Genomic DNA, 144,179 nt, shown 5'->3' on the forward strand with positions numbered 1-144,179 from the left:
GATCAGTTATGATGTATTATGTTTGTGTTAATGGTTCCTAACTTAAATACTGGCAAAAAAGGCCATAGAAGTCCCACTTAAGTATCTCAGTAGGTGCTTCTTAGAGAAAAAATCCGTTCAAGAAACAATAGACGCTACTAGAGTTATTCATGCTTGAAAAATATTGCAGCCTGATTGTTAGAAAGCAGGGTAAAGGGTAAATCTAAGGGTAAAAATGGTGACTTCATCCTAGCATCTCCGGAGAGGGAATACAGGACGTTTTTTGTTGTCTCCTCATTGGAAGGTAAGTTGTGCAGGGTTCAAAACCCTCTGGTTAGTGGGGAAGTCAATGAGAACCTCACCAGTTTCTGCTAAGTGCTCTCTGCTTGTCTTGCACAGGGTGGGTGGTTAGACAATACCTGACTGTCTGACAGTAGCAGATGTGATGCAAGCTTCACTGTGCAAGGAAGCAGAGTTCAAATTCCTTTTGTGTCTATAACTACAGAGTTTCTGGGAAAGTTGTTGTGAATAGAACTTGGGCCTCATGCATGAGGACCCTTGAGGCAAAAGATGTGGTAGAAAAGGGGAGGCATATAAAATACACACCTGGGAACAATTGTTTTCACTCATCCATTCTAAGAATGGTTTCAAGTCTTTAGTAAATGTAATCTATCAGCAAAAGCCCCACTGTTTGGAACAAACAGGTGAGACCTGTAGCTGTCAGTACCCTAACACTGCTCTGCTAATGACAAGTTCTACCTGGCTGCGGTTACTTAACTACTTTACAAAACTTTTCAACTTACTCAACATACCTGTCATAGCTCACCCAGCTATGCAGGATTTGTCACAAACTTTCAAGCTCTATTCAAAGTCCCTCAGTGCTTTAGAGGATTGCCCTTCTAAGGTAAAGAATCTCTACAAAAGTTATTGTTCTGACCAAAGGGGCTTACAGACAGTTAGATACTACCTACACTGTATCTTTCCTTTTTGCTTTGAATATCTTGGACAGAAAATGTAAAATGAAATTAATGCAGTAAGGACTTCTCAAGTGAAACCAGGTGCAGAATCAGGGATTGATGCTCAGCCTAAACTGGATTCACCTGAATCTCTTTTCTCATCTGCTTTACATCCCATCCCACCACCCATTTTTCTCTCTTACCCTCCATGCAGTCAGTATATTACTAAACTCTTTAGTGTTTTCTTGCCAGCTCTAAGAGCTGATTGTGGCAGGTACGTGCTAATGTCTTTGTAAAAAGTTTTTCAATATTTGATGTATGCTTTGATCAGAGAACTATAACACTTCAAGAAACTGTGGTAAGTCTTTATTTCTGCTTTCTGTTGATCCACCTGTAACTGTCTTGCATGTGTTCTGTGGATGTCTCTACCAAAGTAAAAAAATTCTGGCTGGATTCTCTTTCTGGTTTTTGTATTTTATGTCATATAGCCAAGTTAAATACTTATTAACAGCATCCTACAACAAGAAAAATTTTAAACACATGGTAGATTTTTGGTACTACTCTGTGCTAGGCAGAAAAGCTGTATTTGAAATTGTGCATCTGCATCTCTTCTGAAAGATCCTTCTGGTCATTTTGGATAGTGAGCTATCTACACACGTGGGCAAGTTCTATTTCTTAGTGTGGAATCTATAAGATGACTAAATGTCAGCTATTTTCCATGGGGATCATGAACAAATAACAGTTTAGTTCTCTGGGGCATAAGTTTTGGTCATTAGCCTCGTTGCAACAAATTCCCTGATTCCTAATTCAATGTTACCTGTTGTGCTATTAAAATAAAATCCCCTTAATATTCTTCTTTTCTGTATTTCTTATCTAGAGAGGAGCATAATTTTTAATGTGGATGCCCCAAATGACTTTGTTCATGTGTATGAATAAAGCAGAAATTTTCAATTCCAATAGATGAATATATGTTATGGAGGTAGAATTTAATATTTAGGAAGATTTGAACTTTTGATTTTTTAAATTCAAAGACATAATGGTTATCGAGGAGATGCCTTTTGTGGGGAAAAAAATTATATAGATATATAAAATACACATCCACATCTACTAGTACTGGGTCAAAGAAAGAATTTATGGAAAGGCCTTGGTAACTAATGTTTCTCTAATGACAAGTTACCCGTGCTTTTGCTGGAAGATACTGGAAGGGAAAAACATCAAGATTTTGAACTACAGAAATAGCCATGCATGTAGGTGTACCATTATCTGAGAAAGAGAAAATGTAATTTTAGCATTATAACAACTTTTTCTGTATACTTTTTGAACTCCTAAATTGGGCTGGCCTATAGTCAGTACTCAAAATTTGAGACCCTTGAAGCATGGGCAATGTCTTACATTTGATTGCTTGATCTTTGTGTGTAGTGACTGGATTTTACTTTATTTGGGGTAGTTCCAGACCTTAAATTAAAAGCTACTAAATTAGTAATTCTGGATATTGTTGTCACACATATTTGACTTAAAAGGCTTCTTTTATTTTAGAGTGGGACTATCACAGAACCAGAATTTGGAATATTGATTCTTTAGCTACCTCTGTAACTTACCTGATTTCTCTGCCATTTTCAAATTGTTGTGATGGGGGGATTGTTCACGGTTAAATTATAAAAAAATCCCCAAACCTGTAATCACTGTCACTTTCTAAAAGAACAAGATTATTTACTTTCCATTTACTTGCCTTCATTTTGTGAGACTCTATTCTGCACAGATGAATCCCATTTTGAGAACAGTGATCTTCCTGCAAGAAAATCTAATACAAGAGAGCAACATCAAACTGACAGGAAGATTGAATGGGTAATATATGTCCTTTTCTTTTTAATGTGGGATATCTTTATGATACTGTGGCCTGTGGTCTACAACTTTGACCCACATCTTTCTTTTTAGTTAACCTCCATCAACTATTTAATATAGCTTCACATGTTTGTCATATGAATCTGTAATTAATGTCATTCTAGTCCCCATGTTAATATGTTCACTGAAAATGATATGGAAGGAAGGGCACTTAGATCTACAGAGAATTAATTAGCATGTAATTTTCAGCATATCATCTAGTGTTAATTAGCAGTTAAACCATCTTCTAGTGCATGACCTGCTGATTTAAATACAGCATTCTGTTACAGTGGCCCTGGGGGATAATGTCTTGAAAGAGTATTCTCTTGAAAATGGAACTCCTTGTTTGTCTCTCTATTTCTTTGTGCCTTAACATCAGATCTTTGTCAGCCCTTTCTGCCACACAAAAGCCCCTTTACTTAAGTGATCGACAAGCAGCAATTTTGATATTAATCAGAAAAGATAATGATAGATTTAAGCATGCCAAATGGATGTGGTGCCTGATGGAGGTGTGATAACTCCTTTGTTAAAGGAGGCTCACATCCTCCCTGAAGGATCTCTAACTGCAGTAACTTCAGCTTTGCTATCTTTTCTTTACACACATAAAATTCTACTATGAGGAACTGTAATACTGGCTAGCTGAGCCATTCAGGAAATATCTGAAGTCTCTCTTTAGATAGTTGTAGTGTATAAGTTTATATTCCTTGTGAAAAAAACAAGTGCTATATTATATTTTAACTACCTTGCGTAATCTGCTTATGTTTTGCTATTCCTCTTTTCTTAAGTTTTGAGTGATTCTTTAAATTTTTTATTTATCAGTGTAAAAATATCTAAAGCTCCATTTTATTGAGCACTTCCATCACCTTGAATACCTCTATTATACTGCTTTTGAGGTCTTATTTTTCTATGCAATCCAATTCCCTTGACCTCAGAAGAGTATTTATTCCTGGTATCCAAGCTTTATATTATAAAGGCTTTACCCTGGTGTGTCATCAAAGCTGTTGCTGTGAAGTGGTGAGTTTTAGTACTATGAAATTGAACTCTTTCAATGGTGATAGAGAACAACTGACCCTAGTTCTTCAACTAGTTGATGATGGATTAGGAGACAAAACTAAGTGAGGAGTTTCTTGTGCTCATTCTTGTGCTGCTGGTGGTTTTTTTGGGGTGTGTGTGTGTGTGTTTGGTTTTGTGGGTTTTTTTGTTTGTTTTTGTTTTTGTTTTTGTTTTTTTTTTTTTTTTTGCCTGTTAGGTTGGGGCTTTTTTGATTCTTTTTTCTTAATATTTCCAAGGTCAGGTGTTGCAATCCAGGATGCTATTATCCTGAAAAGAAAATAGTCTCTTGAACAGAAGAGATGACTTATCCAGAAAATGTCCAACTTTTGGGTTTCTGAAATAAAAATCTCTTAATGAAGAAAAAAGCAATCCCCTCAGTTGTCACCAGATTCTCTTGATAGAAGTTATCAGGTGTGCAATACATGACAGACACCCAGGATATGTTTTAAGAGACAGATGTCCCAGATGGTTGTAATGAAATTTTTGCCTAAATCGAAGATGGATTGTAAATCTGTTCATTGCCATTTTGAAGTGCTTTTGAGGGCCAGTTGGAAAAGACTAGTTTTTGATTAAATTGGTAAATAACTTAGTGAACTCTTTAGATCAAAAACTTCTTCCTCTTTGCAAATTATTGCATTGTCCAAGTGTTGATCTCAATTTCTTCAATGTATTCATTATTCAGTTCTCCTAAAAGACTCTGTCACTACGGTTTGATCAAGAATTTAGTGCTGATAGCTAAACATTGCTTTTATTTGCTCTCCATGGGAAGGATTGAAGCTGCATTTGATAGAATTAATTTCTGAAAAAAGATATATCCCACCTGTACACCTATTCAAACAGACCAGTCTAAGCTATCAGTGGTAAGTTTAAGTACTGATATTTCCTGGAACTGTGACATGTTCAAGCACTTTTCCCTCCAGCCATCCTCAAGCAGCACTGGCTGATGCTAGTATTCCACTGACTCCTGGAACTAAGCTCAGAGTACGGAACCCATTTCCGAAGCACTCTGTGGCTTGGTCCTTAAACTGTTCCATGTGGTGTGTTTCTGGCATGGCTGCTGGACTCCCTTTAGCTGATATTGGTTGGGCCAGGAGGAGGCATTAAAAGGGGATTATCCCTGCTGTACTTTACTGTGGGGCTGGGGGAGCTGTTTAAGGTCAATTGGTGGGAGAGTAGTGTTGTGGTACTTTGGTAATTTATTTTTCCTCTGGCAGAATTCGGGATATCACTGTGTTCAAGCATGGCAAAGGAACTGAATTGTTTGCTATTCACTGTGATTATTAAACTTATCAAAGTTTGACCATTTCAGATTCTGCATTCCTAATTTTTTTTTTAGGATCACGTGAAAAGAAAGTCTTGGTCCTACCAATTAAAAAAAATTAAATATACAACCTTTAAAATAATTTTGTGTGTATTTAAAATACTTTTAAATTTTTGCTTGTTCAAGTGGGGGGCAATGTCTGAGACTGAGAGACACCATTCTTACTCTGGTAAGTCTCTTTTAAAAAAACAAAAGTAGGGAGTACCTATTTGAATATCAGTATATGAAAATATTAGATGATCAAGCCCAGATATATTTTATATACAGTGAAGTAACACCAGTGTTAGAAATGTTCAGGTGTGTTCAAATAACCTGTGCTACTTCTTCCTCAGCACAGAATTAGCTCTCATTGCTAGACCCTAATGGATTTGTTGAAATCTTTTCTGATTATCACATCCCTCTAAAAAAGTTGGGCCAAAGCTTACTGAAATTGTTCCTTCATTGTGGTTCACACTTTTTTCCTCTGCAAAAATTTCTCGTAACTACTTCTCTCCTACAAAATAGCCAGTCACTCTTTCCCTGGTATTCAGAGCCCATTACAAACCCTCTGATTGCAAAATCTTGAGTTCCCACTGTCACCACTTTTTCAATTCCCAGTTTCTAGGTCACATTAAAATACTATGGTAGTAGCTTTTATTCATCTTTCCCTGTTTAAATGTCTCATTTTATGGGCTCCTGGCACAGTATTCACACTGAAAAGTGTTGCTGCTTGTATGAGTAAGTGGCACAAACAGACTTTGCAGAAGCCTGTAAGCCATAATTTGCTGAATGATGAAAAGGGAACATAGGGTAAAGTTGGTCCAATATGCTCTGTTTCTCACCAAAGGCTGAAGTGTTGAGAGCAAGAAGAGAATGTTGCAAAGAAATCTTCTTTGTTGACTGCCTAATGATCCATAAATGTTTTGTTTGCTAAAATTGAAGATTGTGGTTTTTAACACTTTGGCGTTCATTGTGTCAGCAGGGGCCGTGATGAATCCTCTCAGCCTAAATAGGAATGAATTAAGTTATTTGAATAGACTGCTGTCATAATTCTACTTCTTGTGCAATGTTTCTGATTAGTTCCTAACTAGATGCCTATAATCAAACTAGAGCTTTTAGAAAGAATTGGAATTTGAGCATTGCATGCAGGTGTACCAAGAATCAAAAATTTGCAGCAAATTGTCACTTAACAGTCCTGTGAAGATGCAGCTCAGAAACTTGGACCATCTTCTAGTCTAATAAAAATACCAATATAAAATTAATTACTTATTAGACATTATTGCTATATTTATGGTACTATAAAAGTAATTTATGATACTATACAAAGATGAGGCAAATTCTAGAGAATATATGAAAATTAAAAGTACTTTTTAATTGTTGTGTAATAGAACCTATAATTATTTGCCTAAGTGGACAATAAAATCCAATCTTTTAAAGAGCATGTTTATATTTTTTTTTTTCTCCAGTAGGAAAAAAACACTCCCTGTGTCAGAAGGGGCTGTTTCAAATGTTTAGGTAGTGTGGAAGGGTGCAAGAATGGAGCCGTGTTTCTTGAAACTCACTTGAAGAGCAAACAACGGTAGCAGGACAAGCTGTACCCAAGAGGTTGCAGGGTAGGAGTGTGGGACAAGCCCTTCCAGGGACTTGTGATTGGGGTGGTCTTTGAGTCAAACACAGCTGTTGAAACCCAGGCAAGTCCTGCCATAACGAGCTTGCTTACAAAGCCAGGGCTGGTACTGTTGTTCTGGAGTGCATGTTTGAACCTGGCTTCCCAAAATGGTTGATGTGTTCCCACTCTCTTCCGTAGCAGAGAACATTATCTCAGCAGCTGATTGACAAATGTAAAACTCCTAATCTTGATTTGAAGTCTGCACCTTTTAGATTTGTTTGTGATATTTCTGGTTTAAATTGGGATTGGTGTGAGAAGCTGCATCTACAATGAAGAACACACTTCTATTTCTGGTCTGTTTCACACAGACAGCCTGAAAGGCTTCCGCTCGGATGGAAACAGGTCACATTTCATCCCAAAGCAGTTGAAATGACAGCTACAAACTCTGTAAAAAGTTTATAACAAGTCTGCTGACAGATACTCAAGTAAGGAATACTGGAGGCCAGCAGTAAAATGTTCATAATAGCCCTCATTTTACAACTCTCAATCAGGTACAGATTCTACCAGGCTTCCTTACTGGTGCTAGGAAACCCTTGAATTAATAAGTAGTCCAAGTGCAATTCAAAGCAAGATATCAAATTAAGGGAGGAGGGACAGCAATGTCTTTCTTGGCCTGTCATAAAATTCTCCCCTCTTCCTATGTCATTAATATATTCCAGGAATGGCATATATTCCACTATATGACACAGTCCTGTTTTTTGCTTAACTGCTATTAATACCTGCAGATTATTCTTTGAATCTCAATTTACTGTGAGCAGATTTTGGATGTCCAGTGTCTGGGGCTGGTAGTGGACCCAAAAATAGAAGTTAGGTTGGAGCAAGTAAGATGATTGCCCACACTGCAGGTAATGTCAGTATTAAGGAACCAGTGAAAAAGTGACGTCTTTTGCTTTCTGGAAAATCCCTGACTGGGAACAGAAACTGCCAACATTCTTATGATGCCCTCCAAAAACCAAAACACCAGCCTAAAAGTGTTTGAACTGATCTCCACATAGTTAAGAAAACTTCTGAATTCAAAGCCTTTAAAGAGGAGTGATGTATTCAGCTGTTTTAGTGGGAACAGATGCATTAGTTGCAATTTAGGTTCTGAGGAAGAAAATTATCTACTTTCTGTTCTCTCTTAAGGTGCCTTGGATTCTTAATCACTTGATGTTGGGACCAGTGCAGTGTTCAATTAGTGCATTCAGTGCCTGTTATTAATCTGTTTTTCTCAGAATAGTAACACTATCACTCCACTTTGGTACATGTGTGCTTGGAGTTAATGCACACTGAAGGCAATCAAAACTATGTGTAAGTTTGTAGGGGCAAAATTCGGCATTCACAGTTTAAATGGTGACACGACAATGACCGAAGGTAGTAAAGTGAGAAAAGTTTTTTCCAGAAAACCTTAGATCAGGTTAGTGGCACTTAAATAATACCATGAAGAATTTCTTCTTTTTAGCTAGTCCCAGTCTGTCAGGAGGCTGAAAATCTGATAGGTTTAATCCTTGATGGTCTAAAATGAGATGGGCCAGCTGTGGTTCATGGATCACCAACAATCCCTGGTGGTTCATCTGTTAAAAAGGCATTAGGGAAGAATCCATTAATCTTCAGGTAACTATGCTTTCCTAGTTGTTTTAAGGTCTTACAGAACCTTCAGAAATCATTCTTTTTCCTCTTGCCAATGGAAATAAAGATAGCAAGCACTTGCCTGTCCTGTGCTGCAATGTCTTTCTTTTCTGCTACCTTTTTGCAGGAAATTTGACATTTTACTCTTCTGAAATGGAAAGAAGGGAAGTGAGGCTGCAAAGGCCAACCTTGAATCTCAAAATGACCAGGGAATTTTGAAGTTGCTTCTAAGAGACAGGAAGATATGGGACTAGCAAGCCTCAGTAGTCAGGAAAAAGTAAATATTACAATTTCATAGACATAACCAAGCACAGTAGAATTTATTGTCTCTTTTCTCCTTAGAACTCTCCTACTTCGATGCTGCAGTAGGATGGTCACAGGAGGGAACACGCTGGCTTGTGGATGAGAGTTTGAGAGCACTGCTGGCCAGGAAAGGAGATCTGCTCTAAGAAGTGGCCTGAATATGAAGTAGTCCAAGATCTTCTTTTAAATACCATAATCTCCCCAGGGCATCAATGTTGAATAGCAAAGAGGTCACTAAGTTATTATAGTCTCCAGTTGTGTTGTTCAAGCATATAACTTGATTCTCCTTACTCAACATTGAAATTCAAGTCCAGAACTTTGGTATTAACTTTGCTGATTGGGACTCAGATATTTCTCCCATGACTTCTAATACTTTTTTCTTTAGTCTTGAAGGGTCTTAAATAAAAGAATGGTTAATTTCATACAGATATTTTTCTAAGCTCTTGCAGTTCTAATAAATGGGTATTGCAAACCCTCTACGTTAAAATTTAGATAATAGGAAAGAAAAAGGCAGGCAGGAGGCAGTAAGAAAAAAAACACAACAGAGGATAACAAAAAAGGACATAATGGTCTATAAGCTCTTTGTGGCAAGAAAGGATTCCTTGTGCAGAACAGCACACCAGTGGGCCTAATTAATGCCTGTTACTTACCACTTAAGGCTTGTACTGAAACTGCTGGTAAGAAGCAAAGAGAAAATAAGAGGAAGAAAGAAATTCTGGAAGGGAAATGCAGAAAACACAGCACAAATACCTCCCTTGAAATTCCTGCTTTAGACTTCAGGAGCTTCTGGGGAGTAGGGACTCCTGCAGCTGCATGATGACAGTGACTGTAATTTGGGGGTACAACAATGTTGGCATGGGGAAGGGCAGAATATCTTTACCTTTTCTTGTGAGATTTGTCCTATGGTGGTCTCATCATGGATTTATTATAAGGTGATTTAAGCTGTGGGAGCTGGTAACAGGCTTCAAGAGGACATGCCAGTGTCTGAGTGTTGCTGAGGCCAAGAAGGAAAATAGAATCAAACCTGTTTCTCTGGCTTGTGAAAGTCCCGAATCAAAATAGAATAGAAAGTACCTGAAATAGAGCAGCTGTTCACTGTTCAGCTAAGCATGGTTTTAATTCAAAACTATCCCATTTTTTGGGGAAATTTTTTTCTAAATGTGTTCTAAATGATTATTCAGATCTTAGCAATATTCATAATAACACAAATAACTTTTCTAGGCATTTTTTATAGACATTTATTTTTACATGGTTGTTTATATGCCATCTGAATTGTTGCTTTGATGCTATCTAGTATCACATTATCAAGTGTGAGAGAATAGTCTGATCTGTCTGAAAAATAGTGGAGTTGATGTGGAAACTGTCTACATCAAGGGCATTTATCTACTGAGTGTCATGTCATATACACACAGGGAGGGGAGAACAAAATTCAGAAATGAATTCTTGAAATAATATCTAAACTCATCTTTTAAAATGATGAGTGATCACTGTTCAAACTTCCAGCTTTGTGCTGGTGGAGGTATCCACTAGTGGCATCCAGAGTGAATTCTGATGCTTCAGTGCTTGCACATCTCTGCAGTTCCTCTGCACAGACACTTTGGAGAAGGAGCTGCTGCTCTGGGAACTGCAGTAGTGATGAGTAGCATGGCACTGCTGCCTTGGGGTCTGCTCACGTGTCACATGCTGGACTGGAACGTGCCTTGTTAACCTTTGGCCTAAGGGTAGTCCATGATTTACACAAGATATCTATGATCTATTATCAGTCTTATTCACGTGAAAGATCTATAATTTTGCTCTGATTGAAATGCAGTGTGTACCGATGGTATTAGAGATTTTTTTCTTTGTTTTGACAGGACATAGGGATACAGGTATGTGAGAATTGATTATATTCCATACTATGCATTTGGAGATAGAGCCAGTAATATTCTAGTTAGCAGTTTTACATAATCTCATTGACTTCAGCAGCTTTATCCTTTTCCTGCACTATAAATGAAACAGACTCAGTCCATTAACATTTAAATTGGAGGTACAGATTCCTGATGTAAACTGTTTGCAATGACATTAATAGTGGGCACAGCCCATTAGTGTGAGCTCATATTAGCAACATCTTAATAATCATGGCAGAGCTTTTTTTAAAGTTATGGGAATTTCACTGTAGCATATAATTAAATGTGTATAGAATTTTTATTGGTTATAATTAAGATGCATGATCTTTGTTTATTACAGCATTAGAAAGTACTATAATAGCTCTGAAAAGCACTGCTTGTCATGTGGCACTGCTTAATTATGGAAAAACACTAAAACACTTCAGGTTGGTCTGAATAAAGCAATTAGCACAAAATTATAACTGGATGCTATTAAAGTATATAAAAATATTTACAAGCCTTCTAATGACTATGGGAATTGGGCCTTAAATGTTTTTCTTCTTAAGATGCAATTTTATATTTTTCCTGTTGCTATACAGGAAAAAAAAAAGTATTAGCTACTGATTGGGCAATGTTACCAGGATCTTATGGGTGTACATGTATTTAAAACAATTTTCAAATCCTTTAGAATCTGAAATTATGCATGTTGGTCTTATCCACAAAAACATTCTCATCTGTATTCTTCTAACCAATATTAAGCAGTGTAGAAATGGGATCCTTCTTTTCTTACCAGATCTGAAGTTCATGCTCCTGTACCTAGACTATAATAAGACTCTTTTCTCCTGTGCCATTGTCTTCACTTGGGAAACACTGACTTTGACTTAAATTTAGTTTCTGGCACAATAATTATACCCATGTTAATATTTCCCCCTTGCTTTTTATTTGGGCAAATAATAGGATGTCTGTATCATCCCTTCTTGTTATGATGGTTTGGGTTCTGTGTGGATCCCTGAGGTATTCATCATTTTAGGGTGGCTGAAACCAGCAACATCAGCAAGTGAAATATGCAAATCAAGAGGGTAGAAGGAATAAGGCTGTAAATATTTTTAATTGAAATTATTCTGTCATCTTCTGGGTTTTGGATCTTTGGAGTGCACTTAAGTGAAGCTTCTCTTCACAGCTGTATACAAAATGAACTCAAGTACTTAAAAATAAGAAATAAACTGTTATTGGCAGTACAGGGATAGCTGTGTCTCTCTCAGCTGATACTTCTTGGAAACAGTTCCTTATTGTTTGTGCAGTAATCTCTCCAGTTCCTTCTTGAAGCTGCTGTTCCTGGGAAGTGGGGAGATGTGATGATAACAGAGTTCTGTAAGCAAATAGTAGAGGGGAAATGTCACCAGTTGGAATAAAAATGTAAGTTTTTGGCCTCAAAATTATTACCTCTCCTGTATGTTATGCATTGAAATATTTCAGTCCATTTTACTTTTTCCTAAAAGAAACTTTGAGATATTTCTGCCTCATAACTGCCTCAGTAAGGAAAGTGGAATGATATTGTTTCAGCTGGGAGATGTCCCATTTGTTAGGATAAGAGATTAAGTGTGTTTTCAGTGGTTTTGTTTTGTTACTCTAACCAGCTTTGACTATTTGTGTAAGTGATGAGAATTCTGTGGCGAACTGTGAGATGTGGTATTTCCCTCAGCCAGGGATGTATCCCCTAAAACCATATTAAAATATGTTGTGTCTTTCTTCAATGTTCCATGTCAGTGCCTTGCTTATCTCTAGATGTGTACTTTTTTCCTACTAATTTTCTGTTCTTCTCCGCTCAAAAGTGCGGAGCCTGTGTTTCCACCACAAACAAGTGCCAGCCATCTCCATATGCTACACAAACAATTTAATCTGAATGCAGCTTAGTGGTTCTGGTGAGTTGTTGCAGATGTGTTTGTTTTTATTATTTAAATAATATCAATCCGAAGAATGAGGTTAAACTAAAATTCTTTCTGTGCCTGCACATTGTGTAGGAACGTACAGGTTACGTAGATGTCATCACCTAAATTGTCTAGTGCATTTGTATTGTCCTTTGTTGTAGTTTATTAACAGCAAGTAACACATGGGTGGTCCCAATGATTACACTTCAGTTTGTACTGTTAGGATGCTGTCAACTAAGTATTTCCTTTTCCTGGTTAGAAAATCTGACTTAACTGATGGTATAAATGTTTTCAAACGAGGCACTATGTTCACTAGGACTCTAGTGAGAAACTGCTCTACACACCCATTTTTGCACTTTGGTATAGAAATTTTAACTTTTCTCTAGACACTGACTTGATTTTTTTTTCCTTCATTTTGACAGAAGTTTGGACTACTTCTTTTTTATTAAATAGAGTAAAAATTAAAAAAAAAATACAGCTATTGTTACAGGGAATAATAAAAAAGAGATTCTTTGCATGTCAAGAAAAGAATGCTATAATGAAATTTTGCTTTGTAGCTGCAGCAGTAATAGCCCAGGGAATATGCTGTAATCTCTAGGTACTCCTCTCTCTTATTCATAGACGAGTTGTTTAAATTAATGTATAATAAGCCCTTATCAGGTTTTAGGATGAAGTACAAAACAGCTGAGACAAATGTTCAGCCATCTAATTGCCTAAATTAATTTTTTGATTCTTACATCCAGTGGCAAATCTGTCAAGACACAAAAACTTGTCCCCTTCTGCCTCTCTCAGATGTTCAGGTTTTAGTCCCAAATACAATAATTAGCAGTATCACAATGAGAGCAGAATTCGGTGACCACTGTTATTTCATGGTTTCAGCAGCTCTATCTCACTGGGAGTGCTTTGAATTTTTCACTCAACTTAGCAACATACTCTTTGATACACTTTTCATTATTAAGCTAATAGGGAGGCTCATGGAGGACTTTAAAATGGATTCAAGTGTGAAATCAGTAGGTAATATACATAATGAGGCCATTGCTACAGCTGTGCTGCTTGGTAGAGTTAAGCTACAAAGAACCTTGAAATTGGCTTTGGCTTGAGTTAGACCTGCACCTGTGAACAGCAGAGATATTGGGAATATCAGGCAAAAAAATCTGAGATTTCTTAATTGGCTAAAGTTATCTATGGATAAATGATCTTGCACAGCTGATTTGGGGGAAGGGGAAATAACAAATAACCCTCCTCTTCTTTCCTTTTTTTCATGAGCAAAATGGCAACAAAACTTCCTGTGTGTATTCCCCCCATCTATCTACTCTGAGGTTCTGACTATAAACATGGTTTCTTCTCTCCCTTACCTGTTTGTGGATTTCAGGTTTCCTTTCCTATCTAAATTATCAGAAGGCTTCTCATGGTAATACAGTGGTATGGTATGGATCTGTCTGAGCATACTGAGTGGGTCTCATCTTGCAAATACCTGAGTGTTTTCAGATCTTGCTGTGGTTGTCAAACACTACCTGGTATAACAAGGTAATTAAAAATTAATTTTTCAAGTTCTCTATATCTGTCCATGCATTCCCATAATTGGGAAGCCATAAAACAATGCCCAGCCTTGTTGTGAAAAGATGGATGTTCTTGTAGCTAAGACTGGTGGGAGGAGAGCAGAGGGAGGAAATAAAGGCTTGGTTCTTATCTCTGTCACATACTTTTCATGCCTTATAGCATGTCACTTAATCTCTGTGTATCTCTGTAGGGATCTCGTAACTACTTGTACCTGTAGGGATAATAGCTCTTCTTCTCTCCTCTTATCCATCCCATTGTTTTGGTTTGTGAACTCTTACTAGTAAAAGACTGTTTTTTACAGTGTGTATGTAATGAGATGATATCTATATTGTTTCCTTCAAGCTGTGCTATAAATATTTTTGAAACTCATCTGTCAAAATATTTAAAAAACCAAAAAAAAAAAAGTTTTTAGGGAAACAATGCTCCCATGCTTCTGCTTTTGTTGTTGTTGTTTTGGAGTGGGGTTTTTTTGTTGGTTTGGGGTTTTTTTGGGTAGTTTTTTGGTGGTGTTTTTTTTTTTATTTTTTATTGTAGACCACAAAGAAAGCACAGCCAACATTCCTGAAATAGTCTGTGGTTTTCCTCTTTGCACGAATTGCTGTACTGTATCTTGTAATTGTGATCTATCATGAAACTGAGACAAACTGGGAGTCCACAGGGGCTGATGTGTCGTCTTCAACATTCTCATGTGGGGAAGCAGAGGGGCAAACGCTGATCTCTTCACTCTTGTGACCAGTGACAGGACTCATGGAAATGGTGTGGAGCTGAGCTGGGGGAGGTTTATGTCAGGTATCAGGAGAAGGTTCTTCACCCAGACGATGCTTTGGCACTGGAACAGGGTCCCCAAGGAAATGGTCACAGCACCAAGCCTGCCAGAGTTCAAGAAGTGTTTAGATGATGCTCTCAGACACATGGTGTGAGTGTTGGGGTGTCCTGTGCAGGAGTTGGACTTGATGATCCTTGTGAGCCCCTTCCAACTCAGCATATTTTATGATCCTATAAATAAAGGGATCAAGAGTAAGAACAACAATTCTAGTGACTGTACCTCAATTGTTTTCTGATCAGGAATTAAATGTTTCTAATCCTGGCTTCTTGAAATGTTTCATTTTAATATGTTTTATTTATTATAAATCTAGGAACTTTATTGTCTGTGAAACAGGCAAATAGTTATTGAATTTATATGTGAAATTTAAACAAGGGGTGATAGAGAGATTTTAAGGGGGACAAAAGTTCAGTTTTAGGTCCTGGGTGTTTTGTCTTGTTTTTGTTTTGGGAGGTTTTCCTGACAGGTGCTGTTTGGTGTGTTTATGCAGTAAGCATGGACAGTGAGATGTTGTAAGTACGCAACTATTCCAGGTCACGCAAACTTGCAGAACTAACACACATATAATAAAGAGAATCTGTGCCTGAGGAAATGCAAGTAATTATGCTGTTGTGCCAATTAACATTAGCCTGAATTTACTTCTTGCAAACAATCTGGGAGACCCAGTAAAATAAACTGTAGTTGCTGTAGTGCTGTCTGAGCTCATGCAAAACACTCTGTGGCTGTATATTTGTGTATAATGAAGGCTCGTTCTCTCAGGGAAATGAAAGTAGCCTGGCCTCTAAAGGATAGGAAGAAGGCATCCTTAAGAATGAAGATGAAGAGGGAATGGAAGCGGGAGCCTCAAAATTCTTAAAATAGGTTTTCTGACTTTGGGGTATCTCACAGTGGAATATACAGTGAAGCCTGAGAGACAAATCAGTCTTTTCTTCAGCCAGTGAGCTTTTAGTTTTATATTTGTTACTCCAGAAGAAACCAAAAATCTCTAAGCCTTCTTTCTGATGGAGGCAAATGAATTCAGGAAATTCGAATTCTGGTAAATTAGCGAGAAATTGGGAAAACAGCTTTTAACAAAGTACAGAAAAAAGATATCCTTGAAACTTTGATAAATAAAAGTGGTTGAAAAAATCTGAAAGTAGGACCTTCCCTTACCTAGCACAAATTTTGACAATTGGCCACACAAAATTTTAATATTATTTTAAATGCCCTGAAATGTTTAATGAAATGTTTTTGGTTTTAAGGATAGGAGCATAGCCCAACACTCTTGAACAGAAAGTTGCAATGCCAGAAATCCCCTAAGGAAGTCTGTTCCTGCTATGAAATCCTGGGCAGGGTGGCTTGAATAAAATTGTGAATGCTTCAGGGCTCATCCAAATTGAGTGAACTCTGAACCTTAGAGATTCACACACCAGCAGTTTCTTTGATGTGAAACAGTTTGTGAGGCAAATCCAGGGAAATGTATTGTCTATCAAAGCCTTTTGCCACTGCCCAGCTGTGGGGCAATGCCTGGCAGTGGTGTGGGAGCAAAGCATGGGGCAGATGCTTCTGCTCTGATGTGGGACACAGCCACTGCTGAGCAAAAAGAACAAGACTGCACCACAAGTCATGACAGTTCAAAGCAGAACAGGGTTTGAGCGAATTCCTAATTCTTTTTGTTCTTTTTACTGTAGGAGAAAAGGAGCCAGGGCAGGCAGATGATTACCCTTGGCTGTTGCTGTACCACAGTTAGAAAAACAAATGTAGCTGATTTGTTTAGTTTTGGCTTAACTGTTCCAAGACAGGTTAATCAGTGCAGTGTTTCCTGGTGCTCACAGCTGCCCCAGCACATCAACTGTTCTCCTGCAGGGAGGTGGCTGGTCTTGCCTTGGTGATTTCCACTATTACTGCAAGCCTCCTCATTGTCCTGGACTTCTGAAGGAGCAGCTCCACTTAGTTTTAATCCATTCTCCTTCCAGCTTTAGACTGCTGAAGATTAGGTACAGAGGAAGGAGGAGATAGAAGAAAAAACTACTTTTTTTTTTTTTTTTTTTAAGTCAGCTTCAAATTCTCTGTCATATATAATGCTTTTCTGATGGTCAGGCACCACATAGTCACTCCTGATATAGTAAAGTGTCTTTTAATAGGAAAACTGAGGAAATAGCCTCTAATGATCTTTTGCAAGATGTTATTTTTACCTCTGCAATAGCTGATTTGCGTCTCAGTGGTGGCCAACAGCCAGGAAAAGAGCAAGACAGTGCTTTCTAATAGAAGTGTGAATCTTTGTTACAGTGTTAAAAGAAGGAGCACTGGATAATTTCCTTCAGAAGCAGATAGACTGTGTACTGCTCTCGCTGTGATCCCTCACCCAGGGTTATGGTGACTTGATCTCCTCTTTGGTTTGTGTAGGCAAGTCCATGTTCTCGTGTCTGGTTTTTTTACACTTATGCAATTACTCTGCTCTGTCAGCTGTCGAGGCAAGAACTGTGCTGGGACCTTATGCAAGGCATACAGGCTGCTTTTTTTCTCTTGTGGAGAAAGACTTGTGAGTGAGCTTGAAGTATGATCCCAAATCCCACCAGATCCTAACTGCTTCTGGGGTAAATGTAACATTAGACTCTGCTGAAAGTATCATCTTGGTTGTTGGCCACATAGCTGATGTTTTGCTGCACACATATATTTCCCCCACACTCCTCTGTTAAAATTCAGTTGAAAAGAAAATATTTCCTTGAAGCTTCTGAAGTTAAGACTTTGCTTAATTTTGGCTGTTCTTCTGCTTTTCTTTCTTCTTCTGTGCATCTTATCCTGCTTTATTGTATAAATCTCTATGTGTTTATATATGGAGCAAAACTGAAAGAGAAATTCCCACAGTTGCTTTTCACTTTGGACTGTTTTTAAGATTAAAAATCATAGTTGTCTGTCTTTTCAATGGAATAATATTGAAATAAAAATTGTCAGGGATCAAGTTATAATAAAAATTTCATGTTCGTTCTTTCTGTTTTGATTGTAATCACTGAATTGGAGCTGCTGACTTATTCAGTGACAAGGCTGGAAGCCTCATACACTAGGACATTGGATCTGGGACTGCACTAACTGAAAACTAAATTAATATAATAGGCAGTAAAGCCTAGCCTTCTATTTGTTACTATTGTATGAAGGTGGTTTTTTTGTTTGTTTGTCTGGTTTTTTTTTTGATAGTTTTTTTTTTTTTTTTTTTTTTTTTTTTTGTTAAGAATTGCAAGGGCATAATATAGATAGTGGAAGTAATGGGAAGTTTTCAAACTTTGTTTCCTAAAATTAAAACAATTTAAGAATACAGTACACTAAGAAGTAGTATCCTAATACCAATGATTTCTGCTTTCCATCAGGACTAACAAGTTTGATTACCAATTTTATTGCAAAGGTAGTGGGATTGTGTGTCATTCCACCTGCCAGTCTCACTTGGTTCATTGTTGCAATATAACTAAATTAAAATATGACTAAATACTGGAATGGGGGAATTCCATCCCTTCCTACCAACGCCTGTTCAAAACCATGTAATGCATGTTGAGACATGAAACAGACACACCTTAGGAACGCAGAGCCTGTAGCTCCGTGGATGGCTCCTTTATCTACTTATTACTGGGATTTTCTAGGCTTTGATTTGGGAGGATGTGGTACCTTGCTGCCCCTGAGACAGGCCAGGTGCTAGTAGAGTGAATTAGACCTGGTACCTGCTGCTGTGTTCTGGTCTGATGAGGAAAATCTTTCCTGTGCTGGCACTCCCACGTTTTGGATTGTTCTGAGCTGAGCTCTGTGCTATATAGTACTTCTTTTACCTGAGCATCATAATTATTTTTAAATTCAGGAACTGAACTAAAAAAAACATGGTATTTTCCTGAAGAATTGCCTCTAGTGCAAATGGACAGTATTTTTCCAGCTCTCTGATTTTGTATCTATGTGTGTTTGTGGGGAAAGAGAGAAATATCACCACATTTAACTGACAAACGTGTGCTTCCCATATTGGTCTTAGGGTCAGTAGAGCTCCTAATGCCCTTCACTTTCTGTCATAAGCATTCTGGAAAAGTTGGCTTTTCCAGTATTGAAGCTGGCCATACTAATTAGGACACATTTAACGATTGTATGTTTTGGTTATCCTTAGTTCTGTGAAAGCCAGCTTCCAAATGTTTTTAGAAATGGGTTTTTGAGGAGAGTTTGTCCAAATCTGACAGAGGTTGCAATTCTAATGCTTACCATGTGAATTCAATGTGATGTCTTTGCCCTAGGCAAAATAACAAATTTTGAGCAAATTTATCCCAGTGAGAATTTAATACTATTTCCACGAAGAAATGTCCTTATTTTCAGTGTGAATCATACCTGGATTATTAACATGTGAAATAACAGTTTTCAGACTTCACAAATATTTTAAATTTGTAAGCACACTAGTGAAAATTCAGTGAAAAAAGGTTTGGTTTTCTATGGAATTTCTGATTTTTACAAAGTGGTGTGATTTTTTCTCTCTCTCTTTTTTTTTTTTTTTTTTTTCCCCCCTTCCTGTCTCTTAGCTCTGCTTTATTGATGATGTGCCTCCTTGTGCCTTTTCTCTTTTTTTGGTCATAAGTTAATCCTAAGTGCTGACAAGAGATTTTAGTAGGAAGTTCACCCTATCAATTGTTGATAGGGCTCACTGTTAGTGCAAGTCCCAGGTCAGGGCATAAGCCAAGATCTGAGCTGCAAGCAGTGTAGGCTGGTGTAAACAGACTTGACTAACTTTTACTCGCCAGGGTTTTGGCCCAAATATTTTGGCTATGATGAGGAAAACTAATGTTGGTTCTTAATTAGCCAAATGTGAGATATTTTGCATTTATCTTTGTTAATTCACAGTTTAGTATATTTTTTATCAAGCTTAAAAAGAATAAACTTTTTTTAATCCTATCACCCAATACTAATATAGTGGAATGTTTACTAATTGCTCAGAAGCATTTTATTTAAAGATAAATAACATTTGTGCTGCAAATAAAATTTTAAATTATTTAATTTTATGCTGATGTGCTAAAAGCAGTACTGTATAAAAATGCCTTTATCATCAGTTTTGCTAAGGAGCCTACGACACATATATTTATAATATATTAGCAGGGACTTTGAATGTTACCCCATGGATAATATAAAGTAGGAAAATAAGATGGTGCATCCTAACAAAAGAAACATATATTTAATATTGAATTTTTTTTGTGAGTAATATGTATCTGTCATTTCCATCCAAGCAATAAGAATTCTCAAAGGCTATCATCTGCTCCATATTTTTTCCCTGGCTCCTGTACATGATTCCCAGTATTTCTAGCTCTTTTTGAGATTTTCTTCAAAGTTTTCTCATCTCTTATAATGCATTTACCTCCCACTTCTTCCCTGCAAGGTGGTAATCTTTCCTGGTGCTTCTATTTCACATAAGGCATTTACATGCTAATTTTAATTTTCCTTGATTTTTTAAAATGCTTTTCAAAAAATCCATATCTTTATGTAGCAATGGAATACTGAAGTTGTCAATACATTTTTTGGTAAAATGCTTTGTAGAAAGCAAAGAACACAATAAAAATCCTTAAGTGGCCTTGGTTATGGAAATAATGTGAACCACTCTTCTATACTGTGCCTGAAAGTACAAGCAACTGCTGCAGATTTCTGGGCACAATGGCCAAATCCTCACTCTTCAACAAACAATATATTAATTCTTATAAAAAACATGCAATTTGATTCAAATTTAAGAAGTACAGAAATAAATTACCTGTAGGGAGTGTGTGGGGAAAGAGTTTTCCTTATCAATCTGCTTGGTTTCTACTAGTCTGAATCTTACTGCATTGTGAATTCAGGATAACATCTTTGAAACAAATACCTGTATTCTGGATTTCAATTTTTTTTTTGTGTCTTGTACTTCATCTGGACCCAAACAATAGCTAACAATAGTTGTAGAGTGCAGGAACCATCTCCTACATCCCTTGAATGCAACTAGACCTGTGTTAGGTTTCCATCCAATGCAGTTACAGTTCTTGCTAATGATTTCTGGGATAGACTGTTCCTGTGAGCAGCTGGAATAGCTGGAGATCAGGGTGGTGCACAGAGGGAGGGAGGGAAGAGAAGATTGAGAAATAGGGATGAGGAACTGAGCCTGTTATTCTAAATCATCGATGTGGCTGCTCCCAAACTTCTCTGCCATGGACCACTATGGATCAGGCAGATCCTTATGGTTGTGCACCTTCAAATCTCAGCTCTTAACATTATCTGTTAACATGTTCTTTGCTTTGCCTACTGTGCTGTGCTTTTAAGACCCAGAGGCTGTGCTGTTGTAGTGTGGGTTTGTGCTGTACCAAACGTTCTGTAGCACAGTTTGCTTTTGCCCGTCAGGCTGAGGCGGGAGGAGCAAGGACTGGGGTGCCTTGGCACTGGAATTAGCCACACACCTGCTGGGCTCTGCTGGAGCTGGGCTCTGCTGGAGCTGGGCTCTGTGGTGAGGGCTATTCTATGTTTAAAGACAAGTTTATACAAGATCACAGAGTGATATTTGCCTTACCACAAATTTTGGTACCACTTGTGCTCAGCCTGCATGCGGCAGCCACAGGAACCTGCCTGTGGGGCCTGGCCTGAGGCGGGGAGCCCCGGCTGCAGCACTGTGCTGGCCTTGGGCATCCTGTGAAAGCCAGCAGAAGCTGCTGAAAATTATTATTTTTTCCCTCTCTGTTTAACTCTCGCAGTGGCCTTGTGAGGCCAATGAATTATGTATTACAGACTGGTTTCTCTTGCAGGCTTCTCTGCGTTAGCTGAGGTGGTTTCAGAGGAGCCAGCGGCTCTTTGGCGGCTGTGCCCACGGGAGCTCCCTGAGCTGGCCCTGCCTTGCCTGGGGCTGCCCTGGCCGGTTTGGGGTGCAGGCCCTGGCCGGTTTGGGGTGCAGGCCCTGGCCAGTTTGGGGTGCAGGCCCTGGCCGGTTTGGGGTGCAGGCCCTGGCCGGTTTGGGGTGCAGGCCCTGGCCGGTTTGGGGTGCAGGCCCTGGCCTGAGCTTGATGGCTCCCAGAGCCCAGTGCTCCTGAAGGACAGGACTGCTGTGCTGATGGAAAGGTGGTCATCCTTCCTCTCAGGTGTGTTTAATATCCAGTTATACATCATCTGTTTTATACCTGGCTGTGTTTATGTTTCTCTACAGTCAGTTTTTTGTTTAGAAAATGTAAATATTTTAGGTATGAGGCTTCAGAACCTTTAATGTTGTCGCTCACCAAAAGGTACATGCTGTATTTTTTCTACACTTTTTCTAAATGCCTATATAACTTTTATTTTTCTATGAAGTGGAATATTTTCCCTAAGGAGTTAACTAATATCTCTGAAGCCTTCTGAGGTTAAGATTTGAAAAGCCTTCAATATATGTCCCTGATTTTCTGATTCCGTTGCTTATTTGTTTAGGCTGATGGGAATAGGCTTTGTCTACTGTGCTTGAAGAAGAAAAGAAGATTTTTGTGCTCCCGGGAGGCGAAGGCAGTTTTCATTGGCATTTTAGTGAAATATTAAAGGCAAAGCAGATTTGGAGGGACACACTGCAAAGGCTGTCACAGTGATCAGAGAGGCACTGGAGTGAGGAAAGGGACAGCTAAATGTGTAGGTGGAGAGTCAGTCCATTTGTGCAAAGGTATGAGTAACTGAGGTTATGAATTGGTTGCAGATGGGAGCTGGCAAGCAAGAAAAGTGGAACAAAATTATATTGACATCCCTGTGTTGTCTAAAGACCACTACAAGACCATTAGTATTGCTGTGTAGCCAGCAGGGAGGCCCTGTCAGGGTGAGATTTTACTTAGGCAACTGGTATTGATTTTTGGTCTGCCGCCAGGATGTAGGAAGGAAAAGATTTTTTAATTTTTTCTTTCTTTTTCTTTTTTTCCTCTTGTGTCCATATTAATGGATGCAAAGCAGTGTGTCTGGACCCGGGATGTATGGTTGAGACTGGCTGTGTGCTGTCATGACTGACTTTATTGGAGGGGAAAAAAATCTTTTGAATTGACCTCCAGACTTCTTGCCTTGGCTTTGCTCATCTTCTCTCTCATGTCTCCTGTAAGGCCATTCTCAAAGGCAAAATTAAGAATCCAACACGTGGCTGTGGCAAACTTTTTTTTGTCATTCTCTGAATGAATTTTGAGGAACTTTTTAGTACCTCTGATTGCTCAAGTGGAGAGCCTTGTGTTTTCTCCCTGGGCAGCAGCAGCCAGAGCTGTGAGGGCTCAGCTCTCCCCTGGGGTTGCTCAGAGTGCTATGGGGCTCCTGGCAAGAGCCAGGGCAAATATCACAGTAGTGTAGGGAGAAACTCTAAGGAGTCAAGCCTCCTTTAATTTCTGGCCAAAGTCTGATCCAGATACTGCACAATGAAGCTGTTATTAGTGTTTCTGTTATCTGTTCTAGTGAAAATAGAGTGGGGGCTAAAAATAGGCCATGAAGCAGCTATGAGGCCAAGGTAGCAGCTCTTGGTCTTGGGTCTCACTTGAAGTCGCCGCCTGGAAGGGGAATAGCTTAGTACTTAGTGATGCTTCTCTTCTTTCTCCTCCTGCAATGAATGGAGGCATGCCAGTTTCTCCTCTGCATTTATGAGTGCCCAATTAAACATGTGTGCAATGAGTTCATTTCCCTACTTCCTCACAGAAAGCTTGGCAAAGAGAAATTTCTGGCAAGAGAAGAACTTTTGTGAAAAATAATGAGCTTTGGTCTGCTTCTAATAGATGGACAGAGACTGACCTGATAATCACATAGGATCCTTCCTCATGACTTACACTAGATCCTAATATATTGTTATTAATACACTCCTTTAGCAGAGAAAATTAATCTCATAGAAATATGCTCTCCTTAATTCTATTGCATGTATGATAAACACTTAGCTAAGGGTGCCTTTTCTTTAAAATTTATATACCTGCACTCTGAAAATTGAGGGCTGCAGAACTGTTAAAGAAAGAAGCGCCAAAACAGAACAGTGCTGTGTAACTGTAATAAGGGAATTAAATATCCCATGCTATTCCATCCTTGTTCATCTATGTTTTTACTTTTCTCTCATGTTGTGAAGCCTACTTAAATGTCATTCTATTACGTGTTTGACAGAATATTCCTATGAAGGGTAGATCTGAACACTGCTTCTTTCGAAGGAGACAAAATGAAAATATTCTTTTGGGAATTTGGCCCTTTAACTATGGGTAATTTTTAAACCAATTAGTGTTGATCATTGAAACACCAGATTAAATCTCAGCATTGATTGAGGTCAATTCTGTTAAGCCTTCAATTTTTTTGTTGTCTTGTGGAATAGACAGCTGTTTGCCCTGAAAATTTGTTTTCTGCTGCTTTTTTTACACTCTCTCCTACTTCAGTTCTGGCCACATGTCTGATTGGGCAAAAATTATAATCAAGAAAACAAAATCCCAATTCAGGATAATATAACTTCTAGTTGTGTTTTTAATTTTGCCTTATTCATAGTGATTAATTAGAACTTTTTGCAGACTCCCCCTCTATTTCAGTGTGATAGTGATTAAAGAGTAAAAAAACCACTTATTAACAAATTCTGTCAGATGAGCTAAAGCACATCTGTTCTGAAGCACAGCAGAAGTCAGGTCCTTAGCTTATTCTTTTTCCTTGGCTCTCCCTGCAGGACCTACTCAGATTCTCTTTGGCTTGACTTTAACCCTGAGATGGAAAATTATCTGATGCAGTATTGGGTTGAATCCCCCAGAATTATCCTTGTTTGTCTGTGGAGGGTGTTAGCCCCTTATAGAAGAACAACATGCACAATTCCAAATGCAGCTTATTTGCTTACGTTTGTCAAGATCCAGAGTGTACAGTATTGTACTTAATGTTACTGTTCAATGCTTTAAATCCCTCCCCACACCATGATAACCAAATCTTTATCTGAACTCAGCCCAGTTAGGCTATAAAGTAATCAGGAAAAGGCTTCTGGGTTTTAGTTGCTGCAGAAAAGCTGATGCAATATAAATAATGGCTTGCAACACTGTGTGCAACAATGGTTTTATAAGATGTAAGCATAAGATCTATTTCCTTAAGAAACTGAGGTGTTTTATGAAGACCTATCAGTGTAATAGAGAACATTTTCACCTGTGCATTTTGCTAGAAAATGCTAGTGGAGGTTTGGATGTCACTTAGATGTGTGTTATTTGTGAGCATGGCTGCTTTTTTAATCATGCTTTTGCAAAACATCAAATACAACAGCAACATTCATTCTAGTAACGTTTTCAAGTTCAACACTACCCTTTATTCCAGTAACGTTTTCATACAAATAATAACTTGCAATTGACTTTTTTTAGCGTGGAATTAATTTTTAAGTTTGCTGGAACACTCTGCACACCAAAGATCTTTCCTTTTTGTCCTTAACACACATGCATGCAGTATAGTTGCCCTTCTAAAACCTTGAACTTGAATTTGGGGCTGAAAACCATAAATTCCTTAAGCTGAGCACAGTCTCTTGCCTTTATGCAGAAACATTTGCTAAATTTAGAAATATAGACAACAGTTCCAGGAAATGCTACATAGAATCTTTACTTTACAACATTAGCTGACAAGTAAGAACCCACTTGCAAGCCAGTAAGATGGGGTTGTTTTCCTCTCTGCTGTTTGATAGCAAATGATTACAGATAAGCTGTAGGGATATCCATTTATTCACAAGGACTTTGTCTTGCAGATGAAAAAAACATTACCAATTCAGAAAGCTCTCTATGTATGGCAATCAATTTTAACTCTGCCTTTCTGCTGATAATGGAAGGTTCTGTCTCACCCCCTGTCTGGCTCACGCGAACTCCTCTTCAACACGTTCTGAGCTTGACAAAGTTGTATAAATCATTTTATGGTAACAGAAGATATCGTTAGGCTGGTAAACAGAGAGGAATAAATACACAAGTGTCAAGCTGCCTTCAGTTATATCTATTTATTACCCTACATGAGTGCACACAGCGCTTCATAAAACTCCACCAGTATTTTAATCAAGTTATGTCTTTTGGAAGAGGGAGAAGCTATTGTAGGAACCATGTTAACTAAACCTCCATGCTCAATAGAGTGCAGAACACCAATTAAGGAGACTTTTTCTCTAAAAGTGCCCTAGTTTGCCATGTGAGCCAGGAGAATCTTCTATAAGAAGGCTTAGAGGACTCTCTGGGACTTGGTATGCTAGCTAGAGCAAGGTGACATAAACACATCAAGTGTATCCACTAGAGGGTATTGGCACACTATATATGGTGGTGCATTATAGATCTTACCTAACAGGTCTCATTTATTATGCCTTTATATGAGACCTTTAAAACTCCTTTCTCTTGTAAAGTCCGTATTCCCCAGGACCCTTTCCATTTCCTGGTAGCAAATGCATTCCTAGTATGAACTCAGTTGCCATTAGGAGAACAAAGGGGTGGGAAGCTTCTCACCACCAAATTATCAAATGGCTCATGCCCAGGTGCTGATTGAAATATTGATGTAGTCAGAAGACTTCTAGAGAGCTGGAATGTCAGTCGAACAGCAGTCTTGCCTCTGCCTTGCACAACAGCTTTCAGGAGAGGGATAAGTGGGTTCACATTCTGCTCTCCAAGCATTTCCAAAAAGCGTCTGTCCTGGAGGGGAAAAAGCTCAGGAAAGGAGTTCCTATTTTTAATAGCATCCACTAATCCCATTGCTATCAAGACTATATAACAAATCTTGGATGAATCCTTTAAGTTTATAATGCAAGGCTGGTTTGCTTCAGAGGAGAATGTATATTTGTTGCTCAGATAAATGGCCTATCACATTATAATCCTAAGAGTATTACTTTTCAATTTAAAATGTTTACTTGGTTAAGATTGCTATAGGAATTGCTTGGTTTTGGTCATAAATGACTATAAAAGGGAAGGGAGAAAGGAACTGTGTAGCATGTGTGAAAATATCAAGTATCTCGGATGGGCATTGGAGTCACTACAAGACTCTGGGTGGCTTTCATTAAATTTTTAAAAAAATCTCTTGTGGAAAACAGTGAGAAAAATGAAGTTATCTGCATTTAAGGACATAGTTTAGTGGTAGACTTGGCAGTGTTAGGCTGATGGCTGGACTTGAGAATCTTAGAGGTCTTTTTGAACTTATTGATTCTGTGATTCTGTGGGATTACTTGCAGTATTCTGAGGCTATTCTTTTGGAAATTTTAAGGTCTTGGGGAAAACACCATGATAAATGGTGATTCAATTATGGAAATTTTGCAGTAAGATGTGTATCTATTATATGAATACCTGCAAATTCCATGTCCTTTGAGAGCCTGGAACATGTAAGTCACAAAGGGAGTTTTCTGATGTATAAACAAGTCTAGCTTGGAGATGTGCCTGCCCTACACATACCAAACCCGACTGTGGATGTGAACAAGGATCACCAAAATACGCTGATCCCAAAAACAATGCTGATGACAAAAATGAGTAAAATGAGCCATGAAAGTGAAACCAACAACAAATATTACCTTGTTCATATTACAAAAGCCATTGACTTTCTTTCCCATGATAACGCACTGGCTCAGGGAATTGATGATAATGCATATGAGCATGTCAGAAAAGCATTTTAATGAGAAAGCCCTTTATGTAATATCTATTTTTATTCAAATTGGAGATTGAGGGATCAAGTAACAGGATGAGATGTTCAAGGATTGGTCTGAAAGAAATAGTCTTATTGTTGTAGTCATTAATGAAAATGTTCTCCTTAAATATTCAAACATCTACAGTAGCATTAAAAATTAATCTATATACCGTGTACGAATACTTGCTAATTTTTTTTGTAGAAGGTAAATTGAAAAGAACTGATTATGTAAAGGGAAAAGTAGTTGTTTAGGTAGATTTTTTTTTTCTTGTAGCATTGATAGTATGGTTTGAGTGATTTATTTAAAATTTAGTGAGGAGTAAAGACTGCTTAGATTTTCTGACTCTTCTTCCAAAATAGGGTTTTACAATAATGTGTAGATTTTAGTGCTCTGCCTAAACTAATTTTAAAGTATCCAAGTTACCAGTGCAATAGTGCAAATATTTCCTGGCTTTTTTGGGTTGTTTTCAGATATGTAGACTTTAACAGTGTCTTTTCAGGTATGCATAATTCTGTGATTTTAAAAAAATAACACACAATTTTATGCAGACCTTTGTTAGTGTCCTATTTTATTGTGAACATGTCTGGTTTCTATTCATTATTTCTTCTTAACATCTTCCATCACCTGTATACTTTTTTCATGTAATATGCCTGATTTTACATTATATGTTCTACCTCATGTTTTTCCTCATTGAATACCACTTGCTATTTTCTATCGACATCTCAAATTTCTGAATTTTTGTTTTACTCCTTATTTCAGTCATTATGGATGATGAAAATCAGTTATCACCACACGTCACAATTTCTGAAATCACTCTTTAATAGAAAATTATTTTCAAATTTCTAGCATATTTGTTTCAGTTGCTCCAAAATAATTGTATCGAACAAGGCCAGTAGCCTTTATGTTCCTTAAATAAATTATATAATCCCTATTTCATGTAATTCTGAGTTGCATCTAGGCTAGGCTGATGGAATGTTGATATCTCATAGTATTTGAGGGACAATGTTTTCACGCTGGATATTTATGCATCCCTTTCCTAACTCTCAAGCTGAATTTTGGTGTTGCACTCTGAGAAGAGTCTTAACTTTTGCTGCTAAAAATTTATCAAGTTCACAGATATAACCCTCACTTTCCACTGTAAAGTAGGATGAATAGTCAAATAATAGAAACAAAGCTATATCTTCCAGCAAGAATCCTGCGAGTGCAGGTCCTTACATTTGCATTTCTTTATCCGATGGTTGGTAGCATCAGCAGTTTAGCTTTTCCATTCTGCATTGCAATATCCTACCACAAAAAACTTCCTGAACATCACAATGGATTAAGAAAGACTATTATAGCTGATTAATTTTTTTCAGCTTAAATTTAGTAATATCAATTTGGCATGTCTTTAATTCTTTTTCTGCTTTGTGCTGCTCCTTGCATTGTGTTTGTGGTATGATGATGATGTATTTTTGCAGAACTTCAAGTAAATTGTGGCAGTAATTGTATTTCCACTGGGAATTTCATGGCAAAATCCCTTTTTTGTTTTAACAATTTACCGCAAGAGTTGCCCCACACTGATAGTCAGATACAAAACCTCTCTCTCGTGTAGATATTTAGGTTTATGAATAAATGGCAATATAAAAGTTCATCCCACATTAGAAAACAATGGCTCTGCAGTACCGTTTTCCAGTACTTGCCTTAATAAAACAGCTGAACAAAGTTCAGCTTTGTTTCCAAAGAAACTGTGGATTTTGATAAATACTCTAGTTTCACTTGGCATAGAAAGATAAATTTACTCTGGAGAAAAAAATACTTGTGACTTCTAGGGATTCTAGATTTTTGGTTAATTGATTCGGTACTACCAGTCATGTAAAGATGTTACTGTACCATCAACTGCTTTGTTGCTGCCAGAACACACAAATTAGGGCTAAATTTTCTCTTTAAGCCTGTGGGTCTGTCACATGACATGGATGTACAGGTATGTTCTTCCAGGAACATACTCAGTAGCATGTACAGATGCATATTCTACATAAAATTCCTTATGACACTAACATATTTTTTAAGGTGTAAAGCAAAGCCAATTTTTATAATCCCAAGTTTCCAATTACAAACGCAGCTTTAATTTTAGTATAAAGACATCTATGGTAATAACTTCCTCTTCAGTTTCAAACAGCCTTTCCTCATTTTTCTTCCATGTTATCTGAGTATAGTTTTGTGTTTCCCCATGCAGATCTTTTTCTTCATCTTACTGGTGATGGAATATTTGTGTATTATCTGTAACCCATTTTGGGCTGGATATTGTTATACATGACAGAAAAATTTGACAGATAAGTAAGCAAGCTACTACTACTACTACACCAATAGTACCTTTTACATCTAGTGTGAAACAATGCTACACAATTCAAGCTGATGGGAAAGAAAAACAAACACAAAATTTTCCATAACCTGAATTCAAATTAATTCTCTCAAATGAAGCAATTAGTATTTATGACATAGGCTAGAAATAAAATGCCATCTTTGTGTGTATATATCTATAACTGAAAAAGGAATATATTCATTCAACATATTGGTGATGCCTCCTTTTTAGAAAACTTGCAAAATGTGTCAGTTGAAAAATATATTGCTTTAAGCTCTATAGTTTTAGAGATGCTTGAGAGGTTTCTTTTCATTATGAGGTTTTTTTCTTTTTTTCTGTGCCCCCACTCTCAACTCAAGTGCCAATACCCACATTGTGGGTAGTCAAGGTTACTTTTGTATAAAAGTTGGTTTTGGCATATAGCCTCGTGAAGCTTCTTTAGAAGGTCAAAGTGAATGGAAAACTTTTCACTCAGACTTAACTGCATACTTGAGTAGCTTCTTTAAGTCAAAGCAAGACAGATGTTGGTGAATACATATTTTAGATGGTTTTTTTTTTGGATATTCTGCTGCAAGAGCACCTGTCCAGCCAAATGAAAACATCACGTAGGAATGAAGTGGCACTTGTGCTGGTTCAAGCATTTTAAAGCAGATGTACTCAACTATCACTTAAAGCAACATCTGTGGCACAGGGGAAGTTTAAAATTATGCTGCTTATTGGGCTTGCTTAAACACGTTTGTGTCTGCTATTCCAATTTGTCTGCCTGGTGCCACAAAAAGATGTTTCAGTGATTTTGGGAAATGAGGTATAAACAACAGTTTTGCTTCTTGAGCTGACACACCTAACAGAGCACACAGCCCCTCCTTAGGACAAAGAAGATAGCAATCACAGTGGCAAAGTCTTTTCTGTGTGTTTTATCTACAGAGGTGAGGGTGTTTGCATTCCTATCTCCATATGCTTGACTTGGAATTTGTAGGAATTACTTCAGTAGTTCAGTCATATTATATTTGCTGATCTGTAGGATTGGAAGATGAGCATTTCCAGGTTAAGGAATTATATTTTATTAATAAGAAGGTTCACTTATTGAAGGCATGGGATTCTTCCAGTTGTTATCCACTGTTGCACGGCAAGCTAAAACTTTCTTATCAACAATCAGAAGTGCAAGTATTACTTTTGACCTCCTGTGAATATCTTTGATAGTAGGTAAAAGAAATGTGCTCCTAGGTTCTTAAATGCCACTCTCTTCTCCTTTTACCTGAAGAGCATGAGCAAAAGTACATGTCCCATAACATTGTTTACCTTTCATCTAACAAATGTTTTTGTATATGTGACACAATTCTGTAGAGGATATCAACTCCTCTGGAATCAGCCTTTTTAAGTTAGCTGCATGGTGTATAATTCACATCTTTACTTTAACATCAATTCACAGTTGTACTTTGGTGAGATTTAGGTTTTTTTTTCTTCTCTATGAAATTATTCACATTATACATACTTTGTATAAATTATCTTAGCTGTAGGTGATAAGTCCAATTGGTTTGGGTTTGTTGTTTAATGATGGTTGTTTCCAAAATGATAGTGCATGCTTATGTTTATCAGAGGAATAGCTATCCAAGTGACTTGTGGAATATCTAGGCTCTGTATTTAGTTATTGCCTGTAAACAGCTAAAGGTGTAAATGTTATCATCAAACATGGAAGTTCATGGCTCTGCAGTAGTAGTCAGGACCGTAAGTGTTGTGAGATGTACTTTGTTGTCAGCTCAGGAGAAATGTAAAAGTTATTTCTCCCCTAGAAGCACAGGCTGGGATTTGCTTTATATCAGTACTATAAAATATGAACGAGTCTTAAAAGTATCCCTAATAACCCAATCTTTGCAGTATACAAATACCAGTAGGTGTACTGGTAGTGCACTGCTAAGGTGCCACTCTTCCAATTCTGTTGTGCCCTGAGAGTGAGCAGCCTTGAATCATATGAAGTTAGGAATACCCAACATGTAAAGGGATCTCAAACCCCTCATTTTGCCAGCCTTTGAGTTGAGCAGCTGACCAGCAGAAACAGCCATGTACAAATGTGTGCCCAAAAGAAATAGCCAAAAATCTGATCTGTTATCCTTGGTAGAAGTGGGTATTTGGGTAAAACAAGGGACCTGATCTTTGCTTGCTGTTTGAGATACTCAAGTATTAGAAATGGAGCAAAACCTGACCTGTTCTAGGTTACCCCTGTCATGACTTGGAACAGCTTGATAGTCAGGGTGCCATAGTGGTATTTAGTAGTCTGGAGTCTATTTTTTCCTTCTTTTCTGGAAAAGGTTTAGTTAAAAAAAATTGTTTAAAACATGGCCCTTTAATACTGGAAGACATTATTGAAATCAACAAGGCAAACACAAGTGTTCCACATTGTAATTTTATTTTTTAATGCTTCAGACTCTTTTTAACTACATACTTAACTTTTACAATTGATAAACTGAACACTGCAAGATTGAGAACCTGAATATAAACACTGGAATTAATTTTATTAATTTTCATTATCTATCTTAAGAAATAGGCAGAAATGGAAGATCATAAATAGAACGAAGAAGTTTGTTTTCTTTCTTTCACTTTGATTTATTGGAAGAAAACTTAGACCAACTAATATGTTACAAGAGGAGCTTGGTATAATAAATAATAAGGTTACAATTCTGGAACAGCAATTTCCTTATTTAATGCTGTTAATGGGAAAAGTTGGAGATATTAATTTGTCAATTACATTTGAAATGCATTAACTAGACACAAATAGCTCAGTCAGAATAGACACTGAATAGCTCATTACCCTTTCATATACTGCACTACAGCACTAGCTAGTAAGTCTGTTAGTAAAAAGCAACAAGCAGTGTAAAATTTGCACACCATCTCTAACAGCTCTCAAGCCTTCTTAGGTTTGTCACAGATAGGTGTTTACCTTACATACTATGATTTGCAGTTCTAATTGCATAAGAGGTCTTTTCCAAGAGAACCCATATTTCCAGCTTTTTTCCCATATAATAAAAATTATATTCTAAACCCTTCAGTATTAAGTATTACAACTTAATTATAAATTATATGTACTAATTTATTACTTGGATTGATTTGGGGGTGTTTTTGTGTTTTTTTTTTTTTTTTTTTTTTTTTTTTTTTTTTTTTTTTTTTGTTATTTTGTAAATGACAAACTAAGTATCTCTGAAGTGGTTCATAAAAGTTCCTCATTGTCTTTGAACAATGCTTTGAGTCAGCTTGTTGTGACATGTCCTGAGCCTTTTTTATGCTTGAATTTGCTGTAAGAGCAACTCTGCTGGTAGCCTAAATATTCGTAATATCTGTATCTCACAACAACAGTGTTTCCAGAAAGATAGCAGTGACAAATAGTAATTTTGCATAGACCAAAGTATTAGTAATTTTAACAAAGTGGTGTAGTGTAGAGAAACAGCCTGGTGGAACAGCGAAGCCTTGAAGGTGAGGACACAGGGTGCCCCATGGAGGAGAATAGGCATGGGATGAGGAGAGGTGGGACACAAGTGGGCACCAGAGACCTCCTATCACTGTCTCTGGCTCTGTAGCTTCTGTGCTGGAGCCCGAGGTGTAGCGATCTCTGAAAGGCGTCTCCAACGCGAAGCCGCTCAGCAGGATCAGCTGCATACGCTCCCACGCGTGCCCGCACAAACGCACGGACAGCTTCAGTAATGTAAGTCGATGGCAAAGAGGCAGGAAGGGTCTTGCATGGGTTTCCATAGGAGCAGTTTATTGCTTCTACACTGTGAAGGGTCCTAGAGGCAAAGACAGAGAACAATGCGGGGCCTAGGTTTAAGTACAGGAGCAGGGCAAGCACCAGAGACCAATGGGGAAGCTCTGGGGGAGAGGCGAGGGACAAAGGCCAACGGGGAGAACCTTCTAAGGCATGGGACTTATAAGGTAACAAGGAGGTGGAGGGGCCATGGGCCAACCAGGGAAGAAAAGCTGGGGTAGATTAACACAACAGAACAATGCATGCTGGGAGAAGCCTTTCTGGTCATCCTAATCTGAGGAGGTTCTTTTGGTGCTGGGGACTTGTCCCACCAGTGGACTCTCTGTCCCTTGTAATGTAGGCTCACCGGCCACCACAACTTCCCAGTGTCAAATGACTCACCAGTGGTCAGTTAGAGAAATGCAGTCTTAGGGGTTGGGTAAAAATTACATTGGAACAGGAAAGAGAGTAAGGAACAAGTAACTTGTATGCAAAATCTACTGTATACACTAAGTCTGAATCACTAAAGGAAGAGCAAGGCTTAAAAGAGTATTGGAAGACACATAAAAATGGCTTTAAAGACATCCTGGAGAAATCACTGTCAACATCCCGCTGCTTGGAGTGAAGGAATTGGGGTATGGGTGGCATTGACTCATTCCCCCTGCCAGGCAGGAGCTGTTGGTGCTAGGAGCCCAAGCAGCAGTCCATTCCTTTCTCTGTCAGAGAAAGGAATGGACACTAGGAAGTGTGCCTACTGATGCCTTGATGGGCTACCTAAAAACAGAGGCTAGACAAAAATTAAGAGAATAAAAGCAGTCACACATATGGAAGGGCTTTCATTCAGGTACATTGGGGCAGTCAAAGCCCCCAGGGGCTACACCCAAAATGGACGACAGGTCACGGGTTTTCATACTTTTATAAGTTTGGTCCATTTGCATATTGGGAGTTAATTCTCCAATTACAGCTTCAGGTAATGAAGTAACTTACCCCAGGTTTGCTCCCTCTGCCTTACTGTTGTTTACATTTCTCAGGGCCTGAGACAGTAGGGTGTCTGGGAGAAGAGTAGCTAACAGTCTATACAGACTTCAGAATTATACACTAAAGAATTACAGGATATGAAAAATATAAAAGCTGAAGTCCTAAGGCATCACTATAACAGCTTTAACTGGCATGTAGTGTATTATTTAATAACAGATTATTGTATAAAAGCATGTTCCTTTTCTCTAACTGCTAAACTGGACTGGACCCTTTACACCCTGAAGATTCCAACTATTGTAATCAAAGTTTCTTGGCTTTACATCCAATGTGTGCTTTCCTCCTTATGTGTAACAAGACTTAGGCATTCTTCGTTGTGCTGGGTTAATGCAAAAGTAACACTGCTGGGGTCTGTGGGCATTTTCTGGCCTGATGTGGTGGCGGGTGTTACTGCATCCAGGGCTAAGGCCATTACCTCTACGGCTCAGTAGCTGGACAAGTGCTCCTGGTCACTCTTTCCAAGACTGTGAACTAGTTCTCTCTTGGTATTGGGAGTGTTGGTGAGAGGCAGGTGAGAAGTGGTGTCCTGACCTTTTCCCTGTCAAAACAAGTTTGATTTAAAACCTCATGACAACTTATTGCGAACCCTTGCAACTCTTCATCACATTTTTGTAATGCAGTCTCTCCCCTGGCTGGCCCCATGTCAGAGCTCTGGGGAGCCTCAGTCGCACTGGTCTTCAGCCTGGAAAAAGCTACTTTTTGTTGTATGTCCCATCATTGCAAATAAAAATCTCTGATGCTAAGTATGTTCTTGAAAAGAGATTTAAAATTCACAGCTCCTTTTGTCCAGTTCATGTTCAATTTCACTGTGTGAATGATCATTGCAACTATGCTGTATTCATCAAGAGGAAATAGCATCTATTAATCGTGTAGCAAAGATATAAACCTTCATTCCTCACAGGATTCAGGCACCTGTCAGGCACTTTAAAAAGCCTTTTACCTCAGCTTGGCTTATACCCAGACTAGAATATTTCTCAGTTTTCAAAATGAATGTTCTTTTGAAGTCTGAGTTTCTGCTTTCCTCAGCTCTGAGTGGTTTCTGTGCTGGGTACCTAGAGCTGACTGACTAAGAATGAGCCTTCTGCTGCTGCTTGCTGTGGGACTGGTTCCTGCATAAGCATAGAAAGAGTAAGTGAGGCTTGTCCAAGGGCCCTTTCCTATAAACAGGTGAGTGATTGCAGCATTCACCCGTGGCTTAGACACTATCCCAGCTTCCCACAAACACCTCTGCCCAGTGATTATTTGAGCTATCAAACAAGTTTAGAAATGAAGGTGCCAGTTGAGGGAAGTTAGACATAGGAGAGGTATAAGTAAGGTCTCAATTCCAGTATTCCAATGGGTGTACTGGGGCACAAACTACTTATTTAATCTTTGAGGTATGTCTAGGAATTAAGCTCACCAAGACCAAGTCCCAGAGAAGATTAGAATTGGAAATGTATTTGTTTTCATGGCATTACTGAGGGTTTCTTTTTCCTTTCATTTTGAATGAAAATTATAATGACTTCATAGACAGTAAATTATACTAATTTGGATGTGTTATTTATTTCATGAGTCTGCTTGCTGATCAGACAAATAAGACTTCTGCAAACTTGCTTGTGATTATATATAGCAGAGAGGTTGGTAATTTTAATTGGTGTATATATATTCACTAAATTGAGGTTTGTGCAAAAGATAATGCAAATAATAAAATTATCAGGAAATCATAATATCTCTGAAAGGGATTTTGAGCCAAAATCCCATCTACTTTTAAATGGAGCCTTTTAAAAACGGTCATCTCCATCTTCTTTTAAAAGTATTGTTCTGTGAGGGGGAAGGCGGAGAGTAGACCTGGGTAAAAAATGGAAACCTATAGTTTAAACCCCTGTTATGCATTGCTCCTTGTTAAGATTTCATTTCTGCAGTATTCTGCTTTGATCAATGAGAAAATTTGCAGATTTTATCTTAAGCTGCAGAAAAAAATGATATTAAAAGAAAATCTTCAGTGGTGATTTTGGGGCCTTCAGTTAATTACAGCAAATGTTTACTCATGCATATTTCTGTTTGGAGTACCAATTTAAATTTCAGCCAGAAATTCTCTCCATCAAGAAAGTGATGTTGTTTAATTATTAAGATAGCGTGCAATGTGACCTGTTTAATAATATAATATAAGCTCTTTAGTGTTTATCTACCAATATTCATGTGAAAAGCTAAAGTTTTATCTATATGAAATTTTTGCTTCAAAATCAGTAAGCAACTAAAGTTCTGCAAGTACATGGCATTGCTGTGATATTGACTCTTTCTGAAAAACAGAAGTTCATGCAAGAAATCACACATCATATGGGGAAACCAAGACAAGATTTCTTTCACCATTCATTGTGTCATCTGATTTCGAGAGAGAGAAAAAACTTAAGCTGTTTTGCTTTGAAGGCTTATTTCGTTTTAACCCTGAAATCAAAAAGAAATCTGATATAAAAGCTTGTAGCTGCAAGTTGCAAGAGATTTTCCCAAGAATTTCCAAGTTAAAAGATTTAATCCATGGGAGGATATGGAAGTTCTCATAAATGAATATATTTTGGCTTTTTTTTTGAGCTGAGCCATTAAATAATACTTTCCTTGTACTGCTGTGATTCAGTGCAGGGATGCGTTTTGCTTGAGTCTGTATCATTGTAGACTTGTTAGTGTGTCATGGAAAAGGTTTAGGGATGCCTTGAACTCTTTTATTGTTGTATGTAGCATTTACTTGTGCACTGCTTCTCGGGATTGACATCAAAGAGCAATGAGTACACAGGCTTTAAACACAACTTTAAAGAAGTCAAGCTATTTTTGGTTGTCTTCTGAAATGATGATACCTCTCAAAACAAATCCTAAGTAGTCTCATGTTCTGTGTGTGCATGTCTGTTTTCCACAGTAACTGACATTCAAAATAGCATCTCTGAAAGCAGACAAGTGCTGGCATTAATGCTGATCAGGAATAGAAAGTAATTTGCTAGAAACAGGAAGAAATGCAAGTGCTGTTAATAGAGGGAAATCCTTCAGAGAAAACAGGTGTTTTACGTTCTTGCTTTCTCCAGAGTCTTCTGGAAGTCCTGCATCAGTGATTTCTGATCATGGCCTGCAGGGAAACACCCTTTTTGCAATTTGCAGAGTAATTCTGTGAAGTGGTGCTGTTAGAGGGAGACAGCTTCATCCCTTAGCAAAATGAGACATTCCAGACAATATCCAATTTGTTCCCAGGGCATTTTTGGGACAATCTGACAAGCTCTCAGATATCAGCACTGTCTGAGCTGCAGCTAATGGGCCTTGCACCTGGAAAAGCAACATTGTCCCCTGAGCTTTTTCACATTATGTCTGTCCTTAGTGCAGTATTTTCTTATTGCACAATTTTTTTTATTGAGTAGAAAGATAATTTTTGTTTGTCTTGTCTTGTAATGGGAGTTTTTTTGGTTTTGTTTTCATTTATTTATTGATTGACATTACATGGCGTAGAAAAAAGCCTTTTGGAATTTGGGACATGTTGTGTTTATGTGCTGATAGCCCTTTAGAGTTGTAGTCTGACAAGTATGCGTCCTGAAGCAAGTTTTTTGTTCTGAAGGGTTGGAGCGTGCTGCCAGTTCTTAATTGCTTGTCTGCAGGGTGTCCCTGCTCTGACCCTTCCCCCTGCCCACAGAGCTCAGCAGTCACCCCGCCCACAAAGGGAGCTCAGCTTCTTCCCTCTCCACAGCTCCGCAATGGTGAAATCAAGCTGAGGTATTTAAACCCGAGTTTGTCAGGTTTATCAGGTTCTGAATTCGTTGACAAAAGGCTTCCAGAAGCGCTGTGTATTTGAAGGAAAGGGGGGAAACTGCAGTCCTGCAGAAGTAGCACATGCCTGCCATGCACGCTTTCATTAGGCACACTCTGATCTGCACATATTGGCTTAATGATAAAGTGTTAAGTTACTGAGTAATATGGAATGGCAGTGCTTGTGAAATGTTTGCTCTGGCACTTTTGGAAATAAATGCTTAAATTAATGATGACTTGGAGAAATCAGACAAATGTAAAATAGCTGAATTTACTGTGACTTTATGCAGCACTTCAGTATAAATTGCTTGGGAAAAAAAATCCTTTGGAAAGTAAACATATTTTTGGGTTAATCTTTCTTCATATCTCCACGTTTCATGCAGTAATTTTCATAAGTGAATAAAAAGCTGCATAAAACCAGGCTCGTGTTTAATAAAGTGGACTCTGGTGTATCATGAGAAGGACATGAATTAGGCAAAGTTTTACAGGTTCAATACTTAGCACCTCCTTTTTACATCTCAGGACTGCAGAATGGCAGGAGTGACTACTTTCACTAGTGTCCAGACTTCATAAACCAAACTTTGAAATTATGGTTCTCTGTGCCCAAAATATGGAATGCAATATTATTAGGCTAATTCTTGATATTCAGAAAAAAAACCCCAAACAAATGATAATCAAGCAGTTAGCTACAGGACTACTGCAGCTTTATCCTGGGGATCAAGGGTGTCTTATCATTCGATCTGTTTATGTTTGGTACCACTGATCATTGACAGTCCTTGAGGACTGTTATCATCTCCAGGTTATTTTTCTTTTCTCTAGATAAAAAAGTTAATGTTGTAAGAACAAGTATCAGCATGTAATATCATTGAAAACAGAAGATTGTCTCTTAAGGAAAGTCTTAACACTTGAAATCCCAGAATTGTAGGATATCCTGAGTTGGAGGGGACCCACAAAGATCATCAAAGTCCAACTACTGGCCCTGCACAGAACAGTCCTAAGAATCACACCATATGCAAAGAATGCCATTAGAGTTGAACTTGATCTCTCTTGCAGTGACGTGTTACAGTGAATGAAATATGGTGACATTGGTTACAAGTCCAACTCTGCAATCTCTTATTTTCACTCCAGTTGCACCAGTCTTGGTCCTGTTTGAACAACAGGATGGGCTAGACTGGGAATATGTGGGAATTGGCTGCATATTTTAAATATAATTCTCAGGGATGTAAAGCTGGGGGAAATGAAGAAACCTCATGCTCAGGTAGTGTGCTCCAGTACTGTCAGGTGCACACTGCTGTGAATGTCAGATGCCTTCAACAGGCTTAGAGCAGCATGGGGAAAGGGGCAGATCTGCAGCTGCAGATCACTCTGCTCTGTCCATGCAACTGCTTGGAAATATTGAAACATTTGCAGTCTAATTCTGTGTTAATGAACAAGACTGGCTTACTGATGTTATGCTGCAGTTTGGTTCTCAAAGTCAATGCAAGAAAAAGAGCTACAGATTTTCTGTTAAAGTAATGATGTTTTATAAATCGATTATTGATTAAGTTGGCATGATAGGAGGCTAGTTATGGCCTTATGATAAATCTCTGCAATTATGAGTGCCTTTGTTGAAGGTGTGATCTGAAATTTAATAATAGTGTTCTAGTAGGTTTACATAAACTTGTAACTTGATTTAAATTATCAGCCTGATCACAAAGAGGTCCATAACACATCAGTTCCTAGACTAATGAACCATACATCCTTGTCGACTTTTGTAATATTTTGACAGTTTTTGCCTCAGTGCCTCTGAATTACAAGTGTGTAGAGATGTATTGCTTACTGCTACAATAGGTCTCTCCCTCAGGGTATGGTAGGTCACGTTTTCTGAATCTGAATTGCTTAACTAAACAATGACAACTTCTGTAATGCTTTAAAAGAAGGCTAAAATCGGTTATCATAGTTGTAATTGCAATTTCTTTTTTTCACAAGGGGAGATATTAAAAGAATGACATTTTTCAATTTCATACATTATTTAGCTTTTCTGAAATCACACTTTTGGTGTTCTTAAAATATAGAGGATTTATATAGCAGTGTGATTAATTCTAAGATGGTAGAAAACTGCTGTTGTTCCTTTCTTTACAAACAGATGCAAAAATAATTCAGGTTTTAAAATCAGACTGTCTTTACCTTCTCACTAATGAATATATTGTGTGCATGAAACATATGTAGCAACTGTCTTATACCATTTACTTGTTTGAGTTTGTCCTATCAGCTAACCTTGTTTAGTATGGGCATTTTTCATAAATAATTTTTTTTTTTTGTCCTTCACTATGTGGTGTTTTTCCTATAGTTGAAAACAAAGCCTGTGTTGGCCTATGTTTGATCTTTTCTATGAGTTTCCTGCTTTCCTGAGTTCACAGGAAGCAAAGCAGACAAATATAGGGAGGCAATTTCTATGAATGACAGGTGACATTAATATGAAATATCTAGATTTTCTTATATTTATCTGTTTTTCCCCTTTTAGAGGTGCAATAAAATGGGGCTTAAGTGCATCTTACACACTGAGGTCAGTTCTGCAATGAGGACTGAATATTATTTCATGTGTTTGAAACATTGCTTTGCTTTATTACTATGTTACAAAAGGAAAGCTAAGGCAAGCTTTATTAAATGTTGTGACCTCCTGAGATTTGGCAAATTTACCTGTGGTGTTTCCAAGTACAGAAGTTTTGAGGAATGTGTCTTTTGTGGAAAGTAGTGAATCTTATAATTCACAGGATATTTATCTAAGTGGAGTTATATTTGAGTGAAGCATGTTACATGATGCATCATCATTTGATTACTCATGGGAAGGTTTGGGAGCAATGATCTTGGGCACTACTGCATTTTGTTCTTACCTGCTCACATTCATGATCTCTGAAAGGGCTGTTGTGGTGCTGGAAAAAGGAGGACAGCTGTGAGGGTGATGATGGTGTCACTTATGTCCACTGTGTTGTCTTGCTCCCTTGTGGAAGCTGATTGTAGCATGAACCCGTTGTGTTCTTTGTTAAAATCTTTTCTATGAATTTCAGAATAGGCCTAATAGTCCATATCATAGATCATCATTCCCATTACTGCCCATTTTAAATGTGTAGTTATCTGTCCAATAGTACATTATTGTACCTTTGGATCCATTATCATTTAATACATTAAGACCTTAAAGCTTTAATATATGGATCATCACCCTTCAAAGCTCACTGACAGCCGAATAAGCAATTGCAAATAATTCAGTCTTAAAAAATACAGATTCTTCTTTTCAAAATTACATTGTTGTAGATGGAACATCTCTTACACCTGCCTCTTCAACCCCACTGCAGTCAGCAAAGACTTATGTACAATTAAAGCAAGCCTCATAAGATCTCAAGAACAGTAACGAATCTTCGAAATGGAGCAAGGTTCAGGCTGACTCTTTCATGTTCATGCAATGAAGGACAATAGAGAAGAGCATTTTCTACAATTTGTGTATGTTTAAAATTACTCTGTTCTTTTTAGAGCCCTGTAAGTATCAGTCCTGCTGAAGCCATACAGGGCCTCCTACAACCCACAGCTTTTCTGTGTTTCCCCACTGCGCTGCGTACCTGATGCAGGTCAGTGTCTGAATGGCACAGAAGAAAAATAAATAATGTGGTTCTCCAGCTCTCTTACAGACTTCTCCCACTCAACTTTTCTGCCTTTCATTTTATGATATTGGTGCCTTCTCCTTGGTCCTAATATTAAGAGCCAGACCTTAGGCCTTTAGGATGTTTGGTCTTCTGGCCTAGCAGAATACAAGGACTGTGTTAAGATATCAGACTTAAAGAATTACAAATATGCATGCTAAGGGTACTGAGAATACATAAAAGGTATATAGAAAGAAAAGGCAAAATATCACCATGGCATCACTACAGAGAATTAACAAAATATGCAGCATAGAGAGCTTACAAGGAAAACCCCGGTGGGCTGAAATCTTGTTCTTTGTTCCTCAGCCCTCAGAGATTACCTTCTCAAGAGCATTTTCTGTTAGATTTAAGACCCCCTGCAAAAAACATTGAGCTCTGTGGGTTCATTGATTGCAAAGATGATGCAATGTTGGCTTGGTCCCTGCACGAAGACATTTTTGTAGTTGCTTAGTCTGTAGAGATTTGAGATCCTGAGACATTGCTCAGTTCTGGCAAATAGTTGACAAGTTATTAAACGGAAAGTGAGGCTGCAGATGAAGTCTAACACCGATGAATACGCAGTGAATGTGTCACTGCACTTGGACATCCTGTGCAGTCTTTGCATTCTCCCCCCCCCCCCCCCATTGTTTCCTAAAGCTTCTTTGTCCATCTTATGATCTGTATATTTGCCATATTTTAAATAAGGATAAATGCCTCTCAGGGTAATAGCTGATAATGCACATTAATGAATTCTGGTACAAATTGGTCTTCATTGTTGCTGCATTACACTACTAATGCCATATAGTTGTTTGGCAGCTCATGCAATGACTGAGAACTGTGTCTAATGGCACAGTTGGTCCGTGCCAGGTGCTCATCCTCCATTGCAAAGGTCTCAGTGGTGCTGTTGTTGTCCTGTGTGATGGGGCCTCTCCCTGATCCCTGTCATGCCACTTGCTTTTGGAAGAGTCTGTTTCTCTTAGAGGAAATTACAGAAAATTTTAGCACTCACATAGCTTTGTCTGTGTTCTTGCTGGAACATAGGAGGGTGCAGGCAGCCTGTGCAAATGACCAAATTTCATGTTGAGAGTGGGCTAAAACACATGGAGATGCTGAACTGTGGCAGTAGGGCGGGCATCCTCTGCGCTCTGAGATCACAGATTCCTGTTTCAGACACTTCTCTGTATTTGCTACCCGTTCATCATCATGCTGGTAGTTCATTTTAGTTTAGTATTAAAGCAGGAAAATACAAATCAGAAACATCACCTAAGGGTTAAAAAAATACACTTTTATTGTTGCAGTTTTCCTGTCTTTAAGGGACAATGACCTTGCTCGATTCAGCATTAGCTTTCAGATTGTTTGTGGTGCTTTTCTTTTTCCACCAGCCTACTATTCTTAAACTGCAGGTTATTTTAAGCTTATTGCTTTTAAATTGCAGAGCATTTAAAACATTGTAGGCATATAGAATTAGCTTGGACAGTATTGAAGGTCACACTATAGAGAACTAAATTATAGTGACAGCTGGGTAGTCTGCATGATAGTCTTTTTATCTAGCTAATGTATCTGATTCTGGTTTTATTAACCAGTGTTTATTCCTTCCTTCACTGGTAATTATACTTCAATACTTCAGCAGTGACATTTTAAACCTGTTTTTTTTGCAAAAATTTTTGTTTGAACAAACATCAGATTTATTTGGTTACTCTCATCTAGTCAAGTTTAAATGTGTTGCACTCACCATAAATTTTCCTTGAAATTAAGCTTTTCTGTTGTTTTGTTTTGTAACACTGTGATAATCATTGACATGGTGATAGATGAACAAAAACACTGGAGGCATAGTCTTCATTTATTACATGAAGTTTGGAAGAAGATGGATCTGGACAAAGATGCAGATGATCCTAGAGTTGCAATTGTTTTCGATTAATTGAAGCTTTAAAGACTTCTGACATTGTAGTAGCTTGTTAAAACAAAGTTGTGCTGTGCTGTTCCTCGTGGGCTGGGAGCACAGAGGTTGGCAGTGGATCTCTTTGGCTTTCCTGGGCTTTTTTTTTTTTGCAAAAGACCCCTCTGTCCTCCTGCTATATATAAACATATGCATACTTATAGCTGATGAGAAACATCCAAGCTGTTGCTCCTCACTCATTGCTTGTAGGGTCTCACATGGAGTCTTGTCCACTCCCACACAGTAACCTGAACTGTGGCTCCAATTATGAGGTGCTAGCTTGCTTGGAGAAGGACTTATAATCACAGTTATGTTTTCCATCACAAAGTTCTTGAGTATCTTTTGATTTGTTAGTATTTATGAATTATTTAATAAGCTGGTTTCAAAGTCTAATTCAAATCAAAATTTTACAATTTGTGATATGTCAGTAAATAGCACCTGCAATTGTTCAATAGTTATTTGAAGAGCAAGGCAATTGGTATTCCAAAGAATTGTTTTGTGAAGGTTGAAATCTAGATCCACTGAGAAATCTGTAGGGAAAAAGCTGCAGATAGACTCCCTGCTACTTCTCCTGATGCCTTTTCCAGGTCCTAAAATCAAGAGTCAAACACAGTTAGAAGGGAAAAAGGGATTTTACCTTGGTATTTATTTTAAGGATCTTTAGGTGCACACATCCAGGTCAAATGCACTGAAATGCACACTGCAATGCACACCCCCAAAAGATCTGGTATAACATTATAGGTCTTACTAATTAGCATATCTATCAAAAATTCCCCAATGAGAGGCTCAAGTGAGCCCCCCTCCCCAAGGAGCCTTCCCCTGGATGGTTCTATCTTAGTTTACAGAATGTGTTCTGGAGAGGACCTTGGGCACACTAACCTCTACCTATGAAGCTTCTAGAATGTTTGGTCTCTTAGCTGAACAAACAAGTCCAAGAATGTAGGCAAAAAGCACTAAGTATACAGAAGTTGTAAAAAGGTATAAAAGGGGTATAAAAGAAAAGGCAAAAAATCATCATAGCATCACTCTGATGAAAAAGACAAAACAGAAAACGAGAGCACATAATTATAAAGAAATAGATCCATTTGTTAACAGTTCTATGGTGAAATTTTGTTATTGGCAGTAATAACATAAATGTTTGCATTCAGCTGAGAGCATGAGGTGATATTCACAATGCAGTCAAAAATGTCCCTGTAGAGCTCTCCATGAGAGGAGCATTGCTTTGAATACAACCTATCCAGCTATTGAAGAATGTTATGTTGCTATTATGTACTTCATTCCTTTTTTTTTTTCTTGAGGCCTATTCTTCTCTAAAATGTTTTCCAGAATTAAATTCTCCTACAGAACTGAAAGCTATCTTCCAAATGTATTTTCTAATCTGTATTTTTAAACTGCCTTTTTAAGTACATAAATGCACATGCTATAACTTATTTACTCATTATTCCTAAAACTTTGAGTAGGCTCTTTGAACTGAAGTAGAATAAATTCACTAAAGCATCTGCAAAATGAAAGCTGTTTAGTAAGTGGCTGGCTACTAATAAATACCAGGAAAAAACCATACAGAAATGAAATAAGGTATTGATATAAAAAAGAGGTGTAAGCAACATCAGTACAATGCAGTAGCTTGATAAATCTGGTTTGAAATTTAAAAAAAAGGGAAGACAATGGTCCTGCTCCTGAGAAGCAGAGCTGTAGCTGGCCTCTGAGAGTCTGGGATGGTACATGAGTTTTCCCATAGCAGCTCCACCTCCCAGCCCTCCAGAATGAACTGGTGTGAGGAGATGGGAGATGTGATGTCCTTTCACAGCAAAGAACGCTCCACCCGTTGCACTGTGAATGCCAAGTGTCGGTAACTCTGTATGTGCACCTATTTGGTAGAGTTTGGGATTCCTTCTATTGAAGATCTTGCAGCTTGGAAAATATAACGCAGGCTTTGCAGTAGAAACTGTTAGATGCCAGAAATTCAGCTGAACACTTTTTGGATTTCTGTGTGTCTGAACACTGTGGAGATGGTATCTGTCACAATTGTACAGCTGCCGCAAGTGGTAATTTTCTAATCAGATGAGGCATAAGAAAAAAATTTCTTGTTACCTACCTTTAAACTACTGCATTTAACTTCATTTCATTACCATGTAATTATCTTTTCATTCTATAGATGGTGTGATAATTTCCAAAGCTGTTTGTGTCTGAAAATTAAGTGAAGTTGTGACATGCCTGGAACAGTCTTACTTCAGTGACCTAAACTACTTAGCTCTGGTAAATGTTCACAGCAATAAAAGCTACCTATGCAATGCCCAGTCATCACAAGTTATCCAAAACAGCTGTGACAAACAGACACTGTACTTTAGGCCTGATAAAGGTCAGTGGCTGTGAATTTTTCTTTTTTCTAATAGTGAAACTGATGGTGTCTGTTTTCTCTACACAGCGATTGCATTTGTGACTCTTGTACCCATTATAGAAAGCAAAAGGTGAAGTTGTGTTCTAGGCCTGTGGTTTTCAAGAATCTTTAAGAAGGAGATAGGGAAACTCTAGCATTTTAATGTCAGAAAAGTATTTGTTCATTTGAAGGAGATCTGAACAAACACAAAAGGGCCTAGCAAAGTAGTAGGAACCAGAAGAGCAGATAAAATGTGGAGAAAACTAAGACAATTTTAGTGGTGTCTGAGAGGCATTTGAATTCTGTAAAAATGATATGTTATTAAATATACTGCTTGATAAAAGAATTATGAATTATCAACAGTTATACATACATTACAGCCATACAGAGGTATTGTGTGGTAAATAGTGCTCATCAAGGCCAGTAAAAAGTGTTATAGTCATTTAGGACTCCTGAGTCTGCAAACACTCTGTAAAACATACTACTGATTTACTTTATAGTAAGCCAGTATTAAGAAATAATTAATCGTTTAATAACTGCTTTTGTCATTAATGTAAAACATATCTGAGTCTCCTTGTGCTGGCGTAAAATAACATTTATTGTAGTTTGTGAGACATTTTCTTCTTTCCCACTCCCAGATGTTGAGAAGGATACTTTAATAGAAGAAAGAGATTGCAAGCTTGCACATTGGATTCTTTTTTAGTCATTATTATACGTAGGTTTAGTACTTTGTAGGCTCCATCAATTGTCTTACTATACCATGAAAAAAACATATTTCTTGTTTGAGGAAAAAGCAAGGAAAAAGAGAAGGTGTATCAGTGTATGGGTACATAATTCGAGAACAGCTAACAGCCAAAGGGCAGTAACTCAAGCAGAAATAGATATTGTAGTGCTCAGAGAGCAATTGCCTTGGCGGTTATTTCCCCTAGGAATGGGATAAAAACACATCCAAAATACAGACACTTACCCACATGTGCTTCTAACCAGTTTGTGTTTTCTCAACCTACCTAACTGCAAATAAAACCCAAGTTAAAAGATTAACCTGCCTTATCTTAACCCAACTTTTGAGACCCATGCATGTCAATATTCCTTTGCTGTTCAGAAGTATTTTCCACTGCCTTGAATCTTTTTCTCTGTTTGCTGCCCAACATGCCCAGCCTGCTATGTACTGGAGAACGTATAATGCCTGGGGTAATGTGGCTGGAAATCTAGTAAAAATGAGATGTGGGGTGGGGTTGGGGTTGGGAGGAATTGGGAAGCCAGAGGAGCAGCAGCCTCTGTGGGGCTCGGAGTGGCCTCTGCTGGGAGCGTGTTGTTGGTGCACTCCAGTTCCTTGCGTTGCCTTCAAGGGAAAATGACCCAACCCATAAGGGAATGGAGATTTAGCAAAGCTCCAATATCTGCTCAAGTGCTGGACTCTGTGTCTGCTTTTATTATTGATTGGCCAGTGGAGAAGGCTACTGTAGAGAAATATGGCAGTGAGATGTCATGAGGTGAAATATTTCTTCAGTTAGGAGTGACCTCGTAATTCCCAAACGGCGGTATGAAGTGGTACTCCAAATGAATTATGTGGGGACATCCTAATGAGTAAGGAGTTGTTTTGGATCAAGTTCTAGCCACTACAGAATTTCTAAGCTTAAAGGAAATGTATTTTCTATCACAATTTACCATACAAAGACAAAAATTGAGAAAGCTGCTACAGGCTACTTAGTTTATTTATCCATGGGGTAATAATGATGTTTGGCACATGAGGTTGAATACAACCATGGCATTCAAATGTTTAGGTAATGTTCAAGACCACACACATTTTGTCCTTGCTTTAACTTTAGATCGTAAAGGGCTCTAAAACATATGTTCATTTCTTGCAGATAAGGCTTAAGGTTTTAAGTACATCTATATTTACTCCTCATGATTTTTTTAAAATTACATTTTAAAATTACAATGAGAGTCATGCACAAATAATTGTCAAGAAATGTGTAAGGTTTCTAGCTAAAAGATTGCTTAGCTGGTGTTTACCTTCTTCAAGAGACCTTAAGGGCTGTTTATATACAAGCCACAAGACTAGTGGACATAAAATATAAAAAATATTAGTGAGAACTTTCTCAGATGATCTGCAATGTTTTATCTTCTGCAGAGAGCTCTGTGAAGAGTACAACACTTTTTACTGTTCTGTCAGGTCTCTGCAACATGGTTCTTACACTGAGATGGATGTAGGTACCTTGAAGCTGCTTATGTAAAAGAAGTAATTTAATAAAATCTGAGCTTTATTACATTCTCTTCATCATGTTGACATAAGGAGGTTTTGTTACCTGTGACTTTTATTAACTCACACAACTGGTCAGTTTGAGAGATGCTCAAAATTTCTCCTTCAAAAGGCTGTAGGAATGCAAAGGCTAAATAGCATTTTAAACATGTCACTTTCTAGCAAAATGCTTCCACTGTAGAAAGGAAATATAAAGTAAGGAAAACTTGCTTAATTTGAAGCTTGTAGTGGACCCTGACTTGACTACTTCAAATCCCTCTATGCAGACTGGAAGAACTGAAATATTTTCACTGCAAAATTTTACCAGACATGTACCAGAGGATGCAGTGTAAAGGAAAACTGTTTTATATGTATAGCTTTCCCTCACCATAAAGACAATGAAAGGTTTTTGAAATTTAGTCTAGAAATATGCAGTGTTTTATTTGAAATTAATTGCTACCTAGGATAAATTCATGCGATGCACTTTTTTCTTTTCTCAAAAACCTCAATGTAGAGAGATAGAGAAGCAGAGCAGTATTTATAAAGATAAGAGATGAAACTGCCTTCAGGCTGGACATTCCCAATACCATGGATGGCTGGAAAAAGAATGGCAAAGGCTGTATGACTTTTGACACTGTCTAATGGGTTTTATGATCATGGCAAAAAGATAAATAAAATTATTAACTCTAAATCCTAAAGCTAAGTGTAATGGTCCTGTTGAATGCCTCATACTTCATTGGTGGCTCTTTCGCTTATGTGTATTTAGGATATGCCAATAGAGATACTGGTCCTCAGTCCAGGTTTTCCCCAAATGGAAATATGTGGTGCTTTTCTGCTTGAAAAGGTCTTGAAGTCATGTTGCTTTCCATGATTACTTTAACTAAAAACCCTCTAAAATCAGTGTGGTCAGAGAAGTTATTTATATCTGACACCTGGTTTGGTTGGCAGACACCTCTAAGATCACCAAGTCTGCCCCTTGATAGGTTAGTGAAAGGTCTTTAGCACTTTGGTAGTAGTGGAGAATTAGGTCTTTAGCACTTTTAGAGTTGGCAACTTAAAATAAGTCGAGAGGTTTCAACTTGAATAGAGTCACGCAGAGGGCATGTGAGATTCATTTGGTACTGCAAACCAGACAGACTATGCTGGAGTGCACAAACATAGCTCATGTTGTAAGTAATACCACAAAAAATAAAAAGGAGTCTGAATATTAATATTGATCTTTTTTTTGCCCCTTTTATATTTATTTACAGCATTTTTTTAGGTGTTAACTCTGAAGGTGCATAAGGGTTTAGGCCTGGGGGCCTAAGGGGACGTTGCTGGCTGCCCTGGGCCATGTGGGCCCCTGCACTGCTGCAAGCACCGTGCTGTGGTCAGGCTGGCTCCTGGTGCCAGGGCCAGCAGGGCACAGAGCAGCATTCTAAAGTGACCCAGGCTGCTGGGCAGGGCTCTGTGCCTGGGCTGCAGGAATGATCACGTGCAGCTTTTTTAACCACTGTGAGTGTGACCATCATTGTCACCACTTGAGAATGTGCCTTAGATTGTCCTTTCATGGCCTTGAATAATACTTTATTTTACTACCTGAACCTAACTAGGGTATACTGGCATTTATATGTCTTATTTGGTCCAAAGAAATGCTGAGGGGGAAAGTGTAGGTGTGTAGAAGTATAGCTTGAATTTATGATATACATTTACATTCTCTGCAGAGGTAAGATCATCTTGCTGTAATTACATAGTTCATCAACTGGCCACTGCTCATGGGGCTTGCCTTGCCTCTTGCTGAATGTGGGGACCTGTACATTAATTTTAACTCCGATGACGATTGGCTGTCATGATCCCTGTTGTCACTGCAGCCGTGGAGATCAGGCCTAATGATATGCCACAAAATCAGTGACAGTTTGCATACAGACATGGTTTACTCAGGTCTCAGCACTGCCATTCTCAGAAGATGAGGAGGTATTGAACTGTCAAACTGAGACTGAGCAGGTGACAGCTGATGCATTTTAGATCAGCTGCCTTCATGACTGATTTAGTAAACGTAACTGAGAGTAAGCGGGCTTTTTCTCCTTCAATATTATGCTCTTCTTTAGAAAAATAAGAAGAAACTGAAGCTGTGAAAATGTGTATTTTTGATTTTAAACACTACCATTTATTTCTTCTTCTCACTTTGAAACCTTTTAGTGTAAAAATGATAAGGATGCAAGATCTGAGAGAATTTTTTCTATGGAATGAATTGAGGTAGAGAAGTATTTTTATCCTTTCCGCAGCTCTCTGTCAATTTAACATCTGACTCTCAGTCACTCTACCTGCTGCCTTCTATATATCATACAACTTCTTTAAATAGATAACGCTCAAAATAACATAGACAAGCAACAACATGGGGAAACATACGGTAAATATAACAGTGTGTTTCCTTCTCTTCCCTGAGTTGCTTCCTAATTTGATAATGTTGATTAAAAAATGAAGGTAATTCATAGTACAGTGAGTTAGCCTAGGATGAAGCCATTTCACAAAACACAGCAAGCTTCTAGCAGGCAATGATGAGGCAGAACAAGTGGCATTGTCATTGCAAGCTGGTGCTTGTAGAGCTGATTGCTCTGCCACGTAAGAATTAATCTCGTGTATGCAGAGAGATGTTTCCAGTCATTTCTCTTTGATAACACTTAAATTTGAAAGGCTTAACAGGAGTTTTAAGAGGAAAACTGTGTCCTGTCCATCTCTGTTTTATGGAATGTCCTTTTGGCAGAACAACTGCATAGTCACAGAAGAGGGAGAGAAATTTTGTAGATGTCATTTTGTTGGCAGCATCCAGTTGCTCAGAGAATTTTTTGTCTCTTGTGTCTACTGGTATGCAAAAGTAAAGGATGTGGGAAGAGATCTCTTCCCTACATCTCTCCTTTTCTTTCTTTTTGACTGAAATATTCCCCTCAGAAAAGCTCTGCCGTTGCTTCCTGTGGTCTTGGGAATGCTCCTTTGTCTGATTTGACTAGCAGGGAATACAGTGCATAATATATGCCTTGGGTTCAGAAGAAAAAGATTTTTATGTCAAGAGAATTTCCTGCAGTTTTTCTTGAAGACTTAAAAACATAAAGATGAGACACTAATATGAAGAGTGCGAATTATATTTCTGACTTGATAATCCATTACATATGTTTGTTTTCTGTGTGTTGTATTGTTTTTGAGAAAACGTGTTTCGGTGTTTTTGAATCTGTTAAATACTCGAAAATTGGATCACTGGAGCAGTGAGTAAACTTGGTGAATATAATGGCCAGAGATGTCCAAACCCCTCTGCATTTCTTTTATTTCCCCCACAAAATTGCAAGCTGAAAATGAAAGTATTTATGCAGAAGTCACATAAATAATATTCTTCATCACCAGTGCAGCTGGGACTGCATTATTTCTGGTGATGACTGACGTATAGTCTCACCTCTTTGTCCTCTCCTCATGAAAATGCTTTGCTGCTCTTGAGGAACACAAAGTGCAGTCTGTGCTTTGGCTTTGCCTTTGGGAGGGCTGAGGGATGGAAAGGGCCATCGAGGACATGAGCAGAACTGTGTTGGAGCAGATATGCCAGTCACTAGAAGAAAGGTGATGACCCAGGGAGGTGACAGTGCCAAATCACTGTGTGGCTCAGTCCCAGATAGCCCAATTCTCTAGTGGCTGTTATTACTTGGTGTATTAAAAAGGAGATGGGGGAGAGTGGTTGCAGAATGCTTTAGAAATCAGAATTTTATGTGTGTGTATATGTGTGTATATATATATATATATATAAAATTAGCACTTAAAGCAGCCTTAAAAAAGTAATAAAACCTGAAATACTTCACTATTTCCCAGTAAGTTTGTGCAGGGGGAAAGGGGAAACATTTTTTAAATCTCTGTTACATCTTCCTGTTAGAGAAATGCCTTACAATCCTTGCTGCAGGCTGACTTCCCTATATGCTCAAAATTCACTTCAATATTTATTTACTGCAATTTAAGGTTCTATGATTGAGTATAGTGACGCAAAACCACATTCCAGCAGAATGTTTGCTCCGCAGACTCTGTGCTACCAGTCCTGCAATATCAAAAAACAGCCATGTTTGGATTATTGAGAACAATAACGTTATCAGGGGGATACTTGCAAATTGCACTCTATCAACTTCTTTGATATTTATTTCAACTATATATGTAATTTGTAGATTCTGATTCTTTGTAGGCTTCTTGGTTTTCCTTTAAATTATTCCAAAATATTCCATTTTTATTTATAGGCAAAGTTTATTTTCCTATCTCTAGTGGATTTATTAAACTCCATACGTGATGATGCTGTCCCTATAAACTACACACTGGTCCCCAAATGCTGCTTGACTATCAGTGCCATTTATGTGTGAGTTGTGGGGCCAGATACTACAATCCTGTCACTTAAATCAGGATGACAGCCTGGGACTGGGCTTGAGCCCTCGTGGTTTGTCATGACTCAGCATTCTTGCCATTGGGGAGGGAGTTAAACACAGCAGTGAAGTGGGCAGAGGGTGCCTTAATGAGAGTAGTTAATGAGAGGAAGGCATTTTTCATTTTAATGGTGCAACAGAATTTTTTCCCCAATTCATTTTTTTCCTTTACCTCTGTGTATAGTTTATCACACAGAAATACATGCTTGGGATCAAGTTACCTGGAGATAATTAGTGCACACCTGGGCTATAAGTATTTTGTTTCCAGGAACAGACAGAGGCAGAGGTTTATCGAGGGTGTGAGACTTGGGGGGCATAAAGTGGTGGGGTGAGCTTCCCTTCTTGATGTATTAATTAGCATAACAATTACAATTAGAGAGAATGGCCTGCTAAGACCTTGCTGGTGGCGTCAACAGTCCTGAAAGAGAGAAAACAGTGATTTCAGCTTCTCTTATGTTATTTCTCTTTCTAGACAAAAGCAGCAAGAGAGTGCAAAACCAAAGGTATGCTGAGGGATGGGGTAATCCCATCAGATCAAGGTGTTTCCATGGCACTGCTCCCCAGCCCAAGTCCTTATGGGCATTGTTAGTGGAATATGGACAGCAGGCATCCCTTTGCTGTAGGGCAGATGTTTGTGTAGCTCGCTGAGGGAAAAGGAGAGAGTTCATTGCATTTGCAGCTAAAGTGATATATTTAGACCTTGCTCTAAAATTATCAAGTCATTTCAACTTCATTGTATTTTACATTATAGGCTTATAGTTTTCAACCTTTTTTGATCTGTGAACCTCTCAACCTTTTCCACTGAAGATCCAAATCTCTGTATAGTGAGTTAAAGCCCCACTGACAATCAGCTTGAATTTTTAATGTTTTCTTTTCCAGTTATCCTTACAGATATCCCCAGACCTTGAGTGCTTGGTGGACTACATTGTGAAAACCATTGCCCTGAGGTACCAGTCACGCTGAACTCTGAGCCTAAAGCTGCTAAGTTGAAGATTTTGGCTATGAAAAAATACCTATTCTGTAGAGGAAAAAGTGGTGATTTTGGTATGGAGAGCTCATACTCTTATCTTTTAAAATATTTACATTTTTCCTTTGCAAATTTTAAGTAAGCTGGGTCTTGGACTCTGAGTGTCCAGCAGTGAGGACGGGAAGCAAGGACAGAGGTAGCTGAGGAAGAGGGGTGTGAGTGATGCTTCCCTCGACAAGGTAGTAGCATGTCACAGACCCAAAAGACCAGAAATTCAGGTTTTGCTGTATGATCCTTTGGAAAACCAGGCAGGCTTTCCATGAGGAGTTAGAAGCTTCTTGAAAGAAATGCATTTCAGGAATTGGTGTTTCCTGACTGAACATTCATTTTGTTAGTCAAGTGTCAGTCAAGCTGAGGTGCAGGCTCAGATGTCCCAGGTATTTTAGCATTTAGCCTGAAGTTACTGGCAGAAGGCTGTCTAGAGAACTAATTTGAAAAGGGTAGTGGTGAAAGGGAAATGAAGTCTAATGGGATGGTGCTGAGAAAATAATTCTAATTATCCAATGAACTGCCTTTTAAAATTACTGTAGAATTCTGTCAGAAATAAAGGGCAAATAAAGTCAGCACAGGAATCAGCCAGCTAGGAGAATATCAGGCTTTTATTTTCTTGGTTTAATTTTCTTTGGAGACATGCTTCCTAGGAGAACTTATCAACAAAGGCAGAAACTATTTATTTTTTCCCTCAGCCAAAAAATAATTTTTTGTTTATGCTTGTGTCTGCATCTCCCTGCTGGCTGTGAGCTCTCTTTTGACTGTCTAGGTAGGGATGGGCTAGAATTATATGGTGCAGAACACCTGCTTGCTCCAAGATGCTAAACTGCCGCTTAATAGAAAACTTGATGTCTTACTTGTGTAGTTCTCAATATGAATTTACTATTTCTTTGACTCCTGGCTGTGTGTGATGACTCCTGTAATGAGGAGGAATGGCTAAAAATCAATGGAAAGCTGTTTTAAAACTTTCACGCATGAATTGGTACGTGTGCTTGGCATAGATGCAGTCAGAGGAAATTAATGGAAAGAAAAGGATTCTGGCAAAGAGGAGGTGCATCAAAGAGGTTTGGATTAGATTATGCTAGGTAAAGCGTTTTTAAGCAGCATAGGAAGCCAGTAGTAATTTTTGTTTGTTTGTTTTTAAGGAATATTTTTTTCCTGTCTGTACTTACGCAAATCCTGGAAAACAGAGTAGTGCCAAGCACTTTTAGACTTTTGGGATCTTGAAGAAGAAGCTGGCAGTGAACCATGCTCATTTTATCAGCCAGCTTGTTCCAAAACTCTGGGGTCTACATAGGAAAGCAGATTTGCTTTTTAGTTGTCTGGCAGACAAAGACAGATTGCATCCTTTACATGGCCAAAGGGGGAAGAGAAATTCTGTTTAAGGGGACAATTTATTTGGTTGTCTCTCTTTGACTGGAGCATTGCTTTTAGGAGAAGGGGAAGCTATGATAGCTGACGTAGGCTTCTTGGAAAAACATTACTTCAAATGATGTGGAGCCTGCCAAGAAATATGGGGAGAGGAATGAGACTGAGATACACAGTGTCATTGCTGCTTCCACACCTGGGAAACTTGAAAGAGAAAGTAATAAAGTGTCCAGCATTTGCTATTAGATAACAGATTTTGGAGGTCTCTGTAGTATAAACACCTCCATTTTAGTAACGTCAAATTAGAGTTCCTTTTTCTTCAGAGGAACTACTGCTAACAATATTAACATTAATATTCGCACTTCTTAAAGGGAATCTTTTGTACATTGATGCCTAAGTTTATGCTGGCTTTTCCTATTTTATGATCCCATAAATTCTGCTCAGGTTTCTTTTAGTTTTTGAAATGTACCTATGATAGTGCAGAAAACAAACAAAAAATATTTTAGAAAATTACTAACTGCATTTTTGAGTGGTCTATATGTAGTCATGTAAATACACATAGAAAGTGAATATTTGTAGAAACAACATTTTGCACTCATAGTCAAACCTTGTTAATAGAAGGGACTGCAACAAACTACCTTTGAATTTCATCTGTTGGGTTGGTGAGGAAAGAGATTTTAAAAAAGAATGAAGAGAGGGAAATAGAAATGAAGATAAAAGACTGAAGAGGAAGGAGAAGCAGATAAACAGAACACTACTTGATGGAAGAGTTTAGGTCTCCCAGCAGGCTTACTGGCATTTCATAAGGATTAGATTACATTTTAAATATTGCATGATGAGAGGTGTTTCAGCCTTTAGGAAGGAACTTTTGGAAACAAAATAATATTGATGTGGTACCTCATCTGTTTTCTGCAGAAATGAAATAGCTACTGGGTCACTTGCACAGCAGCTCCCTGCACTAGTGGCGATAGACCTCAGAAGTTTCTTAGCTGGCTTTGTGCTTATCAGGAGTGGGAGAAAACTAACTGCAAGTCTCCAAAAGGTGCTGGTAGCTGTCCTTTATTTTGGGATTTCTCTGATGTTTTATAGGTAGCGGACAAGCTTGGAAAAGCTAGGTATGTTTTATGAGAGTAAGAGAGATTATGGCTGTCTTGGTCAGCTGAGGTTGATCTTGTGTTCCTGAATAATTTCCTATCCATGTCCCTAGATGCCAAAGTGAACTGGCTGTTCAATAACTGCTGCTGAACTTCAACATTGCTAGTTAAAGTATAATGTAGTATTTGCTAAAATTGTTAAAGCCAGGTGCAGACAGCATACACGTGTTACATTAGAAAAATATATTTGTGTGGACATGTAACTTCCTATTTTTTGCTATGTTGTTTGTTTAATGCATATGGCTTTTTTAAAACAAGGAGAAAAATTCTAGGGAAAAAAATCCTTGCTGGGTCCTTTTATTATTGGTCTTATATCAAATTGTGGACAGGCTATGGAAATCTTTTCTTTCAGGGAAGTGGAAATACCACAGGAGTAGATGGAAAGGAAATCCCATTCTGCTTTTCCTCTCTCATCTGCCAGAGATTGGAGGAGGGCAGAGTGTTTGCCACGATGTGTGAGTGCTCAGTGATTCTCCAAGCCAGAGACAGCCCAGCTCAGTGTGTGAAGTGACAGGAGTTATTTGATAGGATGGCCAGTGCAATTGTCCTGTGACAGACAGCTCTGCCCAGTTCCAGTATTCAAAGCAGGCTCACAAAGTAGCCTGACATATCATCAGGAGCTGGCACAAGCAGTAGGATGTGGTGACAAATGGAGCTGCTCTGGTCAGGTCTTTGCTCCTCTGTGTGAATGAGCTGTAAGTGCACACAGGGCTGGTTGCTAGTTTCTTCTCCCTCCTCACAGCTGTCCGTTCCTTATTGCAAGCTCTGGTTTCAAGGTACAGCAGCAAGACAAAAAAGAATAAGCAGATTTGTGACATAAGACCAAAAACTCCTTATTTTGAGAACCTTTTCTGAGTAGAACTTGCACAAAGTTACCGTGAATTTATAATATTTTGGGAAAAGACATTACCTGGAGAGAAGTCCTGTCAGTAAATGTATTAACTTGCAGTCTTAGTCCTTTATTTTTCAGCTCTAGTATGGACTTTCCCCCAGATCCCTAGTTACATAGTTCAAAGAGATGATGCTATTGGATTATTGTCTCTTTCCTGTCAAGGAGCCTGCAAAATTCTTCCTGGAGCCCGAGTGCAGAGGCTATTAAATAGAATGTTTTGGTGGTGCATTTTACAGCATATGCACACAGTACATGTGAATGTAATTTAAGACAGAAGGTCTTGCCAGGGCAGAAGACTATCTTAGGTTGTAGGCAACATTTTATTTAGTTGTGTTTCCTGAGGAAAATTTTTCCACTTCTCTTCATCCTTGCCATCTAACTGTCCTTAATGCTAGAAGAAAGAACCTGGCAACCAAGAAAATCCTTCTACCATCTTCTTGATCAGAATTTCTTCTGCAGATGAGGAAACAGAAACAATACAAATACCTGTGAATTGGTGCCATCCAGGTCATTGATCAGCACTGCTTTGCATAAGGCACTGTACAAATGTCCAGCAAGAATAATCTCTCCACAGCTTCTAGAAATACATAACAATAATGCATATAAAATATATTTGTTTTCTAAACCTATATTCCTACATTGTATCTACAGTCAAATGAAATGTGTCAGGCAGCCCTTGTAATGAGCAGTATATCCATACCTGATTCACAGAATTCTTTATATATAATGAGAATTTTTTTCTCTTTTTTTTTTTTTTCTCTTCAAATTGAGTAACCCTTACCTGGGAAAATTATCTTATAAATTCAAGTGGTTTATGTAAGAGAAGATACAATACCAATCAAATGTAAAGATGAAATGTATAAAATGTTTTATTTAATGAATCCATGGAGAACACTTATTGCTACCTGCATCAACTAATCATGAGCTCTGAGTGAGGCCTGAAGGGAGGTTTTCAGAGTAGTACTAAATCAGTCCTATTGGCAAAAATGCTTCTCACTACATAGGCTATTAAAGGAAATTATTAAATTTGGTGTCATGAAACATTGGAGCTTTGATATGACATTTTACTAGCAAGTTTCCTGGATCTCCTAGGCTTCCAAATTTTCAGTGAGTTTAAGTAGAGATATTACATTGCAAAGGAAATCATAAAATGCAGGAGTAATAAAATAGTCTTAATTTCTTCTCATTTGATTACAATTTCTTTTCAATTTATTTTCCCACCCCAAATAGCATAAGAAAAACATTTTTTCAGGTGACATTTTCCATGGATAAAGCATCAAGAGATCAGGTTCTGTATTAGCTCCAGAAAAATTTTAGCGTTGGTGTTATTGCTGAAAAGTGACCCAAAGAAATGTGAAACAGGAATTTTTTTCTCATGATGGCTTGTCTACCATGACAACGTATAAAGAAGATGAGAACAATTTTGTTTTTTCTTTTCAAAATGAAATATCTCCCTCTGGGAACACAGAGAAAAGATTGGCTATGTCCCCAGACTTTAAATGAGAAACAAGGATGATTAATCTCTTTAAAAAAAAAAAAGACTCGTTCTTTGAATAACATGTTTGATTTTCAGTTAAAGAACTGTCGAATAAAAGTCTAAGCACTTTCAACAATTTCAACGCTATTTTGAAATTTTAACTAATCTCACGTTATGCTGGCTGTTATAATTGGATTGCCTCTCTTGAGTTTTCTAGGAAGAGCATAAGAGACAAGAATAATTTTTCTGATATGATAAAAGATATAACTGCCCTATCACATAGCTTCATCCACTTTGTCTGCCAGATTAGCTGTAAAAGAAAAACTACTTTAAAAGAAAAAGCATTTTATAAGCTTTTTTACTTTCTTCAGGTTTTTCTTTGAGAACAATATACATCTTCAGTAAATTCCTCATCCCATGTTGTGTTGGGCAACCATCTGCTTATCTGATAAGCTATGATGAATTTGGAATAATGCCACTTATTTAATTGGAATTTTAATTCAAATGGTAAGGCAATCTTGATTTTTGTATATATATTACTTGATTTTTGGATATATATGTTAGGAACTCATCTGATGGTCTCTTTTTGTGTTTACTGGACGTGTATGTGACATTTTTATTAATGGTAGAATATATTATGAATTCTAGCATTATTTTGTAAAATGGCCAGTCTTGTGTTGTAAAGGCAAGCATTAAAGCTCAGAAAATTCAGCAGTAGGTGGAGTCAGAAAGATCAAACTGATAGTAACAAAGCACCTGGTGCCCTGAGAGTAGGAGAACAACGTGCAGAGAAATGGTAACACTGGGCTTGGCAGCTTTGAGATCTCTGCTGGCACCCAGTGATCTTTCAGTACAGGACAATCTTTTCCCATCAATGAACAGGCAGATAGGCTATACATTTACAGAGGGTGGATTTGTTCTGAAGTGATGCCAGCACAAGGTCTCTGTCTGGTTTGTTGGTTTTTTTTTAATCGATACAGTTCTGAGTAGGGATGCAATTAAGTCAATCTAAGAATGCCTTTAGCACTATGTTTTGCTTTCTAAGTGAACATGACTTATAGCCACATTATCATATAGTCTATCTACTTCAAAACTATGCAGAATTCTTTAGTAAGCTTGGAAACAGTGTGAATTCCAGTTATCAGCTTCAATTGCTACCTAACACATCAGTTTTGTGGCTTTTACAGTTGCACCCAGAATTTTGCCTTCAAGAAGTCAATCCCCCATAGGTATTTTGGGAGTAGAAAGCATGTGAGGAAGAATAGGGCAAGAGAACAGAGGGTATGGTACCATGGCCCATGGCCTTTCCTTTATCAGAGCTTCTCTCCCTGTCTCCATGGTGTAGCAGAACATTCTTAACTTTCTAATGCTTGCAATTGCTGAAATGCTCTTGCATTTGATCCTTTGTAGACGTTCCTCTGAACCCAAGCTTGTGGACCTGTTCATGTGAAAGATGTATGTAAATACACTGCTGTTGGCTTCAGAATCAGATTTTCTACTTACTTTTCCATACCTGAAAGGAGTGAAAATACAAATCATTGCCTGAATCCACAAAAGAGCTATTTATACATGCCTAACTTTGTATCAAGTGCACTCCAAGAATATTAAGTGGAGTAAAATACTTAATCCCAACAAGGATTAGATAAAGAAAATGCCTAGAGAATTTGAAACTCAAAGCAGCATGTCTATATCATGTACCGGATGCTTTTTAAAATTGCATTTTCTAAATGGAAGTGTTTAATCAACATGTCTACTTTGGATGCTTGTTTTTTTGTTTTTTTGCATTATGGCATGATACACACAGTGAAAAAACTGTCCTCTTCCTCCTAGAGACCTTAAAAATTTACCAGTGGGACAGGAAAACCAGATGGAAAGAGGTAGATGGAACAGTAAGAAGAAAATGTGGAAGGGCATCCTAGGACAAGGCATATTGTGTCCCATAGTTTTGTTTTGCTTTGTTTACATAAACTTTTCTAGTTCCAGATTCTGTTTTCAGGAAATTTTAATGCTTAATGTGATTATTTACAGATGATCTTTTATTTCATTTCACGCATTTTCTTTCTCTGGAAAGGTTTATAATGTAAAGTGCTGCTGTACTCCTTTTGATATCCTGCTGCTTCAGGCTTACTTTCCTCTTCCCATCTTGATGGAAGTATAAATGTATTTCACTGAATGTTACTTAAATAGTAATTGATCTTTATACCTGTGAGCCCCCTTTTTGATAGTGACCACATTTAGGGCCATTGTGAAACCTTTTTGACCTGATTATGTGATTCCAATCAGTTCTGCACTGAACTGCCCAGAGTGCCAGCTGATAGAGTAGCCACGGTTTAGAGGTCAATTCTTATGTCATTGACAGCAGCTACACACAGGCAGGCAGAGGCTGGTTTGGCCCTTCATGATGAATTTGGGTTATTTCTTATTTTTCTCTTTCAACTTTCATCTTTTTGTTTGAGACTGTACCTGTTCCCAGATGCTTTTTATATTCAGTACAAGTTCTTGCTGCGATCGTCTCACTCTGAATGTCTCTTGCTGAATGAGACTTCAGTAACAGCTATTTCTTTTTATACTTTAAATGTGAATTTCAGCCTTGGTTAAGCAAGAAATTAATTCTGACCTGCCTTCTGTACCAAACCTGCCAAATGAATGGCTATTAAGTCTGGGTTATTAAACCCTCAAAAGCTTTTCTGCAACTTCTGGGAGCTGACCTGGAACTTCCTTTACAAAAGGGACTGAAAAGAAAATCAGAAGCTGCAGAGGATTTTTGTGGCTTTTTAATTTTTTTTTTTTTTTTTTTTTCAGGAAGAGTATGAGTAGAGGGGAGTGCAGTATGTAAATATCAGAACATCCTGTCTTCTGGTTTATTTTTTATTTCCTCAGGTTTCTGGCAGAAGGACTTACTACTGTCTCTATGTCAAAGTCAGTCCATGGTATTTGTTGCTGACTTTCTTTTTCTGTCCTGTTACTGGTAGGTTTTCAAGTTCTCCCTAAAGACAGGTTAGATAAACTGACAGTTTGCTGGTTGTGGGCAGTTTTCCCCTCAGGCTTGTGTTTAACACAGCACAGGGGGTTTTTTTTGTTTGTTTGTTTGGTTTTTTTTCATGTCACTCTCTGCAGCTGGAATAATTTTCCATGTATATTTTATGTTTTTTAATGTTGGACATATATTTAAGAAAGCAAACAAGCAAGCCCTCTTCCAAAGGTAAATAAATAGGTGTTCCAGACCCAAGACCTGCAACTGGACGTTCTTGCCTGCTGGGCTCAGCACCCCCATGGGTGTGAGCACTTTCTCTTCTAACTGGGCCTTTTGGCTGCATCTGCCTGTAACCAGCTCCTGGCTGTTGTGAACTGATGGTCTATCCTGCAGGTTCTTTCCTTCTACCCCTTTGCCTCTCCAGTATTGAAAGAGTTGCTGTGCTATTCTGAGTGTAACTGGAAATACTATTTATTGTGTAGGCAGAGTAACCTACATCTAAGGTAGATGCATCCTCTATCGGCAAACTAATACAACAGTGATATTTAACAGATACCAAGATAATTGACTGATGCAATTAATTATAGACAGAAATAGGTAGAGACAAATAAAATATATACTTCAAATCTGTCAAGCATGTTTAACACTGAGATTATTCAGCAAAGCAGAGTGGGTATTGTTTTGGGGTCTTTGAGCAGTGCTAATCTGTATTATCTAGTTGCTATCTGTTTTATCTGTTTGCTAAGCCTTTTGCACAGAGATATTCACTTTGCTCTGTCCATATTAAACATTTGGTTATCCCTACCTAACGCTGGCACAGTGTAAAACCTTCTGTATACAAGGTGAGATGGGTGTGCTGATTGAAGGCCTGAAGATTGACTGAGCTGGAGCATTCTCAAGGCTTCAAGAAAGGTTTTTACTTGACGCGCTTTCCCGCAGGAGTTCACATTTGCTGTTTTATCTCTGGGAGTGAGCTTAGTGACAGACACACACTGAGAGTCAGGGAGAAATGCCATGGGAGCTACTTAACAGCATTCAGATGCAGAGATGGCATTTGATTCCCAGGTTTCTTTGCTGCAGCCGCTTTATAAGAAATCTAAATCAGGAAACTCTACAGGGTATCAGGAAAGCAAACCTCTGATCTGTGGGCTGTCACCATTAAAAAACGAGTCCTGCTTCTGAAACAATAAACAAATCTAAAGGTTATTATTGAATAGCTCCTATTTATTTTGGTGGAGTCTGTGAAGTGGCAGAATAGCAGGTGTGTGGACACACCACCGTGCATGGTAGGACTGCAAAAGTTCTCTGGCAAGGTGCTAACAGGTTGCCTGACATACTCATTGTAGCTGCTTTCATTTAATGTAGGAATTGCGTTAGTCTAATCCCTACATGTTGTTCAGGTAAAAATGTTCTGGATGTGTTTAAAAGCAAGTGCCAGTCTTTTGAAAGCGTTCCCAGTACCTGTGTTACAGACATCAAATATTCTTAGAGATAGCAGAGCTTGAAATATTTTTTTTGCATTTTAGTTTTTATGCATTCATTTAAATTTATATTTGTAAATATCTGGAGGTGAGTAACTGAAACTTGTTAGCAATCCTTTTTCTTCCCCTTCATATATATAGAGCCTGAAAAATCTAAAACACCTTGTGAGTAGACATGCTAATGTTATGCTGAAACTTTGCCTCTTGTTCAATGGAAAGGTAATTTTTTTGTGATTCTTTTGGTGCAGTGAAATTAAGAAAGTTACCAGAAATAAACATAAAAGCAAATGATTAGATGGAAGAAGTGATAAAAATGTAAGCGCTGCTGCTGTAAGATAACATAGTCCATGGTGTCAGAACTGAATTGTTGATGAAGTTTGAAGTAATTCCATTTTGCATAATATTTTTAAATTCACGTCTAACACAATTGATTTAAATGTGGAACCTTTGAAATACAAAGAATTAACCTCACCTTCCAGACAAGATGCTTAAGGTTAAAAATAATAGAAACATAAATCTTGTGTAAGTCTTATTAGAAAAGAAATATCTGCACTATCTGAGTTAGATTTCTTTCAACCAAAACTCCTATTCTGAAATGCTACCATTCTGACAGTGTGACAAATTGCTGGAACAAATGCTAAATAGTTAAATGGACAAGTGATGGATGGCCTCATAAGCCTTGCAGGGCAGCCTGTGTAAGATACTAATTGGTTCTGTGGAACTGGTTTTGGTCAATAAATTCACTTGAGGTATTTTTTTGTGTGTGTGTGTGTGTTAGATATCTTTAAAGAATGCAGCGTTGTAGGTGACAAACCACTTGCAATGTATTAGGCCACCAACAACTTTATTTTGTCTGCTCTACCATCTACCTTCTTTCAAGGATATAACCTACTAAAAATCTATTATTGATGCATTGCTGTCTCTCAAATGCTTCTGAATTATGAGTTTATTTGGAAGCCTCCAGAATTTTCTGATGCTAAAAAATGTCCATGTTAAGTTTTCCACGGTGTTTGCAGTTGCTTTTTTTTTTTTTTCCTTCCCCTGAAATAGATTCTGCCACCATTGCTCACTTTGAGCAATACTTTCTACTGCAGAGATCCTAAATATTAGTGTAGTCCCCTTGTAAAAAATATTGCCTAGGTGAGTAAAGGCAATCAGACTCTGGACTTTGAGACCTGAGTTAGGAAAGAGCTGAGCTACCCATCCTTGGACCGAACTTGGAGATAAAGGAGTAGCTGCAGAGGGGTTTTCATATTCTCTCTTTGAGCTGAGGTCCTAGCTGCTCCTGTTCTGCAATTCCTACACTTCCCTGGGCTCTCCTGGCTGAGCCGTGGCATGGCCAGGGCTGTTCATGGTGGTGTCTGTGCATACCCAGAGCAGCCCCGTCCTGGCAGGGGTCACAGGCTGAGCTGCAGGGTACCCCTGAGCTGTAGAGGGCTGGAGTGCCCAGAGGAGGCTTTGCACACTGTGATGGCTGAGCCACAGCCCCACAAGGCTGGTGCCTCAACCTGGTTCTGCATCCCTGCTCAGCTCTGTCCACACTGTGGTAGGGCTAGGAAGCAGGGTGCTGGCTGGGGAGGGGAACACAGGCAAGACCCCAGCTCTTTCACTGCTCCAAACTGTGGAAGAGAAGCTCACTGCTGTTGTTCTGGTCCTGGGTAGATCAGCTGAAGGGTTGAAAGGGCTCACCCTGTTATTTCCCAGTAATTAGTGGGTGATTTTTGACAGCTCCTGACTGCTGCAACCCCTGTGTGAGACACCAGCTCTGCTCTGCACAGCCCATCCTGGGACCTGCTGCCTTGACATCATCTCCAGGCATTGAAAAGATAAGCCCTGAAGCAATTGCCTTTCAGATCCTTCAGTCCTTTGTTGAATTTGGCCCAAAGTGATTTCAGTGGAAATAGGAGATGTAAAGTTTGTTCTTGGTTTCTTTTGGTTTGGGTTCTGGTTTTTTTTATTGCCTTTTTTTTTCCCCTCAGGTTGGTTTATTTGTTTGTTGGGTGTTTTTTTTCCCTTTTTAAAAATTTTCATTAGTGTTAAGTAGAATTTTTTTTAATGAATGCTAAAAAAGCCCAAAGAGAACCAAAGCCAGCCTCAATAAGCGAGCCAGGGAAGCAGAAGGATTGAGATAGTTTCACAGTTTTTTTGAGATAGCAATATCCTGTTTTACAAAGTAGAATTGGTTAATTCTAAAAACATCAGGATTTAGAAGGCTAAGCTTTGAGATAAAGGAAAAATCTGAAATTACCTTAGAATTTAAATAATTCTAAACTTAAACATATGTCTTTGTTAGCTTTGCATTCTTTCCCATGCTGACATATATGAGATGTTCCATAATCAAACCCTATATTTCAGCTGCTGTATATTTAAACCAAATTTGACTGCTAACACTTACTAGCTATGTTAACAGCAACCAAGATGTTTCCAGAATGATCTGGAAGTCTAATATAAATAAACTTCGAGCAAACTTTCCAGGAACTAAAAGGTGTGCAACTGCTTTAATATATTTTCAGTTCAGTGCAGCGTAGTCAAGTTTTGTAGAATGCATATGCAACTGCAAGGCAAATGTGCTACTTTGGGAGACTATGAAGATAAGGCTCCATAGGCTCCTTGTAAAATTTTTGGGAGAGATAAATGTCTCAAGGAGAACTTGCTGCGTGTGACACACAACCCAGCCCTGGCTGCCCAGTACAAGAAAAACATGATTTGTCCTTGTGGAAAAGTACATTCAAGTAATTATGTGACAACAAGAATAATAGTTTTTTCCTTAAATCCTAATATAGGATTAGATTTTATGACCAAGCAACCCCCAAAAGAGGCGTAGTGAAACTTAATTTTGTATAAATTATCTGTATGGTAGCTTTCTTGTGCAGGTTAGTTGATTGAGGTATGGAACAAGCTGAACATATCTGTTGTTGATCCGAACCAGCAAGAGCTGAACTAGAGGAGTTCAGAGCTGTCCTGTTAGGGAAGCCTGCTGGATTTGTAGCCACCTGAGAATCAAGAGATAAATACAATATATATTTTCTTACATTTAATGAGATTCTGTGGCTCCACAGAAAATACTCACAGGTCCCTCTGGAGCAAATTTATAATGAATATTTTAATTTATTAATACAAAGGATTGTGACTATGTGCAAAACAGAACAGACAAGTGTTATGCAATATCTGATATGCTGAACTCCATTTATGCTTGTGCAAAAGCCCAAGGCCTCACTTAGGATATTGAGCAGTAAAGTTTAAATACTGAATCCGCCTAAGATGATAGACTAGAAATTTTCTATGTAACAAAGATAATTTTTATTAAATTATTTTACCTTTTTTTTTTTTTTGACTGTACATTTTATGTTCTGTAATTTAGACTTTTTTTTAAGGCTGTACATTTTGTGTTCTGTAATACAAAAAATGCTGCTACAGGTAACCTAGCAATCTGTAAGTGAGGCTGTGCCAAGCAAAGAGACCTTGCAGCACAGAGCACTCCAGTTAGTGGTCACCAGGCCATAGATTAAGTGTTGTGATGCAGAATTTCAGGGGTAAATGTCAACATTCTTTTGCTTGTGAATCAACTGGAAATGAGGGTCTTATGCCCATCTGAATATTGGAAATTGGAAGGGTAAACTGTACCTTGGGTACAGTTGACAAGGGAACTGCTCTAAAATCTTATCTCATTTTCCAAAGTTTCCCAGCTAGACTTGAACTTCAAAACTTAAGCTGCTTTAAATTAAGAGTTTGGTTCCAAATAGCTTATGAAACAAATACATAGGTGATGAGCTGATATGTTTGTCACACTTGTATATTTAGGAAGCCATGTGTTTATAAAGTGTTGTGTCACATCTGTGGGAAACACTGCAGCTGTTCATAACTTTGACTGTAAGAAATCTGCTGACCTGCTGGATTCCTTAAGAGTTTCAAGTTATTGCTTAACCTTTCTAAAAGACTTTTTTTTAGTTTATGAAAGTATCTCTTTTCAGAAAACCTGAGTGTGTGATGTTAGCAGAGGAAGTAAAGGGATGGAAGGAATAAAACTGCTGAATGTCAAACTTGCAAGGACCTACTGAAATTCAGGACAAAATCCAAATTCAGGTAATTTCTTAAGTTACCATCTGTTCTGTTCACAAGTATCTTTTATATACTATAAATATACCATACTGTAACAGCTTCCCAGCTGTGAAGAACCCATTTGCCTGACTATTCTTGTAATTCCTCCATAAAACTTTGGTTTTGAAGTTGGCCATCTGCCTAGATGCCAGTGCAATAGGCATTAATAAAATATAATATAAAGAATAAATTAAAGCATCTGCTAAAACTAATATGAAAAGGCTCTATTTGACATAGTAAGAAATACAATAGCATGGAAAAACTGAGCAGTCTGAATTGGAAATCATAATTTCGAGGTATGGAGATAATGAAGGAGGTGCTTGGGAGCTGGTCCAGCAAGTGCTTGCATACACAGAGTGTTCAACCATAAGCCTAGGAGTAAGCCCATTCATGGCTTACTTGGACATAAACCCAACACTAAGTGTGTTATTTGACAGAAACAGTTTTTACATCCTGCTACAGCTATAGAGTTATGGAAGATTCATTTTACTGTTGAGGATAACCCTTAGCAGGTGCAGCTTTGTTGGAGAGGTAAGGCTGTGTTTCCCTCTTTATCACCACTGTGCTTTGTGTATCTGCTGGGCTGTAGTTCAGAACTGTATCCACACAGCCCCCAAAGCTCAGTCTGGGCTGCATTGACTCCTCCTGACAGAGAAGCCAAAGGGCAGGATTCTATAAGCACCTGCCTCCTGCCAGACCCAAGTGATGGATTTCCTGCAGGCGGAGGATTTGCAGAACAGGAGTGTACCATACTTTTAATACAGGCAGTGTATGGTCTCTACCTGTTGCTGATGCTGATCCAGCAACAGGAGCCTGATGAGAAAACTAGGGAGCTGATCAGTACAAGTACACCTTGCTAGTTACAGCTGGGAAAACAAGGGACAACCTGGGAGCTTCGAGCTGGACATTAGAAAAAGCTTCTTTGTGAGGAGGGTGTACAGCACCAGGAGAGATTGTGGTGTTGTGGTGTGTTTCTTCATCCTGAGAAGGGGCTGGAAACTTCTGGAAATGTGTTCCAACTGTCTTCCTTGAGACAATGCTTTTTCAGAACAAATCTCTCTCTCTAGCAGAGATCTAGACCAGGCACTTAGGTAAAAGCAAAAGATGAGACATGCGTATTTGTTCTCGATATTCTTCTATCATCTGGCAACAATGGGATGGGCATTTCCCAAATAGAAGGTGTTGTCTTTGTTTAATAAGTATGAAAAAGTTTGGTTGAGATACTTTAAGGTTTTTATTTTAATCTAGTAATTATTTCAGTTCTGAGATAGAATTGACCTTGTTTAAGAAAGAGTTTTGGTTTTGATATTTAATAACAGGGTATTTTTATGAGAAAAATGTTAAGAATTTAATTACATTTTTGTGGCTCACTGTGTCAGCTCTGCCTCCCTACTACTTTGGGGGGAGACAGGAAAAGATGTTTAAATTCCTGTTTGTTAGTCAGTCACTTGAATTCTTCTACACTCTCTTGGACCTGCCAATCTCTTAAATTGTCTTGCTCAGGAAAAACAATCTTCACTTTCTTGATCAGCTGCATAGTCTGTGCCTCAGTAACTGAAATAAAAACAGGTTGTTGTTATATAATTTCTAGCATTAAAAAAGGGCAGCTCTGATTCAGCCCCTTCTGAGGCTTAGCTGGGGTTTTAAGGTTTGTAGCACATTCCCCAAGCACTGTTGCCAGCCCTGTATCATTTGTGTGTCTCCTCCTGTATCATGTGCTTTTTAAACTGGGCACTGGTTCTAGGTTTGTCTCCAGCATGTCTCAATATCGGTGTCTGTTTCATTACATTATTTTAGAAGTCTGCTGTGATTATTGCCTAATCACTTTACACTCATTTCTTGGCCTTCTGGAAACAGGGATTAACCTTCTGTGGCATTTTTTGATCTAGCTAGCCATGGAATATGAATCATTTATGCTGCTGGTAACAGGCTTTGAATTTTGTGAAATTTGCCTTCCTATTGCAGACCCCGATCTCTGCCATGCCCAGCTTGGTGGTGTTGTCTCCAGCAGAGATTTCCATGACACAAACACCGTGTCCTGTGCAGCAGCAGAGGCTCTGTGACAAGCACTGCAGTCCCTCGGGTGCACTCAGCACCTTGCTAAGTTAGTGCCTGGGCAGCTGTGCATCCCCCCTCAGCACAGAGCTGGAGGGCCTGGCTGGGCAGGGCACAGCAGCTGCCTCTGCTGGGCTCTGCCAGCAACTAATTTCATGTGGGGGATGCTGCCAGGCCACCTCCTGAAGCATCTTGGACACTGGGGGAGAGGGCCCTGCTCATGCTTTTCTTTACTTGCTGGCTGCTCATTCTCAGACCTCTGGCTATTCCTCTTATGCAGCAGTATATGAAAAGTATCTCAAGGGCTTCTCTGTGTATATCAAATCTGAAAAGAATACATCATGCCTCTAATTATGATCTGAAGGTTTCTTTTCGTTTGCTTTTATCTGTGCATTTTCTTACCAGCTCCTTATCCCTTGAAAACAAACTAGGTCCCTCGGAGATGAACAGACTATTTCAGGTAGGAAACACCAGTTATGTATATTTAGTTCTACATGCTTGATATCATCACAGTGAAAGGTTCATATAGAAATCTTGATGAAGACCAAGAGTGGAGACAGATAGTGGAAAAAAGAAAAAAAAAAACAAAAAACAAACAAAAAACCAACCAAACAAAAAAACCCCCAAAATAGTGAAGAAAACTGATCCAAGGAGACTCATATGTAAAATAGGAAGGACCACTGTGAAAAGCAGCTATTTTCTTTATTTTTTTTTAATGCTATGGATAACTTTAAAAGTTATTAGGAGAGTATTCAGGTGTGTGCAGTGAGTCTTTTACCTTATATAGCATAACTTTTACTATCACTGTATGTTGCAGTGTCACTCAGTACCACTGCACTAGTTAAGGGTCTGTGAGGAGTATTTCTGTTATAAATCTGGAAGATTGTATCTATGTCTTCTCATATTGCATCATCCTGAAACCTGACAAGTTGTCAGTGGAGAGGCAATTATTTCTACCAAAACATGGAAAACATAACTTACGTTTCTAAGGTATGTAGAAAATATGAAATCCACGAAAATATATGCACTTAGGAGAAAGTGATGAGGTTGTTGGGATATTTTGTTTTACTTTGCCACAACTATAAAATTTGCACATTGAAACTATAAAAGTGGTCTTTTTCTTGCTGATAGTTGACAATGAGGTTTAATTGTGTTTTCAGTTTTCAAAGGTGAGGGAGAGGGAACAACACAGTTGAAGACTTGAGAGAGATGGAAAAAAAAACCAAAACTGTGAGGCTGGCCAGAAAATATTGTTCTATCCTATGAAAGAGAGATAGTATTATTTCCAGTTTGCAGATTGTGTTGATTTGGAGAGCAGCTGGTGTTAGAGGAAGAGGCTGCGTTTCCCAGCAATGACTCAGTGGATCTCAGGAGCAGCAGGGAGAGCGGGTGCAAGCAGAGCCAGGAGTGGCTGTCAGGGCTGGGATACCAAGACTATTAGCAGGATGTGGCTTGTTATTTTTACTTTGAAAACTGCCCCAAAAAAGTGAACGTTTTGGAAAGGTAAGACAAAGACTAGGAAGCCATGGGAGCAGAGACCATGTTTGGAGGGGCAAAAGGAGTCTGTGATAAAGAGTGACGGTGCCCTTCAAGTTATCTGATAATGTGGCAGCTTAAAGCAGCACAATGAATCATCAGTGGAATGTAGAGAAGTAGTAGTATGAACAGAGTAACCAACTGAGAGTACGTGAACTGCAAGTTCAAAATTCAGATTACCCTGTATTTCAGGATACTTGTTTATGTGAAGAAAGCCAAGTGGCCTTGGAAAAGTTAGCAATTTTTAGTTCCTTCTTGTGAATTAGCTTCAGCAATGCTGATTATTGAGAATGGATGAAAGAGTTTTCTTATTAAAAATCTTCAAGGTAAGAAATTATTACTCTATCCCTTGCTGTGAAATTTGAATTTTAACCTTTCTTATCTTCTCCCTTAAAAAATTGAGGAAATGAATCTGGATTATATCCCAGCAGTGCACTTATTTGGAAAAATGTGGGAGTTTGAGTCACATTACCATAGTGGAGGTGTCTCATTTGCTGGCTTGGAGCTACAGTTCCTTCTTTGCAGACCTCTGCTGAGTGACTAAGTCTGATTCTTAGGACATGGAAAAGCCAAGTTCAGTTCTCTGCTCTGTTATTGTTCTGTGTCTCTTATGGCCTTATACACCTTGCCTTAACACTGGGCTCTGCCTCAGTAATCCTGTTCTAACAGTTTTTCATGATGTTGGTCAATGAAGTAGAAATTTGACTGAGAGTTGGAGACAGCAACTAAATTGTTCATGTCTCATGTAACTACAGAGGGCCCCAGAGCTACTGACCAACATGGCAAGTAATTTCTAGTGTTCTGAGAAATATTCTGGTTTTAGTCAAAAATATTCTGTACACTTGCCCAGTTATATACTGGGATTTTGGTAGTTTTCAGAGTTACATTTAGGTCCCAAATAGCTCAATCAGTATTTTTTTTAGGACCCTAAATAGAAATTGCAACTATTAACATACAACTCCTCAGAGAATTTTCAAAGGAATTAGTAAAATTTGTTTTCTTTCTTAAATCAGAAGAATTAAACAGAAACATGAATCAGTAAGAAAAAGTCTTCATTATTTATGGATAGAGCCTTTATTTTTCACAATCAGATATGACTTATGGTTTACATCATAGTACTGCTGAAATGCATGAGAAGTGAAAGCAGACACCATGTGGTCTCTGCTGAGTGGATGGGAAGCAGAAGCAGTTTGGGGGTGACAAAATGCAGAGCCATGGTGGTGAGGTCAGGATCATCCCTGCTGCATGGGCTATTGTATCTGTGCACGTCTTGAAATCATGAAACCATTTTCTCTGGTTCCTCTACCTTGTTCCATCAGCCTTATTTCCCTGAAGAAGAGCTTTTTAATAGAATGAGGGGACACTGTGTGAAGTTATGAAGTCATGTCTAAGAGAGGTTGCTGGAATTTGTGGGTGCCTGGGGAAGGTGCACAAGTACATTCATACAAGGACGTGCAGACACATTCAGGGGGTTGATGAATGACAGCTGATACTTGTTTGCTTAACAGCTGGGACCTTCTTTTCTAGCTTCATCACCAGTGGCAAAGTGTTTCATACATGTGCCATGTAGTATAAACACCAGATTGCCTCCCTGCCTGCCAAATTCCCAGGACACTGGTGCCTGTGAAGTTGCTCTGAGTGCACTGAGCAAACGTGATGGCATTTGCTATGTTAGCTTTGTTCATGGGGCGTGAACATGCTGAAACAAGAGTGGTGCATTAACAGCTCAGTGTCACAGTGAGGTTGCCACTGTTAGCATGATCTCACACCCTGCAGAAAGCAACACTGATCTCAATAGCACTTAAAAGCCCATCCTAATTAATGAGGATGTTAACCTCCTCCTTGGAGGATGGCTGAAGGCCACCAGGACTCCTTCTCATGAGATGACCACATCTAGTAGGAAGGAAAGAAAAACAATTGCTAAATTTTCAATTTTGTGGCTATTAAGAGCTTCTGCATATTTGGTAGTTAAGCCACTTATATCATAGATTTACTTCATGTTTCCCACTGATCCATTTCCTGCAACTGCCAGATCAGGAGACTATGACCACACTGAGGTCTTCTGACTGCATAAACTGTTTTTTGATTTGCATTTTTTTGTAGCTCTTTAACCTCAGTGGCCTTCCAGGATTGCCTCTTGCCATTCTTGTATTAGTTCCCAAAAGTCTTGCTTTTGCACATCTTTTCTGCCATTTTCTCCAAGGTAAATATTTGTCAGCAGTTCCTACTTTTGTAGAGAGTTATTATATGTTATATGCAATTGTACTCTTGTAGGTAGAATTACATCCCCTTTTCACTTCAACACTGCTTTATACTCCTGGGCTACCTGGCAATCCAAAAAAAGTCATTATCAGAATTAAGAGCTAATCCACAAATCCTTTTGTGTTTTCTCTTTTGTGAAATGCCTCTTGACAATAAAGTTGAATTCACATCATAATTTAAGTTTAAAATACCAAAGAGGTGTTCCTAAAATTAAAATGGCTGTTGGAAAACATATTCTCTTCCAATAATTCCCAGCAGTAGAAATCTGAAAGTAAGAAAAAAGAGGAAGGGGGAAAGCTGGAAATCTGTAGCAGTAGAAGCAAAGGATGCACAGCAGAAGTTTGCACTCTTTCCATTTTGTTGTGCTAACACTTCTGATTTGAATAGTTAATTGCTCTTGTACCTTTAACCCTTTGCAACCATTGCTTTTAGGTGCCTGTTGCAATGGGGAAAATCTATTGCTTAGTATAAAATGAGTGAGTGAAATATTTTATTGCCTTTTATTACTGGGCTCTTTCTATACATAAAAAGTTATACAAGTTACCTTGCTTAAAAATCTCTCACAGTGACTTCTCAAGTTTAGCAGCAACTTCTAAAATGTGACTATGTCCCTATGATACCTGCTTTCTGAACAAGGCTCCTGCAGTATAGACATCAAGTTATTGACTTTGAGGGGAAGCTGGTAAGATGGGAACATTTTCAGTCTGTTATTCTTGTACAGCTAGAAAGAGCAAGAACATGAGCTGAACATTGGTCAGAGATGTTAAGTCAAAAAAATTAGTAATGCTCTAGCTTACACCCAGTGAAATCATACAGTCTTGTCTTGAGGTGCACAAAGTTTTTCCACAGATTATTTTAGGTCCAGGAATCGTAATATGTTTTCAGGCCAGATTTAAAGGTTTTACACTGGGATGGTGAGGGTGAATGTAGGTATAGCCCCAGGTACCAGACTTTATCTTATATTTATAATAATCTGGAGGAAAAAAAACCCCAGTAAAAATAAATCCCCTTATTTTTAAGATAGCAAACAGAAAAAATCAGAAAACCCCCCCACCTATTTCATATTATCGTGTTCTGGATTCCTGTTTTATTGTAAACCACTATTTTTAAATAGGCAATATATATGACAGTTTTCCATAGAGATGTCAGTGGCTGCATGTGTGAGTGATCTGTAAGAGAAATCTGTGTTTAGTGTTTGGTTGAACTCTTAGATCTTGGTAAGTTGTCTTCAATTTGTGAGCTTGTCTTCCATCTGTGTAGTGCATGGAGACAGACAGCAGCCTACGGAGCCAAATGGGAATTTCACTGCTGTGAGGACTCCCTGACATGCTGATTCTTGCACTGCCTCGTTGGCAAGACTGTGAAGAAGATACATGACCAACGTAAGAGAAAACAGATTATGACATGCATTGGGCTGTAAGTGACATAGTTTGCATAAGTTCTGAGTGAGTTTAAAAAAAAAAAAATCCCAAAATAGGAAGACATAACTGTCTCTTACATAGCTTCTTGCTTTATGATGCACATTTAGCTCAGCTGAGGAACAGGCATACAGCAGCGAAACTTCTCACTGTAGACCTGGTTTATCATCTCAGACTCTCCACAAAGGACAACTTGGAAGTAGAGACACATTTGTGCATATGTTTACAGGTCGCAGACTGCTTTCTTCTCAGGTATGTTTTACAGGAATTATGGCACAATTAACAGAATTGATATGTTTTCCTTTCGGACATTTCATGTTCTTAATTAAATGGGGTACTTTTAGAGTAACTAAATTGCTTCTTCAGCATAATTGTAATGTTTAGGGATAGCCAAGACTTATAAAGGTTTTTGAATGCAGAAGTACCTATTTTGTTGACTGTTTTTCTTTTACTAGTGCTGTAGGTTGGTTTTGACATCATGGAACAGAAGTTATTACTCGGTTTGGTCCAACAGCTGATGTAAAATGCAGGGTTTATGAAAGTTCTTCTTTTCTGTGTGTGCTTAGGAAAGCAGTGGGGAAAGAGGGAGTGATGGGGGGATCACAAACCTGTGTACACCCATTTTTATACCATTTTTACCCAGAAAAAGTCTTTTACTGCCTTGGAAAATCAAATAATTATACTGGGTTTGAACATATAAAGTGTCCATTGCAGCACAGATAGAGATTACTTGTGAGCAGTGCACACTAGATGGCTAAAAAAAGCAAACCTGTGTAAGCTGACGTAAATACAGTTAACAATGGTTCATATTTTGAATGAAAAAATTTCAGAGGTCTGCAGACTCCCTGGACTAGTCTGTTGCCTGGGAAACTGCACTTCATAAATTAGGATAAGGGGAAGATGTGGTTATTAGATATGTATTTTTTATAATTCTTGCTCTAATTTTCACAATAACCATCCAAGCCAGGACTATGCAATGGTCTTGATCAGCCTTTTCATATTTGTACGGCACTGATAATAAGGTTGGGACATTTTATTGTAAGCAATGCATGGTTGCATAGGAGGTTAAATATTAAGCAAAAAATAGGTTTTTTCCAAGTCTATCAACATATGTGTTGTAGATATAAAATCTCTTCCTCTTGTTATTGATGACTTGCTGTGCCTGCCTTATATGCAGAATGGACTGCCAGAGGAATGGTTGAATCCCTTCCTCCCAAACCTGGCATAATTGAAAAAGCCAAGAGAGAATAAGGATTGTCTGAACTCTTATAGCTCTAATAATTTCTTATCCTGTAGGTATCCCCTCTTTTCTTAGTACTTGTACTTTTCAAGAGCATGAGCTTAAATTTTTATAAGGGAGATATAGAAAGATTTACTTAATATGTGGTAAAGCACATAGCATCGACTTTTGAAATTGTTAAAATAGAACACTTGGACTGGCCACTCCAGACACTGAAGCTTGATTTGCATACTTTTTCAAATGGGAGTTTGAAATATACCAAGAGCATAAGAGTATAAGTGCATCATTTTTAACCTCTTCTGAAAAGAAGAAGAAAACAGGATCATGCTAAAATACTAAACAGTGCCTCCTGCTTTGGCTACCTAATACAACCAAACCAAATTGGTTTTGCAACCGCCATCTCCTTAGGAGAAACTAAGTGGAACCTGGTTTTCATTGAGAGAATGGAGAAAATTGAGGGGACTATTCATCTTGCTTGAAACTAGATACTCATAGAGAGATGTTGAAAGCTCAAGTCAAAATGAGTTTCAGAGAACTTCTTCCTTCTGCAAGTGCCTCATGAGGTACTTCTAAAATATAACTAAGAATGTCTTCTACAAGAGCAGCCGTGCTGCTGTTTGGACAACAATTGCAGCACATGCTCCCAGTCACCATTTCCAGGTCTGGTCCTCCAAGGAGAGCTGTGCATGATCAGACCAGCTCTTCATCTCTGCCGTCCCTTTCTTGGCTTTGGCACATGGCTGCTGGCACTCTGGGTTTCCTTGCACCTGGGATAGATCCCTCAGAGGCCACACCTACCTGCTTGGTTGTGACATTCTGTCTTGTGCTGAGCACTGGCTTTGCTCTCTGCCCTCTCAAGAGAGCTGCAGGTTGCCCAAAAGCTATTTTTTGGGTCTGGTCTCTCCACACCTCATCTTGCTGGGCTTTTGCTTTTAGAAGCAAAACAAATTCTTTGGCTCATAAGGAAATATCTTTAAAACTGAGTCTTGACATTTGGTTTGGAATGGCAGGAAGAAAAACTGTAGTTTTTATATCACTGCATGTGCAGCAGGAGTCCTACTCCAACAAGTTTATATGAAGAAACTCACTGAAAAACTAATGGCTTTTCTTGTAGTAAATCCATTCTTTTCCTGGGGTTAAGAAATTCAGTAACTGTGAGCACTGATCTCTCTGTCAGGGTTTTCCAGACATGGTCTCTCCATAAGTGTCAAGATGCTATTGGAGAATGAATGCTTCAGTCCATAGTAAAGATTATTTTCCAAGTCAAATGAAATTGTGGAATTGAGGAGTTGACATTGGCATAATCCCCAAACTGTCACACTTGTGTACAAAAACTAATAACATAGGACATACTGCAGTCTCCTGGACTGGCAGAGTTTATTTTTAACTCTGTAACTGAGGTAAGTTAGGGAAATTTGGTATTCATTGCCACTTAGCTTCCTCCTCAACTCCCTGGTGATAAAGATCTATTTCTCTTGGTTGTTATTGTGCTATATTTACTTACATTCTCTATAGATACTCTTTACTATATTTTTTTCTAAAACCATATTTTTTTTCTTCATTCAGGAAAGTTATGTTATAAAAATCAAGAGACTCTATTTTGCTAAATAAGTGTTGAACCTGGACTGTTCTTTCAGGTCCTACCAGTGTCATAGAGTGTTCCCCCCAAGAACATTTACTAATGTGACTAATCTGTTACATATAGTTTATTCTGTCATGTTTTCTCCGTGGGAAAATTCTATCAACATTGCAATGCTTTTCTGTGACAAGATGCTGCTTATGTTTGTGAGGGTTTGTTATTTATGGGTATGTTAGGAAAGGTTGCTTGGAGAAGAGAGCTGGCTTTTGCTTCTTCTGTTGCTCTGGAATTTCATTTCACTTCAGGACTATTATTATCCTCTGAGGAACCTCACTGCTACTCCAGTAATCTTTGTTACTGAGCATAATTGCTGACATCACCAAATACAGTTTGTTCTTTTACAGATACTTTCAAAATGTGTTTTAAGATGATGGTCCAATGGGTGTTTTCAAGATAAAATCTGGCAACTTTTGGATAGTTTGGTGTTTCTGTAGATCTTTGCTGTAACACCATCCACAATAGCTTGGGGACAATAATAAGTTAAGTTACTTAGTTGAAGTGGCTTCAGCAAACTCCAGATAAATCAGTGTAATCCTTTGAATATGTCAAAACCATTAGTGAGAAGTTCCACATTAAGTTTGACTTCAGGTGCCATGTTTGGTTTTGAAACCTGTATTCTAGCTTTTGAGACAGTTATGTTACAAATTTTCCTCATCTTTGATGATAACACATAAAACAAAACAGTTTCTTGCTTTAACAAAAAAAAAAAGGTTCTTTAGAGATAAATGTGACTCAAATATTGGCAGTTTCATAAGCCACAAGTTGTAGGCAGCTTTCTTGTTCACAGTATCATTCCTTTTAAACATGATCTCTATTTATGATGAATTTCAGAACTCCTTTAAAGCTCCATTTTCTAGTACCATGATATTTTCTCTTAACCCTTTGTAACTGTGCATCTCTGGACTGGAATAGACATTATTCTACCTTGTTTAATCTCTTTTTATTGAATTACTAATTCTATGATGTGTTTATGATGGGGCAGGCGTCTCTAGGAAATTTTTTTCTTGGAAAAATGCAATATATTGTGTTTCTAAAGAGTAAGATTTGAAGGCCCGAGGAAAAAACCACCTCATAAATGATTACTAGGAGCACACGTAGAGTAGCCATAGTGCTGTGAGTTGGCCATGCTTTTGGGGAAATGAAAAATTTAACAAGAAAATATACTGAAGGAGAATACAGGAATATCTTGTGTCTCCTAAATTCTGAATGAAAAAGGTAAACACCTTATTAAAAAACCCAGTAGATCTATCAGCCAGCTGAATTGCTTTCTGGAAACACATTAATTCTGGGCTATGTAAGCAGTGGTTATTAGTGTTCATAGTCAGTTTTATCCAAGAGATGTGTTCTCCAGCAGGTCTGTACCAATAAAACTCTGCCTTAACTAGGTTTTACATTTTGCTTATACATGTCCCACCTGCTTGGAGTGTCTCAGCTCTTGTTCCTAAAATGATTATCAGAATACCCTGTTTTTCACCTCTGTTTTTTTGGAGTATCATAATTTATTCCTTAAAGAAGCAAGGGTTGAATCTACCTCAATCTCAGTCAGGGTCAAACCTTAGCATGCACTTAATTGAAAACTCATTTATTATCTTGATTTAATTGTAGAAATGGAACAATGGAATAATACATTCTATTCACTCTTCTAAATAATTCAAGTGACTTTATTCAGATTCCTAAGAAGTGACTGTCAGCATTGTGGGATTTGAAATAGCAAGTATTGCTTTATGCTTAACAAAACACGGATAACTGACAGCCCCTTCAAACAGGGAATGGTTCATTTTGTGATGCAAAACAGATAGCTTGGTTGGGAATAATATTGTGTATCTATATTCAGGATTAAATCCCAGGCAGAAAGCACAGGCAGATGAAAAAAAATCATATTGCTAGTCTCCTTTTTTTCCTGCAGTAAAACTGAATATCTCACAGACCTCAGGAGAGTAAGGCAAGTGGCTGGTTAATGCATTGGCTGTGTTTGACGTACCTTATAACTATTTTTGAACTTCCAGCTCCCTTTTTTAAACATGAGCAGATTGTGATGAAATAGCTTTCCCCAGTAAGAATCTTGTGATAGGAGATGTACATGTTAGAGAACAGTGTACCTTCAACATTGGTAAGCAATATTTCTGACATCATTGATAACCAAAATGCTCAAGAGCTAGGCAGTCTTCTTCAGCAAAGACTGCCTTCATCACTTTAATCATTATAGGAAAGGCTTGGTTTCAAGGGGTTTGTTTTTTAATTTATTTGTTTAAAGTTTGACACGCAAATTTTGAGAAGCTGAAATTTGCATTCTTGTGGTCTGTGGAGCTAACTCTGGTAGCCAAAGCAATCAGGTGGTGCTTAGGAGCCTATTAGTCCAGCTCTTTGCTATTGTGCTGTGTCACAATGGTGAGTCCTTCAGTAGCTGCCATTTGTAAACCTGCCAGCATCTTAGTGCATGAAACGTCAGGAAAACATTTCTGGGGATGCTGCCAAAGGGAACGGCTCCGTGCGCTTGGCCCTTTTCCTCCTCTCGGGATGGCGCTTTCTGGGATCGGGGCTGGAGATCAGCCCGAGAGACACACGTGGATCTCTGCCAGCCAGGGATGGAGGCACACATGGAGGGCAGATGGGTGCCTAGCAGCATTTTGCCCGTCATCCTTCTGGGCTGCCACGCTCATTATCCAACTGATCCAGCAACCACTTAACATATGAACCCTCCTAAAAGGAACTGCTAAACTGATAGGTTGGGTGAACTCCCACTGCCATTACACAGAAAATGCTTTGAAAAACATTTCAGAGCCCCAATGAGTTAAAAAGCAATTTATGCATTTTGAAATCTGTATTGAAAGGGAATATGATATTTTTATATTCTTTGGGTGAAAACTTATGCTTAAAGAGATGTTTCAACTTTAAACAGGCAGGAGGAGAGCAGGTGGCAGCTTTGGGTGCCTGGGCACAGCTCCTCTTGGTGGTGGGAAGTCTTTTGCTGGCAGGTGAAGAGGCTTCTGCCTTGAGCTGTCCCAGAGGTGCTCCCGGTTCACTGCGGTTGGTCACATTAAGGTTTGCTTGGTTTAAAGTGTAATTATTCAAAGCCACAGTCAAATACAAACCCTTCAATCAACTGTTTTATTAGATTGCAGAAACCCAAAGTTCATAGAACCACAGAATAATTTACAGTGGAAGGGTCTCTGGAGGTCACCTGATTCATTTTCTAGTCAGATTCTGAATATCTCCAAAGATGGATATTTCACAATGCCTCAGGTCTTTTCCATTGCTTACCTTATTGTGAAAATTTTATTTAAACCACAGGTGCATTACCACAAAGGTGCAGCATTCCCATATTTATCTGTTCTTATGCCCTTCTCTGTCAGGCAAAGCAGGAAAGCTAATAGGGGGTAAAGGAGCCTTGAAATGTGACTTTAATCTGGACTGAGGAGGATATTAGATCTTATATCAGTACAGATTATTTCTTATTTCATATAGTTCCCTAATAGTCTTTTGAATTTTCCTGTTAAACCGCTGAAAGTGAATCTCTAATAGCTGCATCAAGATTCTTAAATACTCCATGAAAAAAATCAAAATCTACTCTTCATTGGAGGGGAAAAAAGAAAGGGTAGTTCGGGGGGGGGGGGGTGTGTGTCACACCTCTTAGAAAAAACATACAAAATCCTTCAAGGCTCTTGCTTGTGAGTGACTTTTGTCTGTTTTGGCTGATGGTCTTAACTTCTTTTCCTACTTTTGTATCCAGTCCCTAAGGAAACTTCACAGTAACTGTGATCCTGGACATACTGTGCTTAATAGCTAAAATAGAGAATAGTAAAACCCTGATGAGAATGTAGAGTAAAATCTGTGTAATCACTCATACAAAGGACACTTTTACTTTTATGAACTGCATTTCTGTGAGGACACAGAATTCAAGGGAAAGCTTTAATGTACTTTTTGTGTTCAGAGGAGGAAAAACTCACTTCTTGCAAGTATCCAATCCTGTCCTCTCATTCATTGATACTGCTACCCAACTCTGTTATGTTCAACGGTTTTCCTTCTTCCACCTGTCCATATTTTCTGGTCTCCCTCCTGTCTCTACCTGTCTATGTTATTTGGGCAGCAGCAGGGAGAAGTCCCAACTCGTGCATGTATGCCCCTGACGAAGCACCATGTTCAAATGCTGGCATCTGTGGCACAGGTTTACAATCACTGCATCAATTTGGTGTCTCAATTTAAATGATTTATCTTTGCTCTTGGCTTGCTGCAAGCTTTTTCATGAGCTGTAAGGAAAGCTGATTTTATATATGTGATTTTTAGCAAGTGACTCAGCTTGTTACTCATGTCATCTGGAGGAAATGGGACAAGAACTGAGAAGTAGCGTGGTGGGTACCAGGGTATGTGCAGGACCTGGAGATGTCCCAAAGGATTGCCATGGTGGGGGTGGCTGGAGACCTCAATCCCTCTTCCCTGTGGCACCAGAGCCACATCTGAGATCTATGAACAGGCTGATGAGAACTACTCTGTTGGGAAGGATCAGTTGCTGCAGATTTTAGAAAGGATGCAGTTTGAGATACTTAAAAGTCTACCATGGAATCAAATCCCCAGGGAACAATCCATTTTTAGTATATCAAAATAAGTATATTTTGCTTATATAATCAATCCTAGGATGATAAATACTTTGTCATCCATTCCAGGCAATTTACTTCAGTGGTTGACATCAAATAGATATTCTATGGTCAATATAATTTTCATGTCACACCTTTAGCTGCAGTTGCACCTACTTTTTAAAATTTATTAAAAGTTATGGTTGTTTTCCTTTTTATTTGAACTCTGCAACTTTTTTTTTTCTGATTAAAAAGTATATTGTTGAGACTAACCTGAAGTTATGTAAATCAATAATGCTACACAGAAAAGGAGAACAAATTGTACCTCTTATTTGCATAATGGACAAGATCTGAAATGAATTCCTCAGGTTAATGAGTGTCCTCCGGGTTGTTTGTGAGAATATACAGCCTTCTGTGACACCAGTGTGTTGCTGATTGAAAAGTACTGCTCAGTGTCAAAGAAAAGTAGTGAAAAAAATCAGGAGCAAGCAGGTTAGGGGACTCCAGCATACTAAGCTTTTGGCTTTAGTGCATTGATTTTTGGATGCCCGCATTGAGCTCCACCATAAGCTGAGGATACAAATTCAGATTTACCCTTGCTTTGAGGTTCAAACTCAGCCTAATCTCACCTGGGGTTTTGGCTAAAATGCAGCTGAGTTCCCAAGTTTCGGTCACGCTGACATAAGGTTGTCTTTGTCTTTCTCAGAAAGAGAACAGTGCTCCCCAGAGGGAAGGGAACACGAACACCCTGTGCAGGGTTATGCAGCTCGGTTAACTTAGAAGAGTCTGAATCTTAGATGAGACAATCATGGGGCCAAAAATTGCTAGAAGCAGGCAGTTACAACTGCATTAAAATGTCTCATATTTCCTATTCTGTTTCTGCTCCATTACCTTTATCCTCTTATTCCAGGCAGTTAGCTTCCTCCTGCTCCTATTAGCTTGCTGTGAAATGGTAACATGGCTGGAGGAGCACAGGATACTGCCATAGGTGGTCATTCCTGTATGGAGAGGAGAAAGGATAGGAGGAACCTTGCTTTGGCCAGAGTGCTCTGCAAATGGAATTGCTTTTGGAAGCTTGTAGTGTGACTGCAATTGGAGATGCGTTTATGTAGATGGCAAGAGGGGATTCAAACCAGAAGGGAGGGCATATTACCTTCCTACCCAGTGCAAAATTTTCTATTCCAAACAGGAGGAAGCTGGTGCTACTCAAAGTTCAATTGAGAATAAACAAAACAAGCATTTTGTTCTTAAGCCTGGCTGATAATAAACTATAGTAAGTGAATTTTACCTTAACTATGCACCATGGAAAGGTGATAAACTACTGAAGAAGGGCTTCTACAAAAATTAAATTGCACATTAGTACATTTCATGTAACGTGACAGAATTGACTCTGCAGATCAACCACTGCACGATGACTCTTGCTTTTCCCCCTGTTTAATATGTACCTTGAATATTGCAGCATAAGAGATGATCTCCTTTAGAGGGCTGTTCTGAAGAAGGGAAAGTTCAATGGTCAAACGACGAAGGTGTTTTCCAATTTACAGTACAGCCTCTTGTGGAGATTGGGGCCACTCTTGCTTCTTTGTGCCTCAGGACTTGAGTTGGAAAGGCATATTCTGTATACAGAATATTGCTGCAGCCTGGTTCCTGTCACTGGTGCCCTGATATGAACCTCTCATCAGTGCAGAAAGTTTTTGGGAGTTCAGAAGCAGACAGGATTTTTCATCTGCTGAAACATTTCCTTGTTGGGAAATAGGACTTGCTATACTGGGAGTCAGCAGGTGTATCATGCCAGTTTATGAGGTTTGTGCTGTTTTTCTATACAGGCAGAATATTAAATAATCATTTTCTCATATAGAGAGAATATTTGTTTATTTAATTTACTGTACACACACACACAGTTACATCTCTGGGTTTCTTTTTTAATGTTTTATATGGCCTTTTTTGCTGTATAACAGCCTTCTTCAAACTCTTGCATCTTACCTATGATCTATAAAGCTAAGAATTATGGAAAAATTCCCAGGGATTTGTAGACTTCTGAAAATTGAATCCTACTGTAGAAATGTAGTGAATTAAATTGCCCCAATGCTTGTGGTTTTAAGAGTGTGTGAGCCTTCATTCTACACAAGGAAGAAAAAAGAAGACACATTAAGTAAGGAGAAATTGTGCAAGAACCCAGCAGAGCGGCTGTGCTTTACCTATCATTCTTCAAAAGATGTTTGATCCTTAGATAAAACATTTGTTAATACTTTCAAGATTTCAACATAACATCTTTAAAGATTTTCTCTTTTTCTACAGTAAATACTTAATAATATGTCATAATTTTACCTAAGTGTTAAACTTCTTTCAATATCTGGAGCTAACTATTCACCCTAGGCATTCAATAACAACAGTGTAACACAGAAATCCTGAATCAGGGAGCAAGAGGAAGAAATAAGGCTGGAGGAAATGAGTTGAATGTTTAGAATAATTTCAGATTAGATTTAACTTTCTGACTCTCTGCTAGCAACATGAAAAAGATAATCTTTTTATGTCATTGATAGGCAAATTGTGGGAAATGCTGAATGCAGGGCACAGAAACTAATTAAAAAAAAGAATTAAAATATGAAAATGTTCTTTCAGATATAAAATCATTTGATTGGATAAACTAAGGTTCTGGAAGCCTTATTCTCTCTCTCTCCTTTTTTTTTTTTTTTTAATCAGTTTGCAGGAAATGGAGCAAAGCAGAGCAAACAGAAAAGAGTGGCAGGGTGTTAATTGCGACCTGATAATTAAAGCGAGGCATAGTCAAGGAACAGATAATCCTCCCAGCTTTCAGCATGAAAATGATGATGGGCAGCATCTCTGGATGCTCAGCGCTGTTTTGATAACCCTGGGAAGCTGCTGCAGGGAGGGCCTCAGTGACACAAAAGTCTGTGTCTCAGAACACACATTACCAGGTGGGGAGTTTCATAAAACTGATTTTTTAATTGATCTTCCTTTTTCCATCTCTGCCTTGGTGTCTGGGCTGTTGATGGGTAGGAAATGGAAGGGATGAGCTCCCTTGGTGATAAAAAGCGTGGGCGAGCAGGCGACGGTTGCAGGGTAATGGCAAAAGTGCCTTGTGCCAGTCACAGATGAGTACTGAGAGATTAAATAGATTAAATGAAAATAAATGTAAGCTAATTGAATTCAGTGATATAGGAGAAGAAATCAGAGGAGTATAAAATTAGGCTTAAGATGGGCATTATTATTTTACTTTTTGTCAGCTCTCTTTTTGGCTTGCCAGGATGAGGAGCTTTTTGAGTCAGAAGTGAAAACAAAACAAGGACAGTCTGAAGGAAAACAAACTATTTACATGTTTTGTTCTTACAACAAAGGAGTTTAGCGGAAGATTTGCATTGTTTTAGAAAAATTGTACTTTGACACCATCTTAGACTGAAGTTGCTTGGATTCTCTAAATTTTTTTTGTTTTAAGTAAGATGACCTAAAACTTGAGTGTCTTAGTGGCTTGTAAAAGTCTCTCTTTTCAAGTTAAAGTCTCTCTTTTTAAGTTAAAATGTTCAGAAATGTGATGAACTCTGTGACAACACAATTGTGATTCATTTTCTAGATTTTGTTGTGGGCTCACAGAGGTGGGGGTTAAACTCCCCTTCTTCCCACACTTCAAGCACATGTGTTTTATGGAAGAACATAAATTTGTCAACTCATGAGTTTATTATATCCAGTCAGCAAGATGGACCACTAAACTTAAGGGACAGTACAGAAAATAAAACAGACATGAAGGCCTGAAGAGCATAATGGGGAAAATGGAAGTTTTAAAATAGTCATGGCAAATTGAAAGCCAAGCTGTAAGTATGTGTTGTGTTTTTCTGGGCCTGGTATTTAAGAGAAGAACTGTGAACTTGAAGCAGAGGATGAAGGATTTGATTTGAATATGAATGTCTGGCAGGGTCTTAGCAGCATGAAAGGGATAATTTTAGCAGCAGCTTTTGAATAGGGTGGTTGGATACAAGCTGAGATATAAGTAGGCTACACAGGCTACAGCTAAGATCAGGGATGAGGTAAGAATAAACCACGAAAGGCAGGTGAAATTCACCTGCGTGCAAAAAAAGTCTTGTAGAAGCATGCATGACTTTCAGTCATACCTACATCCTGTTTTGTAAATTTTATTGGAATAAGTGTTTGGGTGGCAAATAGAAATTTCCCTCAGGCAGCCAGGCTATATTTTATGGTATCCATTTACATGCACAATACCCTGAGGGGTTTGGTGAGGATCTGAAACATAGGGAAGGTTATCAGGGTAGGGGTTCTGTTGAGGCCTCTCACCAGGTGAAGGAAGGTGATTTGTAGTAAAGATAAACTTGAGTATGTGGGGTCAGAGGTTATGGCAGGGTACCCAAGAGAAGAGGAAAATACATCCAAAATTGTCTAGATCCAAAGACAGACTTAAAACAAAGATTTTGAAATTCTTTTTTCACATCTGAAAGCTTGTGCTGAAACAAATGCAATGATTAGTGAACAAACCAAAACAATATGAAGTGTCTAGCACTTTTTTATCTTTTCTAACAAATGCTTTTGCAACTCTTCAGTGATTAATTTTTTCAGAGAAAAACATACAATTAAAGTTTAGTAGGCATAGATGAACACTGAAAAAGGCATGCACTGTAAAAGACTTCAATACTGTTTCCAGCCAAACCATTTGGCAGATGAAATACTTTTCTCTACTGCTTCAAAACTTTCTGTCAGAGGCACTTCACTTTTCTTGCTACACAGAAATGTTTATTATCTTTGATTTGAAAACAAACAAAAGCCTTTTGTTCCCTTTCAGGTCTTACTTTCATTGAAGAACATTTAAACATCTGACATTGGCTTTAGCAGAGGAAGGAATGAACTCTTTTCAACCTCAGTTGGAACACTTGTACTTGTTTAGTAGTTGGTATAGTGATTTCCAGTATCCAAGGCCTTACTTTACAGGTAGAGGAATCCATAAAATCCCACCATATGTTATAGAATGATTTTTATATTTATTAAACAAGTAACCATGGATAATTGTTTTTTTTTTTTTGACTGATGAGACTCTGGTATTAAACTGATCAAAAATGAGAGAGGCTAAGTTAATTTATACAGTAATGCAATGAAATTAACATTTTTGGTGTAGGACTGTATTCTGTGCATTTAAGAATATTCCCTGTAAATATCAATGACCATAAAAGGTTCTTTTTCTCTCCTCTTCAGTATTCCAGCCAACATTACTTAATTCTTTTTCATGAAGCTCTTTGAAATCGAATGTGATTGTTCCTCTACCTTGTAATATTACTTTATTGACTATTATGCCATACACTTATCACATAATTTACACGTCTCATAAAATGCTTTGGTTTGGAAAGGACCATCTGGTTCCAGTCCCCCTGCCATGGGCAGGGACACCTTCCACTAAACCAGTTTGTTAAGACCTACATCCAACCTGGCCCTGAACACTGCCAGGGAAGGGGCAGCTTCTCTGGGCAACCTGTGCCAGTGCTTTGACACCCTCACAGTAAAGAATTTCTTCCTAATATCTACTAGAAATCTGCCCTCTTTCAGTTTAAAGCCATTCCCTCTTGTCCTAGCACTGCCTACCCTTGTAAAAAGCCCCTCTTATAAGGTCCCCCTTTAGGTACTCAAAGGGTCTCTAAGGTCTCTCCAGAGCCTTCTCTTCTCCAGGCTGAACAGCCCCAGCTCTCTCAGCCTGTTTTTGTAGGAGAGGTGCTCCAGACCTCTGAGGATCTTTGTGGCCTCCTCTGGAGTTGTTCCAACGGGTCCATATTCTTCTCTGCACTGCAGACCCCAGGGCTGGACACACCAGAGCTGAGCAGAGGGGCATAATCCCCTCCCCACTCTGCTGCCCACACTGCTTTCGATGCAGCCCAGGGTGCTTTGGTTTTCTGGGCTGCAAGCTCACATTGCTGGGTGTGTTCAGCGTCTCAACCCCAAAGCTGTCCTCCCCAGGGAGAAATGTAAAATGTCCACAAATTTCAATTACATTGTGGCAACATATTTCATTCTTAAAGTTAGATATGCTTTCAGTGTAAAGTGGAAGGAATGGGAAGACAATTTAGAAGTACCAGTCCTATTAGAATGTACCTCCAACAAATACACTTGTAACTCAGTAGAATAACATTTTTCCCCAAAAAAATAATGAGATCTGGTTTGAAATTTCTGGCTAAAATTAAATTTCAGTAAGTAAACAGGGAACAAAAAATAAGTCTAACTTGCAACTTTCCTCCCCCATTGTTTTTAAAAGCACAAATAAATTTTTCATTCAGAATTTTGGTAATTTTTAGGATGAGAAATTTGGAGAGCTTTCACTGATCAGCAAATATGTGAGCTATTTCAAAACCTGCAAATGTGTTTGTAAGTTCTGTAAATAGGAACAATTGAATGCTGAGCTGTAACAAAAAGCTGGCCAGGATTTTAAGTGCCAAGTGTTTAGGAATCTTTCCCTTAAAGTGTAAAAATATAGCGTTATCAAAGCCAAAAAATTTTGAAAATTATTAAGAATATTCTCCACTCCCCCTTCATGTTTTTGTTGTCTTCCAGTCTGATGCATCCAAAAACACAAGCAAGAGAAATCACCATTTCTTGAAATGTTTTTACACATGTTGTGATGGCAGTACTGTCGTGTGGCACAATCAACTGGTAGTGAAACTTCCAAAGTCTCCTCATCTCAAATGGTTATTAAAATATATTAGAAATTATAAACTTAATATCACAGCCTTGGAGAAAGCAAAGCTGTCACATACAGATGCAGGCTAGAGATTTCTTTATCCTTGAGGTGGCTACTAATTCCTGGTTTGCACTAGGAAGCAAATAATTTTCTTATGCTCTATTATTCTCATTAGAAATCATTTAGCTAGACAAAATATATGTCTATATATTGTTCTTTTATGTGGTCCTTAAAATAAAATATGACTGTTTTTTCATGATATTTTCAGTAAGAAGCATGTTATGACTTTTATGCTGTGTGTCAGGTATTAGTGGAGGAGAGATGGAGCTGAGGTGATGTTTGCTATATCTCAGTATAGCAGAAGTTTTGATTTCACTGATAAAGTAACTGCAGTGTCAGCTAAATGGGCTTACAGCTAGTTGGTTCAGGTCAAATGCACTGTAACTATCAGCAGTCTGAATCCCAAAGAAAGAGGAAAATAAAGCCTTAAAGCATCAGTAGCCTGTGGCTGAAGCACCTTTTCTCTAGTTTTAGTCCTTAAGAACACATATAAGAAACTGATGGATACAGAGGCTTCCCTGAACTTTCTTATGGAATAGAGCAGGCTCAAGAAAAGATTCTTCAAATAGATTGATAGAACATGGCTCTATTTTCCTAGAAATTTTGCTGATTGAACACTGTTATTATTTATACATGAATGAAACCTGAGAGTTAGTTAAATTTGGGGGTTTTCTTGATTTACATCACCATAGATAAAGAACAAACTAAATTCATTGTCCAACTTGTCCTTTAAACCTTGTATTGCTAAGTTCAATAGAGTGCTTTCTGTATACATGAATTTTTGACTATTGGAGAAAATATTGAAAACTTGAAATTTCCTTGGAAGAGTGTAGTCTCTGATTTCTGATGATAGAGTCAAACTCCTCCTATCTTTAAGGTTAAGCAAAATATTTGCAAGGATATTAATTGTCCTTTGAGAATCTAAAGGGCAGAGAGACTGAAAAACATTGAAAAATGGGAAGAGTTAAGAAATAAATTTAATTCAAACTGTTTCTGGAGTTGTATATGTATTAAATTTACTTTTGTTTTATTTCTTAAAACTTTTGGATGATCTATTTAATCTGTTGGAGCTAACCAATATTACCACTTTTAGCCTTTTTGGTGCAAAAGTGATAAGGAGGAAATAATAAAGACAAGGAATGAGGGATCTTGTAGGCAGAGTAAAGAGAGATGGAATTAAAGCCACTTGCTTTCCTGATGTTCATTTGTTCCCATCTTTCTTCCTGTCAGAACGTGCTTGTATGCAGACATCAGGACAGTAAGTCTCATACGAGTCAGATCTGGCTACAGTTCCCCATACTTGGCTTTAGAGTCTGTCAAGTGTCCTTGACAGCTTTTAGAAACTTTAAATAATTGTGAAGGAAAATTGAACCATCAGTCATCAATATGAAATAAGAATGCTTCATTTTTGCTGCACATTGGCCTATAGGTTTTGGAGCCAGATGTTTTTTATGTGTGCTTTGTTTGACTTATGGAGATATTCAACTGAATAAGGAAAATCCATACCACAACCTAGAAAGAAGTTTTCCTATTACACTCTTTGTTTTGCAATTAGCTTTCATAGATTTTTGTTGCAGGAAGCTCACTCACACAGCCTAGTTTAGAAAGTGCGTGCTTGTCATGTTTAGACAACAAGGTTTAAGTTATTACAGAGATGGGCAGTAGTATAAATCTTCTGGCAGTGACCTGCTCTGGTATATTCTCTATATACTATATATATATTTGCATTGTAATAACACCTTTATTAATATCTTGGGAAATGAAAATTAAATCAACATGAGATCTGTTTTAAAAAAAGAGTAAGATTACTTCCTTCAAGGGTCTTTCATCACCATTTTAACAGCTAGAGATACTATACAAGATGTGGATAGTATGTGAGGGAACAAAGGATATTTCATCTCCTACTTAAATCTTCTCAGCTTTGGTAACAGCAAAACTGAGCAGGAGCTTTGTAGCTGGATTGTTTGATGATATTTCCATAACATTTGTGGCTGTCCAACTTTGTTGTGAAATGAAAGTCAGGAAATCTGACTGAATGCATTGTTAACTTTCAAGAGCCTACATTTTACTTCTGCAAAAGCCCTGCAACATTTCAATCTTTAAGCATCTTGTCATTAAACTTAGGCAGAAAGAGAGGAACAGGAAAGGAACCTAAAGGGTGACTGTGATTTAAAGATTTCCCTGGAGAAGACAAGCAAGGTACTGTTTGGGCTGCCAGAAGCTGAAGTCAAAAGAATGACTGTTTTAACATGTTGGGCATGACTTAATTCCATCATCATCAGCCAGATGGAAAATACACTGACAGGCTTTGAGTGACCACTGACAGGATCAAAGGGCACTGTGAACATGGTGTGGTTAGCTGGCACAACAAGGGCACCTTAGGTAACTAGTCATGCAACTAGTTTAGTGCATTAAATTGTGTGAAGAATTAACATTGGTATTAATTATGATATTTTTAATTAACTTTTTTTTTATATCTGGCTTTGCTAGAATGCTGTTTTTAGTATTGTATATTAGGTCTGCTCTTTTTATTACTGTATTTTAGAGTCACATTCTGTTGTGTAACTATCCAGATGGGTGGAACTACACGCAGAGTTATTTGGCTTTTATGCATAAAGAAAAGACTACCAGTAAAATTACTGAATTTATGATGTGTTTATCAATGGCTAAATAGGGCAAGAAGCAAGTCATATGTTAAAAATCATTGTAGTCTTTGTACTTTTTTATTTTTGTGAAGAAGATGATTTGTTTTCTGATGATATTTCATAGATTCTTGTAATTATTTTGTGGTCTTCTGTTCTAGCTACCCTAACACCAAGATCCTTTGCATTTTCCTCATTCCACAGATGCTCTGGGGAATGCTCTGTTTCACAGCAATGCATGTGCCTCCCGGGCTGTACTGTGGAGAGAAGCATGTATTATGATTTCTTTTGCTAAGTCCATGCATTTGGTCGTGTGATGAGGTCGAGGTGTTCTTTAAGATACTTTTATAGCATGGTGCCCATGACCTGATATGCCCTAGAAGAGAAAGAGGTACTTAACTATTTATTAGCTCTGTATATATATGCAGCAAGAGATTATAAGCAGTCACCACATTATTAAACAATCTCAACTGATCATTCAAGCCTTTTATTTGTACATAAAAATAGGACTGGAACATTTCCTTTCCTAGATATCCTCCTCAGGTCTCTCCTGGGAACCAGAAGCAGTGTGGGTTTTGGCCCTTGGCTTAGACCTGTGAAATTTCTGGCCAGTTTATCTCACCTTTTCTTGTGGTGCTCTTTAAAAGCTGTTTCAACCATTTTTGCTACTGCTGTTTGTTTGCTTAACTAATCCTTTAATCCTATTCATAGCTTCTGTTAGAGAGTGAGGTCCTCATAATCCTTTTGGGCAAACTTGCTTTCATTATCTTGGCTGGTGTTCATTCATGAGTGGTTACTAGCCATAAATATGTGGCAAATTTTTGGCTAAATACAGAGGCAGAAATTGGAGAACTTGTGACTTTGAATTTTACTTTTCTGGTAGTAAGTATGAGCTCAACAAATCATGCTGCATGGCTTCGTTGTACCTGGTCCCATAACCGCATGCTTACATCTCCAGTTAAAGGAGGGTAGCATATACCCTCTCATGAGGGCTTGGAAATCTCTTTGCAGACAGAAAACAAAATATTAGAGGATTTTAGGAGAGGCCATGTTTACATATCGCTACTTTGCTGGCAGTAGATCCAAACTAAGTAAAAGTTCCCAGCTTCTTAGAAAATATAATATTTTCTCTAAGAGTGACTGAATTAAGAATCTGAAGCTTTGCCTCCCTGCCAGAAAAGCAGGAGGCCCTGAGCACTGTCATTTTCTGCCAAGAGGGAGGAAGTGGAGCTGACAGGAGCTCTCCTGACAGAGAGCTGCTGGCCACCAGGACATGGGCTGTTGGTCTCTCTAAATGCAGTATTTCTTTTCCAGGAATGCATTGTGAATTTCAAGCTTTGCTCTTTTTCCTGTTTCTAGCATGCACACTGTTGGCAGTGTTATATTTATTGCAATTTTGTTGTCTTGGCAAAGAATTCAAAAGTGCCTCAGTGGACCAGTGATAGACTAATGGTATGGAGCAGCAGTAAATGTTTTTTTTTTTCTGCACTGCAATTATGTTTCATAGGTGCCATACTGGAAAATGAGATCGATGTTTGAATCCACTCTGGTAGTTCAGTTGTGGATGTGCTGCTCTCAAGGGAGGCAGCTCATGAGTACAGTGGAGAAAGGCCCAGGGACAGGCTGGCAGTTTTAGCATCACCATTTTCCCAATGGAGTTTTTCTTTTGCCTGGAGAAATATCTTAAAAGTGATTGTGGATCACATATGCTTTGGGTGCCTGTGTGTGCCCCAAATTATGGACAGGTCATTTTCAGATGATCTGATAAAATGGTGTTGCAATAGTGCTGCACAAGTCATGGACTTTGGAACAACTGATGGTCTGCAGATGCTCAATCAGCACAGGTCTTCCAGCTGAATACACCCTGAAATCAGTTTAAGTTTTCTGGAAGGCATTATAGGAGGAAAAGCCCCAGAAAAGCTGGTAAAATCTGTCTTGCCAAAAGCTATACATGTGCAGAAACACTTGGTACACGTCTGGCACAGTGCATTTCCTGCCTGTAAAACTTCTCGTACTGGAACAAACAGCTGGTTAATGGAGACGTGTTTTTCCAGCTGAACTTTAATGCCAATTAAAACCAGCACTGCTTTATTCAAAACAAAACTGCTACTTTTGCTAGACAATTTTTTGTCATTCTATGGCTTCAGAAGAATCAATGAGAGAAGATAGTAAATATGTAAAGCTGTCAAGTTATGAAAAATAATGAAACATACTTTTCCAAATCTGTGACGGATTATAGTTTCAAAAATATCTCAAGTGCTTGATTTTTAACCTGCCTTTTTCTACTATATCTCAATTTTTTTTTGGGTGGTCTCCCTTTTAAAAAGATCTGAAAACCTGGTAAATGTTACTGTAGCTGTGTAGAAATATTCCTCCTCAGAATACGAAAATCTTGAACGATACATTATGTTCAACTAATAATTTTAAAAAATTTATTTCATATCATGCTTTATGAGATTTTTAGTTTAAAAACTTTGGGCAATTTGACCAAACCCACCCCTCCACCCCCACCCCCAAATCTGGAACCATCTAAGTGCATTACTCCTTGCATAGAATAGAGTCTATAACACTGATATATTACAAATGATTTCACACCAAAGTCTGTCTGTCTGTCACTGACTGTCCAAAAGCAGGAAGTATTTCAATTCCCTTATTCAGATTGAGATCCCTGGGCACCAAATAAAACATATGACCAAGGAACTGAAGCTGAATTTTTCACAAATGAGTAAAAGCTCCTTTTTTCATTCCTGTTTCACTTATCAAAGGGGCCAGTTGAGTCCATATCCATGAAAATTTTTTGAGTAGTTGTGTTGTAGTGTTGTGAAACTATCCAAAAATGTACCACAATGGAATTTCCCATTTTTGGGGAAGGATTAATTAATGTCATTTGATGAGTTTACTCAATCTGAGTGCTTTGTGAGAAGGCATGTATGTATGACATGGAGGAGACCTGAAAGTTTGTGGGGTTTGGTCTCTGTCATCCTCAGGTAATGCTGGGGGGAGATCAGCCACAGTGGTATGAGTTTTGTTTTTAACCCTCTAAACTTGTGTAACTATTAATTTAACCAGATTAAACATCTGATTGACTTTGTTAGCAGGCAAAACCATATCACATTCCAGGCTAGCCCTGTTTTAGGACTGCTGTAGGTCTGGCATTGCAGGTGATGCATGGATTGAGGATGGGATTGTGTTCTGTTCATCTATCAGGCTTAGTCCCCAACCTTAAATGTGTACAGCATGATAATATTGCATAGCACATCACACCTCCATTGGAATGCTGCTGAGGATGTGGGAAAGTCAGTATCCCACCATCTTACCCAGGAATAACACACTGTCCTGGTCACTTTGGGTTATATTCTTTCAGGTTTGTGTTTCAAGTCATGGAGATAATTGGAAAACTGCAGCTGCACAGTATGGAGCATGCTGTGTAAGCAGAGATCTAAACACTGTCTATAGAGACACCTAGATACCAGGGTGTGTGTAAGAAAAACTGCTTAATTATGGACACAACAACAAACACATCTGCAGGGAAACACAGAATTCACTGCGAGGAAGTGTCACTGCCATATAATCTACATACGTTAATTGCTAGATAATATTTTTACATTATGCAAATAACTAAACAAAATACAAACATGCTATAGCCTTTTAACAAGGAGCTAAAGGCCTAGGACACCTTATAAAAAAATTCTTACAAACACCATTTAAAAGTGATTATGTCTCTATGCTATAATTGTTAAGATCCTTTGTATTATTGGGAAAATGTCACAGGAACTGCAGTCTCTCTTCTCTGATGTCTACTTTTCAGGAGCCTGCATATAGCTTTTTGCATGGCCAATCCAAAATGCATGAGAGCTGTGATTATTCAGATAAGCTGTTACATATGCTGACTTTCAAAACTTTGAGTGATAAGCTTTTCCTGTATTTTCCTTTTTCTTCTCAGTTTTCTCCTCTGGTACACTAATCTTCACTACACTTATGTTATATCCCAACCACAGACATTTTATGTTCTAGCAGACATAGCTCCTCTGGCACTAGGCAGCATTTCCACCAGTTTAAGCTTCTGAATGCCTCTCAAATCTCACTTGAACAACATATGGAAATCGTACTACAACTAGTTATATTTTTTGGATATGAATTTGTACAGAAAATGTGTTCTGTTTGAAACTTGAGGTGAGGAGAGATAAGGAAAACAGAATATAATAAAAAAGGCACTTCTGGAAAAATCTGTATGATCTGGCTTTTAAGCTCCCCTGTTCTAATTTAGCAACTACTTTTTTTACATGCAGCAAATCCTTTTATTGGTTATTTCTTGTTCTTTAATGACTTCACTACAGGGTTGCATGGATCGATAGGATTGCCTTCTCCAAAATCCATTAACGTGGTTCTTGACTGAATGCAGTCCAGGCGTGTTAATCACCATTATTCTTCAAGAATGTCAGACCTCTCAAGTTTTCTATATGTGAATTTCATGTCTAAGAATTGATGTGCTCCCTATTTCTACACAGGACCGAATGCCTTGCTGCAAATTATGGCACAATGTTGGTTTAAAAATCTGCTTTAGAAAATATGATCAAGATAAAGAAATTTCTTTAATTTTGGCAAAGATGTATAAACTGAAATTCAAATTATAGTATCATCTCTGAATTTCTTATCTAGATGATAGTCCAATTCAAAGAAATTTGAATTATATGTCTCTTCTTTTATTCCAACACATGCATATTAAAGAGAAACTCTTTTTGATGTGATTGCATCAGCAGAAAAGATATAGCATGATTGATGCCAGTGGGGTTTGACAAATAGCAACTCTACAGAAATTATACAAAAATTTCCTTCCATATTTCCTCTCAACTGTTCTGCCACTTTGATGAAATGGTAATCTCTCTAATCCATTTCTCCAGCTAGAAAAGCTGTTTCAGAAACATACCCTTCCCTGCAGTTATTACCGTGATGGAACATTTATTATCCTGCAAATGAGGCATCACACTCTCTGATAATTCCCCTAAAAAAAATCTTAGGGATAACTGCCTTCTATTGTGCATATCAATGATCAATTAAAATGTGAAAAAAAGCATTGTATATTCTGCACAAGGCAGAATACAGACTGTGTCACTGATCAATATCCAGTGCAGAAAGATGTTAAATCTTGTTGAATTCTGCCTTGTGCTGAGGGGTGGTTTGACACCCCACTCACACCCTAAACCAGCAAGGCTGAGGATTGTGGAGTTGTGAATTATTGTTTTCACGTACAAGAGCCCTGGTCAATTTTGCCTTGAAAAATATGTCTGTAATGCACTAAATGATTGTGGCTTTTGGCCCTGTGTGTTTCTGGGCTGCTAGGGCAGAGTGAGAAACACAGCCATAAAAAATGTACTACCAAACAAGCAATCAACCAACCAAAGAAACCCTTCCCAAAAATACCCCTACAAAAATCACCAGTAGGCTTTGTACAAAACCAGTCCCTGGTTAACTATTTGCTTTATTTAAAAAAAAAAAAAGTAAATCACAAGGACTAAATCCATGTGGGAGCCCTAAACCTACCATACTGCTTTAATAATAATATTTTTTGTTCAGTCACTTATATTTTTGTTTACTCAGCTTAAAAGCATGAAGATGAAACTAAAGGTATTCACAAGAGAGTTAATTTTAATGTTAGGGGGCTTTATGTATGAAAACAGTGATTTTTATAAAATAGCCTAAGAATAATGTGAGAAAACAGTTGCTGAATGATATGGGCTGTTTGCTTGTCTTCAATCTGCTTTTATTTTGTGTGTACACACATTTATATGTGTGTACCTGCTATATGCAAATGCATTCTAGTTCTAGAGCAGGTACTCTTTGTTAACTTTGCCTAATTTCTTTATTGCTTTCCTTTGAATATTCTGTAATTTCTGCCTTCTGCAAGTAGGTTCAGAAATGTTTTTGTGGCACTGTGTAACTAAAACTTGACTGAATTATTGTTCTGTTCAAGAGACGTTTTCAAACACAGTTGAATATTACCTTGAAAATGCAATTTTTGAATAGTAATGATTCTTAAAAGTCTTTGTTGTGGAGTCTCTTCCTTCCTATGTCTGATCTTTAAAAATAAATTTCAATTATATGGACCATTACAAAGCCCTAATAGCATAATGAGAAAATTTAAGTTATTCATTTTTTCAACATTTACTGCTGCCTTTTCTTTAGCTAAAACAAAATAGCAATTTCTTTGCTTTTTTTTCTTTAGCTAAAGCAATAGGTGACATGATGTTGCTTGTATTTTGCACACTTGCAGATTGCTGTTTGAACACTGGTGCACCACCTCTTCAACCACTACGTTAAGATCCGCCTTGCATTTCGTTCTTGCAGATATGTAAAGTTTTTACAGAACTTGAAAAAATGTAGCATGGATGGAAACAAGACACTTCCTGAAGAAATGTATTATTCAACAAAACTTGCCCAACTTGAGCATTTTCCAGGTAAAGGATCTGCTTTTTTTTTTTTTTTTTTTTTTTTGCTAAATGTTACTTGTTTAAACACTGTGGAGTAAGTAAGAAAAGCTTTCTGAGTCAAAAATGCTTTGTCCCAGTGTCATTTGTGAGAAAGGAACAATACCTAAAATAGTAAGCTGCTTGGAATCAAGCTTACTGGATAATGCCATGAATATGGGAGCATTTTTTTCTTACGTAGTAGGAAAAAAAACCCAACCCAATGATCTCAAATCCAAATAGTTACCATAGTAACTCATGTTATGGTATATTATTTATGGACATATTGCAACATAGTATTCATAATGTGTTACTTTTTTCAGACCGTATGCTTCTGGTTGTTCACGTAACATTTGCACAGCTGAGTGAAAATGCCAGCTCTTTTCACTTGTAGCAAGTTAACATTTCTCTATACTATCAGAAAGTGCCGAACGATGTATTTTTGAGATCGCTAGAAAAAAAATCATAGTTTGTTTTTTTTTTAATTGTATTCAGATAATCAGTGTAATACAGCTAAGTAGTGCTACTAATTTTTTTTTTTTATTTATCTCTCTGCTGTCTTCTGGGGGTGAAGGGCAAGGAGCCACAGCAGCCACAACAAGTAGTACATTCCACATCTGCTGATAGAAGGGAATGATACTTCATAAAAAATCAATTGGAATTGCTGAAAAGAAAGCAAACAAAAGTATCACACAACTGGCTCTACCATAGGCTTTCATAAATGTTCTTTAATAGTGTTACTTATGATGTGAACATGTAAATTAGTCTGTAAAGGGCAAACTAATTTGTTAAGCTTGTGCTTATGAAATTTCAAACTAATTTGATTGTTCAAGTGTTGCCTTCAGACATGTATTTACTAAAATAAGTACCTATGCTGTTGGTAAAAGTAACTTTCTGTTCTTTCTGCTCACATTTTGAGGCACAAAGACCAGCAGGATACTCTACTGCTTAGGAATGGTAATGAAACTTGGTCACCTGGCTTTGCCATTCCCAGACAGGAGCCAGAGTAGGTGCTCTGTGTCTCCCTGCTCTCTTCCTTTTTATACAAATACTGTCTTAAGAAAGTTAAGCTAGATGTTGCTATGACTGTCTGCAAAAGAATGCCATTGAATCAAAGGGAACAGTGTGGGAATCTGCACATCCAGGTCACTCTGAAACTCTTTGTCTTTGAAGCTGATCTCATATGTGCACCAAATTGAATATTTGGATATAAATATTTAGACACCTGAGTTGATTAAGTTTACTTTACACCGAGTATTTTTACGTGTTATCTAATCCATGTTACACAGAGCAAGTTTTTCAAATGAGGTATTCCTGCCAGCAAGTGCCACTCCTTCCCAGACAGCAGCTTAGCTATCAGTTGATATTCCCTTTTCTGCTTGTCATTTTCATCATTTGGCACCTGTAACTATTTTGAATGCAATTTATGTCACTTACACATGAAGTGTGTGACACCTAAATGCCATAAATCATGCATATGTATCACTGCTGGTGCAAATTTACCTCTGTAATTATCTATACTCACAAACTGTCATTGCTATGAGGCCTTGCTGGAGACTGGCTGAAGAACATGATGTACTTCACCCATCCTCTACACACAAATTATGTCCTGTTCTATAATTTTATTTCTGTTTGAAAGGTTATTAAAATGTTTTAAAATAAAAATTAGGTAAAAATTTTTATGGATGAAAGAGAAATATTGTGTGTGTGAACATTTTTCAGCTCCTCTCTGCACTTCATTTTATTTCAGCTGTGAATGGACTTTCCTGAAAACGTTAGTATTTTATTGAGAACAGGCCTGACCATTTACTAACCTGACCATGCAATTATCCCAATAATGGGCAATAAAAAGGGTGTTTCCCCATATAGATTTTTTTTCCATCAACATTTACATGCATTCTGGTACATCCTGCTGATAAATTTTCTTGTAATTCCTGGTTTTGATTGGAAAAGAAAGCAATAATCAATTACTCTAGTTGCAAAGCCTCCAAATCTTGTGGTTGTGGTTGTACACATCTGAGACATTCCTGCTATGGTTATTTTTTGTAGAGAGACAGTAAGTTCACTCAAAGGTAGGGAGGTATTTTTGCCTATCCACTGTCTGATTCTAAATGCAGCTTCTCTGCTACAAACTCTCATAACTTCTGAGAGGGAGGGGAAAAACTTCATGTGTAATCCACCATTCTTTTGTTAAATTGTCACTATGTAATAATTTAGTTGTAAAAAGTTATAGTAAGTACAGTCTTGCCACAATGGCAATATAATTTTTTTCAATCAAAAATGCTGATGTTTAAATAAATCTGGTTTAGGTGCTGTTTATGCACTTGGAACTGTGATTTGAGAGCTCATGCACATGTCAGAGCCTTTTAGTCCATGTGTTTTGAAACATACTCAGCTAGGATCCTTGAAATGAAAATTTTGTATTGCCCCTCTGCTGTTTGTATCACTATTTTTTTAATGCTTGCTCTTCCAACTTCGGTCTTTGAAGTACTGTGTCTTTCTAGCCAGCTGATACAGTTCACAGTGATTTTGAGGTTGGGAGTATCTGCATTTGTTTGGAATATGTAGCTGGCAATGAAGACACTTAACAGCCATTTTAGAGCTGTTGTTTGAGAGCTGGCTGTTGCCAGCTGGTGTGGTTTTCTCATGTGCTGATGGGTATTACTTATTTTTAACACCTCTATTTTCTAAATGATAAAAGCAAGAAGAAAGAATTGGTGAGGGTAAACCTCACTGGTTTCTTTGAAACTTTGTAATAATAGACTATTAAAGGTTAAGGAAGGAAAGGTGAAGGGAAGGATTAAAATGAAAAAAAAAAAAAAAAAAAACAAACAATAAAATAATTGAGTTGAAAGGAAATTTAATCACCTACTGCCTTATAATATCAGTGCTTCATACACTCCAAAAAGACAAAACAGAAAATGAAATACTGGGTTTACAGTTCCACAAGTGGAAATAAAGGCCATAAAGAAGTCAGAAATACAACCAATATTTTGGCTGTACATATGTATCCCTTTCCAGCTGACTTCTGACACCTGAGGTTTGCCTGTGCATAAGCCATCTGCCAAGACCTCTTTTCAAAGCCTGTTAACTTGTGTGAGACGTGCTTTTAAGCCATCCAGAGGGACACATTTTTAAAGCTAGGGTTTGGTTGGGGGTTTTTTGGTATAATAATTCTTCTTCTTGTAGTGACCAATGTTTCAGTCTGCATACAAAATTGATGAGCTTCACTGACAGGAATGTTTTTCCTTCTCACCACAAGAGGAGTTCTAGTCCAATGTGAAATTGGAGAAGCCTTATCAGAGTTCGTAGAGATCTTCCAGCTGACTCTTTGAAACTGTTGTTTTGTCGTGTTAAAAGGACCCTCACGCCAAAAATAAGCTACAGAAATTTTTTAAGAAAGCACATTAATTCTCAAATGAAACTTTGTAGAAATGCTTAGCAGCTGGTGTACAATCTGAAAAAGGTTCTTTCTTTTATTAGAAACATATAATGTTGGCATTCCCACTACTGCCAGAAAAGGTTATGCCAATATGAAGCAAAGAGAAGGAAGGAAAGAAGATTAACAAGTTTCCCAGCTTTCCATTTCTATGCTATAATGTGACTTGAAGAAAAACAAAACTAATGTTTGTTATATAAAGGCAAATACCTTTTGCATTTTGGTTCATCCAGTTCCAGAACAGATTGGAGGGTTTTTGCACTTGTGAAGTTTATTGTTGTATGTTGGAAAATCGACCTATTCATTGAAGTCAAGGAGCTGAATGCTGGCCTTTTGTAGGTTTGGGAGAGCAGGACACAACAAACAAGCCAAAACCCCAGACCTTGAAGGTTCAAGGTTTAAGTTCCATTTTAATAATTTGTGTAGTTCTGCATTTGTGGTCATCCTGACCGATTTGGTAGATAAACACCAGTAGAGGTTCATTGACCTCAACTTTGCCGCCTATGAATCTGTTACAAAATCTAAAATTTGGAAGTGTAAAAGGAAAGCATGCCAGTAAAAAATATGCCTTTTAAATTCTAAGTATGTGGATATACATTTAATTTCATTTTCTACTTTCCGCTTTTCATTTTTTTTCTCTTTTTTTTTTTTTTTTTTGTGGAATGACTGATGAAAGCCAAAGTGTAGGTCTTTACCTCAATTAATTTAATTCCCTGATCTCAATAGGTTATCTATGCTGAACTGATTTTTGTGATATCACTCTAGTCATGCTATTATAAAAATCATGGAGAGCATTTCTACAGTGCTGCTTCCTAGGATGTAGAAGATAGCTCCTTTTCTGATCTTGTGACTAAATGAACAAAATGCAATATAGATAAAGCCACATGTATCTCATATAGCCTCATTTTCCTCTGAGTTAATCAATCTCATTACCCTTGTCACACAGATACTTATGTCAGTTGATTACAAACCACCACAAACATAAAGATTGGAAACAGTACCATTGTTCTTGGGGCTAAATTATATTTACATAGGAAACTCCTTTGTTTTCCCTTTGTTTCCCCACACACATTGACAACCAGCCTTGCAGCTTGGGGACCCTAAACATGCTGCACTATAAGGGCTTGGAGAGAGAGACAAGGACAAAGAGGAGCCATGAGCCGGACTGGCTTTGTTCCAGGGAGGCTGTGATCAGTAGTGGAGAGAAAGGATGGGCATTCTTTCTTTAGGGTCACAAGGCTCTTTCTGTGCTTCAGATCAGGTAGGATTACTCACACTCCTGCCTAGTGTTATGCAGTCTCAGGACCCACAACTGAACCTTTAAGGTTCAATTTTATCTGAATGTATTGTCAAGACAACTTATTTGAATTGCTACCACTATTTTAATTTTGCTGCAGACCAGTTTTTTAGTTGCAGCTACCTTCTACTCTGTTGTCAATTACTTTGTAGTTAGGTTTGGGCCCAATCAGTTCAAACAGCAATGCCTTCACTTAGTCACTTAGATCCAATTTAGCTACCTGGAGAAGTGACTATTAACCTTAATCGCTTAACTAATCAGCACCTTTTCAGAATGGCTGAGTACGGATGGGAGATAGAATCTTCCTTCCTGAAGGCAGATGAGTGAGAATACTTTGGCCAAGCAGATAAAATCCTAAAGTTACACTGTCTTCATTGGTTGCTAAGTTAAGAGAGACAGGAGATGAAATTCTGTGACCTTTTAAAAATGGGCAATTACAGTTGCTAAGAAATTAGCATACATGAAATCTGTGTAGAATTGCATAACTGAAGTTGTATGAATGATTTAACTGATATTACCATTGCCCTGCACATACATTTAGCACAGATTAAATTTATTATAGATCTTCTGAAATGTTTTTACAAATCTGTTTGTTAATCTGAATGTTTTTTATATTCTACCTTTGGTGGATAAAATGAATTGTCAGGTTAAATAATGTAATAAAATATTTATTCTAAGCTGTTGATGACAGCATCAACAATGTATTAGGAGCCAACCCCAGGAAGCACTGATTTCTGTCTCATCTGCTTTAATGTGAATCTGAAATAAGCCATTTAAAGGTAAGGGATATGTTAATAGAGTTAAGTCAGTGTAAAATTGGCATGAAAAGAGGATGAAGATGTAATATTGAGTCAGTGGTTCAGAGCAAAATACAGACCCTGTTAAATGCAAAAATTCTCACGACTGATGCATGGCATTTGCTTCCAGATGCAAGTTGTTCTGGTCCTGTTCAAACCAACCACTGGGGCATCCTTGTATTCTGTGGATCTTGAATATCCATGTCAGGGGACTGAAAATATTTGGGTGCTAGAAATTCAAAAGAGCTGCTCTTGGGAGTTATCCCCAGGAGTTCTGAAAAGTTGTTTAAACTTATCTTGGCATTCCTAGGATGCATGAATATACTCTCTTAGCCAACTATGCATGTTAACTTAATATGGCTGTGCTCTATTGTCTTCTGCATGACATGGCATGGAAAAGTGTTAAAACTTTGAGGTTGTGCTGAATGGATATAGGAAGTCATAGAATTGGCAAATGCATCCAATATAGTACAACATGAATCAATAGAATTTTAAAGCAAGAAAGCACAAACTCCTGCATATCCCACTGCATCATCAGTGCTGTTTTATCCTGGCTATCTCGAAATGAATATAGGTGTATATCTGTTCAAGTCACAGAAGTAAACAGAGTCCTGTGTACCTCCTCTGCAGGTGTGCCTGGCTATAGGTTGTCCTCACCTCTGGCCCTGGCCTGAGGGTTACAGGGAGGCCATGACTGTGTATGTGTCTGCTGTAGCCCTGCAGGTGGCTACAGGTGGAATCCACTTTCTACACTTCAAATGGCTCTTGTAGCTTCCCTGGAAGTGCAGCCCAAATTGAGATCTTAATATAGCACAGATGTGCAGTTGTTAAGAGGGGAGGGCTGTGGGGAAACATAAAAGGTAGAACGGCTCTTAGGTGTGAGAAAAAGCAGGATTCAGGAATAAAGCAGAAGAGTTTAGAGATCAGCTTTGGCTGTGAAAACTTGAAGAAGATACAATTAATAGCAAGCAAGGACATTAAAACAATGGTTAGAGTTTCTAGGTTTGGCAGAGACAGGTTTTGAAGTTGCAAAAAATATGTTTAGCAAGATAGGTAAGTTTAAGCTTAATAATGGAATATTGTGTGTTCTTATATAAGGTATAACAAGCAAGTATTGTATACAACAGATGTACGTGCACTGTTGTGGATTGGTTAAAACAGTTGTCTGTAACTTTTAGAAGCATGCTAATTGGCTAAGAAGCTTTTAAGAATGCTCTGTAACCAGGAAGTCTTTGGATGCCTGGGACAGTGTGAGCTTTGTACCATCTCTGTCTCAACTCGGTATGTGAGACTGATAATGGAATAAAATAATAAAAGGTTCCTGGAACGCTTGTCCAAGCTCCCCGTCCCGTTTGTCGATGAAAACGCCAACAGAGGGCTATATATCCACGCTTCTGTTTGACATTTCTATAGCCTGATGCGAAATACACTTGTTCCTGTAATTGGCTGATAGGTGGAGAAGACAGAAAGTGGTCTGGCTTGTCTGCTAAAAACCACTTCATGATTACGCATGTTGCACAGCTCACATCTTTGTTTCCTGTATCACTGCGTCATGATTACCATTCTAATTAGTTTGTTTTAATCACGATCAATACACCAAGGAGAAGCATCAGACAGCTAATATGATTTATGACATATTCCAAGAGCATTTGTCTCAGATCTGGCATTTCTGCTATCTGTCTCCAGAATGCCCCTGCCTGCTTGACAGCAGCCTGTCAGTGCTGCTGTGATTGCTCTGTGCAGTGACTTTAACTGCCAGATTTTCCTGCAGCCTTGGAGAGTGATCGATCAGCACTACAATCACAGTAACACAGAATATTTTAACACTTGCCTATGGCCCTGTCAATTATGAAAGGTTGGAGTATCAATGCACATTGCAATCTGGGGCTGTACCACTTAAGTAAGAAATAGAAGACAAAAAGTAAACAGTGGTGACCGTCTTTATGTATATTGTTCTCTTTTGAAGCTTTTTTCTTATAACTGCTGTTTTACACATAGCTCTGGAGGAAGATCGAGAGCTGTCTTTGTAACATTAAGGATTCTTGAAGGTGCTGTAAGTACTGAAGTAGTGGTAAAGAAATGCAATAATGCTAAAGATTTTCATAAACTGTCTTTCAAACCTGTGAAGGCAAAGGTCAGGTGGTGGTTTATTATTATTAATGAATATAAAAGCAAGGGGACATATTAAGGTTTTGTTCAAAACATACAATATTTTACAGCTAAGTTTCAAGCCATCTTCTTTTCCTGAATCTGTAGTGTGGGTGACTTGACCCTGGTTTTATTGATTAAACTTTTATTCTTCCCCAATGAATAATTTAAATTATGAGTTGTAGTCTGGCATGATTAGCAGGAGCATATGAGAGATTTTAAAGTAATACACTGTGACACTGTATGCTTCTACTGCGTTGGATTCCTTCTGCATCGTGGCACTCTGGGTTGAAAACTTTATATGCAACTTTGTAACTTGATAAGCAATTCTCTTCTGTGAGAGACATGATAACAGAACAGAGTTTCACTCTTTGTTGTGGGAGGAGAGTTGTTATGGAGCTGGTTTTGGTTCCCTGCTTCTCCAGTCAGTCTCCATCCTTGCTGGAGTTTCTAATTTGTGCCCACAGTTCAGCTGACCTGAATCAGGTATATCAGCTGTGCTGCAGTAAAGCATCCCCATGACCTCTGCATGTCCCTGAGTGCAACGTGTGTCAGTCCTATTGGATGGGGAGAAGGGCATGGCCCCTGGTTTGCCCCAAACACTAGTGAAGTAAGTTGTGTTATACCACAAGAAATTTTTATATGGGGGTGTAGGAAAACTCAACAACATGTAAATCTGTATTCTGTAACTTCCTAAAACTGTGCAGCACAAAAGGCCAAGATTTGGACTTAAATGTGACCTTTAATGTAGTCCTGAGATTCTGTATTTGTGAAGAGTTAATTTAATGTTGCACATAATGGTCATTATACTCTTACTAATATTTTTTATCTTCAGGTGCTCTTGCAGGTCCCACTGATATACCACGGCATTCGTTTGTGAGTCCTGAAAACAACTGTAGCTCAAGGTAGTGACTGTATGACTATATTATATATGAGAGGGAAAGATAGGTGCAGGTGGCACTGAAAAACAATCTCAGATTGTAAATAATATAGAGATATAACTTGTAAAATATTTTAAAAATAATAATAAAAAAGAACAACAACAATAGAAAATATAGAAGGAGATTCCCTTCTACTAAGTCATAAATGGCAACAAAACTGGGGAAAAGGGCCAAAAAAATTATACCAGTTCCCCAGAAAACAGGTATTTTTAATTACAAAGCTGTATTAGCTGGCTAATAATCCCCATGGTGAAGTTGTACACAGGAAATTGCCTGTTGCAGTTGGCAGGCTGCTGCTGCAGTGTCTGTTGTACCACTGCACCAAAGTGCCCAGAGCCTCAGCCCAGTGCTGCTGTCAAAACACTCCTTGGAGTCCTGAAAGCAGCCAGGGCTGTTCTCACAGCCTCTCTCAATGTCCCCTTCTATAATGTGCCTTGATGTGGCAGGGATGATCCTCTCTGCTCTCCTCAAGACAAGGAGATCCCTACATGAGTGCTCCCAGTCCCTGTGATGATGTAGAGCAGAAGGTGGTACTGCCATGAGTCGTATCAAGACGGAGCATGTTTCTGGAGTTTATGGGATGTGTGCACGGGCACTCGGGTCACGGTGCATGGAAGGGAGAGATCATGGCCTGCTGCCTCAGGCATGCTTGGTTTCCCAGCTGCAAGCAGGAGAAAAAACTTTTTGGGATCTAAGTGCTGTTAGTAGAGGGAACACTGCCATGCACTGCCATATCTTTCTCCTTTTCTTTGTTTCAAATGATGACTGCACTGGGTTGGTTATTTACATATATATTACAGTCTCTGCCCTATTACAAATTCTGTATTTCTTAAATACTTTATAGAATACTTCCTTTAGAAAAACTTTTGTATTTTTTTATTAGGCTGTTTTTCTAACAAAATTGAAGTATATATTTAATAAAAGTATATCTTTAATGAAAATATAGTACATTTGTCCTGCAAGCTGTTTAATGTACAGACATATTTCAATCATTAGAACTTGGCAGTTTCCATATGGATTCAGTTTTAACTCAGTCTTAAACAGCATCTTGTTAAATATTTTTAGGCATTTTTAGAACTTGTGGTTTTGAAATAAAATCTGCCATAGCAGCAAACCCATTTCGAAGGACAGTTATGAGGGTAATTCAAATCTTAAAATTTTAGAATTAATCTGAAGATGGCATGAGACAACATGCTTCAATAAAATCTTTGCGGGGCAGATGAAATGCTGTAAAGAGAAATTGTACCACGCAAAAGTTAAGATAGGACAATCCTGCCTCTGTACACCTAAAATTCTGGAGCCTAGAAAAACCAAAGGAATGGCATGTTCATGTCTGCTCACTTTCACATCACCTACAGAAGTGCAGTATTCCATTTACAGGGTTGTTACCTTAGAACAGATTTCAGAGAATGACATGCATCCATATTTTCATCAAGTTGTTGGTCTAATATAAAATCAATTGTGATCTCAGAGGCTTTTGTTTTTATTCGTTGGAGGATTAGATATACTTGCCAGGTATTCTAGTGGGTGTATATGGGCAAGAGGATTATGCCTTAAGTGGGTCACAATCCCAGTTGATGCTGGGCATTAGAAGTGCAGGACTGAGGAGATCCAAGGTTGTGTATTTCCAGAAGTGCTCTTCTGGCCAAACTGTTGCTGCTGATCCTTCAAAGAGTGTTTAGCAGTGCCTATCAGCTCAGTCTTTTTATAAGTTGCTGTTTGCAGTACTAAGGTCTTATCTTAAATCTTTTCCAATGACTCAGGTTTAGTGGATTAAAACTTAGTGACAACCATGATCCTTCAGTAATTTTCATAGAGGAAGAGTATCCATTCTAAATTTCAGAGCAGGCCAATCCCACATCTCAGTTGTGTTGGACAAGTTTTACTCATCTATGAACTTGTAACACTACACATTTTAATGTATCTTCCTACACTTTGGCAGACCTATAGGAAAATTTATTAACCATCTAGGGAAATAGCAGGAGACCTTCTTTCATTTGGAGCCTGGAGGCCATGAATTGATGTTCATTTTTTCCAATGATCTGCAGTCACTGAGAAAATACTTAAAGAATAGAAAATAAACTACCATGCAAAGATAAAAATGTGATTCATGGATTGAATTTGAACTTGTGATATTGGTTGTTATGTATATATAGATTTTTTTTTAAATCTTTTGTGCTGTAATGGGCTATAAGTGGATTTGTACACTGAAGCTGTAAAAAAGAAATTGATCTCTTCTTATAATGATTTTGTAGTATTTAAATACATCTACATCCATTTAGGGTATAGAAAAGACAAAGAAACAAATTCTGTGCTGCTCTTAATGTGTTTTAGTATATGAAACTGAAGAGCCAAATGCAGCTCAAATGCAAGACATTGGAAGACTTACAAGGAACAACATGGAATTGGACTTAAAATTATAAATTCTTCTGTAATTAACTTTAGCTTTCTTCTATATAGTTGATAATTTGGATGAAAAACAAAAAATGCTTGGATTATAGAAATGAAATTCAAATTAAGGCAGTTAAGTTTAAAGGATCAGTGTTAATAACTAAAATGTGCTTATTTTTAAGGAGGAAATTGTTTCTCGTGCAATCCTTAGATATATTTATGGTAAAGACACCACTTTCTAATTAAAATGCTTGATGTTAAAAACTTAGCAATTCCTGTAGGTTACCTACTGTGCCTGGAGACTTGTACCCCTTCCACTGAACATGTGAATTTCTCCTGGTGTCATCTGAGATTAATAATCCTTCTGCACTTTAGACAGATTTAATTGCCATAAATTTCTCTGCCTTGTTTTTTCATGTTAGTCCCTTCCTGCAAGGAAAAAGTAGCTTTCATGGATTTCAGGGTAAAAATGACACGTTTGCATTGTTCTGCATCAGAAGTGTAATTTTATATTGCTGTTATGCATTTTATAAAGTTTTTTTTCAGGTATGAATTCCATTCGGAAAAGTTGTGGATCAAATGCAGTTCGTTTCACCTGAAATCTGTCACCTAAGACTTACTGTTTTCAGTCATCCTCAAGTAGTAGATTAAATATCTGGAATTAGTTTGGGGGTTCTTGCTGGTTTTGTTTCATGGCATACAAGCCTGTTGTCTTGCCATAGTTGGTTTGTTTTTTTCTTTCTCCTGTAAAATAATAGAAAAGAATAACATAATCTAATTCCTACATGAATAATTATTGTGTTTAGATGGAAATGTTCTCTGCCAGAAAGTGTTGTTTAGATAGAATTGAAATATTTCAAGGGAAATGGTAACTTTGTAATGTGTGCTGCAGGTTAGATAGAATTTCACCAGTTTAAATTAAAAAAAAAAAATCAGAGTGTCAAATTAGTTCTGATCGTTGCATGTGATTATTAATACTAAAACTATGTCTCTTGGTAGCCCCAGACAAAGGTAAAGCTCACAACTCTTTCTTGGTAACTACAGACATCTTTATAGGTATAGAGCTATGAGGCTCTTTAGTCCAAAAATTATCTTTGCCCTTGAGTATCTTTGCTTTTCTTGCTGGTGATTCTTTTCATATGAAGAATGGAGGAAAAAAAACCCCAAATCCGAGGGGTGGAGTTTTTTTCCCATTCACTAATGAATGAACTCTCTTGCCCAATTTAGGTGCTTTATATCCCAGAAAATCCTTGAGAATTAGCATACTATATTCTTTCCGCTCTCTGAACATTTTGTGTTCGTGTCTAACAGAGAGAATCCACCTTGCCCAAACTCAGAACTGAAAATTAAGTACTACAATGGAGTATTTCTTACAGTTATGTCTACCTTTAGAAGCAAGAAACAATTATGTTATCTGTTGACTCTCACAGAGAAGAAACAGGAATGTGTCACCATCTGTAGTCTATAGATGCTATGGCTTGAAATGACTGTGGGCTCCATGTAGCAATAAATTATGAAGAACTAGAAATCCTAACATTTTTAGAATCATGGATTTTTAACATTTTAAAAGTCTAGCTTTTTAAGTTAAATGCCATGATGTACTGTTTTAATAATTCAACCTTTTTTTTTAATATAATAGGTAGGTATAAAAGATACACCAATATTGTACCAATTTTTTGGGCCATATATGTATGGAAAGTGATTGTATCAGAAATTAACCTGATTAAGTGATGCAATAGCCATGAAAATAAAGTGGAGGGGAGGGATCTTGATTTATTGTTTCACTATAACAATAATCTCCCAAGCTACTCAAAGGTGGGGGGGGCTGAATGTAACTTGTCTGTCTCTGATAACTTTGCACTGCAGTCTGAACATGGGATACACGTTAAGTCGTTGCTGGGGTACATTGCTGAAACCCTGCTCCACATTGCTGCCTGTTTGCCATGGCTCCTGCAGGCCTCCACAAGACTAGTTAGTGAGTCTCGGTTGAGTGCATAGGAAACTGTACTTTTTAAGTTTCTTTTTGAGCATAATTCCTTTGGGAAAAGACTTTTAGAGAATATTCTTGTGGGAGTTTTCTGGCCAAATCATTTCAGCAGGCTACAGGCTTTTACAAAACTTAGGATGCCCTTTGGGAATGTAGTTTTCAGCATTGTTTGTATCTTGCCTTGAGAAATAAAGAGGACAAGCGTAAGGGGAGGCAGTGGCTTCAGAACTTTCTTCTGTGACCATTAAACCTTTTGTAACCATTAGACCTTCTGTGAACATTTTAGGAAGATGTGGACCCCAGTCAGAGAGTATCAGCTTCAAGGGCAATTGTACAAATCTGCTTTATCATCTGAGATATTAGTTGCTAGGTCTGGTTCCCATGAACTGTGCAATCCTACTGCATGAGCCTCCCTTCCCTTCCCCTCTGCCTTGCTTCCCTTCCTGTAAAATCCAAGCAGGAACAGCTGGCTGTTCCATATAAGATCAGTAAGGAAAGCTAACTCTCACTCCTTAAATTGTGTCGTGCTCTAATAAAGGACAAGCAGTTGTTATGTCCTGATATTTAGGAAATGAAACACAAAGAATATCATTAGAGGAAAGCAGTGAATACAATACTGCAGACACAAAGATCAGCACTATCAAAATATGAAACTGATGGCGTTTGGGATTAGTGCACTTGGAATTCATGATCAATTTTTGTGGTCCTCTCTATTGTTCTGTCTAAATATTTCTAAAGGGAAGGGATGATGAACTTTATTATTTTTGAGTATGTACCATAAAAACATGGGAAGGCCCACGGCAGGGATGGTTTTCTTAGCCAATTATGTGAGAAAATATTTATACTACATTCAAGACATCTCAGTAATATAATTCCATGTTTTATAGGGTGCTTAGATATTGGTGGAGCTTTCTAGATATTAGCATATTTCCTGTCACACAGGGCTGAGTATTGTGTTTGGGAGAAAGAAAAGCTCTTTTCTTTTCAACAGGATGAGCAGGTTCATGCTTACCCAAATTCAGGATGTAAATGTTTTCTGCAATTAGATTTACAATGCTCTCTTAGTGAATTATTTTGTTAGCTAAAAATGCCCACAGGGCATTGTGCCTGAGTGGTATCATCTCTCATATCACTTTTGTGGAGCAAGGAAGATAGACACAAACACCACTGGAGCCAGCCATGACTGTGACCCCATGGTTTTTGAACCATCTTTAACTGGTAGATAATTTTGAGAGCTGCTGCTAATAATAACTTTGGTAGGGTTTATAGTCCTAAAATCTAATCTGAACAGAGTTTTTCCTTTCCACAGTTACAAGTAAGAAAAATACACTATGCATTAGTAAATTCGAATGTTTTATTTCCTTAAATTGTACCCTCACAGTGGGGTAAATCAAATTTCATTACTATTCAGAAATCTATGTGTCAACTGTATGGTGTTTTATGAAGAAAGTGTTTAGCAATCATTCTTTGTATGGTAAGAGAGGGATGCAGGCTATTTGTATTCATGTTATCAGGACCATTTTCAGGGTTTTCCTCAAAGCATTAGCAAAAAAATGCACCTGGCTGCCTGTTGTGTAAAGCTCTAATATGCTTTCTTATGGTCACTTGTTTTGATTGAAGAGGAATTGCTAGAGCTGAGAGGACAAAATGAATGCTATTACAGGGAGCGTTATAAGCACAGAGAAAAGAACAAAACTTAAAGTTCTTTGAGCCCTCAGTACGTGAGGGCTGCCTATTACCTCTGCAGCAGTGCAGTGAGCATCCATGAGAGCCATTTATAAAGTGTGTGGCTGCGTGGCGTCTCTGATGGCACCCTCTGATGATGGGTTAATTGAATGGTGTCAGCGAGGGCAGTCCTGGCCCTGGAAAGAAACTGACAGGATGATGGCAGCAGTCACTACTTCATTACTTAGAAACAAAATCAGAAATTCTTCATTTTAAAGGCAGGAGCTGCCAAGCAGCTCAAGAGCAAACAGTTTAATGTGTGGGGGTGGATGAGGTAAGGAGCTTTTATGTGTAAAGAGCTTCACTTAACTCTGTGGCGGCGTTCCACTCTTGGTCTATCGGTGGCATCAGAGCAGACAGGCCAGTCCTACTGTTTTAACTCTGGTCTTTGATTCTCACCAGGCAAATCTATTTTAATTGTTTAATTAAATTATTTTTCCTCAAGTAAGTCTCTTTTGCCCATGACAATAATTGGCAAGAGATTTCCCTGTCTTTATCTTGACCCACAAGATTCTCATCTCATTTTCTCCCTGTCCTACTGAGAAGGGGGAGTGATAGAGAGACTGGGTGGTCTTGTGGCAGCCAGAGAAGGTCAACAGACCATACTATATGTTGTAGCTGCCTCGGGTAATACCAGTGCTGCTACTCAATGTCCCATTTTCTCAACTCCTTTGCCAGGATCTGCATGTAAGTATAAGGAGGTAACAAACAGAAATGGCAGCTGCTTTGTTACTTGAAAATTCTGCCTTCTTCAGTGGTCATCTTATAAATGGGAATTATTTCCAGTGTTCGCTGTGGGCTTTTTTCCTACTCTTTGCCACCCTGTCCCCCACATCATCCAGTAGAAAAAAGAGAAAAAATGTTGAGAAGTCTCACTGCTTTGTTCTATAGGACAGTTTGGGGTTTGTGTCTCTGTTTTCAGTTGTAGATTGAGTACACTATCTGAGGAGTATTTTCCATAGTTAGTACTTCTCAGGAGAGAATTGTTGTCTAACAAAAGTAAGAATCACACAAGACTACACAAGGCTCAAAAGTAAATTCCACCCTCTCACACACCCCCAAATTAGTGCATTTTAGATATAACTCAATATTTCTCACTTTACAGGTGTTTCATCACTTTGGTGAAAATAATTGGTCCTCTACAGGAAATTTCAGTCAGCTGTACATGCTGGAAGTACCAGTACATGCTGGGAAGTACCCTGGAAGGTGAAGAAGATCCTGTCAGGTCTTGAGTGAGTAGTGCCACACTTGATACCTGGGTGCCCAGCCTCTCCATCTCAGATGTACCCATACCCACAAAGGAAAAATGCCTCCCTTCCTGATCCTCTTGGTCATAGAAGCGGGTTTGGCTGTGAGGTAAGGTCACAGCAACAGGCTGGGATATAGGGAACCACAAACCCCCTGAATGCCAGCCAGGTCCAGACTATCTCTATTCAGCCTGTCAGGGATCACAGTTCTGTCTCTGTGTCTCTTTGAACTACTGTCAGCTTTTATTGTGTGCAAGCACAATAAAAGAGAGAGTTCATAGTATATTTTAATATTTTTAATGAAAGAGAACATTGGATGTACAGACCACAGTCATGTTAGAAGATCTGGCACTGATGTTAATGTAAATAAAAAACTGAGAAAGGACAAGCTGTCTCAGGTTCAAAGTTTTAAACTGTAAGAAATTTTCAGATGCAATGACCCATAATTCCAGTAAATAAATGGAAGGTCAGATTTCAAGACATGCTTCATCTCGTGCTACAGAGACATTTTACGTATTTTACTACTTATTTCACTGCTTTCATACATGCCAAGTTCTTCTGAAAATATAGCTTAAATGGTCTTTGGAGCATCCTCTATAATCTATAGACTGTGAAATAGGAAACTTCTAGGCTGAAAGTTTGAAAAGACTGGTTTTACTATCATTTTCAGCAGTAGTGACTGTCAGTATTCAATTTTGGCTTCCTCTAGATGGCCAATAATACTTTAGTTTCTTATCGGCTTTTCTATTTTTATAACTTACTGGATTTGGATGTATATTTAAGATTACATGTGAATTTTTCCATTTTACCTTGCATTCAAGAAGCCATGCAATTTTTGTTACTTGTCCAGTTTTTAGGGATTGTTCATTGAATTAGACTTTAGGAAATTACAGCTCATGTAATGACAAAAGGATGGCATAATTCAAATAAGAGGCAGCACGAGAGATTTTGAAAAACAATTTTAACTCCCAAATCTCATGGTTGTTGGTGGTGACTTTTTCTTGCTGATTCAGTTGTTTATTTAAGATTAGATTTAATTTTAGATTTGAGGCCCAGATCCAAATGATTCCTCCCATAGCAGCCCCAAAATGTTCAGGCTGAAAAGGGTGAAGTAGATTAGAACAAACTTCTAGTGGTATTTGCTTAGGTTGCTTTTCTCTCATCTGCCACTTACCAGCTTTTACCAAGATTTACACTGTTTAATCTCATTTAATGGGTGGTTTGGGTGAGACCTGGAAGACAGAAGTTATCTAAGTATCTTCAAGAAACTCGTGCACTATTGCTCTCTCTGCTTCCTTTGCCTGTTATAGGAAAGAATTTCAAACACTCAATGTCTTGCTGTGTGAATGTCTTTTCAAACCTTTGATTATTTTCTGAGCTCCTTCAGTCTTTTAATAACCTTTCTTAGGTAAAATGACCGGAATGGCTTCTGAAGAAACAAACTCAGTGATGTATGAAAAGATATACTTGTTTTGATATTACATTCTATCCTACTCTTGGGACAACCTAACATTTCATCTATGATTTCTTTAACTGTTGAGAGAAACTCTCACTGAGCTGTCCACAGTGATGCTTCCATCCCTTTCTCGTGGTGATTTTTATGATTAGAGAATTCTAATTGCAGTAACATAGTTTTAAATTTTTCTCTTAGTTTGCATTCCTGGACTTGCAGCTTTCACTTCCATTTCCATTGTGTCGTCTTTTCCTGGTAAATGAAGGTTCTATGATATCAAAACATTCCTCAAGATTACAGAGATTACATCAAAACATTTTGTAGAAACCAGGTCTGGCAGGAGAGCTGGCCAGATTGCAGGGTTTCTAGCCAGCCTTTTCAGCAGCAGCAGAGCCAGGCCAGGGAGCTGCCATGTCGGGGTGGCCCAGCTCACTCAGGAGCCGAGATTGTTACACGCCATTAACGTCAGGGCCATCCATTGGGTGGATTTCCCTGCCCATGACAGTGGGTTGGAGGGTGGATCATGGGATGGCTGGGACGTCTAAGCCACATCCCCCGGGTGGTTCTCAGACCCAAGTTACCTCCCCCTGTTCTAGAAAGTTCTCTGTTTCTCAGTTGTTCATTGGTTCCCTGTTGTGACTCCCGCCTCCCTGTTTTCCCCATTGGTTCACGTTTAATGGTATCCTCCCCCTTGCTTGTACTCCATTGGTTGCTTCCCTTTTCCCTGCCTTGTTCCTCCCCCCCCCCCCCCTTTAAAAAGCCATGCACGGCTTCCCTTGGGGCCTTTCTGGTGCCTGGACCCTCTGGTAATAAATCTGTGTCGGAGCCCACACCAGAGGCCCCTCTCTGTTCCTTTACCCCCGGGCTGACACCGGCCCTGACACCGGCCCTGACACCGGCCCTGACACCGGCTGCCTGCCGTGCCTCCTCTGAGGAGGAGCAGCACGCGTGTCCAGGTTCTGCCCCGCTTTGCCACCGAAGGCGTTCCCTGAGGGCGTCGTGGCAGTAACGCTGCGTTCCCTCTGACCGAGGGCACCCAGAGCTCAGCCCTTTCGAGCCAGCCTGCGTCACTGCCATGCAGCTCTTCCCAGACTTTTCAGGCTGTTTTGCTCCCGTGAACCTTTCCTTTGTGAGACTGGATGTTGCAGGTTCTACATCCCCAGGCTGTCCAGTTTGTCTGTCCCGGCTGCAGACAGACAGCTCCCTCATGGACCTGTACCTTATCTTGCCATACAGGAGAGGGCTGACACTGTGCCCACTGACACTGTGCCCACTGACACTTCACCTTACAGAGTATCCAGCAAGCAATACTCCAACACCAGAAACTCATTCGTCCTTTCTCTTCCATCTCCACAGTAAAGTGCTGACAGGTTTCTAAAATATACTTTGAAGTAAAAAAATTAGCCACTTGAAGGTGCTAAACAACTGGCCCTTTGAGAAAACAGTTCTTCAGCATCCCTGCTGTGTACATCTTCAGTTGGTGGGAGGATGTGCCATGTGGAAGTATTTTCATTGTCTGATTGGGGTCCAGAGTAGAAAACTATTTTCAGGAAGTTTAAATCGCTGCTTGTGGTGCTCTGGTAGTTTTGTAAAGAAATTTCTTTTTTCTTGGTTAACGAAAACGCTTTCTCATGAAAACAATGATCCTTTCACAGGTTTCTTGGAAGCTTCAGTCTGGAAGATCACATGGTTCTTTTTCACGTTGTGTTTAGTGCCCTGAGAAATATAAATTTACAGAAACTATTTATGTCTTACTTGGTCACGGTATGCTTAATCAGCCTTATGAGTGTTCCTTAGGCTCACCTGCAAAACTCTCTCTCATATGTCATATTGACATGTGTTATATGCCATGTTTAATTCCATAATTCTATAGATTATTTGCACAGTTTTTAACAACTAGAACACAGTATTCATTGCCTCCCAGTCCTCTGAAACAATGGCAGTTCAGTATAGATGTTGATGAATTCTGAAGTTACTCTGCCTGTGTGGGATGATGATGAAGGAATATCTTGCAATTTTAAGAATGAAAAAGAGAATTACGCAAAAAAATATTGGAAGGCAGAGGACTTCTGAGACTTTTGAGACATAATTCACAGATAGGGCTCTCAACAGAATATCAGTGAGGAAAAGGTTTGCTTAGGGAGAATGCTATGATTAATATTTGACAGCCTCACGGGAATAAGTGAACAGGACCTTAAATACTTTTGAATAAATATTCTCAAGGGTTTCCTGCCCATTGCAAAAGCATTTTATGTATTTTGTTGTATAAAAGCCTACGATATTTCTGGAAAACAGCCATTTAGGGGGGGGAGGGTGTCACCTACAAAAAGTATGATCAAATGGGCCAGTGTCTGATTTCTGTCTTGCCAAGGCAGGAAGATATCATAGAAATGCATCAGTCCCAGCAGACTTGTGACAATATCTCCAAAATAGTCAAATATTCCTTGGAGTCATTTGCTGTTTATCTTACTTGAATTCTAGAACTGTAGACTCTATGAAGAATTTGTAGTTTTCAAATGACTGGGATAATGTGGAAAGTTATACACATTTTCAAGCAAAATGCTGGCATTTTTGGTGGCATTTTAATCCCAGGAATGGAGTTATTTTCTTAAGTGAATTCTTTTTGACCTCTTGTCTCCCTGCTTTGACTTCACACTGTCAAGTTAGGAAATTCAGCATGGTACATCATACTAGCAGCAATGGTTAATGTAATAAAGAAGAAACCTATTGAATATATTTAATTGGGGGCCACTTCAAGGAAACCACAGCAAATTGCTGTATAACTGGTGTGTGAGTTAGCCAATACTAAACTAGCTTTAGGTGAATGTAATTAACATCACTGCCATATTTTTTGTGATTGATTTTTTTAAGGTTTTGAACTAAAAAATAAAAATAAAAGAAACATATTATTACAATTCATATTACCTTGAAAATCAGGTGAAATAGTTGTATGACTAGGCCTTATTATCCTCCAAGCATCTCATGTTTTAATTGATTTGACTTTTTGGGGATAAATGTCTTGTGTCACATATATAGCACAAAGCATAACACAATACAATGCAATTTCATCAAGGATCTTTTATAATTGCTTATCACATGTGGCTGTGCATGATAGATAGATACAGTAAAAGAGTAAATGAGAAATATTCAAGCCATACAATCTTAGCTTCTGAAATGTTGATTTTTTTTTTTTTTTCAATATGTCCAGATCTGAACACTCAGAAAACATCAATCTCTTCAGGAATGTATTAGGAACTGTGGGATAGAATTGATAAAGAGCTTACTTTCCACAGATTCACAGATTTAAAATCAATAGTGGGGACTTAAGACAACTACTGGCTGCTGCATGGGGTGCAATCTACACTTCTGAGTGCTTGGAGCAAGGTCATCATATTTATCAAGTAAATTCTTGCTTTTCATTTTGGTTGTTTTATTGAGACAGTGTTGGAGAGCAGGTACAAAACATCTCTTTAAATTAATGAAAATACGTTATCTAAAAATGGTATCGTTTAAAAATCAGTAAGTCATAAAAAACTAATTTTAAAAAAATCGTATACATATAAGAATGTAGCATTTTTGTTTCAGAACCAAACTCCAACTTTACTGCTGGATAGCTGCCTGATATGTGCTTGAATGTGGTTGGACTGTAGTAAACCTTCATTCGTTCATAAAACTGGAGTCATACAAATATAATTTTAAAAAGTACCTGTTATCACTTTGTAGCCTGGGCTTTCTAGTAGGAGTAGTTCACAAAATACTGTTGTGTACAGATGAACGACCAGTCCCTCACTTTCTGCAGAGAGCCTAGAATAAACTGAATTGGTTTTGGTTACTATACTTTCATCTCATCTTGTCCCACCTAGTGCTGGGGAACGCTTTCTTTCCCTTTAAATAGGACCAGGAAATACCTGGGAAAATCTTAAAATGAGGAAACAGATGTTGAAATCTGAGGTGGCTTTTCACACTCCTGTAAAGCTGTGTCCCTTGCCACCAAACCATGCAGGCTGCAAAGCACCTTCATCCATCTCTAGTCCATCACCCTGCACAAAACAGGTCCAAGCTGTGTTCAGCCAGGCTTTTGGTACCTACTGGATGGCAGCTGCACTGCCTTTCTAAGAAATGTGTTCCCAGAATGTGACCATCATCATTGTGAAAAAGTTTTCTTATAAATCAAGATTTTCTCTGTTGTGGCTGATGTCTGTTGTTGTTCATCCCAGTGACGTGCACTTCTGTTCCTTGTGTGGCCCTTGACAGTGTTGAGGCAATTAATTCTCTTACAGTCTCCTCCTTTGCTGTCATTTAGCTCAGTTCTGTTTTTTTTCCAGTAGCAATAAGAAATATGTATGTTGTCTTTAAAACCTCCTACTACCTGCAGTGCTTGAAATGTGTTCTTTGCATTGACAGATATTTAATATCACAGGTCAAAATGGCAAAGCAGTTGCCAATTCTGACTCCAAGATGCAGGGTAACTTTTAACAAATTTTCAGTGGAAGTGACAAACTCCAGACAATATTCTATATGGCAGCCTATTATACTGATACAGACCCCTTGTGACTATTTGTAGCAGCACATTTTTTATAGTTTTGTGGGATTTTTTTAAATTTATTTTTATCCTTTTTTTGGCATTATAAGGTGTCTGGCTTACTATCATGTTAAGGTTTACTTAATGTTGTCTATTCATGGGATGTGTTAATTTCTAACTTGGCGATCTGCTTCACTGTGGCTTCCAATTCCTGCAGACCTTCTTAGCATTAGTATGAGATGTTCCTAAATCAGTGACTGGAGGGAAACCATGCTTACCTGACCCCATTTCTTGTGCCTTATCTCCTAGGGCATAAGAACTCAGGGACATCATTTGACATCTGCTTCTGATTTCAGTTATAAATACTGGTTGTTTAGTTCTCTCAGGGCTCCAGCTTTTCTGGAAGTAAGGGTGACTGCAAAGTGATGGGTGCTCCACTAGGATTGTCAATTGCTAGATCTCAGCTGAGAACCACAGTGAAGGTCATAACTAATTCATATTAGCTACAGCTTAATTCAGCTGAGGACTTGTGCTCATAGACAGTATTTTTAATTGGTTGCTGAATTACTTCTTGATTGCTGTGAGAAAGTCCCATTTTCTTCCATTTCTGGAGCAATGTAGTTATTCTCTAACCACAAGGTGGTGGCTCTCCTTTATTCTTTTGGAGACTCTGCTTGTTCCAGGCTAGTGACAGCTTTTCTTCTTTGGGATTTTGCTGTTTGGTTTTTTGTTTAATTGTTTGCTTGATTTTGTTTGTTTTGCTAATCATCTACTTAAAACATGGGATCATTTTGAATGTATAAAGTTAAATAAAATGGACTGTTTGGACCCCTAGCACCTAGATTCTCATTTTGTTTTAGTTTCACTATTTGCATTCTATGAGCAGATTTGGTATTTTTTTCTCTGCTGTTTCCATTCCTCTTGTTAATTCTGCTGCTCTGGGCCATGTTAAATTTGTTTTTGCCAGGAATCATCTTTGGAATCTCTCATTATTAACAGAGCATTCATTCTCTCAGTCTGTCCTCTAGGACATTTTTAAATGGGCAATATTCTGTTAGTCTGTTGGGTGGCTGCATACACAGTTATAGTATTATGCAGCTGTTAAAGTCATATTACCTTTTCCTATTATGAAACATTTTACAGTGGTGGTGTTGGGTTTGATATGTGTTACTCTTTTACAATTACTTGTACATCTTCTGAGGTTTTATCTGCTGGTTTCTGAGACTCCTACAAACTACTTAAGACAGGGTAAGTTTAACCCTTTATACATTTAGGAGAATTACTTGTTCTCTGTAAATTATTGCTCTTGTAGATCATTTGATAGTTTATATTTATTTTATATGGCTTTTTTTCAGCATGGACTAGTAACTTGCTCTGTAGGGCTTGTATATCTATTTATTTTCTCTTCTGCAAAAGCTATTAGATAGATTTCAGCTTTTTTGAAGCAGTTGATGTTTTCTTTCTATTCTGAATGCCCACATATCAGTTTGCTTGAAGCTATGAATGTCCATAGTTTTATTTTATAGGACAGTATCAGGCATGAGCTGTGGAATATGCTGCATTTAGGTCTGCCAACACACAGGCTCTGGAGCAGATAAACCATTAGCAAAGCCCCCAGCCTGATGGCCAAATGCAGTCCCGTGAGTGAGAGAGATGAGATTTAAATACAGCCCTTACAGCTTACAGATTCTTACACCTCATACTCTAGACAGCAGCTAAAACCCAAGAGTGCAAAAAGGAACTTTGTGCAATAAGATAAGAACTTTTTTGCATGGAAAACTTAGTACATGGTTTCCTTGTTCATCCAAAATTAACAATAAAACATTCATTTGCTGTAAGGGTATGACTCAGAAGTCTGTACAGATGTCCTGGTTCTGGCCAGGACAGGGTTAGTCTTTTTCAGTATCCAGGAGGGTGCACAGCTGGGACACAGAGATTATGCTATACCACCTCATGGAATTGGGGGCAGAGGGAAAGGAATTCACTTCCAGGGAAAAGGTGTTCGTGCCAGGTGAGAAGAGGTGGCAGATGGAGCAGTCTGGTGTTTGTTTATTGTCAGGGCCTTTATGTGTACATCATTTTCCTTTCTTATACCTTTTGTTATTAATATTGTTGCTGTTACTGTTCATTGTCTTATCTCATTGCTCTTTCCGGGAGTTCATTCTTATCTTGACCCATGATCTTTGCCTTTTATGCCTCCCTCTGGAGAGGGAAAGGATGGGAAGTGGTGCCTGGTTTTAGTGAGAGTGCTAAATTGGAGAATACCATTCCTAAACCATGGCACCACATCGAACTGTCTTCTCTGAATGTGGAAGGGGAGGTTGAAATCCAGGCTTTGGCCAGGCAAATTTCTGATGTGTCACCTTTTCAACAAATCAAACTCTTTCATTATCAACATCTCTTCTGGCTCCCAGACTCTCTTCTATATCATTTCTCTCTCCAGCTTATATTTTGATTTTTAAAAATTATTCCTAATTAATAAATAGGACATTTTAACTATTGCAAGTTTACCCTATTTTAATGGATTTTTTTTGAGTTTAGTCATACTTTGGATCATCAGCTTCCAGACATTACTCTTCAAATGACAGACAGGAAGAAAGGTCCCCAGACTTTATAAAATTATATGTAAGTAGCTTAACAGTACTTAATCTCTTTTTACACAAATTGCTTTTTGCATTAATTTCCAGTATTTATAGGCATCAATAATTTTATTTGCACTAGGGTTAAGGAGAAAAGAGATTCTGAAAATTATGCAAATTGAGGGGTACTTATAACCTGGTTGGAATTCCAGAGAAGAACAATAGAGCCACTACATTTGGTTTCAGGTAAACACGTACTTGAAGAAGAAAGTGATTTTGGTATTTATCTGAGACTTTTTTTTTTTAGAACCTAATGCAGTCAGGCACCGGACTACTGCTGTATTTTCAAAGAAATCAAGTTTCTATATCCATTAGTCTTCTTTCATATTCTAATCTATTTCTGGTGTATCTTTTATCCAGTCGTAGGTAATATATACTGTCCAAATACGGGAGGAAATGCTCAATTCATTCATTATTTATTACAAAGAAATGTTTAACTATTTAAATGATAAAATGGAAAAAGATCCAATCTAAGCCAAAGCCATTCTGTGGCTTAGACCTTTGTATGGGGAAAACCATTTCAAGTTATTTATATTTTATATTTCTCTACTCAGCGGATTTTGAGGGCTAAATGTTTTGGTGATTTATGTGCAATAAACCTGGGCTCTTTTCCAGGATCTCCCCAAGGCCGTTTTCGTGACCTTCGGCAAGTTCATGGCAAATAAATAATGGGATTGAACCTAATTTCCTTTACAAAGGAAGGCAGTGTGGCTGTAAGTATAAATGTTTATGTACTCATCCGAGATACTGCAGTAAAAGAGTCCTGTCAGCCACAAACCAGCATTATTTATTGGAGTGGCTAAGATTGATTGATGAAAATGCTAACACTGTCTACTCAATCTGCATACTTGTTAGTGTGACATAAACACAACACTTCCTATCAAATGCACTCTTCTGATATGAATCAAGCATTTTTATTACAGTATTCTGCACTATTCATCAGTCTGACTCCCTGGCCCTAACTGCCAAATACAAAATGCTTGCTGATTTTCAGGGATGTCACCTCGTAGCCATCTGCTTTTGGTTAGAGTAATGGGCTATCAGCAAAACACATACAAAAAATAATTACAAACATTTAGAGCTGAATTCTGGGTATTTGTACCTGAAATACAATTCAGATGCCTGCCTCTGCAATCAATGAGCATGCCCTAGGTTGATATACAGAATTTGGACTTGCATCCATCATTAGAAATGACCCAAAATGTTCCGAGAGAATCACTATGTGACACTGTTAGTTTCAGTATCAGACATGGGACGGTCTGTTGCAGCTGAAGATTTTATCCATCCCCGTACATTGCATGACACTTGTATTTTCTCTTCTTCTCTGTTTAAAATATTGAACATTCTGGGTAGGCAATCCATGCCAATACAGGAAGTTGTCATTTCTAATAATGTATAGATCAACAAGAACTTCAATCCTAAGACTTGGCTCAGTAAACCCTATTGAAGAGAGTAATCAGTCCAGATGGCAAATATTTTTGGTTTTAAAGCTCAAGATAGGCAGTTTGCAAGTTTTAGAACAGAGACCAAGACTCCTTGACAAACTGGGAAAAAAAAAAAAATCATTCTCTTGAAGAATTCGATCAGAAAACAAAACTCCCTTGTCTCATTGGCTTGGTTACTGTCATTTTAGGTTAATTAATCCCTATGTCAGTCCCATGATCTCTTAAGGGGTTATGTCCAGTGCTGTACACCAAGTGTTAAACAATCAGCGATCATCACCTTGTGAAAAATCTCAAAAAGTGTGTAATGTGTGGGAGGTGCAAAAAGTCAAGGTTGGAAATACAGAAGCAGCTGTAAACATCACACCTTCCTAGGTGTTTTGTGATGATAGGAAACCTGATGTACTGTGAGATTGTTGCCTAGAAGGTTACAGTATCATGGAAGGTCTATTTATGTTTATTGCAGACACGTTTAATTGGGTACACAGAAAAAATTGGAGATGTTGAACAAATGTGAGAATTGTTGTGCATTTTTTGTCTAATTGAAGAAAAATGATACCAATAAGATAACTGCATTATTTTTGAAGGAATTTCTGTTTTCTTGAATGAAATTATGATTTTTCTGAAGACAGAGACATTAGATTCTCCTTTGGAACTAACCTTTATGTAAAATGAGAAGGGTAATCTTTTGCTCTTGGTAGAAAGCGAGACCTTGAAAAGACATAAATAATTTTAGAATTTCCTGGTGACTGTGAACAAATTACTGATGCTCCCTGTGGCTGTTTTACTTGACTATTAGGAAAATATTAAGTTTTCTATGTCTAATATTGCAAAGTTTGTCTGTTGAAAAAGCTCTTTGTTATTATTATTGCAGAAAAAAGGGATTTTACCCTCTGTTGGAGGGTGTGCTGCAGCAAAGAGGGAAGTAAGCAAATTAATGTCTTGGAAAAAATGGATAAGGTTTCATTTAGATGCTTTAAATCCCATGTTTTCACATTTCCTTATATTTCTTCCCCAACTTGAGCCCCATGTATGTACAACAATTTCTTGGTGAAGCATTTTATTTGATACTTCAGGGACCGCAGAAAGACAGAGTGTACCCCACGAGCTGTTTAGCTTCAAAGCTGAAAGACAAAAGCATCCAAATATTTAACTTAATCATACAGTAATTGTTCTGTTTATCAACTCCATCTTGAGAATTTCACATTACTAATAGTCAGCTTTTAAAATCTGGGACATAACTGTCCTCTAAGTCATGTGTGCTGAAGTGCCCTTTATTTTTCACTGAGAATTCTGGGTGATACTGGCAGAGAACAGTAAGGGAACACAATCAAAAATCTGTATTTATATTTTTATTCCAGTTCTTTCCTTAAGTAGTTTTTAGGTGGTCTCCCTGTGTGTGGCTCTGTGATCCATTCTTATTTGAAAAACACCCAAAATTACAAACTGGATTGGACTCGGTCTGTCTCTGTTTTTTCGCTTGTTGGTTTTTTGTTTTTTTTTTTTTTTTTACAATATAGTTTAAAGGAATGAGCCTGGAAATACTGACATAACTTTTGCTTCAGTTTGGTACTATGCAAGAAATAATTCTCTGAAAGTGGATTTCCAATCTGTGAAATGGGCATCATAACATCTGTTTTGTACAGCAGGCTGTGTAGGTTAACTAATGAACTCTGAAAACATTATTACTGAGTTTTTGAATAAAAGTTCTATCTGTACAAAAGCTGCAGAAATGTTAGAGTAACTGCAGTTTTACATCCCAGACTGAGGATTGACAAAAAAATACCAACTTAACATTTCAAACATCCTCTGAAGTGTGAGGGCACAGAATGACCTGGAGGATGCCTGAATTTTAAAAAAAACCCCAGTGATAAATTTGTATAGCATCAAAGTCCCTCTTGGTATGTATGAAAACCATTTTTCTCATATAAATTTGGGAAAAAGTCGAAATAATTCAGCTCCTCTAAAGTATATCTTGGTGACAAAGGAATAAAATCAAATCCATAGCAGTACTTTAGCTGTTTTTATTCTTACACTGGTGCAAACAGGAACTGTTAAGCCATTTGCAGTCTGTGATCACGTGTGTCATTTCCCAAGAGAACAGACACCTGAGGGGTTTGATTTTAAAACACCATTTAGATGGGAATTATCTGTTGGCTTAAGATTGTAGCTTTTGGGTTTAGTTTTCTCCTTAGGGGAAAAAGAACCCAAGTGACCAATGAAAAAGGTCTGTTCTTCATTGCAGAGAAGAGCTCCTCTGCCTATGCTGTGGGGTCAATAGCTTGACTGTGTTTGTTTTATTACATATATTTTTATTTAATCACTGGGTTCATTATTAATCTTTTATTGGTTCTTTTCCAGACAGTGCTTTGGAGCTACTTATTAGCTATATCCTTGTAATCCTAGATTTTTGCTGTTAAACTGTTAAAAGGAAATTTAGCTTTAAGACTTGTGGGAATGCATGTTGGCTCCAACTGTGTTATCTGTACAGCTGGCTTTATATGATCCTTGATCCTGGAGAATTGAGAGTTGAGAAAGGTGGATTAGGAGAGCTGCTGGACAGCAAGTGTTTTCACAGCTTGCAAAGTGAGCATTTTATTTTAAATGCAGTTTTGATGGCAGCTGGTGCATCTGATGTCAGGACAACACACAGGAATGGCAGCATAGAGCAGGCACTGTGTATCACCGTCTGGTGGATGGGATGCAGTCATCTGGGGAATTTCTTAACTTACTGTTCATTTTTCTGTCACTGAATTGTGATTCTGCCATAAGCATTCTTAATTCAGTTTGCATTTTAGTTCAGATTGCAAGTGAAAACAATCCCACTGCCTTTTAATTTAAGGAGAAAGGAAGCAACTCTTAGAAATTAGTGGCACACTGAATAGATGAATTCTACTGGGAAAAAGGAAAAATTATTCCTTCGGGGATTTGTCATGGGAAGTCTTTAAAACAAAAATGCATGTAAGAACAAAGTAGATCTGAGTGACTTTGGAGGTGGCTTTGCCAAGTGCTAATGGGAGACTTAGGTGGGAATCTTTTCAAAGCATGCGAAGAAGCAAAATCGAGCTTCTTGTGGTGTTAGTCTTCACACTGTGGTGCTGATTAACCAAGGTCACCTGACTAGGACAGCCAGGAGCAGTTCTCATCTCAGACACAGTGGGTCCATCCTCACCAGAACTTTGTAACTCTGCATAAATTTGAGTCCTGTTTGGCTCAGTGCTAAACATAAATGTGCTGGCACCAAACCCAACACCACAGCTCAGTGGGGCAGGAAGTGTTGCTGCTGTTGAGAACTGTGAAGTGAACACGTGAAGAGGAGCCAGAGCCACCACACAACATACAGAATTCAGATAGCGTTGTCACTGTTGGCTGTGTTAAAACATTGAGCTGATCTTTGATGCATTTGAGCTTTTTCAGCTCACAGTTAGTTAAGTAAGTTAGTTGAGCAATACATTTTTTTTTTTATTGATGCTATTTTTTGTCTCTCCCAATGAAAAGGCAACTCTTGAAACTTAGACACCTAGAGTGAGCTAGGAAGATTTCCTGCAAAGGAGGTTTAAGTTGTGCTGCAGTGCGGTTGTGTACGTGACTATAGAAACTGCTAAGGAAGCTGGATGCTACCAGTATGAGATGGGGTGGCACAGGACAAATCTATCTTTACTGAATTCTGTGTTGTCATGGATACATTGCCATTGGTACCTGAGTTAGCTGCTTTAAAACTGGCTCAGGTGTGCCAGTTGTATTGAAGTTTCTGCAAAGTTTTGGTCTAGCCTGAAAGTGAATAGGAAAAGGGTCTCATATGGTACAGAAGTGCTGGTTCCAAAGCAGCAAAAGTTCTGCTTTCCTCCTCATGTGACCTCTGATACTGCTGGTTTAATATGGAGAAACGCTTTTTTTGAAAAGCACCCTAGGGCACTCTTAGGCTAAGGTCTGTCCTGCGGGATATTTATTGGAATTAGATATTGGAAAATATTTTTGATGGAAGAATACTTTTTTGGTACTTTATTCCCCATGATTCTCTTATTCCACCAAATCTGAGCATAAACATTCTGGGAGAAATATACTGTAAATATTTGGATTTATTATTGCAAATAGAAATCACACAGCTAAATCCCTGTGTACTGGACTAAATATTTACCCTTTTGTGTAGATTTTAAGTGTATTCAAGGACAGAAACAACCATTCTCAATGCTCATAAACTGTAAAAGGTGCCATTCAAGGACTTGGTACCATTTTCTTATTATTGGGTGGGAGATTTTGAAACTAATATGAAATATAAGAGTGGGTTCTAAAATGTAAATATTGTATGTCTTGAAATATTTTAGTGGCCATGATATAATGCTGTTAATTGCTTGGCTATCTACTAGTTTAGCAAACCTCTAGGAAGCCCTTTACACATAGTACCATATGTTAAAAACCATTTAGCTTCCTGGAACAGCCCCTGCTTAAAGAGTTAATAATCTAATGAGCCCAAATGGACAAAAGTGTAGGCTATCAAATGGATTTAAATGAAGTAAAGTTTCTGGTAAAGGTTGTAGAGCTGCTTAGGTGAACTAGAAGTGTGCTTACTCTTCCTTGGTCCCCATCCTAATACACAGCCCCAGACAGCTCACGCTTTGCCTGAGTGACTGCTCAGCGCTTTCAGTGTACACCACGGGAAATTGCTTGGGAGCAGAATCACAATGACAGGGTTACATGGCTCCTAGATTTATCTGATTCTACTTCTGGCTTCCCAAATGGTGCAGAAAGGTCCGTGCCTTTCATCATGTCCATGTGTCTGTCCTTTATGAAAAGGTGTTAGGAGAAGTCTCTGCACCAGCCCAGTGGCTGCAGCCTGAACCGTGAGCACATCAGCAGCCACTGGCTTGGACTCACCATGCCCCACAGAGCAGAGGGGAACGTGACCATCTGCCAGGAGCTGGGACACCAGGTACCCCAACCCAGCAGGTCACCCCTGCACCCCAAAGGAGGGCCTCCAATATAGATACAGCTTGTACAGGAATTTCTTTCCCTTTGGTGGTATTTTGAAGGTGGCAATGGGAAAAACCTCATCAAACTTTCCCCAGAGTGAGACTTTAATTCCCTCTGTTATGGTCTATCCTGCCTGCTCTTGATGGACCAAATCAGTGCTATTGTGTTTAAAGATAAATGGCAGAGCTTTGCATACACCTGTGCTAGCAAATGTGTCTGCTGCAGCTTTAGAAAAAGTGACATAAGGACAAGTAATGACAAGACTGGAGTAGATTAAATGTGGAATACCTTGCTGAGCTACAACTCACTAAAACCAAAACCCTGTCTGTGATTTACTAAGCCAGGAAAATAACTTATAGTTTAGACTTGTTTTTCTCTTCCTTTTGAGACTCAGGAAGGCTAATACTTTTATAATAACTGTTTATAGAATGTCTGACTTCATGATCCTGACCTAAGCACTGAACAGGAGACCACTACAGGAAATTTATGCCTCAAACCAGCATAGTATCTCCAACTATTATTGAATTGTAGCACTACAATATAGCTCATAATAAAGCTTGTAACAGTGGTGAGTTCTTTGCAGCTCTTTCTCTTTAAAATCTCTTGATACACTTTTAAATCAATTTCTAACAGGGAAACATTTTTTCCCAGGGCAGTAAATAAAATGTTAATGGAGAGAAAACTCCTCTCCTGCCCCACTGTGCCTGAGCAATCCAAGAATTCCAATAGATCAGGACTCCCTCTCTTCACCTTTGAGGGAAAGGATGACTGGGGATATACTTGATGGTGGCCTTGTCCACCGCACAAATCCTTCTCTGGGCTAGATGACCCAGACTTAGAGTGCACACAAATATTTATAACTCTCAGAAGTGCCCTTACAATCCATCCTGCCATGGACAGTACAGCTGTATTTTGTGCCACTGGGTGAAGTTTTTCGTCAGTTACAATATAAACAGGAAAGATTACATCATTAATAAATATTTAATATTATGGCTACAGTGGGATTTTTTTTTAAGACAAACTGGTAGCTGTCTTAAATCAAGCCAGTAGTGATAAAACCTGGGAATAGGAAGAAATTCAGATTAATCTTCAATTTCTCTTCTATTTTGGTCCTGTCTTTTAAATAAGCAATATTTTAATATCAGCTCTGTATCTGAAGCCCAACATAAAAAAAAACCACACAAAAAATCCTTCTACAGCACCTGGAGATCTGCAGTAACATTGAGCTAGTTTGTTAATAATGAAAGTAGCTTGAAGAGGGTTTGGAGAGGTAAATTGTATTGCTAGGTAAGTGAAAAGTGATGGTTTCTATTTTTATGACTTGACTTGCTCTGAATCACGGAAAAACTCTGATCTGTTTTAACAAGATAGACTACAGATATAATCTAAATAAGCTACATTTCTTATTTTCATAAGGTTCTCTCTCTGTAAGAAATTTAAAGGCCATATTTCTCCTGTATTCTTATGTAGTGGCTGCTTACCAGCATCATAATTTTTTCTAATGCTAAAGAAAAAAAATGGAGAAATTAAAGTTAGGCATGTTTATTAAAGGGAAGAGGTTGCTCAGTGCAGATTAAATTTTTAGGGGATTTTGATGTCTCCTTTTAAGAGCATGCACAGATAATAATTCTGAACCTTGCAGTTCAGTTAGGACTGATTGGTAGAAAGGATATTCTACCTTCAATGCAGTACCCTAAAAATCAAGTTGCTGCCAAACTTTGAAGAATCCCATTGCAAATCACGAAGCTGTTAAGCTTTCTCATAACCAATTTATTTTTCACATTTGAAAAATGCCCCTGTCTCAAAAATGGATGAATTACTTTCCTAAAACTATTTTTTAAATGACATTCGGTGGGAGAATTTAATCTCAAATATTTAAAGTGTAGTGTAATGAGAGCAACTGCAAGATTACATTGAGAAGTGCTTTCTTATATTAACTATGGGTATTTCTGTGAGTGCTATCTATACCGAAAATGACATAAATAAAAAAGTAAATGCCATTCTCTTTTTTTCTTTTCTGATACTATTTAAATGCTCCTTCAAATGGGATTAATTTAAGTTGTTTCTACAAGAAAACTGGGCTATCAGACTGGTGATTTAATGGATAAATGTCTGTTTAAAAAGATTAATTTTACCCTGGGATGTCAGTGAAGACTCTGGCTCCTTGTGCTCTGCAATAGTATAGTATATTTCACAGCTGTGGGCTTTGATGGAGAGCAGCCTGCCCTCTGCTAGGTAGAATGCCTCTCTGGGGAATGTTCCCTGTAGTACTTTAGATGATAACCACTTCCAGAAAGTGTAATGGATGACAAAAGAAACCACAAGATAGTTTGACCCATGCCAGTTTGAAGGCTTTAAAATTACTGACCTTACTCTAAACTTACAGTTGATTTTTTATTTTTACTCCCCTATGTAGAAAATGGAATACAGGTGTTCTGTGATTTCTACCAGAAAGGCTTGCAGCAGGATGCCCTGGAGATTCTGTGTAAGTAGAGTTTCTTCTATAAAGTGTCTTGGCGAAGACAGAAATGTAGATCACTGTCATGGAGTTGTTGCCACGCAAGAGATCATGAGGTAGAGAATTGGTTCTAGTTTTGGATGGTCATAAAGTTTCCCTGTTACCATCTGAACAACCAAGAGTGACAAGTGTGAAGTGATCCCCTGCACTTTTGTACGTAAAGCTGGCTTTAAACTTGCTTATCTAGGCCAAGTTGTGCTGTCACAAGACCATTCAATGAAAGTCAGCCTCTGCTGAGTCCCCCCCCCCGTGTGCTGCCATGGCTGTGTTGCCAGTGCCATCTCAACGAGCAGCTCTGACAAATCTGCTGTGCTAAGTCTGTTCTGCAGACAGAAATGACTGCAGTTTTCACATCTTTTGGGTTTTCCTCAGAGCACAACATGTAGGCAGAATGATGTGAGACACATTTACTTCGCAGTAGTCCTGAGAAATTTTGCTAACCTAGAGATAAAACATCCTTACCTGGTTTGGTATTAAGATGCCATTGGAAAACTTGCATTTCACTCATGCATAAAATTGTTATAAAAAAGTAGAGAAGTCAGACTTTGTGAGGTAGACAGATATCTGGCCATCTCGACTGGATGTGTGAAATTTATTAATTTCTGATTTGAAAGTGCCAACCTCAAGTGCAAAGGGTTACCAAGAAGATGGTATTAATCAAGTTTATCCATTTCTGCAAAACTTTCCTATAATACCCTCTACTGGTATTGTATAGGTCTTCATAGTGTGACAGACATAATTCATTTTGGACCTGCACCACTCAGAATTAATGAGGTTATTCTAAATTTGTGCTGAGAAAATCTTTATACCACCTTATGCTGGTATGTGCCTTTGTTGTAGAGTGTGCAGAGAGGTAGATGTATATACACTTATTCAGCTTATTTATTTATCTTTAAACCTACAGTGCATAAAGCTTAAGATCTAGTATTTTAATACTTCAATAGTCCTAAAATGTCCATAACTATAAAGGTAAATGGCCTATGAAATGATATACTTAGCATCTGTAAAGGAATAATGTGTTTAGAGACCCAATGAAATAAATCTGTCAACATAAAACTACTTTAGAGAATGAGATTTCTGAGAAGTTATTTTTTTCTACAGAATATTAGGAAAGCTGATTCACTTAGACAAAAAGAGATTAGAGAGACAAGGGTGTGTGTATGCATTTCAATTACTTGAATTAAACAAAGGCAGTGAAAAAAATTCCATTTGGCCAAGGCAGTCAGTATTTGGTATAATGGAAATTACTAACAAAATTCTCACAGCAATGAAAATAATTTGAGATTTCTGAGTGTCTAAATATGGAAGAAGTATAAATGTTTCTTTGAAAGTGAAAAAAAATTCCAAGTAAGTTTCCACAATTAAGTTATTTCATTTTCTTTTGTGCTAGCTTTTATTGCTAAGGTCAAATTTGTTTCAAAGCAGTTAAAAATGCAGGAATTGGAGGGGAAAGTGACATGTTTATACTTATGCCATCTGAGTATTTTGTTAGTAATTGCAAAAGTGGCAGTATCTAAGACATCAGTGTGAAAGAAACCTTGCAGTACTTTGAATAGTAATGTAGCAAAAAGCAGCAAGACTCAGGTATACATGCTATAATACATACAGCAAGTCAGCTAACTCTTAAATGTACACTTATCACTTCTGCCTGAGCTAGTCTCTGAAAAGCAAAGTTTGAAACTGGGGAGCCACTCTAGAAAAGTAAGCTGTAGGTCTGCTCTGGTTTTAAAATTTTCCTCTGACAACATTCATTGTACACCTTCCAAGACAGGGCAGACTGTGTAGGGCAACTGGCTTTGTCCTGAGGGGTCACTCCTGTGTCAGCTTTCTGCTGTGTGGGGGACACCAAGCTCTAAGTTTACAAGAATTTCAGCAAAAAATTAAGTACTAGGAAATTCCATTACATTAAATATTATTCCTGTACATAATGCTTAATGGCTTTGAAAAAAAACCAAGTAGATGAAGTACAGGATTATATTATTTGAAAGAGAGTAATTTACCTCCTGGCTGTGTGTTTATTTTGATGCTTTCTATGTATAAGCTATCCTAGTGACACATGGCATCCATTTTGGGCCAGTCAGTGCACATTCTCTCCTTTTAAGATTAATATTTAATAATTAAATATCAGATCCAATTCAATAGTATATTCAATTGCAAATTTGAACATACCCTTAAAGAGTAAGAATAGAGGGAAAGGTCAGATGATATCATCAGTTGCTAAGAACAGCTACAGAGTTTGAGAAATAGGCTGAGGAGAAAGGAACGTTTCTTGGACAGGAGCCAGAAATCTGCACTGTGGTGAAAAATTTTTCAGGTTCTACGTACGATATTTCCATTTAGTAAGGATCTTTGAGGATTGCACCATCCAGCTTTCAGGTATTAAAAGCAACAGCAGCCTCAAGAATCTTGTTTGTCCACATTTTCAATTGTTAGAAACGTTGGTGTTACCTTTGAAGCAATGAGACCTATAAAGAAATGATCAAATGGTTAATTAAGACATATGTTTGCTCTCATCCTTCATTTAGAAAATGAAAACATTCTGATGGGATATATTCTTGGATGGTGTAGCTATTATTATGCTATCTGAAATTATGTCATAAGATTTGGTATTTCAAGTCTATTCAGATACCTTTCAGGGTTTTTCAATACAAAAGCAGTTTAGCCCTCAATGTATCTAATAAAGTGAATTCATTGAGATGATGTGTTGAAGATTAAAGAACTAAATCTTGCAATTATTACAGCCATAAAACATTCTAGGTAATAAAACTGAGAAACATTTTATAGAATGATTTAGCACCTTTGGTAGTCAATGGGAAGAAACAAATGAGATTGGTCCTAATGAATTTTCCTTGGAAATCAAGGAAGTCAGAGTGAGTTTTGAAATCAGTGTGAACAAGGCACACAACACTTAAACCCCCCCAGTGTGTCTATAATGCAAAGCAGATGCTTGCAAGCATTTCTGAGGTAAAATTGCTAAGTGTGAGCTGTGTGTGAGGGCATCCCTGTGTCTGAGTGGAGCAGCCCATGGAGCGATGTGCTGTCACGTGCAGTGCTGTGTTCTGCTAAAGCAAGCAGGGCACTGCAGGACAGGGGTCTGTAGAGGAGCCTGTACTTGAGCTCTGTGGGCAGAGCAGCTTGGACATCACCCTGCAGCTCTCCAGCCTGCAATGACAGGTATTCCCTTGGTTTCCAAGCTTTATGCAAACTTCCAAAGAGTAAAAGTCTATATATTCTCCACAGTGTTTATTCATTTTGCATTTCAGTACTCTCACTGCCATTCCTATTGGCAGCTCTTTTTAAAATCGTAACCTACTCAATTGCCAACTTTCATTATAATCCCAAATTTATAAATAAAAGAAAATGACTGCTAAAAAAAAATAATCAAAGCACTTGGCTGACTAGAGAGATGTGTTATTACAGATCTCTTTGTTTGCTGTGAAAGCGCTTGTCTTTTCTTTCCAAATGCTAGTCTAATTTTCATAATAATGATTTTAGCTTTGCCCTCCTTTTTTGAAACAGCATTAAATTAAAAAATGAGTATGTTCAAGTGGTCAAATCTGTTGGTGGCAAAACATACTTAATTCCTAATGGGAGTATAACCTTATTAAAGGCTGAGTGAAAACTGAATGATGTCCTTACAAAGAGAGAAATAATGCAGCTTGTTCCTGGCATAAATAGGGGGAGGGGAAAGGGGAGAAGCGTAAGCTATAAACAAATCTGTGCAGGAAAAGTGTCTTGTGCACAGTAATGACTATGGGAATAGTGACTGATAGCAGTGAGTGATGGGCACAAGAGAGGCTGCTGTGGTGACCCTTGAAGAAGCAGATTTCTTCCATAGAGTCAGTGCTCCTCAGTATCCTCAGCTGAGGAAATAAATCAATGCACACTTCCTAAAGTGTATAACCGTGGTTTTTCTAAATGGAAATGCAGCCTTTGAATAACACAGGAGGGAGAATCTTTCTCTTGCTAGTAAATCATATGCAGCTAAAATATTTTGAATTTGGTATGCATAAACCTGATTCTCAGGTGCTGGAAGATGAACTTCCATTGGAACAATGTAGATTTACATAAGCTGACAAACCAGTACTTTAACTTCAGCAGGAACAGAAAACAGTAATTGATATTTTAAAAAAAATACAATTATAAAGAATCATAGTAATTTCATATTTTCCATCTAAAGTTAATGAGAGTATATAAAATAACAGTGAGCCAAAAATATTTATTTCCCAGAGATTCCAAAATGAACTTAGTTGTGATGAGATTGGTTACTATTTTTAATGGAAAAGAGAAATAATGAGGGAGAAATTTTAAATTAATATTTTTAATTAACATTCCTGTCTTTACAGCAAAGAGGAAAGGTGTAAAGAAGTGTTAAAAATTAAGTATGTGGACACCCAAACAAGTCACCCTAACTTTTAAATATGAAGTCAAAGTTGACTGATTTACAAATGAATTCTAGATATGGATTTTCTTTTCAATGATTCATCTGATGTTTGGAGGTTTAGATGGTGATTAGTGGTAAAAATTTGTATTGCTTGTATACATCTGCCCGTTATGGAAGATGGCAGCCAGTTTCCATGTGCAGCACCCTAACCATGCTCCCAGGGGAGTGTTTCTTGGGGAGGATAGAGGGTAATAACTGTAACACATAAGTGAACTTCCAAAAGAAATGTTTGGGTTTTGTTTTTTTTGGCAGACTCTTTGCAAACATCCAGAAGCTCAGTGTTTAAAGGGACGGTCACATCAGTATCTAAGGAAATAGTGTAATTGGATGTAATCATTGCTATGGCAACAATATCTTCCGGATCAGTGGATAAAATGCTTGTTCCAAACTTGTGTCTATAAGTTGTAAGTAGACTTTATTTATCCTGTTTTATTTCCTCCTCAATATTCTCAATCACCACAATGAAGCTTGTAAAGAGCACTTGTAGAGAGCACAGTACAACAATTGGTGAAGCAAGTGGGTTCAACAATTCCTATATTGACACAATGAATTCAATAGAAAACTAATTAATAATAATAAAAATAATAATAGCGCTTTGCCTTCTATGGTTTCTTTCATCAAAGAAGCTCAAAGAGCTTTGCAAATATTAATTAAGCCTCAGAACACCCTGATAAGCATCTCTCTCTTCTCATTTTCTCCCTGTAACTAATATTAATTTCTGGATTACAGTGAATCAGAACTACAAATCAAGAAAGACTGGAAGGTAAAAAAATCCCACCTGGTACTGTTTTAAGGTTACCCACAGAATTAAAGCCAGCACAGGTGAAACCAAGTGTTGCATCTGATGCTCTGCAGAATAATCTGTGCCCCTGCCCCTGAACTCTCATTTGTGTGAAGTGTTTCTTTGGTCCACAGTGTGTGCAGCCATCTGATCAGATTTTTTTATCAACAAATAATCCTTTCTTAATCAGTAAGGTGTATTGATTGTTCTTACTACTATATTTACAGTGTAACACACAGATTTAGACAAAGTGATTTTATTTTTTAATTCTTATTTTAAGAAAGTATTCCCCAAAGCTTAATAAAGAGTTCATATATTCTAGTGTGCAGAAGGCTGGTCTAGGATCTTGAGATCTAATCCTGTTTGCAAATGGCTTGAATTGTAGCTTTGGAAAAATATTTTAATCTCATTACTTCAATTTCCTGCTTTGGAGAAGAGATAAATAGTATTTGTTTATATTCAGGGTTTCTAGAAGGATTATTTAAATGTTGTTTTAAAGACAGTGTGGCTGAGTGCACTGTCTCTGAACAGGAACAAGGCAATTATCTGTTTATTGAGGCATTTATTTATTATTCCCTAATTTTATGAGTTTGGCCTGGCTGATCTGGGCCATTCTACAGAGCACGAGATTTTGGTGAGATTTTTTCCTACAACTTTATCCGCAGCTTCCATTTCCTGATCTCACTTTATTCGCCTACAAAAATGCAATAATCTTAATTATTTTCCAGTGCAAAGTCAAATCTTGTCAGGCTTATAGCAAGTGCACAGTGTCATTCCCAGGTGGTGTTTTCTTTGGTTCTTGGATTGCTACTTCCTGTTTCCTATCGCTACTCCTCACCTCACAGTCCCTTTGTATTTTTGGGCCCCACAATGTTCTTCAGTTGAGTAACAGCTGCGTCTGATTGTCCATACTGGCTTTTCACATGCAAGAATGAGTTAGTGTCATCTCTGAGTCTGATCTGGTGAAAGGAAGAATGTCTAAATTCAAATTATTCACAGAAAGCTGTTTCTTCTGGTTTGTGCTGTTATTTCAGACAGCCAAATGATTTCTGCTCAGGTAAAGACAGCAGTGTGGTGCCACTGCACAAGCTGCATGTGCTTGCTCTGGGCTCTGTGAAAGTCACTGGTTTGGCAAACAGGCTCTGTGGTGTCACTCACATTCCTTCTCATCTTCTGACTTTTACGCAGAATTTCATTTGCAGACTGAACTTGAAGATCTTAAACTAAAACTCTCGGGGACAGGAATGCAAATGTGAGAGAGGTGAAGAGAGGTGAAGTGACCTTTAGGTAGCCTACTTCCCTGACAAATATTTCTCACTTGTTGGAAAGCTGTGGCACAAGTTCTGACGCAGTTGTTTGCAGCAGCTCTTGTCAAGAAGTTGGGCTGTAAAGATGTTTGTCCCGGTTCTCCTGTGGACAGTTTTAGAGAAACACAGTATTGCTTAATTCTAATGAACTATATGCAAATATTTGATTAGTCACTGCAGGATACAATTGTAGATGGTCTTTTTAAATGCAGGAAAACATTTGAAGTTCTTCTCCTACCTGTTCACAAGCCCAGAAAGGAGACTGTTCAGATGCTCTTAAAGTGCCTGAGTGTGTAGTTTTAGCCCCCTAAAATGTCTAACTTCTAAGGGAAGTTAGGAGTCTGACTGTGAGAAATGCAGTTTATTAAGACCTGTACTAGTGAATGCCCAAGGTGCTTGGGTGTTCACCACCTGGGAGTACTCTCACTGTCTCACCTGGGGCATTCTAAACTGTATCCTGACAAAATCTCTCTTTCCAGTAATACTTTGAGACATTAGGCTTCCTAGCAATGCTCTGAACTGTACAGAAACTGGTTGTTTAAAGGAGATGGTCTAAATAGGACTTTTGGGTCTAATTCTCTGTGTTATGCTAAAAATGGGGCGATATAGGGAAAATATGAACTGAAATCTATTCTGGTCACTATCAAGGACAAAAAATGGCAAATAAAAGCAGTCAGAATTGATTTTTTTAAAGTATTAAGATTAATAAGGTAAATGTTTTGTGTTGCATTAGGGCCCCAAATTAAGAATAATTATCTTTTCAGGTGGAAATTTGTAGTTGTTGAGAATACTCGTTTGTACAAAATTAGGTACCTTAGTAATTCTCTCCAAGTTTGTGGTCCAAATATATGATACTAGGAATTTTAGGCATATGTGCATGTATTTTAAACTGTATTTCACAAGAAGTGTATAACAAATAGTTCCAACAATTATTCACTGCTACATGAGTTCAAAGAGCAAATTTACAATTAGGCTCACTCAGAACTTGCATACTTTGTAAAGTTGTAAATCAAAAATCTCGGATGAGGACTGCATTCTCTTGAAACAGCTCTTGAAATTTGGAATTTTTTTAAAAGAATCTTTTGAATTTCAAGGATAAGGTAAAGAGAAAAAATTTCTTATCAATTTATTTTACCATAAAAAAATCCTACTTAGCTGTTGCAGACTGTTGCCTCTTACACAGAAATCAGTGCTATAACAAAAATACCATGCCAGAAGTGTCATATTTGGCACAATTATGAATATAATATCCAGCTAGTGATTTAGTTGTCTATTTCCCATAATTTTTTTGATCCTATAGGATAAAATAATATTTATAGCACATATATAAAATTTTCTGTTTTGACTGAAGCACCTTAGCAGAGCCATCTTTCAGCAGTTCCTTCGGGTTTCAGGTTTCATCACCATGCTATTACTGTGGATTAATTAGCCTTTCCCAACAGAATGGTGGTGTTAGAATATGAATGAAGTCCTGCAGCAATCCCTTTCAAGTGTGGGATCACTGGGTTAATCTCTACATGAAACAGTTTGGTTACTGAATGGAAGAGCTGCCATGTGGGCTAAAGCTGGCAAAGTCAATATATTTTAAGAGATTTAGTAAGACATGCTCTTCTGAAGTAGCTTCACAAGAACTGTGTGGTCTGCAATAATTTAATAAATTGGAATTACTTTTATATCTAATTGGAGTGCAGCTTTAGGTTCCATCCTTTCCATTTGCTGTATGACAAAGACCTGAAGTAATTGAGTGTACTCCTGGGCTGTCACCCTGGGAGCAGACAGAGCAGGGAGGGTGCTGCTTCAGGTTTTCCTGATATATCCCAGCTACTACAGAAACATTAAATGAACCCCAAGTTATTAGCCTGTGGTTTCATTATCTTTTCTCTGACAGAGAACAACCACCTGACACAGGGGCTATACACAATGCCCACACAGGGATCTGAATTTGGCATCAGTATCACCCAGTTAACTGGAGGAGCAGCCCTAAATCCCCTCCCTGCCACTGTGTGAGTTTTCAGTCAAGGCTGCACACTTGGCTTCCCCTATCTGCTCACTGTCATGCTTGTCATGCTTACTTACTGTTAATATTTTGGGCATCCTACAAAGTGTTAGTAACTGAATTCTTCCCACAAATGCCATATGCCATGACCTCTAATGCTAATACTCTCACCTGAGTGATTTTATCCTGCTGACTTTCCCAGACTGGCAAAGGGGCTTGCACCTCTGTGCAGAGCACCTGAGAAGTGGCAACAAGGGGAAAGGCACATCAATTGTTATCAGTATTTTCCTCAGGGAGAGCTAAACTGGAGCTGGATGTGTGACTTGTGGCTGGAATGAAAGCAAAAGGAATGTGATCCTTGCATCAGAAAGGATGTGGACGTTTCTTGGTGGACAAGTATTCTCAGTGGGAGCCTGCTAAATATTCTTTCTTAGAACAGTCATTTTCATGTTTATTTTTCCATTAAGTGGTCATTGTCGTGCCCAGGTATACACCCTCCCTAGCCAGAAAGACAAAACTGTATAGGGATTACTTCATTTTAAGTAAATATTCTTTGCTTTTATGCTTGTACACTGTGAAATCATAGTTCAACAGCAGTAACTGAAGGGGGTCATACTTGTTTTGCCTGATTTCCAATTAAGTTTAACAAAGTGGATACAAACCTCTAACTCAAACATTATTTGGTTTACCTTCCACTTAGAAAGGGCTGTGAAAGAAACATGAGAGAAAAGGAGAAACCTGTGAAAAATATGAAAAAATAAAGAGAGTGAAGGAGAAGGGGGAGTTAGAGTACCTGCCTGCCTATCTTTCCATAGGTACACAGGCTGAGGGCAATCACTAGCTATCAGTTAAGTAGCCTGGTGAATAATTTATAGCCAAAAAGAGTATTTCAGCCTTTCAGTAGATTATATTTTCTATTGAAGATATCAAAATTGCTTTTTTTTTAACCTCTATACATACTAAAAAGAAACACTAGATGGAAGAGAGAAGTTGCCAATTAGTAATAAATCTTGCTGTGGTTCCTAGCACCAAATTTTCATCTTCCTGTGTCCTGCTTGCTGTCACACCTGCTTTCTTTACTTATGTGGTTGTGGGGGGCTTCCATAACAACACCCACTTTCATTTGCAGGAGGGGATGGATGAAGATTCAAATGGTGTATAAGATATGTCCCCTCTCCTACAGTGGACAAGTGAGCAGAAATTCAAACCTTCAGTCCTGAACCTGCAAGAGGGTGGGCAGGGGCACATCCTTGTGCTCAAAACCCCCAGGGAGTCCTTCAAATGATGCCTCTGCCCCCTCTTCCTTCTGGTAAAGCAGGGGAAAGCAAGAGGACAGCCTGAGCTTTAGGAAGTGTGTCTGTGAGGAAAGGGCTACGCTCGAAAGGCTGACAGGATATGCATAGCCAAGACACACAATTTCTGCAGTTTTTTACCTTTTCTAAAATATTTGTTACAGAGTAACAAAGATGCCAAAAATATCCTGAGGGGTTTTTTTTTGAGAATTGCCTCCTGTTAGAACTAATTTCAGTACACCTGAAGCTTTGCCATCTTTTTTTTTTTTGTATTTTGTTTTTTTTTCACTGAATGATTTCAGTAGAACTGCCTGTTAAACATTTATTTTTCTTTTATGTTTTTCTCTTACACAGAATGAAAGCTGTTTACTGTACAGGAAGAGCTCGTCTCCCTACTTAGTATGCAACATAATTTAGTGCTTAGATTACCTATTCTGTAATTTTGTATGTGTATACACAGCTAAATATGTACTTCTCAATAGCGCTTAACCTTCTAGGAGCATATGCTGTAAGTCTAAGGTGTTTGCACAGTGTTTATCCAACTTGGTAAAATTCTAAGATTTAGTGATATAGAAAACTTAATGTGTTTTTTAATTTGGTAGGTGGAGAGGGGATCCTGAGATCAGCTGGAGAGCTCTTTGTCTTGGTTCCTGACGATGCTTTGAAGTGCAGCTAAGCAGGAGTGACAGTTCTGCTTTGTGGTGCTGCTGCCAGTTCTGCTGCTGTTCCACCACCATCTCTAAACAATGTATTTTGAAAACTGACAGATCACTTTTAAGTAGAGTTTTAGCCCTACTGGATATTGTAAAATAGTAGTGGCATTAGATGATGCTTTTTATATTTTGTCTTCAGTTTGTTGATTATTCTACTGAAAGCAGTCTGCGATTTTAAATTTGAGCTGATGGATGAAACTGTACAGCTGAGGAGACACAGCACATGTGGCAGGTTTGCAATAGGTTTGTTCATCTTCCTATGCTAAATGACTGAACATCAGCCAGAGTGAAATGACATTAAAGGTCTAGGTCTAGTGAGCTGGCAAAGAGATATTCCCTGAGATACTAAAAGATGGGAGGCATTTGGTAGGAATTATTGTACTATTATTCTGCAGATGTTATGGCAATAGGTCTAGTGTCTGTTCTTTGGGGACTTAAATAGAAGGACTTAATTGTTCTATTTTAATTCATTTCATGCCTCAGCCTAACTTATAGAATTTGGAGAGAATAAGAATGGATGAATCAAGTTTTATTATCATCTTCCACATTGGCAGGTATACTGTAATGGAATTTTTTTTTCCTGTTGTCAGCAGCCTCAAATCTAAACTTAATTTTTAACATTTTCATTGTTTGAAAATACAATTGACAGAGAGAAAATATTGTCTGAAGGAAAGCTAAAAATGACTTCTGGAAAAACATTAATGCTATAAGCAGAAGGAAAAAGCAGCAAAACTCTAGTAGGACTGCTTGTTAAAGATAATGCTATCAGATTAAAAGGAAATTATTAAAAAATTAATCTACAGACATGGAATTTCCATGTACTGACTATACACAAGGAAAGAAGAAAAACTTTGTAACTTTCACCTCCCTTGGTAAAGCAACTTCATCATCTTTTATCCTTTTTGATCTTTAGAACTTTAATTTTTTGTCCTGAAGTACCATAAGAACCATAAGCAGAGCTGTCCTATATATATTTTTTCCTACAAGTCACTGTCACCATGAGATTGAAAGAATAACATTTTCCACACACTGTACTATATGCTGCTTGTGGCAACCAATTTGGTGTAGCATGAAATGGAAGTGAAGGAATTCTGCAGGCGTCTGCTGTTGTATAAAGGAGGGGAGGCCTTCAAAATCTCTTAAATGAAGCTCTGGAATTCTGGCAGACTGAGGAGTTGTAAGAGAACAAAGCCATTGGCACAGCAGAGGCAATAGTCTTGTGCACAGTTCTGTGGTGTGCTGAGAGAATAATGTGGCTAAATATGGGAAACAGGTCATGTGAGGAATGAATTCTGTGGGCTTCCAGGGGGCTCTGTTGGGCCATACAAGCAGCACATCTTGTGGTACCGGGCTCTGCTGATTCCTTAGGCATGCACTCAGTTTCATCCAGACTTAGAGTCTGTATTTAGAATCAGGTAAATTTCACGTACAGAGAAGAATAAAAAGACCCTTCAATTATCTGCTTAAGACCTTTACTTAGGTTTTGTGCTTTGCATAATGCAGTGGCTGTTTTCTCCAGAGAGATCCAATTCACTAATTACATCACTGGCATTGCCTCTGTCTCCCACTCATGCTACAAAATGAGTTATAAGATCCAGATGATCAGTTGTGCATTAAAAAATTGCACAATCAGAAATGTGTAGTATGGAAAACAATGTTAGCTCACAGAGTTTGAATAAAAACACGTTGCTGGCTTTTTAAAGCTAGTTTGAATAAATATTTAAAGATCTCCGTTAAAAACAAAATAACAGAGTAACTTCTCATCATGAGAAGGAGTCACTGTAGTCTTTTGTTATAGATACAGTAAAAGTGAGAAAACTCATGGGTTGAGATAAAGACAGTTTAACAGGTAAAGCAAAACAAGGAACTAATTCACTGCTTCCCCTGGGCAGGCAGGTGTTCAGCCATCCCCAGGAAAGCAGGGCTCCATCACACGTAATGGTTACTTGGGAAGGCAAACACCTTTCTGTGCTGAGCATGGCTCCATATGGTCTGGGACATCCCTTGGGTTAGTTGGGGTCAGCTGTCTTGGCTGTGTCCCCTCCCAGCTCCTTGCACTCCCCCAGCCTCCTCACTGGTGGGGTGTTACAAGAAGCAGAAAAGCTCCTCACAAGCTC

The 144,179-nt window shown here is 38.1% G+C and overlaps 1 long non-coding RNA gene across 6 annotated transcripts; it reads left to right on the forward strand.

The window, feature by feature from the left end:
• The first annotated feature begins 1,160 nt into the window (after positions 1–1,160).
• LOC138114290 (uncharacterized) lies at positions 1,161–114,218 on the forward strand. 6 transcript variants are annotated; one of them, XR_011152571.1, is made up of 6 exons: positions 1,161–1,293; positions 2,679–2,780; positions 74,551–74,672; positions 74,819–74,960; positions 97,894–98,003; positions 113,843–114,218. It is a non-coding gene; the product is annotated as an uncharacterized lncRNA (long non-coding RNA). The 6 variants fall into 6 exon arrangements; XR_011152572.1 differs by lacking the exon at positions 113,843–114,218 and adding an exon at positions 98,587–99,668 and having other exon boundaries at positions 74,551–74,706; XR_011152570.1 differs by lacking the exon at positions 113,843–114,218 and adding an exon at positions 98,587–99,668.
• The last annotated feature ends 29,961 nt before the right edge of the window (positions 114,219–144,179 follow it).

The sequence above is a fragment of the Aphelocoma coerulescens genome, chromosome 8 (genome assembly GCF_041296385.1).
Source record: "Aphelocoma coerulescens isolate FSJ_1873_10779 chromosome 8, UR_Acoe_1.0, whole genome shotgun sequence".
NCBI classification, from domain to species: domain Eukaryota; kingdom Metazoa; phylum Chordata; class Aves; order Passeriformes; family Corvidae; genus Aphelocoma; species Aphelocoma coerulescens.